Source organism: Salvelinus fontinalis, chromosome 12, assembly GCF_029448725.1.
Source record: "Salvelinus fontinalis isolate EN_2023a chromosome 12, ASM2944872v1, whole genome shotgun sequence".
Taxonomy (NCBI): domain Eukaryota; kingdom Metazoa; phylum Chordata; class Actinopteri; order Salmoniformes; family Salmonidae; genus Salvelinus; species Salvelinus fontinalis.
The window spans coordinates 31,503,575-31,643,190 of record NC_074676.1 but is presented as its reverse complement, the minus strand read 5'-3'; the positions used below and the strand labels follow the sequence as shown (position 1 = coordinate 31,643,190).

Genomic DNA, 139,616 nt, shown 5'->3' with positions numbered 1-139,616 from the left:
ATCCTATGTATTCCTTAAAGAGGTGGGGTTTCAGGTGTCTCCGGAAGGTGGTGATTGACTCCGCTGACCTGGCGTCGTGAGGGAGTTTGTTCCACCATTGGGGTGCCAGAGCAGCGAACAGTTTTGACTGGGCTGAGCGGGAAGTAGATCACCTGCTGGGTGTTTGACGAACGCTGGTTTAACAACATGTAGAATTGTCAGGAAATTAAAAGAAAATGACTGCCACAGTTCCGTGGTCAGAGGCGATAGGACAGCTGCACACTGCCGACCTTTGTTTTTTATTTAACCTTTGTTTAAAACTTCTTCGGGATAGGGGGCAGCATTTTCACTTTTGGATAAACAGTGTGCCCAATTTCAACCTCCTTCTACTCATCCACAGAATATAAGATATGCATATTATTAGTAGATTTGGATAGAAAACACTCTGAAATTTCTAAAACTGTTTGAATCATGTCTGTGAGTATAACAGAACTTATGTAGCAGGCAAAACCCCGAGGACTAACCATTCAGAATTATTTTCTTTTTGAGGTAACTGTGTTCAATGAGGTTTCATTGGGATACTAGATTTCGAATGGACTTCTTTGCAGTTCCTACCGCTTCCACTGGATGTCACCAGTCTTTGGAAATTGGTTGAGGTTATTCCTTTGTGCAATGAAGAAGTACGGCCATCTTGAATTAGAGTAATGTCATGTCTACTGTTTGAGAGTTGCACAAGACTAGAAAAGTAGCGTTAGTTTGTTGTCCTCCTGTATTGAAAACAGATAGACCGGTCTTCAATTTGGTCGATTATTAACGTTTAAAAATACCTAAAGTTGTATTACAAAAGTAGTTTGAAATGTTTTGGCAAAGTTTACTGTTAACTTTTGAGATATTTTGTAGTGACGTTGCGCAAATTGGAAGCTGTTTTTTTTCTGGATCAAACGCGCCAAATAAATGGACATTTTGGATATATATGGACAGAATTAATCGAACAAAAGGACCATTTGTGATGTTTATGGGACATATTGGAGTGCCAACAAAAGAAGCTTGTCAAAGGTAAGGCATGATTTATATTTTATTTCTGCGTTTTGTGTTGCGCCTTGTGAGGATCTGTGTTTATTGCACTATAACCGAATTATATCACATGGGATATAATATTAGCAACTGTTAGCCTGGGCGCCTGGGTGTCTGTGTGTGTGTGCTGAAAGTAACATTGTGCCCCAGATAGTGTGCTGAGAAGCTGTGGTTAACCTTGAGCGAGAACAGTATGCTTTCTATGCAGGTGCAAATAGCTCAAACAATGTTACAGAACTGTCTGACCTCAGTCTCCAGGGTGTGGGAGCGTAATCTACACAGCAACAGCGCCGGACACCAAGGAGCGCCAAGAGGCTGAGACTAGCCTGAGCGCCTGCGATGGGCTGAGCAAGTTTAAACCACGCTCAGCCTCTACTGTGATAGGCCAAAAGACGGGTTGGAACTACGTCTATCACAGTATAAGAACAGCTGTTTACTTACATCCTGCCAGTTCTCTGTTCTGCTCTGCAAGGTGATACAGAGAACCCGTATATACGAAAATTGCATTTACCATTTATCGCTTTAGTTTAATAAAAATACTTAAAGTATATTCAGTGACTCTGATTCACTTTTTGTCCTGATACCAGATTTGAACTGACGCAAATCCCTGAAATATGCTACACTCTCTTTGTTTACTGTTGTGCTATCATCAGATAATAGCATCTTATGCTTTAAATCCTTTTTGAAATCAGACATGTTGGCTGGATTCACAACATGTGTAGCTTTAATTTGGTGTCTTTCATGTGTGATTTCATGAAAGATTGATTTTTATAATAATTTCTTTGAATTTGGCGCGCTACATTTTTTCTGGCTTTTGGCCAAGTGGGACGCTACATATCCCAGAGAAGTTTTAACAAGGAAAGTCAGTTAAGAACAAATTATTATTTACAATGACGGCCTAGGAACAGTGGGTTAACTGCCTTGTTCAGGGGTATAACGACAGATTTATACCTTGTCAGCTTTGGGATTCGATCCAGCAACCTTTCCGTTACTGGCCCAACGCTCTAACCACTAGGCTACCTGCCGCCCCACTAGGCGTGTTATGGTGTGTTCCATTTTTATCTTACTTATTGTTGTTCAGACAGTCTTACAGTAAATATTCAGAGAGACAACCACAAACAACCCCAGTATCTGGTGGTCAATGAACAGTGGGTCATCTATCCCATTAATTGCTGAGGAATGTGACAAAGTCTTGTCTTGACACCAAGTTGCTACCACAACCCTTAATGGGCTTGGCTCCAAAACACACTCACCCTAGACACGGAGAAAATGTTTTGACAGAACGTCCAATGTGAACCATCAGTGCTCATTCACTGAGTAATCTGTTCAGCTTTGTGCAATTTACTCAAGTGTTTCCTTTATTTGGGCAGTTACCGGTTGCTTACAGTCAGAAAGGCTGCAATTTGGGCAGCATGCTCACCAAAAATACAGCTTGTTGCGTTGTGGCCATAAACACAGTGGTGGAAAAAGTACCCAATTGTCATACTTGAGTAAAAGTAAAGATACCTTAAAAGAAAATGACACAAGTAAAAGTGAAAGTCACAGAGTAAAATCCTACTAGGTTAAAAGTATCTGGTTTCAAATATACTTAAGTATCAAAAGTAAATGTTATTTCAAAATATATTTAAGCCAGCCATCGGCCATCTCCGTGAGTAGTAGCCTATGGCTTCATCTTCGTCATTAGGTGAGTCAGTGTGCCACTGGAAACTATTTAGTAGCCTACTGTAGCCTATAATAAAAACATATATATATAATGGCCTGGACTATTGTTTGGATTCAAGACCAGATTGATCTCAGCTTGTCAGAGTAGCCTATAAAAAATAACGTCCCGGGCCTATGATCTCTTAATCCTGCCCTGGTGAATACTTATGTAATTTAGATATTTTTGTATTTAATTTTCAATACATTTGCAAACATTTCTAAAAACATGTTTTCACTTTCATGTGGTATTGAGTGTACAGGGGTGAGAAGTAACATTTTTTAATCCATTTTGAATTCAGCCTGTAACACAACAAAATGTGGAATAAGTCAAGGGGATGAATACTTTATGAAGGTACTGTAGATGCATTCATGCTGTGACCCTTACTGTAAGTAGAGCAGTGCTACTGGAAAGCTTTGTCATCGGACACTTGCTGCGCCTGAGTGCATAAGGCGCAGCCCCATCCCTCTTCCACAGGAGGAGCTCTTGTGAATGGAATTACTGGGAGGGCAGGTGACCTAATACAGTGTCCTTCACTTTTGCTCACAAGTGTCTGTGATCAACTCAGGAACTGATGCAGTTTCTCCACAACACTTATCCTCTGCTAAAATGTCCACCTATCTGAATCAGAGCCCCTGATTCTTTGTACGTCTGTAATAATGAGGCAAGCTTAGCTGAGACATGTAGGCTAATGGTATTCTTGTGTAACCTTGGTAAGTGTTATGGACACCATGCAGTACACTTTGTGGTGAGACTGTACCAGGTCACACTAATTGGCTCCTTAATTTGTTTGACCTCGATGTCAGAATACAGGAGTAAGAACATTTGGTGAGATGGAGAAGATGTGTGTGTATAGTACAGTACAGATCTGATGTCCCTCTCAGACCACATACATCAACTTGTTCCCACTGGGCATACGCTGGTTGAATTAACCTTGTTTCCACATCATTTCAATGAAATTATGTTGAACCAATGTGGAATAGATGTTGAATAGATGTCTATGCTTGTCTTTCACACCCCGAGTTGCATAGCAAGGCTTATGTGGTGGCAGGTACCCTAGCATTTAAGGGGTTGGGCCAGTAATCAAAAGGTTGCTGGTTCAAATTCCCGAGCTGTCTAGGTGATACATCTGTCGATGTGCCTTTGAGCAAGGCACTTAACCCTAATTTCTCCTGTAAGTCGCTCTGGATAAGAGGGTCTGCTAAATGACTAAAATGTAACGAACTACATTGACTTGTATAGGGGGTCCATTGACCATTTAATTATGTATGTCTCCACCAAAGGAACCGGAAGCCAATTAACATGATGTAAATAAGTACTGTAACTGGTGCTGGAGCCAAACAGCCACTTATCTAAATGTGTGTGTTTCTATCAGTAACAACATGGAGCCCTCCTGCGCAGACCTAAGTTTAGTAGAACCTTTTGTTGAGAGGCGTTGTTATTGATTGTGTATCCAGTGTCTGCACCATAGGGGTTTGCTTTTGACTTTACAGATGAAGGATCGTGATCACCCTGATGCAGGAGAACTTGTCCATTAATTATATTCCACATAATAATTCAAATTTCCTGTTGCTGCATGATTATTTTCCTACTGTAGCAAACTGGTTCAAATTAAGATCCTACATCTGCGTATGTTTAGCTATGCCATTGGGACCTATATTTGATTTTGCGTGTGCAGCTGCATCATGTCTTGTTTTTGGTTATGAGTGTGTAGCCCAGCCTCAGAGCCCTGTTCCCCATTCTGTGCAAGGTGGTGGTGGCTGGACTATGGAGTTGTGTTTTAGTGTAAAATCCTACTGTTCCATGATTCTGAATGAGTTAGCTATGATCACCATTTCTATGAGAATTGACCCTGAGTGAAGGACAAGGTGTTTGCTCCATGCACCTGCATGCACAGTAGCAGCTTAAAGGAGATGCACGTGCGTAATCCCAGGGTAGCATGACTGAAATATCACTTCCTCCTCAAGATGAAACCTGAGAGCGAGTTTCCTGTCCTACAACCTGACTCCTCTGCTCCTCACGTTCAGACAACATCTCTCCCTATCAAAGTTTCAGCAGGGGCCTTGTCAGATCAGCTGGGGCCCGGGTCTGGTCAGCTGTGGACCGGTCAGCATAGCTGTAGTCAAGAGAGAGAACAGGAATCTGTGTTTACAGCAGGGGCTGTGAGCGGAGTTTTCTATGTCATTTAACAACCATATTAATAATTTGGAATTGATAGGAGGGCTTAGGTGTTTAGTGTTGTTTTTAAGGGCCCAGTGTCTTTTTATTGTTTTAAGTGTCTAGTGTAGCGTTGTAGCCTATTTTAAAGTGTCCAGTCTATTCTATTATTTTAAGTGCCTACTGTCTGGTGTGTCTAATTGTTACCTATTCTTCCCCTTTCTTTCTGTCTGTCTGCCTCTGTGCGAAAGAGGATAATTCATGTGAGTCTTCTGGATTCATGTTCTCAATTAAACAATGAAACCTCAACAGCATAACAATTCATCATGTTTTTCTCATGATTGTGTCTGAACTTCCCTCCAGCTCTATCCTGGAACCTGCAAGGAAAACAGTGCACCCAAAAAACACCTGGAGGCAGGAACTAGAAGCAGATACTAAAAGATCTGGCATGGGGTGGAACGATACTGAAAAGTAAGTCAGTAAAACCTCCCCCCAGCCAATAATTACTGTATTGTGGTAATTACTTACCTCCATTTGGAATGAATGGCAAATGCTTTAAATGATGTATGACAGAAGTATACAGGTGATAGTACTATGTGTGTTACTTTGTAAATACAGTGTCTGTCTATGTAACCCAGAGTATACACTTCAATGGACAGTAATCTATTTGATCAAATGTACGCAGAAACACAAACCTGCAACATCACAACAGCAAAATACAACAGACAAGGAGTTAAGTTGATCTAAAGAGTCAAAGCTTTATTAAATCTTCACAGTGCAAATGTAAGTCAATTACACCTTTAGCAATGTACACCCAGATTTCAACACACCTAAAAAAGACAACAACCCAACACCTAACCCCCCAGCCCACACCAGAGGAACATGAAAAAGTTAAGTCCCCTTTCCTGACCGGTGGTAACTTTCCACAGGTTTATTTACTGTCAGACCTTTGCAGTGAGCATAGTCTCACCTGCTGAAATTACATATATAAGACAAAAAAAATCCCTGTGGTTGCCATAGAGAAAGGAAAAAATAGTAGATCTTCTGTATCAATGGTGAATCATTGCCCACTGGGCTCTAACATGAAGCTAAGTCTATCAGTCACTACTCCACTTCTGACCCCTCCAGATGGAAAAATACAGGTGTGCTGTGTTTTAGGAGTGTCCTCCCTCCCATCAACAAAGGAAGCATGGGGGGGACATGGTGTCTGTGCCCCTATGTACTGGTTTGTGTGGAGACGTAAAGGGGGCTCATGCCCAAATGAATCGTAGCTCCCAATGGGGGGGGGGGGGGGGGGGACTCTTAAGGTGCCATTATCATCCAAATCTTTTTATGTTAGGAGTAATACGTCTGCGACGAAAGCAGGAAGGCAGACATCTCCTGTCTGACTTGGTCGGAGAACCGGGTGGTGGAGGAGAAGATGCTTGCTTCCTGAAACACAAAGAGTTTGACCATGAGTCAGAGATATATAAATTGAGGTAATAATTTAACATCTACATCCTTTAAAATATTCATAACGTGATTTTTTTTTCATTCAATTGACAAAACAACTTAGGACCCTACACTCTTAGAAAAAAGGGTTCCAAAAGGGTTATCTGGCTGTCCCCATAGTAGAACCCTTTTTGGTTCCAGGTAGAACCTTTTTTTCTGAGAGTGTATCACCTACCCTGAATATAACACATTTTGACAGTGTTAGATGATAGTGCATTCAGAAATTATTCAGACCCTTTTAATCCACATTTTGTTACGTTACAGCCTTATTCTAAAATGTATTCAATAAATATTTTTCTTCCTCAATCTACACACAATACCCTATAATGACAAAGAATTTTTTTTAAAATCATTTTAGCAAATGTATATACATTTTTTCAAACAGAAAAACCTTATTTACATAAGTATTCAGACCCTTTGCTAAGAGACTCGAAATTGAGCTCACGTACATCCTGTTTCCATTGATCATCCTTGAGATGTTTCTACAACTTGATTGGAGTCCACCTGTGGTAAATTCAATTGATTGGACATGATCTGGAAAGGCACACAGCTGTCTATATAAGCTCCCACAGTTGGACAGTGCATGTCAGAGCAAAAACCAAGCCATACGGTCAAAGGAATTGTCCGCAGAGCGCCGAGACAGAATTGTCGAGGCACAGATCTGGGGAAAGAAACCAAAACATTTCTGCAGCATTAAAGGGCTCCAAGAACACAGTGGCCTTCATCCTTCTTAAATGGAAGAAGCCTGGAAACACCAAGACTCTTCCTAGAGCGGGCCGCCGGGCCAAACTGAGCAATCGGGGGAGAAGGGCCTTGGTCAGGCAGGTGACTAAGAACCCGATGGTCACTCTGAAGGAGCTCCAGAGATCCTCTGTGGAGATGGGAGAACCTTCCAGAAGGACAACCATCTCTGCAGCACTCCACCAATCAGGCCTTTATGATAGAGTGGCCAGACGGAAGCCACTCCTCAGTAAAAGGCACATGACTGCCTGCTTGGAGTTTGCCAAAAGGCACCTAAAGACTCTCAGACCATGAGAAACAAGATTTTCTGGTCTTAGGAAACCAAGATTGAACTCTTTGGCCTGAATGCCAAGCGTCGCATATGACACCTCCCCATCTCAAACACCTCTGGAGAGACCAGAAAAAAGCTGTGCAGCAACCCTCCCCATCCAACTTGACAGTGCTTGAGAGGATCTGCAGAGAAGAATGGGAGAAACTCCCCAAATACAGGTGTGCCAAGCTTGTAGAGGACCTGAGGCTGTAATCGCTGCCAAATGTGCTTTAACAAAGTACTGAGTAAAGGGTCTGAATACTTATGTAAATGTGATATTTCAGCTTTTAATTTTTAATAACTTTGCTAAAAATTTGAAAAACCTGTTTCTCCTTTGTCATTATAGGGTATTGTGTGTAGATTGATGAGGGGGGAAAAACAATTTAATACATTTTAGTATAAGGCTGTAACGTAACAAAATGTGGAGAAAGTCAAGGGATCTGAATACTTTCCGAATGCACTGTATATGCTACCTACACACACAGGGCTTGAAGAGAAATAAGACTGATAACAGTGCATCCAGAGAGATGTTGCTGGGTAGTACAGCACTGGGAATTGGCCTCACCTCTTGTTGGCTGCAGCAGCAGCCTCATAACGCATCACACACAGCATTCTGTAGATCTGACGTAGGGTCAACTTAGGGGTATTGCATGCCAGACGCGGGTGGGGGTCATTACGAGGGCCGCGGTAGGCGATGAGGGACATGTAACCACACTTGGGGCCCTTCCCAAAGAGTTGGAGAGGCTGATGGAGAGTGCTGTTTCCATAACAGGAAGCAAACTGGAGGAGACATGGGGACAGAAAAATACAGGTTTTTGCTAAGCATTCTGAAGCAACACAATGTTAAGTCTATTTTGTGAATTTTAGTGCCAAAATAAAAACAAATTATGACCCTAATCATTCAAAACTTGTTTTCAAAAGCACATTTTAGATTTACACAGTGAACATTGTTTCATTAATTTCCTCATTTTCACACAAGGCAAACTATTTTGTCTCTGTCCAGAATTTCAGTTGAAAAGTTGAGAAAGAAATCCTCTCCATCAATCCTCTCCATCCTCTCCATCAGAAACCCAAGCCCAGCACATACACACAGACTGGATCCTTCTTTCTACCTCACAGTGAGACTCCAGACAAACAGATTCTTTTACTTGACACCTGATCTTCATGGAGAACATTGGCTGAACATCCTCACTCTGACTACCAGACAACCTAGTCTGCTACAGACACACAGCTGAACTGAAGCCCCTCCATGGGTACAGTGAGACATAGGAGTTTATCAACCGAGGCTCCTGTCCAACATTTCGTACTTTCCCTTTGTCTACTTAACATAATAACCATCATTTCATAAAAACGTTTCTGCTGATCCAGTTCTGTTGAGGATCGTTCATGAATTCCCCACATTTTCACAAACCACTATTATGACCCAAACACATAAATAAATACTCACAGGCACTACAGTTGCCATGGACTGAGATGGAGAGACTGCTTGATCTGTTCAAAGTGCTGAAGTTCAGGTGGGAGAGTAACTGTGAGCCACTCTGTGGACATGCCACCTTCTTATAGCTTTCTGAGACAGTGATGCTGAATAGGGCAGGGCCAGTTACATTCCAGTCAATACAAAACAGACCTGCCCACTTCTGACATCACATAGTGCTCTTTATGCACCCACACTCCACACACAGAACACAGCAAAGAGGATGTCTCGTGTTTCAGAAAATCAGCACCACAAAGCTTTTAATTATTAAGAAGGCTTTTGTCCCTGGGGGTAAATTTAGAAGCAGAGGGGTGTGAATTGAAGTGTAATTCTGGGAATGATGAGGGAGAAGCTTAGTAGCAGGTGCGCTTTGTGTCATACTTTAATTGTTTGAATGGGCCCCTGGCACTCATTCTTGACTTAGACCACATTAGAGGACTCTTTCATTACTCTGTGACCAGGGGTGCGATTCCACTGAGCATAAAGGTGAGCCTCTGTATATACAATGCTTCTTCATTCACAGTCTTTTCAGCCCAGCAAGTGAGTTTATGAGCTGGAGTAACAAGGGACTCTGGCATTGGCTTACATTACATAGGCACTGCACTGAAAGCTGGAAAGTCCCACCTATTTCATTGGCAAGGAGAGACCTGTCAATTTAACTAGGCAAGTCAGTTAAGAACAAATTCTTATTTCACAATGACGGCCTACTCCAACCAAACTGGACCAATTGTGCGCCGCCCTATGGGACTCCCAATCACGGCCGGATGTGATACTGCCTGGATTCAAACCAGGGACTGTAGTGACACCTCTTGCACTGAGATGCAGTGCATTAGACCACTGCGCCACTTGGGAGCTCAGGAGTAAAAGGTTAATGATGCAGAATTAAAATCACTGGCAAACAGAAAATGTATATCTTCCTGTTTGTTTATAGCCTTGTACAGTTCATTAAAACCTCTTAAGGATCCACCACTTTTGGCCCCTTTTGGACAGTGCAGTTAGATTAACAAGAATTTAAGCTTTCTGCCAAAGTCAGATATGTCTATGTTCTGGGAAATGTTCTTGTTAATTACAACCTCATGCTAATCGCATTAGCCTATGTTAGCTCAACTGTCCCGTGGGGGACACACCGATCCTATATCTGTACAGACCAGCTTATAATAATTGTATTTTGCCCCAAATTTGGCAGGTGAAAAGAAACAGGGGAACCCAGGAACACTTGGAGGAAAGCTATCCAGGCAGGAATGACTATGTGCGGCCTCAGCTGATGTGACCTGGAAACACTTTCCACAAACCGAGTGAGATGGAGGACATTTGTCATTTACCTATGCTCGGAGATGATGTTGAATTAATGAGTTGAATCCTATTTGATTCCAGTCTTATAGTATGAAGCTCAATTACAGACATACTCTGGTAATTTGGCGACAAATAAAGTATTTTTTAAACCTCCCATTTGGGTTGGATATGTCAATGTGTAGTTTAGACATCCATAATCTATGAGCAAAATTACTGTCTTACCTCAATTAGCCATGCAATCCATAGTTTGAAAGTGACCGTTTTCTTGAAGCTGTGTCTCGTCATTCCCCCCCCCCCCCCACCCCCACGTGGGGCTCAGTGGACACAGCAGAGAGAGCAATGACTTGGTGCACAAATCTATACATGTGATGTAATAGCAATTTTTGGGGACACCTTTTCGCTCGTGAGTACTACTTTCAGAACTACTGGCTAAAACGTACACAAGTACCAGAGACTCTCTTTAAGTAATGGAAAAATCCTCCAAGAAGATTCCTGGTTAATTTTCATCTTAATGAATGGCTGGTTAATTTCCATACCTAATGCATGGTACTGTACAGATGTAGGATCTTAATTCGAGCCAGTTTGCTACAGCGGGAAAATAATCCTGCAGCAACAGCAAATGTGAATTATTATGCAGATTATAAGTAATGGACATTTTTGTAGGGGTTAATACATTTCTCATTAGGGCAAATCAAGTCTGACATTCTAAAGTAGAAATTACAAACTTTAAAATTATTTTTAAACCTAGAATACACTACAAGTTTGCATTTCCTGCTGTACAGGAAAATTCTCGGCAATAAAAGAGATCCTACATCTGTATGGGTGAGGAAACAACTTCCGATCCTCTCCTCTTCTTCTGCCACCTACTGGGAGACTCTTGAATTGTTATGAAACTGACTGCATGGATGAGTTTTCAGAGTGCAATGCCCCCTCCATGTTTATAATTAGTTTTCACAGCTCCTTTTAGAATCAAAAAGATCATTGTGAAAATGAAATAGTCATGACGTGTGTGTGTCTTGTGGGGTGTTGTGTTGTAGAGCTGGAGTATGTGTCTCGCTGTTTCACCAAGCGTAATAATGTGTGCACTGTGCAGCTGTAAACCAGGCTACCGCTTCAGAAGCAGTGGGCCCTGTCTGGACTGTGAGAAGATCCCCAGTATGACCACACCACGCAGTAGGGACTTATCATTAGGCAACTCAGGCAATTGTTTGGGGCCTCACATCATCAGTGGCCTCGTGAACTTGGCATAGATTAGTTTAAGGATACATACAGTAAGTTACAGTGCATTCGGAAAGTATTCAGACCCCTTCACTTTTTCAAAATTTTGTTACGTTACAGCCTTATTCTAAAATGGATTATAATATTTTACCTTTCTTCTAACTTTGAAACAAATATGATCATATTTAGTGACAGTACAAAATTGGCAACATTTCATATAACTAATGACAGAGTATTTTCTGCCTAGATGCCATTCAAATGCCTGCTGACTCGTTACAACTTCAGCTTTAAGCACGAGGTGATTTTATCCCTCTGTGACCAAGAGAAAATGGTCTTATGTCTTCTCTGACATTATTTTGTATTTTTTCATGTTGAGATCTCTAAATCCATCTGAGAGTATCACAGCGAGATGAGACTGCTTTAATCACAAGAGTCTCCTCTCCTGTTTCATATGCCATATTGTAAGCGGAGCTGCGAGGTTCAAAGACAGGGGAGTTCAAACCTTTGTCTGGATAGGCCAGAAAATGTGACGTGTCACTCCCTTTGCAAATTAGGTGTCAGATTTCATAAACTGCAAGAACGGAATGCGAAGCGTAACAATCAGAACTGTCAAGGAGTGCACAGGAATTAATGTTGCACCCCTCACAGAGCGCTCTGTACACACAAATGTTGGTCAGAACCGGTCTAGAACGGCTCAAAATCACCTAAATAGGGGACTTAATGTTCTGTGTCCATCTCTGCTGTGTTTTCCAGGGCAGCCAAAGTGTGCCTGACCCATTCTCTGGAGATGCGTCAATGCAGGTTGGGGCCGGACTACCAGGACTGTGCCCAGTCCCTCAACAATCTAGCTGCCCTACACACAGAGAGGAGAGAGTACGAGACTGCAGAGGACATGTATGAGCGAGCCGTGGACATCAGGATGAGAGCCCTGTCTCCTGACCACCCCTCCCTGGCCTACATCCTAACACCTGGCCAAGCTCTACAAACACAGAGTAGGTTGAGAAGATGAAACGTTTCTAACGGCCACCTGAGGGCTGTTGCATATAATCCCTGTCCTAGACAAAACATTTTTTTAAAGTAAATTTTTTATTTTTAAAGGAGAAGTTAACTTTTTTTACAATCAAATCTGTATTTTTGGGGTAAATGGCATGCTATAGAAGTGTACAGACAGTTTTTTTTGCATTTTCACATGTTTTCGCAAATCCTACCCCAACCAACCTACCCCAACGTTGTGCAGTATGGGGGTGTCAAAAAAAAACATGAACAAAAGCTCCAAAAAAAACCAAATATGTAATATTTTTAAATGGAAATGCTCTCATTACAGTGATGCTGGTCTTTAGATGTTTGTCACATGAAATTGTGTCATCCTTAACTTATTCGCAACATTATATTCCATTTTGTGTGACTCGAGCGGTTTAACACAAACACACACACACACAAACGCAGTCTTATTGTTCATACAGTATATACAGTACTATGAGCTGAACATCATCATTGTTATCAAGCCCATATCTCTTTATGATCCTTGTTTTCTCTCTTCTCTGTCCATCTTCCTCTCCTGCCGACTCCCTCTCTTTCCCCCAGCTTTGACTTTGAGAAAGCAGAGGAGCTCTACAAGCCAGCCATGAACATCAAAGAGGTGGAGCCGTCTCAACACTCGTCCAGTGGGGTAATGTTTAGCCTGCAACGGCCCGCCCCTCTCCCACACGCCCCCAGGTGAACCCGCCCTCTACCACCCCTCCCAAGAACACAAGTGGTGGATCTCGTTTTGTCTTTCCTTGATCCCGTATGTCCATTTCCTTGTCTCCTTCTAGAAATGTACAAAATGTACATTTTGAGAAGGGGGAAAGGAGAGAGGACATGAGGAATCAAGGAATTACAACTGAGGGTCACCCAGGGTTCACAATCTGCATTCCTGTGAAGAACAAAGTGAATCACACTCTCAATGGTTCATTATGCTGCTTTGAGATGGAACAGTGTAGTGGTGTCACCTGTCAAGTGTACTGTAGCTAACTGCCTTTATGGAAATTTGAAGTATGCTTTATTCAATAATGTCTGTATTGTTATTCTTTTATTAAAAACAAGACATATTATTAATGTAATCAGTTTTTATTATTATTAAATAATGTGAAATTACGTCAACACCTGATTATGAAGTTTTTTTATTCCATATTCAAATCAAATCAAAGTTTATTTGTCACGTGTGCCAAATACAACCAGTGAAATGCTTACTTACAGGCTCTAACCAATAGTGCAAAAAAGGTATCAGGTGAACAATAGGTAAGTAAAGAAATAAAACAACAGTAAAAAGACAGGCTATATACAGTAGCGAGGCTACATACAGACACCGGTTAGTCAGGCTGATTGAGGTAGTATGTACATGTAGATATGGTTAAAGTGACTATGCATATATGATCATATGTGATGAACAGAGAGTAGCAGTAGCGTAAAAGAGGGGTTAACGGGTGGTGGGTGGCGGGACACAATGCAGATAGCCCGGTTAGCCAATGTGTGGGAGCACTGGTTGGCCGGCCCAATCGAGGTAGTATGTACATGAATGTATTGTTAAAGTGACTGTGCACATATGATAAACAGAGAGTAGCAGCAGCGTAAAAGAGGGGTGGGGGGGGGGGGGTGGGGGGCACACAATGCAAATAGTCTGGGTAGCCATTTGATTACCTGTTCAGGAGTCTTATGGCTTGTCGGTAAAAACTGTTGAGAAGCATTTTTGTCCTAGACTTGGCACTCCGGTACCGCTTGCCATGCGGTAGTAGAGAGAACAGTCTATGACTGGGGTGGCTGGGGTCTTTGACAATTTTTAGGGCCTTCCTCTGACACCGCCTGCTGTAGAGGTCCTGGATGGCAGGCAGCTTTGCCCCAGTGATGTACTGGGCCGTACACACTACCCTCTGTAGTGGCTTGCGGTCAGAGGCCGAGCAATTGCCGTACCAGGCAGTGATGCAACCAGTCAGGATGCTCTCGATGTTGCAGTTGTAGAACCTTTTGAGGATCTCAGGACCCATGACAAATCTTTATAGTTTCCTGAGGGGGAATAGGCTTTGTCGTGCCCTCTTCACGACTGTCTTGGTGTGTTTGGACCGTTCTAGTTTGTTGTTGATGTGGACACCAAGGAACTTGAAGCTCTCAACCTGCTCCACTACAGCCCCGTTGATGAGAATGGGGACGTGCTCTGTCCTCCTTTTCCTGTAGTCCACAACCATTTCCTTACTCTTGGTTACGTTCACAAGTGTTTCCAAATTACTATGGTTCTCTGTTACTATCTATGGATGCATATAGCTGTCAATGTCATTTGCATTTCAAAGAACAGCTCAAATAAGCAAAGAGAAACAACAGTCCATCATTACTTTAAGACATGAAGGTCAGTCAATGCGGAAAATTTCAAGAACTTTGAAAGTTTCCTCCAATGCAGTTGCAAAAACCATCAAGCGCTATGATGAAACTGGATCTCATGAGGACCGCCACAGGAAAGGAAGACCCAAAGTTACCTCTGCTGCAGAGGATAAGTTTATTAGAGTTAACTGCACCTCAGATTGCAGCCCAAATAAATGCTTCACAGAGTTCAAGTAACAGACAAATCTCAACATCAACTGTTCAGAGGAGACTGCGTGAATCAGGCCTTCATGGTCGATTTCCTGCAAAGAAACCACTACTAAAGGACACGAATAAGAAGAAGAGACTTGCTTGGGCCAAGAAACACGAGCAAAGGACATTAGACCGGTGGAATTCTGTCCTTTGGTCTGATGAGTCTAAATGTGAGATTTTTGGTTCCAACCGCTGTGTCTTTGTGAGATGCAAAGTAGGCGAACAGATGATATCTGCATGTGTGGTTCCCACTGTGAAGCACTGTGTAGATGGTGTGGGGGTGCTTTGCTGGTGACACTGTCTGTAATTTATTTAGAATTTGAGGCACACTTAACCAGCATGGCTACCACAGCATTCTGCAGCAATACGCCATCCCATCTGGTTTGTGCTAAGTGGGACTATCATTTGTTTCTCATACAGGACATTGACCCAAAATATATCTCCAGGCTGTGTAAGGGCTATTTGACCAAGGAGAGTGATGGAGTGCTGCATCAGATGACCTGGCCTCCACAATCACCTGACCTCACCCAATTGAGATGGCTTGGGATGAGTTGGACCGCAGAGTAAAGGAAAAGCTGCCAACAAGTGCTCAGCATATGTGGGAACTCCCTCAAGACTGTTGGAAAAGCATTCCTCATGAAGCTGGTTGAGAGAATTCCAAGAGTGTGCAAAGCTGTCATTAAGGCAAAGGGTGGCTACTTTCACTTTTATGATTCCATATGTGTTATTTCATAGTTTTGATGTCTTCACTATTATTACACATTGTAGAACATAATAAAAAATAAAGAAAAACCCTTGAATGAGTAGGTGTGTCCAAACCTTTGACTGGTAGTGTATATAGTTGAGTCATCAGCATACATGGACACACAGGCTGTGTTTAATGCCAGTGGCAGGTCATTGATAAAAAATATAAAATAATAGAGGGCATAGTGAGCTGCCCTGTGGTACACAACACCCTATATGTTTGACATTAGAGAGGCTTCCATTAAAGAAAACCCCCTGAATTATATTAGATTGCTCAGAATCCACGATATGGCAGAGGTTGAAAAGCCATAAAACCTACGTTTTCTCCACAAGAGGTTATGGCCAATAATATTAAAGGCTGCACTGAAATCTAACAGTATAGCTACCACAATCTTTTTATTATCAATTTATTTGAACCAATCATCAGTCATTTGTGTCCGTGCAGTACATGTTGAGTGCCCTTCTCTATAAGCATGCTGAAAGTCTGTTGTCAGTTTGTTTACAGAAAAATAGCATTGTATTTGGTCAAACACAATTTTTTCCAAAACCCCTTAGAACCAGTAAAGGCTGCTTTACCACTCTTGGGTAGCGGAATGGCTGACTTCCCTCCAGGCCTGAGGACAAACTCCTTCCTCTAGACTCAGATTAAAGATATGACAGATAGGAGTGGTCATATCATCCTCAGTAGCTTTCCATCTAAATTATCAATGCCAAGAGGTTTGTCATTATTGATTGATAACAATAATGTTACACTTCTCCCAAACTAACTTTACAAAATTCAAACTTACAATGTTTTTCTTTCATTATTTGATATTTTTTGCATGAATACGATGGCTCACTGTTCGTTGTTGGCATTTCCTGGCTAAGTTTGCCCACTTACACCACGTACACTTTCAAGCATTTCACACACTTTATTTAGATACTGACTGTGGCCTATAGCAACACCCCAAAATAATAGGCTTAGATGAGGCATGTGAACCTGCAACCACAACACTTCAATAACACTTGACATGAGATCTTCTCTAAGCATTACAGGGATATGGCTTTGAATATACAGTGGGGCAAAAAAGTATTTAGTCAACCACCAATTGTGCAAGTTCTCCCACTTAAAAAGATGAGAGAGGCCTGTAATTTTCATCATATGTACACTTCAACTATGACAGACAAAATGAGAAGAAAAAAAATCCAGAAAATCACATTGTAGGATTTTTTATGAATTTATTTGCAAATTATGGTGGAAAATAAGTATTTGGTCAATAACAAAAGTTTATCTAAAAACTTTGTTATATACCCTTTGTTGGCAATGACAGAGGTCAAACGTTTTCTGTAAGTCTTCACAAGGTTTTCACACACTTTTGCTGGTATTTTGGCCCATTCCTCCATGCAGATCTCCTCTAGAGCAGTGATGTTTTGGGGCTGTTGTTGGGCAACACGGACTTTCAACTCCCTCCAAAGATTTTCTATGGGGTTGAGATCTGGAGACTGGCTAGGCCACTCCAGGACCTTGAAATGCTTCTTACGAAGCCACTCCTTCGTTGCCCTGGCGGTGTGTTTGGGATCATTGTCATGCTGAAAGACCCAGCCACGTTTCATCTTCAATGCCCTTGCTGATGGAAGGAGGTTTTCACTCAAAATCTCACGATACATGGCCCCATTCATTCTGTCCTTTACACGGATCAGTCGTCCTGGTCTCTTTGCAGAAAAACAGCCCCAAAGCATGATGTTTCCACCCCCATGCTTCACAGTAGGTATGGTGTTCTTTGGATGCAACTCAGCATTCTTTGTCCTCCATACACGACGAGTTGAGTTTTTACCAAAAAGTTCTATTTTGGTTTCATCTGACCATATGACATTCTCCCAATTTTCTTCTGGATCATCCAAATGCTCTCTAGTAAATTCAAGACGGGCCTGGACATATACTGGCTTAAGCAGGGGGACACGTCTGGCACTGCAGGATTTGAGTCCCTGGAGGCGTAGTGTGTTACTGATGGTAGGCTTTGTTACTTTGGTCCCAGCTCTCTGCATGTCATTCACTAGGTCCCCCGTGTGGTTCTGGGATTTTTGCTCACCGTTCTTGTGATCATTTTGACCCCACGGGGTGAGATCTTGCGTGGAGCCCCAGATCGAGGGAGATTATCAGTGGTCTTGTATGTCTTCCATTTCCTAATAATTGCTCCCACAGTTGATTTCTTCAAACCAAGCTGCTTACCTATTGCAGATTCAGTCTTCCCAGCCTGGTGCAGGTCTACAATTTTGTTTCTGGTGTCCTTTGACGGCTCTTTGGTCTTGGCCATAGTGGAGCTTGGAGTGTGACTGTTTGAGGTTGTGAACGGGTGTCTTTTATACTGATAACAAGTTCAAACAGGTTCCATTAATACAGGTAACGAGTGGAGGACAGAGTAGCCTCTTAAAGAAGAAGTTACAGGTCTGTGAGAGCCAGAAATCTTGCTTGTTTGTAGGTGACCAAATACTTATTTTCCACCATAATTTGCAAATTCATTAATTAAAAATCCTACAATGTGATTTTCTGGATTTTTTTTCTTCTCATTTTGTCTGTCATAGTTGAAGTGTACCTATGATGAAAATTACAGGCCTCTCTCATCTTTTTAAGTGGGAGAACTTGCACAATTGGTGGCTGACTAAATACTTTTTCCCCCACTGTATACAGCCTCACCGCCACCATAATCATGTGTCTCTTCTTTAGGTGTTACATCCTGTATTGCTACTGCTGTATCATCAAAGGAATTATCGAGGTGAGTATCAGAAAAGGTCAACGTATGAATGTTATCTGATGTTAGCAAGTTATTGATTTCATGAACCTTATTTCTAAGACTACATATAATAACATGGACTTTTTTCAGCCCTTTCCTGGGTAGCTTATCAGAGACAGATGTAATATGGAAAATAACAAACACAGCAAGAGAAACAAAGCAAAAACATTCAACAGTCCATTAATCAGTTGGTGTGAGTAAGTGTGTGTGTGTGCTGTGGGATTGAAGCAACAAACCCATAGGCTTGGCTTTCTCATCCCTTCTAGGCTTTTGGGAGGGAGAGTGGACAATGAGCCTGTCATAGCAGATGTAAGCAATGTCCTCACGTGCTCTAGCAGCTTTCATGGCCGGGATAAGTTATTTTCTCTTTTTGAGCAAAGCTTCCAGATAGTCCTCGTTGAGGAAAATGTCCTTTCAAGTTCTTTGCTCTTTCCATTACAGTTACCTTGTCCTTGAACCTTAGGAACTTGACCACTATCAGCCTGTGGGTGCGCTACAGCTCAATCTTCCTGTAGTCCATCTTAAGTTTCTCCAAAATAATTTCCCTCACTTTGCCCTCCGACTACATCCAGATCTCATATGGAGATTCTGCAATTCCGTCCACAAGAATGTTGTTCCGTCTTGATTGTCCCTGATTTCTCCGTCATTGTTATCATGGATTCAAGTACAGAACTGATGTCCTCTCAATGACTTACAGATTGCTGTCATCTTGCCGTTTTCCTGTTTAAACTCATCGAGCAGACCCTGGAAGAACTGCAAATTGTTCTTCAGGTCCGGGACCTCTCTGGTCAGGTTGTCCATTATTTTATTTGTTGACTCGACCAGTATTTGGACACAACTCTTGAATCTATTTTCTTGTTGTAACAACTGCTTGTGGAACTATTTTTGTTTGATTAGAGGATCCTTCACCTATGATAGAGAGACACCACTGTCCTCAACAGTACTCCCACCGGCTTTGGTTTTTGTCATGGTACCAATGCAGGCTATGCTGTTACCCCTCGCAGTTCCAGAAAGGCCAGGTCGCAGTGAAGATGGAAATAACAACAAACAGCAGGGATTCTAGACAATTTAAAGCCCGGGACAACCCGCGGTCCCAGCCACAAGGGTTAACCGCGTCACAGGCTGAGTTCAAGCCCTCAAGGAAACCCCACTAGCTTGATAGGCAGCTAACCGTGGCAGCTAGGCTAGCTGCTATGCCAAGCAGCTCATCTGACCATTGGTCAGCAGGATCCCCGGACAGATCACAGCGGTCCCATCAACGGATGCCAACCACGTCACGGTATCCAAACTCAAAAGGTAGCTAGCTAGTAACAAAACATGTTCAATAGAATAATTTTTCAGAGACTTTAAAAACTTTCCAATAGAACTAAACAAGTTCTCCCTCGTTCCACGTTCAGCAGGAAGTACACTACTTTGATACACATCATGGGGATTAAGAACTGAGTACACAGTGCACACTGAAAAATATACTGGACAAAAAATACATTTAAATGATTTTACTTAGTTACAGTTCATATAAGGAAATCAGTCAATTGAAATAAATAAATTAGGCCCTAATCTATGGATTTCACACGACTGGAAATGGGGGCAGCCATGGGTGGGCCTGGGAGGGCATAGGCCCATGCACTTGAGAGCCAGGCCCAGCCAATCAGAATTCGTTTTTCCCAACAAAAGGGCTTTATTACAGACAGAAATACTCTTCAGTTTCAACAACTGTCCGGGTGGCTGGTCTCAGACGATCCCCCAGGTGAAGAAGTCGGGAGTGAAGTTCCGGGGCTGGCTTATGGTATAGAAATTAACATTAAATTCTCTGGCAACAGCTCTGGTTTACATTCCTTCAGTCAGCATGCCAATTGCACAATCCCTCAAAATCTGAGACATCTGTGGCTTTGTGTTGTGTGAAAAAACTGCACATTTTAGAGTGGCTGTTTGTTGTCCCCAGCACAAGGTGCACCTGTGTAATGATCATGCTGTTTAATCAGTTTCTTGATATGCCACACCTGTCAGGTGGATGGATTATCTTGGCAAATGAGAAATGTTCATGAACAGGGATTTAAACAAATGTGTGCACAACATTTGAGAAATAAGCTTTTTGTGTGAATGGAACATTTCTGGGATCTTTTATTTCAGCTCCTGAAACATGGGACCAACACTTTACGTGTTATATTTGTATTTTTTCAGTACAAGTGGGTATAAGGGCCACATACCTGCACATACCCTCCACTACACCACTGCCCTCCAAGAATGACTTGAATTGTCAGGCCCAAACTTACTCAACTTCAATTGCTCACATGGGCCATAACGTTAAAGATATCAACTTAATTTACAATGCAGTTAAAGATCTTGCAATTTATACTGTACTACAAGTTTTAGAGAGATCGGTTTAGTGGTCTCTGAGAAGATGTTTTTTTTAAATGTAGAAAAATTTACACCATTTACCATAACTCGAACATACTGGCCGCTATGAGCCAATGTGCTTGCATTCATGTTTTTTCCTGCCCAACAGTGCCACCATGCGGCCAAACTTAAGCATACTACTCATATCTCTGAGCATGTGTGACAAATTCCAGCATTTTGAGTCAAACTGATCAAGATATGTAAATTCAATTCAATTCAATTCAAGGGGCTTTATTGGCATGGGAAACATGTGTTAACATTGCCAAAGCAAGTGAGGTAGACAATACACAAAAGTGAAACAAACAAAACGAATTAACAGTAAACATTACACATACAGAAGTTTCAAAACAATAAAGACATTACAAGTGTCATATTAAATATATACAGTGTTGTAACAATGTACAAATGGTTAAAGCACACAAATATGTGCCCATTATAGCGCCACCGTGTGGTTGATCTGAATGTGCTTGCATTTGTTGAGTCTTGACAGCATTTGGATATAACCAGTTTTGTTACAATATGAATATTCATGTATGATTTATATGCGCTTATGTGTCAGACCACGCCCACGTTCATTTTTATTGGTCAGTAGCGGCCATGTTGTTCGAGGTAATAGTCTGGAAAATGCGTTGAGAGAGTTTGGTCCATAGATGCCACATATGAAGTTTCTTGCAGATCGGTGCTAGAGGAGTAGCATTTTATGTGGTTTTCACAAAATTCAAAATCGTGGAAAATCCATCATGGCAGACCTTATAGGTCCTTGAGGCAAATTATTTCCCTGCGGAGGAGAAGTGCCGAATTTATGGACTATATGTCACACCAGGTGGGACGTGACCTTTCAAAGTTTGCATTTTCAATTGCTTGTTATAGCGCCACCATACAGCCAATTGGCATGGCATTGCATGAGCGGATATGGCCAATGGCCCTTTACCATCATGCGATTTTGCATCATCATAGAAATTATTTTACGGGAATGTTCATGTCAGTTTTCCTTGGCAGAAGAAGATGAATAATAATGAACGCCAACAAATGCAATATGGTTTCACCAGATTTTCTGCTTGAACCCCTAACAATGAACGCCAACAAATACAATAGCATTTCACCCAGCTACGCTGGCTTCAACCCCTAATTAACGTTGGAATAATTATATTATAGCTGTAAACATTGGAGGTAAAAAGCTAGCGCGCAACAGGTAGATGAAATGCTGAGCTTAGAGCAGTCTTGAGCAATGAATAATTCATGATATGTAAATTAGTTGATCGGGTAAAATCAGTCAGTGCTGAGACGAGCTAGAAGTCAGTACGCGGTCAGTCGGCATGCCAAGGGGGCTTGTACCCACTCCTTTAGTTATTTTTTTGTGCATACTTCAACATCGAAATGTCTCCATCGGAATCACCTCGGATTTTCTCTGAGAAGGAGGTAGCCAATCATTCCACTAAAAACTCATGTTGGGTATTAACGGGGACGAGAATTTATGATGTGACGGGATTCCTTCGTATTCACCCGGGTGGAGAGGCTCTGATATTAAGCCGGTCAGGGAATGATATCAGGACGGAGATGGAGGGGCCCCCACACCGGCACTCGGAGAACGCAAGTCGGTGGATGGAACAGTACTACATTGGAGAGCTGGACACAGACGGTAGTGCCGATGAAATACAGGTGCAGCCTATATGCCAATAAAGAGCCTTCAAAGAGAATAACAAGTATATCTCAGATACTTTTAACCTGAACATAGTTTCTTGTCTGTTACTAAAAGTAGACTACAGTAAAGTAGGATATGTTTCATTTTCTCATGGTAAAACGGAACTTGCTGCACATGCAGGTGTGATATTCACATCTGCTTTGAGACGCATTTCCTATTTGCATCTATCAGTCTCTCATTTCCCCTATCTGTAAACCACATGCATGTGTTTTGGAAACATTAATGTTGATCCAACGCACAGTACATTAGATGAGTAAAGATAGTATTTTATAGGAGTGGATTTTCACAAATAAGTTAATAATTTCCTGAGTTACAAATATATACTTTTTTTGTATTATCTCTTGATGGTTGGCCTATTGCATTCCTTTAATTCCTCCTAGTTTTCTTCTATGAGGAATATGCTAGCTCTGTGTGGCTCCACTTGTCTCACTCTTGGCAGGTGCAACTTGGGATACTTGGGTGTTTCTTGAAGGATAAAATTGCCTGCCTTGCTCTGCAGGCCGCAATTGCTTTCTATTGGCTGCCCATTGAACCTGAATAAATAGAGGAGAGGCTAAGTCTGTCATTCATCATACTCTCTAATGTGGAGGTGTAACGGATGTGAAATGGCTAGCTAGTTAGCGGGTATGCGCTAGTAGCATTTCAATCAGTTACGTCACTTGCTCTGAGACTTTAAGTAGGGTTGCCCCTTGCTCTGCAAGGGCCGCGGCTTTTGTGGAGCGATGGGTAACGACGCTTCGTGGGTGTCAGTTGTTGATGTGTGCAGAGGGTCCCTGGTTCGCGCCCGTGTCGGGGCGAGGGGACGGTTTAAAGTTATACTGTTACATTGGTGCCGTGACCCGGATCACTGGTTGCTGCGGAAAAGGAGGAGGTTGAAAGGGGGGTGAGTGTAACGGATGTGAAATGGCTAGCTAGTTAGCGGGTATGCGCTAGTAGCATTTCAATCAGTTACGTCACTTGCTCTGAGACTTTAAGTAGGGTTGCCCCTTGCTCTGCAAGGGCCGCGGCTTTTGTGGAGCGATGGGTAACGACGCTTCGTGGGTGTCAGTTGTTGATGTGTGCAGAGGGTCCCTGGTTCGCGCCCGTGTCGGGGCGAGGGGACGGTTTAAAGTTATACTGTTACAGAGGCATTAGGACATGATGGCACATTAATATTTTTGTGTTAAGAATGTGAAGGAATTTACTGTGTGTACACACATACAGTGGGTATAGAAAGTCACCAACCCCATTCAAAATGTTCACATTTTGTTGCCTTACAGCCTCAAATGAAAACACAAAATGCGACTTTTTCCCCCCAGCTTTATTTACAAAACAGTAAGCCACAATATCCAAGTGAGAAAAAAACCCTCAAATGATTTATAATTCAAACATTAAAATACCCTACTTGGATAAATGAACAGAACCACCTTTTGCTTGAATAATAGCAATGAGTCTCTTTGAATACGTCTCTACTAACTTTGCACACCCAGACTGTGCAATATGTGGGCATTCTTCCTTGCAGAATTGTTCAAGCTCAGTCAAATTGCACGTGAATTTTGCACTGTCCATTTTCCCTTCTATCCTGACAAGTGCTCCAGTCCCTCCTGAAGAGAAACACCCCCAAAACAGGATGCTGCCACCGCTGTGCTTTACTGTAGGCATGGTGTTCTTTGGTTGGAAATATTTATTGGGTTTTCGCCAGACATATCGTTATACCTCAGCAAGTTTGCAATTGTAAGGTGGGGTGTTCACTTATCCAAATAGGGTGTTTTACTTTAATTAATCTTCTGAGGTTTTTTTAGATTACATTCTTTTCACCTGGCTATTGTGGGTTAATGTGTGTAAATAAAGTCTGATTTTAGTTTTCATTTCAGGCTGTAAGGCAACAAAAGGTGAACATTTTGAAACGGGGTGGTTACTTTCATTACCCACCGTATAACAGATATTTGTTGCTATCATAACAGACACAGTGCTATTAAAACATTCATTTGGAATGATCAATGCTTTCATGTCCTAGGTCTGATCTGATGGAGAAGTAGCCAAATGGCTCTCTATTCCCTATATAATTCACTACTTTTTTGAAGGAAGTAAATGGCACCCTATTCCCTATATAATGCACTACTTTTGACCAGGACCCATAAGGATTGATGTTGTATCTTAGTGTTTCTAGACTGCATACAGCCAGTGTTTCTTATGAGTTTACAAAAATGGAGGCTGGTGGGCGGCGCTATTGGACGGGCTGGAGGTAATGGTTGGAATGGAATTATTGGAACGGTATCAAACATTTGGAAACCACATGTTTGAGTTCTTTCCTTTTATTCCATTCCAGCCATTACAATGAGCCCGTCCTCCTATAGCTCCTCCCACCCGCCTCCACTGGTGTACAACACTGAACTAAACTCAGAAAAAAAAGAAACGTCCTTTTTCAGGCTCCTGTCTTTCAAAGATAATTTGTAAAAATCCAAATAACTTCACACATCTTCATTGTAAAGGGTTTAAACACTGTTTCCCATGCTTGTTCAATGAACCATAAACAATTAATGAACATGCACCTGTGGAACGGTCGTTAAGACACTAACAGCTTACAGACGGTAGGAAATTAAGGTCACAGTTATGAAAACTTAGGACACTGAAGAGGCCTTTCTACTGACTCTGAAAAACACCAAAAGAAAGATGCCCAGGGTCCCTGCTCATCTGCGTGAACGTGCCTTAGGCATGCTGCAAGGAGGCATGAGGACTGCAGATGTGGCCAGGGTTATAAATTGCAATGTCCGTACTGTGAGACCCCTAAGACAGGATGGACAGCTGATTGTCCTCGCAGTAGCAGACCACGTGTAACAACACCTGCACAGGATCGGTACATCTGAACATCACACCTGGGGACAGGTACAGGATGGCAACAACAACTGCCTGAGTTACACCAGGAATGCACAATCCCTCCATCAGTGCTCAGACTGTCCGCAATAGGCTGAGAGGGGCTGTGCCCAATGTCACCTATGGGCACAAACCCACCGTCACTGGACCAGACAGGACTGGCAAAAAGTGCTCTTCACTGATGAGTTGCGGTTTTGTCTCACCAGGGGTCATGGTCGGATTCGCATTTATCGTCGAAGGAATGAGCGTTACACCGAGGCCTGTACTCTGGAGCGGGACCGATTTAGTGGTGGAGGTTCCGTCATGGTCTGGGGTGGTGTGTCACAGCATCAACGGACTGAGCTTGTTGTCATTGCAGGCAATCTCAACGCTGTGCGTTACAGGGAAGACATCCTCCTCCCTCATGTGGTACCCTTCCTGCAGGCTCATCCTGACATGACCCTCCAGCATGACAATGCCACCAGCCATACTGCTCATTCTGTGCGTGAGTTCCTGCAAGACAGGAATGTCAGTGTTCTGCCATGGCAAGTGAAGAGCCCGGCTCTCAATCCCATTGAGCACGTCTGGGACCGGTTGGATCGGAGGGTGAGGGCTAGGGCCATTCTCTCCCCCCCCCGCCACATGTCTGTGGAACTTGTTCAGTTTGTCTCAGTTGTTGAATCTTGTTATGTTCATAAATATTTACACCATAAGTTTGCTGAAAATAAACGCAGTTGACAGTGAGAGGACGTTTATTTTTTTTGCTGAGTTTATTTAAGCCAAAGTTATCAGTGCGGAGGTGATGACATTTTAAAGAGCGTTGTCAAAGTAGAAAAAGACTCCCAGTCGAAGAGTGGAACTTGTTTAAATTCAGGCATGTTACCATGACAACATAATCAAAAGAGCGAAAGATGGTGTGTGTGTTTGTGTGTATGACTTGCAACAAAGCTTTTTTCAGAATCTCACTGTGTTTGTATTTTAAAACTGGTCATTCCTGTCTGTCTGACCCACTATGCAAGCAGAGTACTGTATGACCCATAACAGTCAGCGAATTTGGGAGAAACTTTCCATCACTCTAATGGTGGTAGGCGACATGCAGGTTTAGTTGGAGAGGGAGTTGAAATCAATGTCTTCCAGAAAATGAAGATAGGATAAAACAGATTATCTCTCTTCCAGTACTTAGTGTGGGCAAGGGGGAGGCATGTGGTTTTGTCACTGTCTTGATCCCGTTTACCACAGCTAAACACTGTGTCACTTTCTTGATCCCGTTTACCACAGCTAAACACTGTGTCACTGTCTTGATCCCGTTTACCACAGCTAAATACTGTGTCACTGTCTTGATCCCGTTTACCACAGCTAAACACTGTCACTGTCTTGATCCCATTTACCACAGTTAAACACTGTGTCACTGTCTTGATCCCGTTTACCACAGTTAAACACTGTGTCACTGTCTTGAACCTGTGAACTAAAGTTGAACACTGCCACTGTCTTGATCCTGTTAACCACAGTTACACACTGGGCTCTATTTTCGTCTGCGTTTAAGGCGGCGCTTATTGACTGTTTGGCGTATCTGTGTCCAGACAGCAATTTACAGTAGGCCTTGATCCTGTTAACCACAGTTGAACACTGTCACTGTGTTGATCCAGTTAAAGGGGCAGTGCAATTAAACACTTGATTTTCCTGTTTTGATATTTCCAAACTATGAGGTTGAAATAACACTCTGAAATGTAGATTATAATTATTTTTGTGTGTTAGAACTGTTTGAAAAAAATGCCTTGAATTTCAGCCTGTTCAGGTGGGATGGAACATTCAGCCAACATCATGATGTCACAATGATGTGATTTATAATACCCAGATTAACAGTCATTGGTCTAAGGGGGTGGGCTCTCGACTATCCTATCAGGCAATCAGGGCGGTGTATGTAAATATCTTCAAATTTGTTTCCTAATGCCTACATGGTCAGATTGGCCCTTGAAATGCTCAAAGGAGGGTCAGGGAAATAAATGATAAAACAATACTTTTTAGTTATTTTCATTAAACAAACACAGTGATTTATGAGACATACAGTGATGATTAAAAAAAAAAAATAATAACTGCATGGGGGCTTTAACCACAGTTAAACACTTTGAACTGTTCCCTCGTGCTAGTCATTAGTTATGCCTTAGTATGTCATTTCAACCATGTTCATCTCACTGTGAAAGTCTTATTTTCTCACTTCAATTCAAACCATCGGGTTCAGTTTCAATTGACAGGCTTCTGTTTCACATGTTAACTTTCTCTTGTGAAAATCTGATATTCAGTTTCAAATGTAAAAAACATTCGCAAGTGGAATTGCAAGTACACATGTGAAAATCTAATTTGCAGGTTCAGATGTAAGAACTCCAACTGTGAAAATCTCACTTTCACATGTGGAATTGGAGATTCACATGTGGGGTTGAAATACATGTGGGGTTTTTCTCCTCACATGTGAAAAGATGGTGTTAGCATGTTGCAGTAGCAATGTTTTCACTGGTGGAATTAGGGTGACCACATCTAAAATGTACATGTGTAACTTCACACGTGTCCAAAACCACGTGTCTTACTCATGAAAATAATAAATATACAGTACCAGTATCTTGGCCAGGTCGCAGTTGTAAATGAGAACTTGTTCTCAACTAGCCTACCTGGTTAAATAAAGGTAAAATAAAAAAGGGAAAAGTTTGGACAAACCTACTCATTCAATGGTTTTTCTTTATTTTTTTACTAATTTCTACATTGTAGAATTAATAGTTAAGACATCAAAACTATGAAATAACACGCATGGAATCATGTAGTAACCGAAAAAGTGTTAAACAAATCACATTACATTTTTTTGTTGGAATGACTAGTTTTTGCCCAGTGGGGGGAGCCTTCTTCCTCAAACCTATTGTATCAGTGATTAAGAGACTAGCTAAAAGCACGTAGAACATATAAAATCATCTTTCTATGCCTACTTCCTGATATTACTGTTATTTAGGTCTGCAAAGGCCCATGTCAGCATTGTCCTGGTCATTTATGATCATGTGTGCTAAGCTGTATATGCAGACTGGTCACAGATTAGACGTAACATAGTAAACTTAAACCCGGGACACTGACATTTTGTATGATAAATTATGTTTGGTATGGTTACTTAAAGCAAAAATGAAGGGAGGGTGGTTGGTTGGTGTGGAGGGGTAGACGTATAACGTGAACGTCTAGCAACCGAAAGGTTGCGTGTTTGAATCTCATCACGGACAACTTAAAAAAAATATATAATTAGCATCTTGGCAACAACTTATTACCCTTTAACCTAACTCCTAACCCCAAGCCTAGCTAATGTTAGCCAGATGGCTAATGTTAGAAACCTAGCCACCGAGCTAACCTTAATTGTAATCTGTAACATATCATACAAATTGTAATTAGTAACATACAAAATTAATGATTGACATCCACAAATTAATACATACCATACAAAATGTAACATATCATACTAAATGGAGTGTCTCGGATTTACGTACAGAATAATACGAAATGCTGAGACCATGTTGGTATATGTGGAGATACCCTTACACCTGTCTTTCCCAATCTGTGAGCTTTGAATTTTCTACCTGCTAAATATGAATCTGCATACTGAAGTCTTCCCAGTTTCCACCGCAAGAGATTTTCAGTTGTAGCCTGCTGCTCAGACTGAATCTAGCTCAACTCACTGGATGTCCATATCGTGTTTGAAATCTATAAGGGCTCTTCTGGGATATTGTGGGAAAATAATGGCAGTGTCTTGTCTAACTGTGCATGTAGTAACATGACACTAAGTCCCAAACGTCTCCAGCTACAGTTTCTCTCTCTGCTTGTAGTACCATCCCTATCCACCCAACTGAAAGAAAGATCATTTGTGTGCGTGCGTTTGTGAATGAGTTATCTTGATTTCTTGCCCGTCAGGTTTGACTGGTTTTGTTAGTGAGAGGAGCTGAGTTATCCTGCTATCCTAACCTCTGTGTGTTTGAGGAGAGGGATCACACACCACCATACCCTGTTACTGTTTCTCTCCACAATGACTTCCACAGGGAAAAGTCACACTTTTTATAAAGACATCTTACTCCCCTAAATGGAATCATTCATGCAGGTTTGTTATATGGCAGACAAATTCCTACAATTTGAAACACCCTTTTTACACTTTAATAAACAGCTGAGGTGACATTTGTGCAAGGTGACTGTTGTGACTTGAATGCATGTGCCGCAAGTTACCTTAATTGAGTAATTAAGTCAACCTTCATTACTTCGTTACCCACTTGCTGCAATTAGCAACTTGCAGCTGAGACGTGACAAGGTGGTAGTTTCATACCCAATAGGCTCAGGGTTGAGAAAGCGAGAGAGAGCCTGCTCATACACATTTCAACAGAGCCATTTCAACTGATGTGAATGAGACTTATCTGACAATGAGGTCAGTGGCGGTTGGTGCCATTTTACAACCTAGCCTAGAAATTAAAGTTTATAACGTCGGTGCACAGGTTGAGAGACAAATTGGAGTAATCAAGGTGACAGACAGTGAGACATTCAATACCGCCTTGTAAACTCTTGCTTGCATCTAGCTGATCTGGGGTGTAATCATTAATGCAAACAGTTGCAAAATGTTCTGTTTTGCAACTAAATCGGCTGAATGAATACACTCCTGATCACCTTCACACACAGTTGACTTTCATAGCAGGCACATACAGCATCGTCACTTTGTTCGTTGTCTAATTCCTTCTGACATCAACACACTCTTCTCCTCTCACCTTTTCCCTTTACTTGTGGACTTCAGTGCACCACACAACAGCTGTTTGTGAACAGGCGGGGAAAAAACTCCAAGCCAAACGTTCATACCATCACTGCTAACCGCTACACAACCTACAACATTGTCACCATATTAGCTAACGTCATAGTCAACATAGCTACTAGAACTAACGTGTTTGTACACATGGATTGGTTTGTGGGTTTACTATCATGCAGTACAGTGTATAGCTAGCAGTTACACCGACGGGCCCTGGTGGCAATAAATTAATAAAACCGAAAGCTTACCTTGAGTTGGAGGAGTTGCGGTGTTGGATAGCCTTAGCTAGCTAACTAACATAAATAGCATCCTCTGTTTGAGTCAGGTTGTTGTTTAGGCTAAATTAGCTGCATTAGCTAGCTAAGTAAGTTGAAGAAAAAAATAAAATGAAAAATAAATATTTTTAAAGAAATTAATTGAACTGTTCAACTATTCTTTCTTTCTCTTTTTGAGTCAACTAATGACCACAGTTTAAGCACTCCAGTGCCAGTTAGCTGTAGCTTATGCTTTCAGTACTAGATTCATTCGCTGATCCTTTGATTGCATGGACATGTCAATTCTTGCTGCAAGAGCTCAGATAGGTTGGACGACATCTTCCGGAAGTCATCATAATTACTGTGTAAGCCTATGGAAGGGGTTGAGAACCATGAGCCTCCTAGGTTTTGTATTGAAGTCAATGTACCCAGAGGAGGTCGGAAAATAGCTTTCCTCCGGCTACACCATGGTGCTACCCTAGAGAGTGCTCTAGACCTTCATTGCAAATCAGTATGTTATAATTAATCAGTAATTTGGTGACGAATATATTTAGCATAGTTTCATCTAAAAAGGATTATTAAAACAATTCTGAAATTCCTTGAGTAGGATGGACCACCTCTAAGGAGCCTCCACTGAATGAGATGTATAATGTTTTAGTTAACACTCAATTAAGGCTGTGTGTGGCTTATCTCTCTCAACTATGTAGCCGTCTGACTCTTTACCCTGGCACATATATAATAGTGAGGGCTAACAATTAACCAAGATGAGTCACATGACCTTGTGGAGGCTGAGTCATTAGACCATTTATTTTGGTATTGTCCGCATGTAGCTCGTTTTTGGTCACAGGTCCAGGAATGGTTGAAGAATTGCAGCATTTGCGTAGAACTAACGCTACAGATAGCAATACTGGGGGATTTGAAAAGCCATAGTCAATCAATCAATAATATAATAATTATTTTAGCAAAAATGTTTATTTTTAATTTACAATCCGTGGAAGCTATGAGAATAGGAAGATTCAAATCTTTTGTGAAGCATCACAGCACAGTTGAAAAATATATGGCAAATAAAAATCCGAAATGGATGATGTTGGAAGATAGATGGGAAAGGTTGAGTGGAGCTGAAGGGTGGGACTAATAACAAGATAAACAATGTAGGGCATACGGGATCTGTGAAATGTGTATAGGTGCGGAGCTATTGTGAAATAGCACAGTTACAAGTGGAAATCAAACTGGATGGACAACAGAAATAGAGGAAGGACTAAGAACAAACAAGAGAGAACTATTATAAAGTAGACTGTGTCTGTAAAATGTGTATAAGATGTATAAATTGAAGGTAAAAACAGAAATGTTTATCAGTTTACTCCAATTGGGGGATCGGTGGTAGGGTTTGCAGGGAATAATAAGAAAGGTATACTCTTTTTAAAAAAAGTATGTATGTCTATGTAGGTATGTGTATGTATATATGTGTATATGTATGCATACGTGAATGGATATATATATTTACTCAAAAAAATATGGGGGATTGGAAATGATGCAGACAATTACATTGGAAGCAACATTCTTTCCGCAATATTAAGCTGATCCACCCCCCAAAAAAAGAAGAAAAAAAAAAAAAGATCCTCCTGGATGATGTATTTTGGGAGGGAGGGAGTGGTAAGCAGCCTGAAACCTATAGCAGTAGCCATTGCATGGATTAAGGAATCAAATGTCATCCTGTCTGATGTTCAGACTCTGCTTGCAGATGTAAGAGAAGACATCTATACTGCATTGCCCACTTCACTGTTGCTCCAAGCAGAGGATACTGCAGTCCTGAAATGCATCAAAAAGCGTGAAGACTTCTGCCTGAAGCTCATACACGCCACAGCTTACATGTTGGACCCCAAGTATGCTGGCAAGAACATCCTGTCTGGTGCAGAGATCAACAAGGCCTATGGTGTCCCTACCGTTTCTCGCCCCCTTGGCCTGGATGAGGGCAAGGTTCTTGGCAGTCTGGCGAAGTACACTTCCAAGCAAGGGCTTTGGGATGGAGATGTAATATGGCAGTCGTGCCAAAATATCTCATCAGCCACCTGGTGGAAGGGACTTTATGGATCTGAGGCGCTTTCCCCTGTTGCCTTCATCATCCTCCAAGTCCCAACAACATCAGCCGCCTCAGAGTGCAACTGGTCCTTGTTTGGGAACACACACACCAAAGCACGCAACAGGCTGACCAATACAAGGGTTGAAAAATTGGTAGTCATCCGGGCAAATTTGAGTCTTTATGAGTCTGACAAGGAGCTATCCTCAACAAGGTTGGAAAATGACAGTGAAGATGAGGCCACAGTCTGATTTTCAAGAGGTGGACATTGAGGAGGTCCAGGGAGAAGACATGGAAGCCTGAGAGGAAGACAACCAAAGCTGTAGTTTCTATACTATCATTTTACAGATGTATGTTGAAAATGTTTTTGGGAGATGCGATGGATCATTCAATATTGCCTTTCTTTTGTTGTTCAGTGAAATCATCCCATGTGAAGAGTCAACTCATTTAATTAATGTTCAATTCGTAACTAAATTGTTTTTTTATTTAATAATTTGAAATGATGTCTACTTATAAGAAAGGTTTATGTTTCTGTCTCCATATGATATGGTAAATATATCCAATGTAAAAAAAACATCTACATTTAAATGGTATAATATTAATTTGCATATTTCCACGTTAATTCCCATATAGTCCCATTAATTCCCACGGAAAGTTTCCACCTCCTGAATATTCCCCAAAATGTGCAACCCTAGTCCTGATTACTCTTTTTTGCCAGTTACTCATCCCACTCATTATCAGAACTGCTCTCTGGATACGAGTGGCACTAGCCTGTTATGTGGTGGGTTTGCTACAGTTGAAGTTGGAAGTTTACATACACCTTAGCCAAATACATTTAAACTCAGTTTTTCACAATTCCAGACATTTAATCCTAGTAAAAATTACCTGTTTTAGGTCAGTTAGGATCACCACTTTATTTTAAGAATGTGAAATGTCAGAATAATAGCAGAGAGAATGATTAATTTCAGCTTTAATTTCTTTCATAACATTCCCAGTGGGTCAGAAGTTTACATACACTCAATTAGTATTTAGTAGCATTGCCTTTAAATTGTTTAACTTGGGTCAAACGTTTCAGGTAGCCTTCCACAAGCTTCCCACAATTAGTTGGGTGCATTTTGGCCCATTCCTCTTTACAGAGCTGGTGTAACTGAGTCAGGTTTGTAGGCCTCCTTGCTCACACACGCTTTTTCAGTTTTGCCCACAAATGATCTATAGGATTGAGGTCAGGGCTTTGTGATGGCCACTCCAGTACCTTGACTTTGTTGTCCTTAAGCCATTTTGCCACAACTTTGGAAGTATGCTTTTGGTCATTGTCCATTTGGAAGACCCATTGGCGACCAAGCTTTAACTTCCTGACCGATGTCTTGAGATGTTGCTTCAGTATATCCACATAATTTTCCTCCCTTATGATGCCATCTATTTTGTGAAGTGCACCAGTCCCTCCTGCAGCAAAGCACCCCCACAACATGATGCTGCCACCCCTGTGCTTCACGTTCTTCGGCTTGCAAGCATTCCCCCTTTTCCTCCAAACATAACGATGGTCATTATGGCCAAACAGCTCTATTTTTGTTTCATCTGACCAGAGGACATTTCTCCAAAAAGTACGGTCTTTGTCCCCATGTGCAGTTGCAAACCGTAGGCTGGCTTTTTTATGGTGGTTTTGGAGCAGTGGCTTCTTCCTTGCTGAGCGGCCTTTCAGGTTACAAGACCATGGTGCTTGCCTACGGAGCTGTGAGGGGAACGGCACCTCAGTACCTTCAGGCTCTGATCAGGCCCTACACCCAAACAAGGGCACTGCGTTCATCCACCTCTGGCCTGCTCGCCTCCCTACCACTGAGGAAGTACAGTTCCCGCTCAGCCCAGTCAAAACTGTTCGCTGCTCTGGCCCCCCAATGGTGGAACAAACTCCCTCACGACGCCAGGACAGCGGAGTCAATCACCACCTTCCGGAGACACCTGAAACCCCACCTCTTCAAGGAATACCTAGGATAAAGCAATCCTTCTGCCCCCCCCCCCCCCCCCCCTTAAAAGATCTGATGCACTATTGTAAAGTGGCTGTTCCACTGGATGTCATAAGGTGAATGCACCAATTTGTAAGTCGCTCTGGATAAGAGCGTCTGCTAAATGACTTAAATGTAAATGTAAATGTTATGTCGATATAGGACTCGTTTTTCTGTGAATATAGATACTTTTGTACCTGTTTCCTCCAGCATATTCGCAAGGTCCTTTGCTGTTGTTCTGGGATTGATTTGCACTTTTCACACCAAAGTACGTTCATCTCTAGGAGACAGAATGCGTCTCCTTCCTGAGCGTTATGACGGCTGCGTGGTCCCATGGTGTTTATACTTGCATACTATTGTTTGTACTGATGAACGTGGTATCTTCAGGCATTTGGAAATTGCTCCCAAGGATAAACCAGACTTGTGGAGGTCTTGGCTGATTTCTTTTGATTTTCCCATGATGTCAAGCAAAGACGCACTGAGGTTGAAGGTAGGCCTTGAAATACATCCACAGGTTTGACTCAAATGACTCAAATGATGTCAATTAGCCTATCAGAAGTTTTTAAAGCCATGACATAATTTTCTGGAATTTTCCAAGCTGTTTAAAGGCACAGGCAACTTAGTGTATGTAAACTTCTGACCTACTGGAATTGTGATACAGTGAAATAATCTGTCTGTAAACAGTTGTTGGAAAACTTACTTGTGTCATGCACAAAGTAGATGTCCAAACCGACTTGCCAGAACCATAGTTTGTTAACAAGACATTTGTGGAGTGGTTGAAAAATTAGTTTTAATGACTCCAACCTAAGTGTATGTAAACTTCCGACTTCAACTGTATGTGTGTGTAGGCCTACTTCTAGTCTAGTACAAAGCCCTTATATGAGCGGCAGTGGTTCCCTGTTTTGTCTTGGACTTTTTCAGTATGGTTTGTAAGTCAAGTCTTTGACTTTAGCTGTTGTAAAGAATGGAAACTGCAGACTCCACATGATCTTGCTGTGACTCTGGCCAGCTGGGTGGGTAGCTGTTCATGTTGCCTGTCTGTGACGTCAGTATCCCCCGATGCATTCCCTCCCAAAACCGTGCCCCCCCCTTCCTCTCCCACGCCCATCCACCCAGGGACCACCAACACACTGTTGCCCCACCAACACGCTGCTGCCCGTGTTCTGATGATACCAGCCTGTGCTAGTGTCTCCTCTGTCCATCCCCTTTGTTTTTGGTCACTCATTCCTTAATTCTCCTCTCCAGCCTATTAGATGGAGGACACACTGAGAGCCTTATTAGCGTCTGATAGCCCTCTACTCTCTGTGTAGGGCTAATGGCTGGGTATGAAGAAGCTCTGTTGTCTGGTTAAATGAATAAAATGTAACTGTTCAGTTCTCCCAGCCTGTATGCCTCCACACCAGGCAGCCCGCTGCAACAAAAGACAATAAACCACATACCCTTACAACTCCCAGACCCCTACTGTAGAAGTAGCGATGGAGGTAGAACAGTAGTATGGGTTTGGTCACCAGAAAAGGTTGCACATCTAATTCTTGAACGAGAATATGGTTTGAAGTCTGGCAATGCAAAACTAGGCCTCATTTTTTCATTACTGTCCAATGCCTACACTTTGTTACCTATTGTGAATACAGGAAGGTGTGGTTATGTGCTATGTAAGGAATTGTACACCAAATAACAATAGTGATCAGTGGTACATGACCTTTGAGTACGTATTTCGTTAACCTAAATTGTATTGTGACCAGGGGTTTGAAAAGTGTATAATACAGTGTTTGCAAACTCTAGCAATAATTAAATACACCATGTGGTCTTTGTCAATAGTCCTTGCAGTCCACACATTGTGTCATAATTCACATTGTAAGAGTATACACAGGCACACCCCTATTCAGTGTAGTAGACTGAGTCAAAATAATGTGTTTTGCTGGTGTGTCGCCTCAAGTGATGACACACACAGCATGTTGCAAGTGTCAAATCAAATTGTATTTGTCTCATGCTTCGTAGACAACGTGTAGACTAACAGTGAAATGCTTACTTACGGGACCTTTTACAACAATGCAGAGTTAAAGATAAGAAAACATTGAAATATTGGCACAGTGAATAACGAATAAAATAACATGTATGTATGTATGTATATGGAGTAGAAAAATAACATGGCTATACTGTAGTATCTTCAATGTGAATGGGGGCGGACTCGACACTTTGTTTCCTGTAGTCCACGATCAGCTCCTTTTTGTCTTACTGGCGTTGAGGGAGAGGTTGTTGTTGTCCTGGCACCACACTGCCAGGTCTCTGATTAGTGCTTGTAAAGTTACTGCCATCAGAGGTATTATGAAGGTCAAAACTAGAGCTTTCAAATGTCTGATATTTAGAATTAAAGAAATAGGTTCTAGCAATATTTGTTTTATTCCCTTGCCTGTTTGCCTGTGAGCCAATGCTACAGATGTTAGAAAACTGAGACAAGATATTATGTGTGTAGCAAATCTGAGTAGGTTGATGTGTTATGATATTGGATGTGATATATTGAGAGTGTGTACGATGTCTGTGTAAGACTATAATCTGTGATGTCCAAATACATAATAACTCTGCCAATTTGCATGGTTGATTGTCTGTGTGTAACATGTAGTGCATATAGCCTTGATATTCATGATGATAATTGTAATCCATCTCGTATCACCATCATAGTTGCATCATAATTCCCTTTAACATAATTGAAAAAAACATCCCAGCATTTCCATAGCAATTGACGTTTCACATGATCATGAGAGACCTTGCATTACTCTAGAGACGGATTCACTACAGTACAAATGTATTCCGTACAATATGTTATTATTCCCCAATGCCCCTATTCTGATATCGTCCCCTTACTTGTTGTAAACATATATAAACTTGTAGACAAACAATAAACACATTAAATTATAAAACAGTTCTCGATAATAGAGGGAGAGAAGAGAATAGAAAGGAGAGCGAGATCAGATGTGTGTGTGTGTATGTGTAAGCAAGCATGTAATTGAGTATGTGTGTGTTCATATCCACTTCATAATGTTCAGATAATGTTACAGTTCCCATACCCTCTTTTTTTTCGTAACCTGAAGTCCCTCTAGAATTTAGTACAGCCCCAGTGTTATGGAGCTGTCTCGGAATAGCTGTCCATCTATAAAGAGTTTGTCCACATTGATAAAGGCACGCCTACCATCCTTCCTTTTGTTGTCTTTGTACCGGATACAGTCTCTTACGATGTTCGTTTATCTCCCTTGGAAATTTGTCATTGAGACCGAATTTGGTCCCTTTAAGCTCCCTTCCTCTGCTTTTGATCAGCTCCTTTTGTTGGTAGTATTCAAATTTTGCGATGATCGGTCAGGGATCCTAGATCTTGTCGCTCCAAGTCTGTGTATTTGGTGGAAAGCCACCTTGTTTACAGTCTCTATAGGAAGTTAAGGTGGATTGCATGAATTCTCTGATCGCGCCCTCTGGATTATTGGATGCGTCCTCAGGAATCCCAGAAAAAAATGATTTTCACGCAACCTACGACTTTGTATGTCTAGTAGTGACTCCTTCATCACCCTGTTTTCCCTGAGTAGACCATCCATGTTGGAATCGTATATTTTTATCTTGGCTGTGAGTGTCTTGTTTTCTCTTTGGAGCGTGAGAATTTCACTCTGGTTGAACTCCAAACTCCCCCTCAGCCCTGCTACCTCCTCACAAAACTTTTCCAGTGTTGCATGGATTCCAGCCAGAGCACTAGCCTCTACCTCAATGGTAAGTAAATTGTCCGTGTCTGTAGATTAATCTGTTTTTCTTTTTTTTTGTCGGATTAAAGTTATTTTGTGAGGTGGTCGGCTCTTTCCATGAAGGAGTATTGAGTTTATTTAATTTTTACAGGTACAGTGCACATTAATCAACGTTTAAGTAAAAATGCCGGTTTTAGCCAGCCGGCTAATTTTCAACCGCAATCCCTGGGCAGGTTATTAAAAACAATTACAATACAGACAATCAATGAGCAGTGCGCACACACAGAGAAACATAGGACAAGCAAGACATAGCAACATAGAACAAACAAGACAAAATCCATAAAAGCAACAGTGTTTCAATCATTCACATTGATTCATCAAAATGTTCCTCTGCTACTGACTTCCTGAACATGCTTGACTATCTCAATCTGGTACAGCATGTCAACATCTCCACACACAATCGTGAGCATACACTAGACCTCATCACTGGAGAAGTCCCGGCCTCAGACCTGGATGTACATGAGATGGGTGTATCTGACCATAGGGTCATGAAAATGTCTGAGTACCCCTGCAATTCAGCTCCGTACCAAGCACACTATTAAATTCAGAAACATTAAGTCCCTTGACACATCCCTATTCCAGGAGTCTGTTTGAAATATTAAAACAAACTCTGAACCAACTATATTAATTTGGGGACAGGTTGAGACATGAAACTTTCATGGACATTTAGCTTGCTGTTGCTAGCAAATTTGTCCTGGGATATAAATATTGGGTTGTTATTTTAACTGAAATGCACAAGCTCCTTTTTTCTGGATCTTTGTAGAATTTTGAGTCACATGCAATAGTATGTTCTCTACTCCGACATTTAATCCACAGATAAAAGGGGAAACTAATAGTTTCTAGTAACCACTCCTCCTTCAGTAGTATTCTTCGTCTTCTTCTGTGGACTTTATATGTCAATTGGCAACCAACTTTAGGGTGCATTACCACCACAGAGTGTGGACCTAGTGGCAACTACAGTTCAGTCACACCTCAGTGCTAACCAGCTTTGAGGCTCTATGTTAGGTCCTATCCTCTTCCTGCTCTACATGCTTCCGCTTGGCCAGATTGTAGTCTGACAGTGTCCCAATTCCACTGCTAAGCAGACGACAGGTGTACATTAAAACAAAGCCTGACACAGCATCTGCTCTGTCAACATTGTCTGGAAGAGGTCAAATCTTGGATGCAGAACAACTTTCCCCAACTCAATAGCAGCAAGACGGAGGCACCCCCCAGCAGATCACCAACTCCTGCAGCATCCGCCCTGTCATAGATGGCCATGTCATCCCCTTCATTTGAAGGTGAAATTTGACCCTGCGGTCTCCTTTCAATTGCCACATTGATCATGTCTGAAAAAAACGTTTTTCAGGTGAAAGAATGACATCTTCCGCCTAAGTCCCTCTCTCACCACATCGGTGAAAAGCTAATCCATGCATTAATTTTCTCCAGAATTGATTATGGGAATGCAGTACTTGGGGGGGCCTGCCTGAAAATTCTATTCATAAACTACATCCAAAACAGTGCCGCAAGGATTCTGACACAAACAAATAAGTCTGCCCATATCACCCCCATCCTTGCTGATCTCCATTGCCTACCTGTTCTTAAATAAAATTGACTATAAAATGTATTATATTTATTAGAGGGTAAGTGAAACCATCTCGTAACACACTCGTAACTTGAGCTACTGTATGTAATTTACCTTCAGAAATGAGCATGGGGTTCATATTGGCATATTCACCTGCCATTTTACAAGAATGAATGAAGAATTCAAAAGTAATTGTTGAATAGTAAATTATGGCGTGTTCAGTTGTTGCATATACTGTACTTTGTTGCTTTGTTTTAAATAGTCAACACTTTTAAACACATGCCATTGTGTATCAAGCTGAGGCATGCCTCACTGCCTGGTTGTATTAATTGTACAAACTCCTCATGTCACATCACCAAGCTTGACAGCCTGGCTATCCAAGGATCTAGTTATCCCTCACCTCTCTGTAATTTTCACCCACTTAGTTTTTAGGACAACCTAGAATGTAGATGATCAGCTAATAGTGTTCCACTTTGAGGAGATTCCCTGGTCCTGAGTACCAACCCGCACAGTCATGTAATGTGCCCTTAAACATAAAAGTATGGGCATTGAAACCAGTAGATAATGATAGCGCTGACGTCATCTACATATTCCTATGGAAAATGCTGCATGAAGCCGGAGTATTTGAATTTGAAGTGTGCCATATCGCTGAATGGGGCTGATTGGAGCTCCACAGTGGAGGCGTTATAATACCTAGTGGTCAAACAGGGAAATGGTTCCAAACGTTTTTCCACCATTCATTTTTCCCATAGGGGATTTTACAAGCACTTAAAACAACGTCTGTGTTTCGTGTAGGCTTACCCTGGTGTGACGTTTTGATAACCATGTAAATCTCTCTCGGACAAGGTGACTTATCAATATATTCACTTCTATTTACTCTCAGATTCGAAAATGTGAATTAGCGTCAAAGTAGGCATTCAAAACTAGAAATGACTGCAAGCCCCTGCACATAATCTCTAGTTGATACAGTAGTACCATTGCTAACAGGTATTGTGTCAATTTAAAACTTGCACAAGACAGTTCACGGAATTGTCCATTTTTTTTTTTTTTAGCTTATTTATTAATTACTACATTTAGCTAACATTAGATAGGTAATCCAGAGATTCTACCTTTGCCTGGATTCGGCAGTCTCTTCCAGATCCTCTTGGCATTTGTAGTTCTTTATGTTCTAAACATTAGCAGCTAATTAGCATTTACTTTTGGGGGGTAAATACAGTTGGCTGTATTGATAAGTCACCTTGTCCTAGAGAGATTGACACGGCTATCAAAATGTCACGCCAGGGTTGTTTTCAAAATCCCCGTTTGGGAAGAATTTATGGTGGGAAAATGATTGGAATCATTCCCCTGTTTGACCTCCAGGTTTTATGGGTATTATGACTCATACTGTGGTACTCTAAGGCAGGGGATTACAAACCTTTTTAAAACTGAGTGGAACATCCCCCTAAAAAAAAAAAAAAAAAAAAAAAAACTTAACTGACATGGCTCCCGAGTGGCACAGCGGTCTAAGGCACTGCATCTCAGTGCAAGAGGTGTCACTACAGTCCTTGGTTCGAATCCAGGCTGTATCACATCCGGCTGTGATTGGGAGTCCCATAGAGCAGCGCACAATTGGCCCAACGTCGTCTGGGTTTGGCCGGGGTAGGCCAGCATTGTAAATAAGTATTTGTTCTTAACTGACTTGCCTAGTTAAATAAAAAATAAATACATTTACATTTAAGTCATTTAGCAGACGCTCTTATCCAGAGCGACTTACAAATTGGTGCATTCACCTTGATATCCAGTGGAACAACCACTTTACAATAGTGCATCTAAATATTTTAAGGGGGGGGGGGGGTTAGAAGGATTACTTTATCCTATACTAGGTATTCCTTAAAGAGGTGGAGTTTCAGGTGTCTCCGGAAGGTGGTGATTGACTCCGCTGACCTGGCGTCGTGAGGGAGTTTGTTCCACCATTGGGGTGCCAGAGCAGCGAATAGTTTTTTGACTGGGCTGAGCGGGAACTGTACTTCCTCAGAGGTAGGGAGGCGAGCAGGCCAGAGGTGGATGAACGCAGTGCCCTTGTTTGGGTTTAGGGCCTAATCAGAGCCTGAAGGTACGGAGGTGCCGATCCCCTCACAGCTCTGTAGGCAAGCACCATGGTCTTGTAGCGGATGCGAGCTTCAACTGGAAGCCAGTGGAGAGAGCGGAGGAGCGGGGTGACGTGAGAGAACTTGGGAAGGTTGAACACCAGACGGGCTGCGGCGTTCTGGATGAGTTGTAGGGGTTTAATGGCACAGGCAGGGAGCCCAGCCAACAGCGAGTTGCAGTAATCCAGACGGGAGATGACAAGTGCCTGGATTCTGCCAAATAAATGGGCTTGTTGAACTGGACACCTCTGACAAGTTAGAAATGGCTCTCTAAGGCATGCAATGACTAACATGACAAGAGGAACTAATGGTGCACTTATCAATTTTGAAATTGCACTTTGTGCATTTAATTTTTACAACTTTGAAGAGTGACCCCTCGGTCCCCCCCCCCAGGGGGTGCGCCCCACAGTTTGGGAACCACTGCTCTAAGGCACCAAAAAATTGCTAAGGGTCATGGTGAAAGTGGCCGTAACTATCAAACGTTCATGGGCAACGTATTCGTTTTCATCCTGCCTGAGAGAGTCTGGTTTTTAATGTCTATGGAGAGAGTCAACTGGGAGCCTCCTCCTAGTAGCCTGCCGGCCCATGATGACACCACGTGTCAGCACGTGGTCCTGTGTGATGACAAATGTAGCTGTCAGAATGGATCACTATTTAATTAAATATCTTGATTTGTAGCAAATCACTGCGGTGATCGAACTCTATTGTAATAAACACATTTTAGAGCCCAAAACGTCCGGCTAAAAAGTTTTGTTTGGCCATTCTGGTGATTGTAATATACATTGGCTGTCTAGGGCAGACCAGGGCTTTTGGCACCAGGTTGCTAAGCAGTAGCCAACCAGCAGAGCTCGTGATTGTACTCTCCAAAGCGGACACTGGGGGCCTGCATAAGTGCGCCTTAACAATCATATGAAGCAAAGAGACTGTGCAGTAGGCCTATGATATAATCAGGATTGTGTCCTTGTTACGCACTGCCCATAATAAAGAGAAAAGTGTGAAGGCAGATCTATGCTCTGAAACTCTTAACTCATACAGTCAATACATGGTAGAATGTGCCGTGACTCTGAGTGAATGCTGATAACAATGAGTGTAGACTGAGTGTGTTTTGGTGTCAACCATCTAACACTGATACTTGTAGTTGGCAACACTGAAACTATAGTGTCATTTAATAATCTGGAGTATAGGCATGAGGATGTGCAGAAACAAATAACCTGCCATAATTAGCCACAGACAAATCTTAACCACATTATATCCCCATGGTAACATTATATTGTGAATAGGTTGCCTTAATGGATATCCTGCCGATGTTTGCAATTTGATTTGGAGCTCACAATCCCTTTCATTGTCTCCTGTTGTTCCACAGACGACGAGGGAGAGGAAGAAGACTCAGGAGCACACAGTGGATGAGGAGCCTTCACCCATTAGCAAATGCAGTCAAGTCAACCTGGACACGGTGAGAGAAAAACAAAACCAGAGAAAGAGAGTGGGAGAGAGAGAATCAGAAAGAAAACGGGAAGAATAAAGACTAAGATAGATCAGGCTAAGGGACATCATCTAGATATTTCTAAGCATTAAAACCCAACCACTGCATCAGAACAGCCAGCCAGCCTGTTGATCTAATCAGGGGATGTTCTGGGGTTTAACTACAAGTCAAAGTAGAGCTCAGATGCCAGAGCCGTACTGTATTTGAGACTGTCATTGGCCCAACATTGTGGCAGCGTCTCTGTTCTGTAGGAGCTGTCATTGCTGCAGGTAGGCAGAGTTTTCTACCTGTGTCTGGTCCAAGGCCCTTGAGTTCAGCGCTCCTCTGACTGAGGCCTGTGAGCTACAGTACACTCCTGCATTGACACATAGAGGGAGAAGATAGATCGAGAAAGAGACAGGGGGAAAAGATCGAGAGGTGACCACTTTTACGGTCATTCACCCAGCTTTGCTAAAAAATGTGTTGTCACCAATTTTCACAGCTAATCATTGGAGACAGTGTGGGAGTGGTTTCGTGGGCAGTTCTGCCAGTCTATAGTAGATAGGCTATGTGGCAGGTTTATCCGTGTTAAGTAGAGATAGACAGCGAACGGTATGCACAGAGTTATGTACTAGTGTAAAGGTGCCATATCTCAGGGGGGATATTGCTATGTTTTCAATGACAGAACAGGGGAAGTCTTCCTCAGGCTTTAGGAATCTTTTGGGATTGACTAGTGGATAGCAGCCAGTCACCTTTGCTTTGCAACAGGGGGCCACCTGTGTGTGTGTGTGTGAGGGCCAGCTCTGTGTGTGTTTGTCATTGTGATACATTGGGTGATGGCATAACGCTTGACATTGATTATCACATGCAGTGCCTTCAGAAAGTATTCATAACCCTTGACTTATTCAACATTTTGTTGTGTTACAGCCTGAATTCAAAATGGATTAAATATTTTTTTCTCCCCCATAATGACAAAGTGAAAGCCATGTTTTTATCAATGTTTGTACATTTATAGAACATTTAAATCCAGGCATATCTTATTTACATAGGTATTCACTCCCCTGGGTTCAATACATGCTAGAATTGCCTTTCTGGGTAAGTCTCTAAGAGCTTTGCAAACATAGCTATGCCCAATATTTGCTCATTATTTTTACAATTATTTAATCTTTGTCAAGTAGGTTGTTGATCATTGCTAGACAGACATTTCTTGCCATAGATTTTCAATCAAAAATGTAACTAGGCCACTCAGGAACATTCAATGTCATATTGGTAAGCAACTCCAGTGTATATTTGGCCTTGTGTTTTAGGTTATTGTCCTGCTGAAAGGTGAATTTGTCTTCCAGTGTCTGTTGGAAAGCAGACTGAACTAGTTTTTCCTCTAGGATTTTGCCTGTGCTTAGCTCTATTCCATTTAATTTTATGCTAAAAAAACTCCATAGTCCTTGCTGATGACAAACATACTCATAACATGATGCAGCCACCACCATGCTTGAAAATATGAAGAGTGGTACTCGGTGACGTATTTGATTTGCCCCAAACATAACACTTTGTGTTCATGACATAAAGTTAGTTTCTTTGCCACATTTTGCCTTATTGCAAACTGGATGCATATTTTGGAATATTTTTATTCTGTACAGGCTTCCTTCTTTTCACTCTATAATTTAGGTTAGTATTGTGGAGTAACTACAATGTTGTTGATCCATCCTCAGATTTCTCCTATCACAGCCATTAAACTCCGTAACTGTTTTAAAGTCAACATTGGCCTCATGGTGAAAATCCTGAGCGGTTTCCTTCCTCTCCGTCAACTGAGTTAGGAAGGACACCTGTATATTTGTAGTGACTGGATGTATTGATACACCATCCAAATTATAACTATTAACTGCATCATGCTCAAAGGGATATTTAATATCTACTTTTTTAAACCTTTTTAACAATAAATGAACTTCTTTGTGTAGCATTAGTAAACCTCCTTGATCTTTGTGGTTGAATCTGTGTTTGAAATTCACTGCTGGACTGAGGAACCTTGCAGATAATTGTATGTGTGGGGTAGGTAGTCATAAACATTTTTTTAAACACTATTATTGCACACAGAGTGAGTTAATGCAACTTTATGAATACTTATTGAACCAAGACATTTCAGCTTTTCACTCTTTATTAATTTGTAAAAATGTCTATAAACATAATTCCACTTTGACCTTATGGGGTATTTTGTGGAGGCCAGTGACACAAAATCTCAAATGAATACATTTTTAATTCCGTATGTAACACAAAAACGTGGAAAAAGTCAAAGGGTGTGAATACTTTCTGAAGGCACTGTACCTAGTGCAGCTCGTCTCCTGGCTCATTCAGCCCTACATACTTACACAGTGGAGGGAATTTGTGTCCTGAATACAATGACACTTGTCACTCATTGTTATCTTTTGGGGTTTCAGGTATGTTTTGAGAACCATTCTCCACTTTTAACCTACTCTCCAAGACAATCGATGTCCTCAATGAATGATTTTAGCTTTTTGTTTGCCTCAATTCATCCAATATTGTCAACTATAGCAAAAAGCTATTCCATGCATGGCTCTGTGGTCTAGTTAATATAGTACCCACCCTATAATCTATGATAATGTATAAGAGACATGACTCTGAGAACAAGCCAATCTGTCTGCCTAGTCTTGATCTAAGGTCATTGTAAAGGAGACGTTTAGTAAAAGGTATGGACAGAGATACAATATGCAGATCCTTCACAGAAATTAGGATAACAACTCCTTTCTCTGGCCATATGTCTCTCTACCGCCACCTGCTGGTCAATTACAACACCTACAGAAGGGCCCAAACCGATTGATCACACTATCGCAAAAGTCTATGACTGAAATACGTTTTCATAGTCCAATTTCCAATTATCTAGATTCTACAAGAACAATATGTCCTTTGACAACTGAAGGTTTTAGGCAGAAGCAGTACTGATGAGGTTATGACACTCTATAGACATCTTGTATTGAACTGTTGTGTGCTGTAAGGTTTAAGCTACAGTATGTACAGTGTTGTAACCTGAGCTGTGTCTCCCCTGCTATGCCTGCAGGACCTGGTGGACTGGCGGAAGCCCCTGGCCTGGCAGGTGGGCAACCTGGGAGAGAAATACGAGACCTGGGTGCACCAGCCTGTGGATCGGCCCATTCGCCTGTTTGGGAACAAGTTCATGGAGGCCAGCACCAAGACATCCTGGTCAGAGAGATGATATGTACATGTATCCCAGACACAGATTAAGTCCTGGACTTAAAGTCTTTTTCAATTGAGCCTCTTTAAACTCTGGGAAAGTCCCAAACGTTCCCTTTAAGCAAAGACTAGGCTTAATCGCTGTCAGGAAAACCAGCCCATACAATGTAGAAACTTAATTAATTAATTAATTAATTAAGCAATGTAATAAACATAATTTAGCAGACACTCTTATTCAGAGCGACTTGCAGGAGCAATTAGGGTTGAGTGCTCAAGGTCACATCTGCAGATTTTTCACTTAGTCAGCTAGGGGATTCGAACCAGCCACCTTTTGGTTACTGGCCCAACGAGCTTAACCGCTAAGCTACCTGCCGCCCTTGCTGCCTTGTTACCTCCCTAACACTTGCATGTTACCTCAGAAACTGCTGTTTGATAAGTCCATATGATTGTCTGCGTGTAGGTACATGGTCCCTGCTGTGTGGATGCCACTGGTGTTCTATCTCAGCTGGTACTGCTACACCACCTTGGCTCAGGAGACAACCAGACTATTCGCCAGCACAGGTAACAATCATCAGACCTGGGTTAAAATACTATTTAGGGTAGTAAGTATTTGGATATTTTTTTAATTTGAAAACGTAAGTAGTTCAATATTTGGAAATAAACAAATACACAGTATTTATACAAATACTTAAATACACCCATGCATTTGCTATTTTAAATAATGTATTTGCAAATAAGTATTTGAAAATACTTTCAAATAGTAGACTATTTAAAAACAAAATTGTTACATTTTGCACAAGTACAGTAAAATGCTTGACATGCAAGCCCTATCCAACAGTGCAGTATTCAATATCAAATAAAAAACATTAGAAATAAGAAGTAGTAGAAGTAGTTGATTCCGGCCACATTGTTAATTAATCTGTCCAGCAAACTCATGCTTGTTCCCATGTACAGTCTAGTAGAAATGTGATTCCTGTTTAAGTCTGTATCTGTCCCACCCCCTCCCTCTGCAGACTATTCCTTCCTGGTGCACAAGTACAGCTTTCCCCTCATCTTTGTGATGGGCATGGTCATATGGACCTTCATCGAATATTGCATCCATCGCTTCGTCTTTCACATGCGCCCGCCCGCCCACAACTATTACCTCATCACCATTCACTTCCTGCTGCACGGACAGCATCATAAGGTGAGATACGGACATATACAGAAGAGGGTGAACAATACTCTGGAACTAACGTTTAAAATGTATCGTCTTTTTTTTAACTGATAAGTACTTAGGTGTTTTTTATGCCTCTTTTTGTTTATGATTCATTTGAAATTCAGAAACTTGGGAAACTGCAGAAGGATATACTTTTTGTTCCAAATCTAGGCCAAGCCATATGCTAGAATGATAAAACAAAAGTGTGCAGTAACTACTCAAAGTCTATGTGCTCCTATACTAACACCATGGTGCTTTCTCCCCTCCAGTCTCCCTACGATGGCTCCCGCCTAGTCTTTCCTCCTTGCCTGGCCTCAGTGGTGATAGGCAGCTTCTACCTGCTGCTGACCAAGGCCTTCCCTGAGGCCTTAGGGGTGTCCTTGTTTGTGGGGGGGCTGTTTGGGTACGTGGTGTACGACATGATTCATTACTACCTTCACTACGGCTCCCCCCAGAAAAACTCCTACCTGTACAGCCTCAAGGCATACCACGTCAAGCACCACTTTGAACACCAAAGAGCAGGTGAGGAGGACCAGTAAGATGGCGCCGACAGACATGACAGCTCTGCTTCTAGCTCATAAGCAACTTTGCAGTATTTTTTTGGTGTGTTATTTCTTACATTATTCACCCAGAATGTTTTTTGTGTTATTACATACAGCCAGAAAGATATCAGAGCGATGGTAATGCACCAGCATTACGTTCAGGAATACGACTTTCCCGAATTGAATCCTTTGTTCGTACCCCTAGGGCAATTGAACTTAACCCAGAGGCTGCTTTAAGACGCCGCCGGCGGAGAAGAGTTGTTCGGAATAGACTTCTTTTCCAACTCAGGAGGCGTGTACACCATCCACTGCTTCTGAGTATATTACTCGCTAATTTTCAGTCTCTGGACAATAAAGTAGATCAGCTCAGGTTGAGGACCTCCTTCCAGAGAGACATCAGGGACTGTAATATACTCTGTTTCACGGAATCATGGCTCTCTTGGGATATACTGTCCCCAGCCATACAGCCAGCTGGGTTCTCAGTACATCACACAGACAGGAATAAAGAACTCTCCAGGAAGAAGGGCGGTGGTGTATGTTTCATGATTAACTACAGATGGTGTGATTGTAATAACATAGAGAAAGTCCGACTCAAACAGGAAGTACCCATGCTAATGTCTATTCAACGCTGGTCTGACCAATCTGAATCCATGCTTCAAGGTTGTTTTAATCAAATGGACTGGGAGATGTTCCAGGTAGCCTCTGAGAATAACATTAACGTGGACACGGTGACTGAGTTCATCAGGAAGTGTGTAGGGGATGTTATTCCCACTGTGACTATTAAAACCTACCCAAATCAGAAACCACGGATAAATTCCAGCATTCGCGCAAAACTGAAAGCGCGACCCACCGCATTTAAGCATGGTAAGGTGATTGGGAATATGGTTGAATACAAACAGTGTAGTTATTCCCTCATAAGGCAGTCAAACAGGCAAAACAAAACATCAGTACAGAGACAAAGTGAAGTCACAATTCAACAGCTCAGACGCGAGACGTATGTGGCAGGGTCTACAGACAATCATGGATTACAAAAGGAAAACTAGCCACGTCGCGGACAACGATGTCTTGCTCCCGGATAAGCTAAACACCTACTTCGCCCGCTTTGAGGAGAACACAGTGCCACCGGCACGGCCCACTCCCATGGACTGTGGGCTCTCCTTCTCCGTGGCTGACGTGAGTAAGACATTTAAGCGTGTTAACCATCGCAAGGCTGCCGGCCCAGACGGCATCCCTAGCCGCATCCTCAGAGCATGCACTGACCAGCTGAATGGAGTGTTTACGGACATATTCAATCTCTCCCTATCCCAGTCTGCTGTCCCCACTTGCTTCAAAATGTCCACCATTGTTCCTGTACCCAAAAAAGCAAAGGTAACTGAACTAAATTACTATTTCCCCATAGCACTCACTTCTGTCATCATGAAGTGCTTTGAGAGGTTAGTTAAGGATCATATCAACTCTACCTTACCTGACACCCTAGACACACTTCAATTTGCTTACCGCCCCAATAGATCCACAGACGATGCAATCTCCATCGCACTGCACACTGCCCTATCCCATCTGGACAAGAGGAATACCTATGTAAGAATGCTGTTCATTGACTGTAGCTCAGCCTTCAACACGGTTGTACCCTCCAAGCTCATCATTAAGCTTGGGGCCCTGGGTCTGAATCCCGCCCTGTGCAACTGGGTCCTTGACTTCCTGACGGGCCGCCTCCAGGTGGTGAAGGTAGGAAACAACATCTCCAATTTGCTGATCCTCAACACAGGGGCCCCACAAGGGTGTGTGCTCAGCCACCTCCTGTACTCCCTGTTCACCCATGACTGAGGCGCGCCTCCAACTCAATCATCAAGTTTGCAGACGACACAACAGTAGTAGGCCTGATTTACCAACAATGACGAGACGGCCTACAGGGAGGAGGTGAGGGCGCTGGCGGAGGGGTCCAGGAAAATAACCTCTCCCTCAACATCAACAAAATAAAGAATGGATCGTGGACTTCAGGAGACAGCAGAGGGAGCATGCCCCTATCCACATCGACGGGGATGCAGTGGAGAAGGTGGAAAGCTGCAAGTTCCTTGGCGTACACATCACTGACAAACTGAAAAGGTCCACCTACATAGTGTGGTGAAGAAGGTGCAACAGAGCCTCTTCAACCTCAAGAGGATGATGAAATTTGGCTTGTCCCCAAAAAAAACCACAAACTTTTACAGATGCACAATTGCGAGCATCCTGTCGGGCTGTATCATCGGCTGGTACGGAAACTGCACTGCCCGCAACAGCAGGGCTCTCCAGAGGGTGGTGCGGTCTGCCCAACGCATCACCGGTGGCACACTGCCTGCCCTCCAGGACACCTACAGCACCCAATGTCACAGGAAGGCCATAAATATCATCAAGGACATAAACCACCTGAGCTACGGCCTGTTCACCCCGCTATCCAGAAGGCGACGCTATCCAGAAGGCGACAGTACAGGTGGATCAAAGCTGGGACTGGGAGACTGAAAAATAGCTTTTATCTCAAGGCCATCAGACAGTTAAATAGCCATCACTTACTGGTTCCCACCCAGTTACTCAACCTTGCACCTTAGAGGCTGCTCCCCTGTATACATAGACATGGAATCACTGGCCACTTTAACAATGTTTACATACTGCTTTACTCATCTCATATGTATATACTGTATGTTATTCTACTGTATTGTAGTGAATGCCACTCCGGCATTGCTTGTTAGATACTAGTGCACTGTTGGAGCTAGTAACACAAGCATTTTTCTACACCCGCAATATCATCTGCTAAAAATGTGTATGTGACCAATACAATTTGATTTGAATAGCTCTTTGTATCACCATACTTCTGTTTTTACAGTGACTTCTGATAAAGAGGATGGGGGATGAACAAGATCAAGTATTATATTCAGTGCTTGTCTTGGACTGAAATAGGTGCTGGTACTTTTGAGCTAATATTCTAGAACAGGAGCAGGATCTCAAGCAGTAGAACATTTTGAGGTGCTGGTACTCATTTCTGCTGAGCTCCTGCCCAAGTCAAGCACTGATTATATTACCTCAGACTGTTCATATGTCTCTGTAATTGCCTGTAGTTCAGCTTTGTGTATGTTTGTCATAAATATTATACCTGGATTCCTGTATGTTTGCAAAAGTATTTCTGACTCTGTACTCTCACTGATGGCATAAATTGGTTTCCCTCTGCAGGTTTTGGAATCAGCACCACATTGTGGGACTATCCGTTCAACACATTGATTCCTGAACAGACCCTTTAGAAGACCCAACTTACTCTACTCTCCACTGGGGGGCAACCTTCACCCATCCCTCTTAGACCTGGCAATCAACCCCTTCAATGATGCCATACCCTTTGGCCCCAGCCTGTCCCTATAGTCTGTCTGTCTCTGTCTCTGTCTCTGGCTGCTTCGAACAAAACACAAAAACACTTCTCCAATATGTTCCACTTGCCAGTCAAAGAAGAAAGGTATCTTTTCAGAACTGGAGCGATGGAGGTTTGGGGTGATTCTGTATGTTTTGTTTATAATCGACAACCTTATCAAATGAAGATTGTATGACTAGAATGCAGTAAGGAGGATAATACATGCAGTCACAGGATATAACAGTCAACATCCCACCAGAGACCGTATAGCCATCAAACTCAACTCTGGACCTTGAAGTCAGTTCCACTGGGTTTTTACATTGTTCCCCTCTAATAAGGGACTGATTTAGACCTGGGACACCAGGTGGGGTAAATTCATTATCAGGTAGAACAGAAAACCAGCAGCCTCCGGACCTCGTAGGGTACGGGTTTACTAACCCTGCAGTAGAGAGAGACTAGAAAGTGAGAGAGGGAGTGTGAATGTGGAAGAGAGGATAAAGAGTGATGTTTAGGACGGTGAAAGTTAGAGATTATAGTTGTCCTTATATACAGTTGAAGTCGTAAGTTTACATACACTTAGTTTGGAGTCATTAACTTGTTTTTTAACCACTCCACAAATTTCTTGTTAACAAACTATAGTTTTGGCAAGTCGGTTAGGACTCTACTTTGTGCATGACACAAGTCATTTTTCCAACAATTGTTTAGAGACAGATTATTTCACTTATAATTCACTGTATCACAATTCCAGTGGGTCAGAAGTTTACATACACTAAATTGACTGTGCCTTTAAACAGCTTGGAAAATTCTAGAAATTGATGTCATGGCTTTAGATGCTTCTGATAGGCTAATTGACATCATTTGAGTCAATTGGAGGTGTACCTGTGGATGTATTTCAAGGCCTACCTTCAAACTCAGTGCCTCTTTGCTTGACATCATGGGAAAATCTAAAGAAATCAGCCAAGACCTCAGAAAAAAAATTGTAGACCTCCACAAGTCTGGTTCATCCTTGGGAGCCTGAAGGTACCACGCTCATCTGTACAAACCATAGTACGCAAGTATAAACACCATGGGACCACGCAGCCGTCATACCGCTCAGGAAGGAGACGCGTTCTGTCTCCTAGAGATGATCGTACTTTGGTGCGAAAAGTTCAAATCAATCCCAGAACAACAGCAAAGGACCTTGTGAAGATGCTGGAGGAAACGGGTACAAAAGTATCTATATCCACAGTAAAACAAGTCCTATATCGACATAACCTGAAAGGCCGCTCAGCAAGGAAGAAGCCACTGTTCCAAAATCGCCATAAAGAAAATCGAGACTATGGTTTGCAACTGCACATGGGGACAAAGATTGTACTTCTTGGAGAAATGTCCTCTGGTCTGATGAAACAAAAATAGAGCTGTTTGGCCATAATGACCATCGTTATGTTTGGAGGGATGCTTGCAAGCTGAAGAACACCATCCCAACCGTGAAGCATGGGGTGGCAGCATCATGTTGTGGGGTGCTTTGCTGCAGGAGGGACTGGTGCACTTCACAAAATAGATGACAATATGAGGAAGGAAAATTATGTGGATACATTGAAGCAACATCTCAAGACATCAGTCAGGAAGTTAAAGCTTGGTCGCAAATGGTTCTTCCAAATGGACAATGACCCCAAGCATACTTCCAAAGTTGTGGCAAAATGGCTTAAGGACAACAAAGTCAAGATATTGGAGTGGCCATCACAAAGCCCTAACCTCAATCCTATAGAACATTTGTGGGCAGAACTGAAAAAGTGTGTGCGAGCAAGGAGGCTTACAAACCTGACTCAGTTACACCAGCTCTGTCAGGAGGAATGGGCCAAAATTCACCCAACATATTGTGGGAAGCTTGTGGAAGGCTACCTGAAATGTTTGACCCAAGTTAAACTATTTGAAGACAATGCTACCAAATACTAATTGAGTGTATGTACACGTCTTACCCACTGGGAATGTGATGAAAGAAATAAAAGCTGAAATAAATAATTCTCTCTACTATTATTCTGACATTTTACATCCTTAAAATAAAGTGGTGATCCTGAATGACCTAAGACAGGGAATCTTTCCTAGGATAAAATGTCAGGAATTGTGAAAAACTGAGTTTTTAAATGTATTTGGCTAAGGTGTATGTAAACTATCGACTTCAACTGTACATCTAAGCTGTCCAGGTTTATACCTTTTAAGAAAATTCAGGAAAGTACCTTCTCTATCCCTGGAGTGTTTATGCAACTGGAGGTCAAGCGGTAGTAAAACTTTTAGTAACATTGTTATGGGGACCCCATTCTCAACATTATATCACAGCTATGCTGTTTTGACACAGAAAATTGCTGTTGACATTGTGTGCTCACCGAATTCACTGATGCTTAGTCTGTATTGTCTTTCTTAAACTGGGGCATTTCCTTTTCAAATCTGTGGGAAGGTATGGAGGGAGCTGATTTAGTCTTTCACTATGTTCAGACTAATTTATATTTCAACAATGTTTTTTTATTCGTAATGGTATGACTAAATGTATAGAAATATTCGTACAAACAGAGACTGCATCTTTCCCTTTCCATCTCTCTCCTATACACTCTGGTTTGTTGTTGACATGTCAAATGAAGCGTCAGAATGAGTTGATGTTTTACTAGGTGGAGAGAGATGGAGTGAGAGGAAGATTGATGGAAGCATGGATGGGTATGTGTTGTCATGTATACAGAGACAGAACACTGAGGGCATGAGGCCGGTCTACCAGGTCTCCTGCTGTAGGGAGGAGCATATGGCTACAGAATGGAGCTGATAAGGACTTCACTATAGGTTCCCGTGCCCCTCTCTGCATGTAGGATGACGATCTTGCATCAGACTAAACTACAGGAGGCTTTCGGGTTCAGTTCCAGGCCGATCCTCGACTGTTCCGACTAGTTTTATATCCTAAAGTTTCTAGCCTTTTTACCATCTTCTGCATTCCATATGTTTTTGTTCATTCCCTTATTCCCCCTTTTAATTTGTCCTTTGGGTGAAGCCACTACAGATAAGCCCAAAAACTCCTACAGTTCCTCAGGGGACCATGGAGAGAGGAGACTGTGACAGGGGACTGGGGCCTCACAAAGTACATGCGTCTCAAACAGTGATTTGAACCGTTAGGTCATAACGTGTGTGTGTATGTATATATATATATATATATAATATATATATAATATATAATATATATATATATATATATTATATATATATAATATATATATAATATATATAATATATATCTCACTACAGCTAAGGACACGTCCTGGGCCCACAGTCTCCTATCACCTCCATTGGGGCTTGATGGGGGTGATTTATATGCCAAGAGAGTAATTCTTCATCACATAAATATGTGTAATCCAGCATTTGCTTTACTGTATAAAATCCTCTTCCTTGCAGTCATTTAAGTGGGAGTGTTCTGTTTGGAACTCAGGTTGGGGTCAGGGCTCAGGGTTGAGTCGTGTTCACGTTGTTCGGACAGAGAACGGTCAGTGAAGGATCAGTAAGATACCCTGATTAGCATCAAGAACTCATATCACAGTAGAGAATATGCACGTTCAAGACAATATTTATACCCATGCTTATGATGACTTTTGTATGATGAACTTTTCACGACATGATGAACCAAATATTGTTGTGATATGTTGATAATAAGGATGCTGATGGTGTTGATGAAAATTATGATAATGGCAGTTGAGTTTGGCATGCCACCTCCCCCCTCTGTATCAACACCCACCCTAGTCTTTGACTGGACCAAGCGTCTTGCTGAGCAGAAGGGTGCCACCTGTTGGGTTAAAGTAGAATAGGCCTGTAGATATATTTTTCTATATTTATTAAAAACTTGTAAGCTTTGATTCTGACATGAAATTCTCTGCTCAATTATGCAATAATATTGTAAAATCGGTTTAGCACATATTTTGCTTTTGTTTTGGAATTTTAAATGTCTATGCAAATGGGGAAGTATCAGTAAATAAATGCCTTTATATTTCTGATCACTTGTCATGTTTTGTTTTCAAATCAATTTTTATTGGTCACATACACATGGTTAGCAGATGTTATTGTGAGTGTAGCGAAATGCAGCTTTTTACTCTAAACCTTTTTAAGGGTCATGTTGATGTACTGAACTCTAGATAATTCTGTTATTCTTTGCCTTACTAATGGCTACTAATGAAGGTTTGATTTCCTACAGCATACAGTGCCGTGAAAAATAGTTGCCCCATTTCTGATTTTCTCTATTTTTGCATATTTTCGACACTGGTTTTTAGATCTTCAACCAAAACCTAATATTAGATAAAGGGACCTGAGTTAACAAATACAACTTTTGATCATTTTCATTTCTTTTATAAAGTTATGCAAAACCCAATAACTCAAAAGGTTGTGCCACCTTCAGCTGCAATTACTGTAACCAAACGTCTCTCACATCACTGTGGAAGAATTGTGGCACACTCTTCCATGCAGAACTGCTTTAACTCAACGATATTTGTGGGTTTTCTAGCACAAATGATTTTCACTCCTGCCACAACATCTCAATGGGGTTTAAGTCTGGACTTTGACTAGGCCATTCCAAAACATTACATTTGTTGATTTTCAGCCACTCTGATGTAAACTTGCTTGTGTGTTTTGGATAATTTTCTTGTTGCATGATCCAGCTGCACTTCAGCTTCAGCTCATTGACGGATGGCCTGACATTTTCCCTCAGATTGATCCGATACAGAGCAGAGTTCATGGTTCCTTCAATGATGGCAAGTCGTCCAGGTCCTGTGGCAGCAATGCATCACCTAAACCATCACACTACCACCACCTGTGACCACCATGCTTGACCGTTGGTATAAGATTCTTACTGTGAAATGCATTGTTTGGTTTTCACCAGACATAACGTGACCCATGTCATCCAGAAAGTTCCACTTTTGACTAATCTGTCCATAGAACATTTTTCCAGGAGTCTTGATGATCATCCAGGTGCTTCCAGGTGCTTTTTGGCAAACTTGAGTTGACTTTTTGGACAACACTGCTCACGTTATGTTTGGTGAAAACCAAACACTGCATACCACAGTAAGAACCTCATACCAACGGTCAAGCATGTTGGTGGTAGTGTGAGGGTTTGGGGATGCTTTGCTGCCTCAGGATCTGGGCGACTTGCCATCATTGAAGGAACCATGAATTCTGCTCTGTATCAGAGAAAAATGTATTACTTGCTAAACAAAATCTCTTTCTCTTAGCAATTGTATTAGTATAAAATAATAGAATTTCCGAATTTTGGAGGGCATACAATATAGTATTGTATTTGAATTATTTATTTTATACAGTCATTTTTGCTAATCTTTATCAAGTGTGTCAATAATTTCAGACCCCACTGCATATGCAGCCTGCTGTGTGTGAGTAGTTCAGTACTGTGGCGGCTATGGTCTGTGAGTCAGAGCTCTGTGGGACAGTAGGACCCAGGGCTGCAGACAGACAAAGGCAGGCAGAGATGGGAGGTGCCTGTCAGGGAGGAAAAATAAACGCAGTGAGCAGAGTTCCACACCCTGAAGGGAAGGAGAAGTTTCACTGCATTCCTGTCCTGCAACTCAACTCTGAATCAACCATCTGCAAGGACAGATCCGTAGTGTGTAAGTGTGTGTGTTTAGGTCTGTGTTCAGGACCCCTGACCAGGCCCCACCTTTATTTCAGGACAACTGTGTGTGTATGGTCGTGTGTGTGTTGTCTGTGCGATTGTGTGTTCAAACATCACACTGGAGGGGGTGTGGGCCAGCTATCCACATACGCCTATTGACCTATACCTCAGCGCCCTGTCAGGTACCGTACACTCCTTCATACACTCTCATTATTCTTTACCTTCCTCCTCTATCTAGCTTTCACTTTCTTCCTCTCAGCCTTGATGTTACATAGGAAGTTGCTTATCTGCTCAGATGCTGCTACCACACTGCCGTTGCTCTCTGCGGTTCCTTCTTGACGCACAACATAATTAAAGAGACAGTGAGGTGAAGCACTTAGAGCCAAGCACAAAGAAGACTATATATTGCAGCCGGCTTGGCCCCTTGTTTCTGGCTACTGCTGCCCTCCTATGTTGACTCAGTGTTCACAACTTCAGATCTCTGCCATCTGGTCATTCCTCTCTGTCCTCTCTATGTTTTACTGCTACCCTGTCCTCTCAGCATCACATGCAAATTGACCTGCTCTCTAACCTACAGCCACAACCTTCTATGGCCATTTGAACTCTCCATGCAAATGTGTGGATTACAGGGTGTATAAATATATCACAGATGATGAACCAGGAAACACACACTGCCTCTCTACAGGGAGACGATGACATCACTAGGTGATAAAGGTGAAGGCTACAGGGAGACAACGGCATTGCTGGGTAATGAAGATGAAGGCTCCGTCCAAACCCAGACGAAGGTCCTGAACCAGGGCTCCTGGACGCAGGTCAGCTGTCCCTGCTGTGTGTCTGAGCAGGTGGAGCCCCTGGTCCTCATCCAGCTGTCAGACAACATCCAGCCCGTCACCAAGAGGTGGCTCATCTCCCTGATCGAGATGTCCGAGAGAGACGGAGGTGAGAGGTCAGGTCAGATAGGGTCAGCAGCAGATCAGACGTCTTCAATCTTTGTTGTGTTTTGTTCCAGCTCAGTACTATTGAGTATTAACCCAATCTGATTCAGCTGATTCACCTGGGCTTCATGATTAGTTTATTAGTTGAGTCTCTTGTTACAAAGTAGTGTACGTACATCCAGTGACTGCTTTATTAACGTGGGTTAAGCCTGATGAAATCAAATCAAATCAAGTTTATTTTATATAGCCCTTCGTACATCAGTTAATATCTCGAAGTGCTGTACAGAAACCCAGCCTAAAACCCCAAACAGCAAGCAATGCAGGTGTAGAAGCACGGTGGCTGGGGAAAACTCCCTAGAAAGGCCAAAACCTAGGAAGAAACCTAGAGAGGAACCCGGCTATGAGGGGTGGCCAGTCCTCTTCTGGCTGTGCCAGGTGGAGATTATAACAGAACATGGCCAAGATGTTCAAAATGTTCATAAATGACCAGCATGTGATGAAGACCTTTGAGTCGAAATGTTGCACAATACAACTGCGGGAGCATTCATCAGTGTGCAGGCATCTAAGTTTATTAGCTGAATCAGGTGTCAGTCATTACCGGGTTGAAACTGAAGATTGTAGGACTACATCCTCAAAGAACACTGCAGTAGAGGCAAGGATAATATGGTTGAACCTCTCTCTTCCTCCCTGGACTAGGCGCAGCGTTGCTGGCCCACCCTGGAGAGGATGAGTGTGGGGATGTGATCGTGGTGTCTGCTCCTCGCTGCACCCTCCTCAGAGCCACAGAGGACCTGGGTCTGTGTAAGAAATACCACAATGAAGACATGGTTGCTTTCTCCTACAATGACAGAGACAACTTCAGCAATGTTGGTAAGAATGTTGGTAATCAGCAGGGAAAGATTAGAGGGATAGTTACGATAATAACAGTTACTAGGCTAAGTTGAAATCAAACTTGTTGTGTAGAACTTCAGCACCCAATACATCTTCTGTAGGAACACAATCAACACATTCACTGTGGTAATAAACTGTAGTAATAAAGATCAAATAAAATATGAAATGTAATATATATGACAGTCTTGATTGATGCCTGTCCTCTGTGTTACCAGATGACATGCAGGAGTTCCTGACGCTAGCGGAGCGTCAGTACATAGTCAAGTATGAGCTGGACTTTCTAAGGGCCCAGAAGGGGCAGAAAATCCCTGGAGTCCCTGAGTCTCAGGGGGTCCTGAAGGCCAGGGAGAACATATGTGAGTCTTTACTCTGTGTGTGTGTGTGTGTGTGTGTGTGTGTGTGTGTGTGTGTGTGTGTGTGTGTGTGTGTGTGTGTGTGTGTGTGTGTGTGTGTGTGTGCGTGTGCGCATGTGTGTGATTGTGTATTAGATATTCTGTTTACCTCAGCATTTTCTGTTCTCTTTGTCATTATTTTGCTTAGCTAAGCTGCTCTGCAGCAGAGCAGAGCACCACCTCTGGTTGATAATTTCTGTGCTCTCTCCTGTCCTCTCTTACTGCTCTGAGATCTGTCTCTGAGAACTACAACACACTGTCCCTTACATATGCTGGATAGCGTTAACAGTGTAATGCATTACTGCTGAGCTTCTGCCTATGTTACCTCCTCTTCCCTGTCTGTATGTGTAGTAATGGTAGTTGTATTGTACAGCTCTCTGTCCTGTCCTAGCCTATCCCTCTTGTCTCTATATTGTAGGTCAGAAGCTAGAGAAGGCGGGAGTGATAAAGGACATCTTCCCTCTGCATGACAAGCAGAGACTGACAGACCTGTGCAGAAACTGGTACTCTGGGAAGCAGATATGGGGACAGCCTCTTGGTAAACAATAACAACATAAATATAAACATAGACACACGTACACAAACGTGTATTCCTTTATCCTACTAATGGTCTCTCTGTCCTTTATGCAGACTCTATCCAAGCCTACTTCGGAGGCACCGTGGGGTTTTACTTCAGCTTCCTGGACTTCTACACCTGGGCCCTGGTGCCCCCTGCTATCCTAGGCCTAGTGCTGACCTTTCTGCTGCCTAGAGGTGGATCAGGAGCTGGGGTTGTGAAGGAGCAGGCTGGAGAGGGGGTGATGGAGGGGGTGGTAGAGGTGGACGACAGCCCCTCGGTCAGCGGTCACATGGTACAGGCCGTGTTCAGCATGTTGTGGTCCACGCTGGTCATGGAGTTCTGGAAGCGACGCAGCTCCTCCCTCTCCCACCGCTGGGGCTTGCTGCACCTGGCCGAGCGCTTCGCTGAGCCCCGCCCTGGTTTCCACGGCACCCTGGGGATCAACCCTGTGACCGGGCGGCTGGAGCCCCTGTTCCCGGAGTGGCAGAGGCAGCTGCGTGTAGGCCTGGTGTCTGTGCCCCTGGTGGGGTTCTTCCTGGGGATGGTGGTGCTGGGTATGACAGGGTTCTACCACGGAGAGGCACTGGCACAGGGCTTCCATCAGGACAGCGGCTCCCTGTTCTCTGGAGCTCTGCTCTACCTGCCCTCTGTGGCTCACATTGTCTACACCAACATGCTGGGGAATGTGTACCGCACTGTGGCCATGCAACTCACCGAGTGGGGTGAGAAAGGGCACTGGGCGATGGAGAGGGAGATGGGTTAGATAGGGAGGAGGTGAAAAAGAAGCAGATTGAGAAGAGGGAGAGAGACAATAAGTTTGATGTTGATGAATAATTGTGGTAGGGGGTAAAATGTTTGGGAAAACAGAGCTAAGTTCACCGAAGGGCATAGGCTAATAGAATCATACAGTACGCAATTGGATACAAGGTGTCACAGATTGTTTGTCTGTAACACCTGAAAATGTTTATTTTCTTCTTGTAGAAAACCACAGAGAGGAGTCCTCCTTCCAGAACCATCATACCACCAAAGTCCTCCTGGTCAGTCTCACTCGTCCTTCCCCATCTGTCAGTTTATTCCTCTCCTCCTCCTCCTCTTCCTCCTCCTTCTCCTCCTCCTCCTCCTCCTCTTCCTCCTTCTTCCTCCTCCTCCTTCTCCTCCTCCTCCTCCTCCTCCTCCTCCTCCACCTATCCCTCTGGTCCTCCCTCTCTCTCTGTTCCTACTGAATATCTAAATCTGTTGCAATAGTCCCTGGTGCAGAGTTAAATGTATTCGGACACAGGTAGGTGTAGTGTGCAGATAGTATCATCTGTGTATGTATAAGCAGATGTGGGAGCCATTCCTCAGTGAGAGGCAAATCAGATACAGTAAAACAGGATATGTATTCAGTGGTTCCCATATATACATTTAGCAGCGGCGGTGTGCTATTTTACCATCCCAAATAATTTTCAGTAAAATGTTTTCGGTGTGAACTTAAATGACTAGAACTAGATATAAAGTCTGTAGAAAATATAATGGAGCAATATATGTAAAAATTAGATCACCTCTGGGAACTAACAATCGCCAAAATAAAAACGTTGTCATGGTATGAGGCCCCCAGTGATTTTGTTATAATGTTTGAGTCACCCAGATAGCATAAGAACATGGCATAAGCCATGGCAAAAATGTGTACAATTGCAGAAAACTAGCTTTAAAACTGTCAAATTTTCTCTCAGCCCCATGTCAAAATGTGTAGAATTGTAGAAAACTAGCTTTAAACTGTCAAATTTTCTTTCCGCCCATGTCAAAGTGTATAGAATTGCAGGAAACTAGCTTTAAAACGGTTAAATGTTTTCTCAGCCCTATGGCAAAATAAGTAGAATTGCAGGAAACCAGTGTTAAAACTGTAAAATGTTCTCAGACCCATGGCAAAATGTGTAGCATTGCTGGAAATTAGCTTTGAAACTGCAAATGTCTTTTTTTCAGTTCACTTTCTTCAACTACTTTGCTGTGCTATTTCACATTGCCTTCTACAAACAAGACCTTCCACTTCTAAGGAAGGTAAGAGATTTCAGCTGGGCAGCACTGTTTGTTTATGACTGGCCAGAGGAAATTATATACAATGTCACAGTAAAAATCGCAAATGTAAATAAATGTTTTCTTGAGCTGTGCAACAGAACACATCATGTTCTCTCTGTGTGCAGTATGTACTGCACCTAAAGTAATTGATCACAGCGTGTGTGTGCGGGTGTGGGTGCGTGCATGAGTGCGTTTGTATACAGCAGGTAACTAACTATATGTGTGTGTTTACCATCTGTCTGTATACACAGAGGCTTGCGTCTCTGCTAATCGTGACCCAACTGGTGAACCAGTGTACAGAGGTTGTGGTGCCGTTCATAGTGGACCGCTTCTTCAGTGCTCCTCAGAAGAAGCAGCAGGAGGATGACCCAGATGTGGACAAACTCAGAGCCCAGAGAAGCCTGCCTCCTTTTCCAGTAAGTCCATGTAAAATGTGTTGGTGTTTGAACGTTTTCCTCTGTTTCTCTTCATTGTGCTCTTGTTTGACTTTCTTTGTATCTGTGCCGTAGGGGGTTGAATTAAGGTTGGGTGTATTGCATTTGTACTGTATGTTACTGAATGTTATGTTTTGGTGTGTAACTTATTGCATCTGTCGCTATGTTTCAGGGCCTATTTGCTGAGTACATTGAGTTGCTGGTGCAGTTTGGGTATTTGAGTCTGTTCTCCTGTGTATACCCGCTCACCGCCGTCCTCCTGCTCCTCAACAACATCACAGAGATCAGAGCAGATGCATACAAGATCTGTAAACTGTTCCGTAAACCCTTCTCAGCCCCTGTGTCCAACATAGGAGTGTGGCAGGTCAGGTGGTTTTTAAGAGAGGGAATGTGAAAATGTGAACAAACAGAGAGCGCATTTTACTGCATATGGAAATTAGCTATGTAGCTAAATCTGGTGAATAAATAGATGTGGTTAATGTAATTTTCAAATCGGTGCCAATCCATGTCGCTGAACACATGTGTCTGTCTTTGCTCCTGTCCTTGTATGTGCCTGTAACTATATTTATGTATGCCTTTGTATATTTCAGACAGCGTTTGAGGTTCTGGGGTTTGTTTCAGTCATGTCTAACTGCTGGCTGTTGCTACTGTCTCCTCGGGTCCGGGAGTTCTGTCTGGAGGGAGGGATTAGCGGCAGAAACATCATACTCTTCGCCATCCTGATCGAGGTACAGTATGATTATACTACAGTTCAGTATCTTGCTCATAACAGTTGTCTTATTCATAGCATATTACTATGTCATTATCTGCCCAACTGACATATGTTGTATGTACACTGAGTATACCAAACATTAGGAACACCTTCCTAATAATGAGTTGCTCTCAAGAATAGCCTCAATTCATCTGGGCATGGACTCCACAAAGTGCTGAAAGTGTTCCACAGGGATGCTGGCCCATGTTGACTCCAATGTTTCCCACAGTTGTGTCAAGTTGGCTGGATGTCCTTTGGGTGGTGGACCATTCTTGATACAGACGGGAAAATGTTGAGTGTGAAAAACCCAGCAGTGTTGTAGTTTTAGACACAAACCGATGCGCTTGCCACCTACTAACATACCCTGTTCAAAGGTACTTACATTTTTTGTCTTTCCCATTCACCCTCTGAATGGCACACATACACAATCAATGTCTCAATTGTCTGAAGGCTTAAAAATCTTTTTTTATTCGGTCTCCTCCCCTTCATCTACATCTAAGTGGCTTTAACAAGTGACGTCAATTAGGGATTCAGGCATTCACCTCGATTCACCTGGTCAAATCAAATCAAATGTTATTTGTTACATGCGCCAAATACAACAGGTGTAGACCTTACAGTGAAATGCTGAATACAACAGGTGTAGACCTTACAGTGAAATGCTGAATACAACAGGTGTAGACCTTACCGTGAAATGCTTACTTACGAGCCCTTAACCAACAATGCAGTTTTAAGAAAATATCAACAAAAAAAAAGAGATAAGAATAACAAATGATTTAAAGAGCAGCAGTAAATAACAATAGCGGGGCTGTATACAGGGAGTTCCTGTACAGAGTCAATGTGCGGGGGCACCGGTGTCAAGGTAATTGAGGTAATATGTACATGTAGGTAGAGTTATTAAAGTGACTATGCAAAGATAATGACAGGGGGGGGGGGTCAATGCAAATAGTCTGGGTAGCCATTTGATTAGCTGTTCAGTAGTCTCATGCCTTGGGGGTAGAAGCAATTTAGGAGCCTCTTGGACCTAAACTTGGCACCAAGGCACCGCTTTCCGTGCAGTAGCAGAGAGAACAGTCTGTGACTAGGGTTGTCAGTCATGGAAAGAGCAGGTGTTCTTCATGTATTGTATATTAATACTTAGTGTATATGTGTGTGTTTGTTTGTCAGCATGTCCTGATCCTGGTCAAGATGATTCTTGCTTTTATGATCCCAGACGAACCAGACTGGGTCAGAATCAAGAGGGAACAGATTGAGTTTCACTCCATGCAAGCTCTTGGGCAGCAGGTGAGAGAATAATCATTATAGAAAAGCCCTGACCGTACTGTAACAATCAAGTGTCTGACAATCAAACATCTCCCTTTGACTTTACAGAAGCTATAGAGGTTGTGGAACCCCCAGTGGTGGAAAAGTACTAAATTGTCATACTTGAGTAAAAGTAAAGATACCTTAACAGCAAATGGCTCAAGTAAAAGTGAAAGTTACCCAGTAAAATACTACTTGAGTAAAAGTCTAAAAGTATCTGGTTTTAAATGTGCTTAAGTACAGTGCAGACAGGAATATAAAGTACTACATTGTCATACTTGAGTAAAAGTACAAAGTAAAAGTAAATGCTGTACATCAATTTCCTTATATTAAGCAAACTAGTCGGCCTTATTTTCGTATTATTTTTAATTACGGACATAAACGGGCTCACTCCAACACTCAGACATAATTTACAAACACAGTAGTTGTGTTTTGTGAGTCCGCCAGATCATAGGCAGTAGGGATGACAAAGTGTTATATTGATAGGTACATTAATTCTGCTTGAGCATTCTAATTGTAACGAGTACTTTTTTGTGTCAGGGAAAAGGTAAGGAGTAAAAAGTACATTATTTTCTTTAGGAATGTAGTGGAGGAAAAGTAAAAGTAGTCAAAAATATAAATTGTGAAGTAGAGATACCCCCCAAAACTACTTAAGTAGTACTTAAAAGTATGTTTACTTAAGTACTTTACACCACTGGGAACCCCTGAGGGGAAGTCCATAATCTGTCTCCTGTTGCCCTTCAAATGTTGGTCAGGACCTGGGGGCTCATTAGAATCAGCTGCCATGGCGATGAGGGAGAGGAGGATCCAAAGAGATGTCTGTCTGACCTCTAAACCTAAATCCCGGAGCCAGCCAGAGTCTGCCCTGAGAAGCTCTGTCAGTCTCAGTATCTCCCCCTGGAGGACTGCTCTAGTCATAACTAGAGAAGTCTCTCATGTCATGGGAGATAGCAGGGGTGTCAAACAAATTTTGCCCCGGTGGCCATTCGGTCTTCAACGAGGTCCGGAGAGCTGCACTGAAAATGCGCTATATTTCCTCCCTGTCAAAAAGTGCAAAAAATACTTCTCTATTGTTTTTGAAAATGTTGATACTCCTTGTCTCTCTAGCTTTCATTTCGGGGATTTTTAGGAAGCTGGACACACTCAAGAAACTGTAAGAATGTAGGCCCATTAGCATTTCTACACAGTTTCAATGTTGTTTTAGTCATTTTAAAGTATAATGAGTTTGATTCCCCCTTAAAAATGTATAATAATAATTTTTAAAATAATATATATACAGTACCAGGCAAAAGTTTGGACACACCTACTCATTCAAGGTTTTTTCTATATTTTTACTATTTTCTACATTGTAGAATAATAGTGAAGACATCAAAACTATGAAATAACACATATGGAATTGTGTAGTAACCAAATACGTGTTAAACAAATCAAAACATATTTTATATTTGAGATTCTTCAAAGTGGCCACCATTTGCCTTGATGACAGCTTTGCACACTCTTCTATATTTTGATTTGTTTAACACTTTTTGGTCACTAAATGATTCCATATGTGTTATTTCATAGTTTTGATGTTTTCACTATTATTCTACAATGTAGAAAATAGTAATAATAAAGAAAAACCCTTGAATGAGTAGGTGTGTCCAAACTTTTGACCGGTACTGTGTATATATATATATATATATATATATATATGTATAAACTTTATACTATATATATATATATATATATATATATATATATATATATATATAGTATAACGTTTTTGCTTTGTCATTATGGGGTATTGTCTGTATATTGATGAGGAAAACATGTAATTTAATAAATTTTAGAATAAGGCTGTAACCTAACAAAATGTGGAAAAAGTCAAGGCGTCTGAATACTTTCCGAATGCACTGTATATGTCAAATCCCCCCCCCCCCCCCCCCCAAAGTGTCACATGCGCCGAATATCTATCTATCTATCTATCTATCTATCTATCTATCTAAATAAATAAATAAATAAATAAATAAATAAATAAAACAAAACACCCACGGGCCGGATAGGAACCTTCCGCAGGCCGGATCCAGCCCGTGGGCCATATATTTGACACCCCTGTACTAGAGTGAGAGACGAGGCACTGATGATGAAGGAAAACCAAAGTGCAAGAGCTAAGAGCTTTTGTACATTGTGTTAATGCAGCTTCAGCATAAGTGTGTTTGAGACTTCTTGAAATATTGGGTAGCTTTGGACTTTATTGTGTGTGTGGAACATAGTATGCAAGTATTTCATTTGCTGTATAATCACACAAGTGCAAATATGCATATAATTTTGTACATTTTTCCCGACAGTGTGTTCCACGTACACTTTTAGGAAGAAAGGTGCTATCTAGCCTAAAAGGGATCTTCGGCTGCCCCCATAGGAGAACCCTTTGAATAACTATTTTTGGTTCCAGGTAGAAGCCTTTTGGGTTCTACCTGGAACCAAAAAGGGTTCTCCCATGGGGACTTCCCGAAGAACCCTTGTTGAACTATTTTTTCTAAGCGTGTACTTTCACATTATGAGTGTTATGTTATACGCTTCAGGCACATTGCAACACCACTGAAAGCACTTGATATCACATATCTGTGTACTTTTATTTGAAGATGACTATATTTAAACATGTGTATTGATGATGAGCTTGATGTTGGACTATGTTATGTATTACATGTGCATTATCTGTAACTTTTAAAAAGGAAGATTTCAGAACAGATGCAGTGTTGGATGAATGTAAACAGCTGGGTTGATGGTTGTGTTTGACTAAATAAACTAAACATACCTAATCATCCAAAAAGGTACAGAAATGCCTTTTGATGTATTTTTATCATTTGACTGGCTAAAAAGAAAACCATGACCGCTTCAGAGGAATAATTATTGGTTGATAATCTCTACAGCAAATACAGTTGAAGTCGGAAGTTTACATACACCTTAGCCAAATACATTTAAACTCGGTTTTTCACAATTCCTAACATTTAATCCTTGTAAAAATTCCTTGTCTTAGGTCAGTTAGGATCACCACTTTATTTTAAGAATGTGAAATGACAGAATAATAGTAGAATGATTTATTTCAGCTTTTATTTCTTTCATCACATTCCCAGTGGGTCAGAAGTTTACACACACTCAATTAGTATTTGGTAGCATTGTCTAAATAGTTTAACTTGGGTCAAACGTTTTGGGTAGCCTTCTACAAGCTTCCCACAATATGTTGGGTGAATTTTGGCCCATTCCTCCTGACAGAGCTGGTGCCATCTATTTTGTGAAGTGCACCAGTCCCTCCTGCAGCAAAGCACCCCCACAACATGATGCTGCCACCCCCGTGCTTCACGGTTGGGAGGGTGTTCTTCGGCTTGCAAGCCTCCCCCTTTTTCCTCCAAACATAACGATGGTCATTATGGCCAAACAGCTCTATTTTTGTTTCATCAGACCAGAGGACATTTCTCCAAAAAGTACAATCTTTATCCCCATGTGCAGTTGCAAACCGTAGTGTTTTTTTTTAATGGCGGTTTTGGAACAGTGGCTTCTTCCTTGCTCCTTCCTTCCTTCCTTTCAGGTTATGTCGATATAGGACTCATTTTTTCTGTGGATATACAGTGGGGCAAAAAATATCTCCCACTTAAAAAGATGAGAGAGGCCTGTAATTGTCATCATAGGTACACTTCAACTATGACAGACAAAATGAGAAAAAAAATCCAGAAAATCACATTGTAGGATTTTTTATGAATTTATTTGCAAATTATGGTGGAAAATAAGTATTTGGTCAATAACAAAAGTTTATCCCAATACTTTGTTATATACCCTTTGTTGGCAATGACAGAGGTCAAACGTTTTCTGTAAGTCTTCACAAGGTTTTCACACATTGTTGCTGGTATTTTGGCCCATTCCTCCATACAGAAGCTTCTAAAGCCATGATATTATTTTCTGGAATTTTCCAAGCTGTTTAAAGGCACAGTCAACTTAGTGTATGTAAACTTCTGACCCACTGGAGTTGTGATACAGTGAATTATAAGTGAAATAATCTGTCTGTAAACAATTGTTGGAAAAATGACTCGTGTCATGCACAAAGTAGATGTCCTTACCATCTTGCCAAAACTATAGTTTGTTAATAAGAAATTTGTGGAGTGGTTGAAAAACGAGTTTTAATGACTCCAACCTAAGTGTATGTAAACTTCCGACTTCAACTGTACCCCTTAAATCACCACATCACAACACCATGACTGGTTTAATCCACTTTAATAAATAAATACAAAAATAAATTAATCTCATCGAGACATAGTCATATTTTAAATCAGGGTCAATGGGCCGACAGACAGATGGACACACCTCAGTCAGCTGTCTCCAGGTCAGGTGTGGAGGAGGACGAGACAGCCGGTTGGTGGAATCCGAGGCCCACCCCCGTCCAATGACAGAAGAGGAAAGAAGACAGGGGAGGTGGAGTTGGAGTGTTCATATCATATTTGTGCCAGCTGAGGTTAGTGCTCTGTGTCCATCCCTACACTCTTCTCTTCCACAACGAGGGGGCTGAGACTACGCCATTCATTCTGCTCTTATTCAGTAGCATGGGATTTCCGTGTACCACTCTTCCATGGTTCCTCTGGGCATTCCACTGATGGGAAAGAACACAGCTTTCTGAAGACACTCGTACTGTAACACTCTCCAATAACATTTGTTCCTTGCATAATAGCTAGTTCCCATCTAGACTAGAGTAGGATTTCTAATTTGATCAAGCTGTATCTCTTACAGTAGTAGCAGTACGTTCTCTCAGAAAACACTAGACAGACAAAATGTATACACAAATCACACAGCAAATCCAACAACATTTTACAGGTATCCTCACCCATACGAAAAAAATACATTTCAATATATTTAACGTAAAATAAAATCTATTTCAAATACATGTAGATACATTTGCATCTTTACTAAAATGCATGTAATGCCTGACAATATTCCAGAAACACATGGCTATGACATCTTAATTTGCTATTTTGTATTGATCAACAGAGAAATAATGTTGGGCCACAAAGCCAAAACTTTGGCAGTGATATAATTTAAATTGTGATGGTGAGTACAAAAAAAACATTTGATTTTACCTAATTATTACATTCTGTCATAAAGAGCACATGTTCAACTTCATAAAAAATATGTTTTCCCCATAAAAAACAAACAAACAGACTATTAGTAAGTGCCTCTCTTCAGCTTAATTAAATAATAAAAACATTGGGCACTAGGCTGTTTTTATTATTATAAAATGTTTTATCAATTCAAACAAAAACGATACATCATACAACGCTCCACAATATGTCAAAGTGTAGGTATAGGTCTTGTGCTTCCAATGAGTGGTATTATAGCGGCTCTACAGAGGATGGTTAGTGGTATTATAGCGGCTCTACAGAGGATGGTTAGTGGTGTTATAGGGGCTCGACAGAGGATGGTTAGTGGTGTTATAGGGGCTCTACAGAGGATGGTTATTGGTGTTATAGCGGCTCTACAGAGGATGGTTAGTGGTATTATAGCGGCTCTACAGAGGATGGTTAGTGGTATTATAGCGGCTCTACAGAGGATGGTTAGTGGTGTTATAGGGGCTCTACAGAGGATGGTTAGTGGTGTTATAGGGGCTCTACAGAGGATGGTTATTGGTGTATAGCGGCTCTACAGAGGATGGTTGTTGGTGTTATAGCGGCTCCACAGAGGATGGTTAGTGGTATTATAGCAGCTCTGCAGAGGATGGTTAGTGGTATTATAGCGGCTCTACAGAGGATGGTTAGTGGTGTTATAGGGGCTCTACAGAGGATGGTTAGTGGTGTTATAGGGGCTCGACAGAGGATGGTTATTGGTGTTATAGTGGCTCTACAGAGGATGGTTAGTGGTGTTATAGCGGCTCTACAGAGGATGGTTAGTGGTATTATAGCGGTTCTACAGAGGATGGTTAGTGATGTTATAGCGGCTCTACAGAGGATGGTTAGTGGTGTTATAGCGGCTCTACAGAGGATGGTTAGTGGTGTTATAGTGGCTCTACAGAGGATGGTTAGTGGTGTTATAGCGGCTCTACAGAGGATGGTTAGTGGTATTATAGCGGTTCTACAGAGGATGGTTAGTGATGTTATAGCGGCTCTACAGAGGATGGTTAGTGGTGTTATAGCGGCTCTACAGAGGATGGTTAGTGGTGTTATAGCGGCTCTACAGAAGATGGTTAGTGGTGTTATAGCGGCTCTACAGAGGATGGTTAGTGGTATTATAGCGGCTCTACAGAGGATGGTTAGTGGTGTTATAGCGGCTCTACAGAAGATGGTTAGTGGTGTTATAGGGGCTCTACAGAGGATGGTTAGTGGTATTATAGCGGCTCTACAGAGGATGGTTAGTGGTGTTATAGCGGCTCTACAGAGGATGGTTAGTGGTATTATAGCGGCTCTACAGAGGATGGTTAGTGGTGTTATGGTGCATTCGTAACCAATTGGGAATTTAACAAATCTGGGAAAAATCCACTTGAATGGCCCTCCAACTGGTAACTACTAGTTACATCAGCCATAAATCCTCGTGACAGGAGGATTGGAAGCTTTATTCAAATTGAGATTTATTGAATTATCCTTGTGGTCTATATCAAAGGGCACCTAATTTCATATAACAGGCTTTTAAAATTCAATAGTGGTGCATCATTTCAAATTAACATATAAAAGGGACGCAAAAGGCACTATTTTTGTGGAACGACCCAGCACACGTTAAATTCTGCCCGTTGGACATTAGTTGCAATGCTCTCATCAAGTTTGTTTGTTTATTTGTCATATGCACATTCACTGACCAATAATGTATCATGTTTGTAGTTATTTTTGTTGTCATTTAAATGCATTTATATGCATGTTAGTGCTTTTGGTATGTGTCAAGTACAATAAATGCATTTTGACAAAATAGATTGTGTGATGGTGGCAGCCTATTAGAAGACATGGAGGTGGGACTTGTTGGGGCGTGGCTTAGTCTTAGTGCTTTTTGACCTCTCATGTGACAAATTGACATGACACTTAATGTGTTATGTTGTGTTCTGTGCTTAAATGTTAAGCTTGTAGACTGACAGTTTTGCAGTCTTAATGAGACTCACATAACTGCATGTGATACCAAAGAGCCTACTAAAGCTTAAGACAGTCACCATTTTGTTACGATATGATTTGGCTTTTTTTTAATGTTTGCCATACATTTTAATAAACAAATATATTTCTTACAAATACATTTAAATGCATGGTGGAATATATTTAACAAAACACTTCCAAATACATGTCAAAATATATTCTAAAATACATCTTTAATGTATTTCTGAATGCATTTTAAAATACGTTAAATACATTTTCTGATGACTTTAACATATATTGTGATATACATTTTATACACATTGATATAAACCTTTTAAATATATTCTGTAATTTATGTTGGAATGTATTTAAAGTGTATTCAATAAATAAAAATATATTATTTGGCCAATTTAAAAAATTTCACATGTATCCTAAATAATTTATCAAAACATATATTTTAAATTTCTTTTTTTTCTTCGTATGGGCACTCATGAGACTCATGATCACTCATGATTAATTCTGTCACATTTAGAACACAAAACAATAGTTATAATCACACACCTCTTTTCTACGACAAAAAAAGTTATGATAAAAGAGTTCAATAGCATTTGTAAGAATAAAGATAAAGTACATATACACAAACAATCTGGAAGACCTGCATTTACTTAGTTGATACCATATCATATCTTTATTTTTTAAGTCTCCATTATGAAACTCTGTCCAAAATGTTTTCTCTCCCTGGGTGTTGCTCTTATAGTCAGGTTAGATCCCAAGCCTTGCTACTGTAACACACGTGATATGAACCATGGTCTCCGACGGGTCCGAACGCAGACCCTGATTTTGAAGTTTGCAGGCGGGGCTACCTCATCACGTGACCATGAGCAACCAAGCCCGACAAGTCCACTACATTCACCCCCTTTGACCTCCTCCCCCACGAGAGATCGCCTCACGTTGGGCACCAATGTAACATGCAGGATATCATCCCTGGTCTCCCTAGGGAGCAACCAACGTCTTAGACCAGTAGACCAAGAGGAAATTCCTCCTTGTCCAAGGTCAGACACTGGTTTTGAAGTTCGCAAGCGGGGCTACTTCATCACGTGACCATGAGCAACGCTGCCCGACACATCTCCTCTACACTACTGTGTACCACTGAGATTCAACAATGCACCCACATTAGTGCACCAACAATGTCATTGATGTAAGTAACCCCCAGCATTAAACGATACCATGCTTCCAGCTACACTGTCAAGAGCATCATCACACCTTCCATCAGGCCGCTAGCTGAGCTAACGCAGGATGGCGCCTGAGGCATGGAGTGTAGCTTTCACCTATACAGCATGCATCATCTTACACATTCCAATTATAGCACTGTACTAGCAGGCCTCAGTGACAACATACCATATGCTAAAATGGGCTCAGTTCTAGATAAGCTAGTACAAAATGAAAAGCTATGATACAAGGGCAAATAAGATAGCAATCAATACAAAGTTACTGTGTATAGTGACAGTCTAAGAAGACCACACAAAAAGCATTTTCTATAGTCCAGTACATAGCAGCACAATGAGGTCCAGTTTTTGTCTCACAAAGGAAGCAGCAGTAGACGGTAAGTATAAAGAGGTCAGGGTGGGGGCTACACAGGTATAACTACAATTGGCTGGAACGTGTCTGAGGTCACAGTATGATAATTCAGTTTAGGTCGGACGCAGACTGATAGTTCAGATAGGCTACATATTGTCTGCACCAGTGTTTTGTGTTGAAGTTGAAGTAGATGGAACATTGACAGGGTCTGGGCCTGGTGTGAGGGTGTCTGGAGTGATGCCCATTCCTACCACTTGGCTAGGGGATAGAGTGAGTAATGTGGGAAATATAGGCTATTAACAGGTGGCCCTGCCTACAGTACATGGCAGCAGTTATACTGGGCGAAGGGCAGGAGTTTCTCCTTGGAGGTGGGCTGGATGTTGAAGGACAGGGCCTTCTCACAGAGAGGGAACTGCAGCAGGCGGTCTCTCAGGTTCACATTCTTCCCCTTTCCAGGATCCAGTCTGAATGTAGGGTCGGTCCCCGTCTCCCTGGGCCCAAGGCGACCCTGTGATGCATTGTGGGATCTCTCTAATTGAAGCTCCTCCGGAGTGTCCCCCCCAGGCCCTCCCAGCTTGCGGGTCGTCTCCACCCCGTCGGGGCCCAGGTCCACACAGTGGTTATGGGGCAGAGAGCGGGGTGAGGCGCCTGGGGTGGACCCCCCACCCTGCACCAGGAGCTTAGGCTTGGACTCTGTGGTGGTGTTGTTGTTTTTAAGAATAGCATCTTCCCCTTCTATGATGTCTGGCCTGGGAGTTTCCTGTTGCCCACAACAACACTGCACCCCCCCGAGGCGAGGCAGGTATGGAGGGTGAGGGCTGATCGAACTACCATTGATTGGCTGGTCTGAAGTCAAATGACTACCTAGCCTCAGTAGGTCACATGACATGTCTCCTTCCTCCATGGGCTTCTCCCCTGACTCCATCGTATCCTGTTCCTGTTCCTGTCTGGCTGCCACCTGGTCAGGCTCCATCTCTCTGCTGTGGCTAGAAACCCTGGCCTGCAGCTCCCTGTCCCACTCCCCCCTCTCTGTCTCCAGTGTTTCCTCCACTGAGGTGGCCAACTGGCCTGTTTCCTCTCCCTGACCTGGGACAACTCTGACTGGGCTCTGTGGCGCCTCTGGAGCTGTGAGCATGGGACTAGACTGTTCTGTAGACACAGAGGTTGATACAAAGCCTATTATATGAGGCAGTGTTTGAATATTATGAAGTCCAACATGTGGTTTGCCTGTCTCTTCCACCTCATCTTCCTCCTCCTCTTCCTCTTCACAGATGAGCTGCAGGGCTCCCAGGCTCTTGACCTGTGGCGGTTCGTCAGGGGGTGAAGGGCGCAGGGTGAGCCCCAGGCAGGGCTCTGTGCTGTACTCAGGGAAGGGGCTCTCTGTGCGACTTGGCTGTGGCTGAAGCAGCAGGGGCCTGTGGGTCAGGAAGTCCCCAGCATCAGACACCCCTCGGCGGGGACAGCCAGCCAGCAGGCCATGGAGCCCCCTCTGCTCCAGATCCAGAGGCTCAGACCGCGGCCTCCTGTAGAAGAGAAAGATATATTAGAAATGTGTAGAGTTCATGATCAGCTAGTTGCATTTTTACTATGACTGACTGACTACACTGTGTGCCTTTGTGAATCATTGTGACTGACTGACTGCACTGTGTGCCTTTGTGAATCATTGTGACTGACTGACTGCACTGTGTGCCTTTGTGAATCATTGTGACTGACTGACTGCACTGTGTGCCTTTGTGAATCATTGTGAATGACTGACTGCACTGTGTGCCTTTGTGAATCATTGTGACTGACTGACTGCACTGTGTGCCTTTGTGAATCATTGTGACTGACTGACTGCACTGTGTGCCTTTGTGAATCATTGTGACTGACTGCACTGTGTGCCTTTGTGAATCATTGTGACTGAATGACTACACTGTGTGCCTTTGTGATTCATTGTGACTGACTGACTACACTGTGTGCCTTTGTGAATCATTGTGACTGACTGACTACACTGTGTGCCTTTGTGAATCATTGTGACTGACTGCACTGTGTGCCTTTGTGAATCATTGTGACTGACTGACTACACTGTGTGCTTTTGTGAATCATTGTGACTGACTGACTACACTGTGTGCCTTTGTGAATCATTGTGACTGACTGTACTAAATGAATGCTGAGTCTTACTGGAGTTGTGATGGCTCGGCCCATGAACTGTCGACTTTCGGGATCTCGCTGGGCTGCTCCTGCTTGTCTCTCAGGATGCGCTCCCCCAGCAGGTAATACGTGGCTGTGATGTGGTTGTATTGATCCGCTTCTAGAGCCCTGGGTGTAACACAATGACACACAATTTTGTTTAAATTTAGAATAGAATATGTAAAAACAACCACATTTCAGACCTTCATCCACAAATGCATATCACCAAGTTATCTTGCTTGAAAAGCTTTCAGATCTGAGGTAAAGTACAAAGGAAGAGGTTTGAGAGAAAGAGAATATGGGGAGAAGAGGAAGATATAGGGAAGTCCTCACTGTTGGATGGCATCGCGGTAAGCGATGTTGCCGCTGATCATGGCTTGGAGGATGATCTCATGTTCCTCCTGGGACAGGCTGTGGTGGGAGGTGAGGGGGGCGGCACTGTGCCCTGTGGGGGAGGGGTTGACCCCCTGCAGCCAGGAGTGGTTCTCGATCTCCTCCAGGGAGGCACGGCTAGACGGGTCCCTCTGCAGCATACGGGAGATCAAACTGGGAGAAAGAGAGAGACACAGTTGAGAATTCACCTTCCATAGATCAGATACTATATATACCTCTGTGGCCTCTTTTTTGTAACATTGGTACACGAGTGAAGTTCTCATGCATACTGATTCAGTTATTGACAGGCAAAGCACATAACCCCATTTATCTGTGATACGAGAGTGAATGAGATCAAACTGTCAATCTATTTCATCATCAATATTCATGAGCGCCTGCAGACATCAGACAGTCTTTAGGTGCATCCATGCAGGGCAGGTAATTTGCTGAGAGGCATGGCACAGCCTGACTGTGTGCATCATCGTGCAGGCTCTGACACAGGATGGGGACTTTGTATTCCTCTCTATATGTCTGTGTGTGTGTGTGTGTGTGTGTGTGTGTGTGTGTGTGTGTGTGTGTGTGTGTGTGTGTGTGTGTGTGTGTGTGTGTGTGTGTGTGTGTGTGCAGAGAGGTATGCAAAGTCTGCATCAGACTAATCTATTTGTTAGTGACTGTTTTAATGCACTGCAGTAAGAGGCTGAGAGGTGGCTCTAGTCTTGTGTAGAGGAACAAGTTCCTGTGAATGACCAGCAGGGGATGCCACTGCTCCCTCTGTCTCACTGGTGTGTGTGTGTGTGTGTGTGTGTGTGTGTGTGTGTGTGTGTGTGTGTGTGTGTGTGTGTGTGTGTGTGTGTGTGTGTGTGTGTGTGTGTGTGTGTGTGTGTGTGTGTGTGTGTGTGTGTGTCATCTTGCTATTTTATCCTCGTGGGGACCTAAAATCTCAAAGTCCCACAGGGATAGTAAAACAAGGAAAAATCTCCCTCGTGGGGACGTGGAATATGTTATTTTGAGTTTAGGGGTTAGATTTAGGGTTAGGGTTGGAATTAGGGTTAGGGTAAGGAGTTATGTTTAGGGTTAAGGTTAGGGTAAGGTTTAGGGGTTAGGGAAAATAGAATTTTGAATGGAAATCAATTTTAGGTCCCCACGAGGATAGAAAAACAATTGTGTGTGTGCGTATGTGTGCACACGCCTTTAAGTGGTTTAATCATGCAAGACCAGGATCACCATTCAGCCTAAAGGCTCTATCCTCCTTTAATAATGCCCTATTTTCCCTTATGTCCATTTACACTGTGCAAGTACCCATACTTCTCTGAACCTCCAATAATGCTCTTGTTGTTTGGTATATCCTATTCATACAACTACTGAAATATTAATACAAATTAATGATTTACACACTGTCCTCCTAACTGACCCATGCACATCTCACAACACTACTGTGCAGTAAAGTAAAGCACTTAATACAAAGTAAGAGTAGGTAGGGAGAGAGAGAAAAAGAGCAACAGAGGGACAGCACGAGAGAGAGCAACAGACGGGAGAGAGAGATAGCGGGAGAAAGAGAGCAACAGAGGGGAGAGAGAGATAGCAGGAGAGAGGGAGAGAGAGAGAGAGGGGGAGAGAGAACAACAGAGGGGAGAGAAAGATATCAGGAGAGAGGGAAAGAGAGAGGGGAGTGAGAGGGAGATAGTGGGAGAGAGATGGCAGGAGAGAGAGATGGAGGGTGGGTGCGCGGGGAGAGGTCTGCTTTCGCTCTGTTGATTGTGCCCACAGGACTGTTCTGTTTTGCAAGGAATCATCTTCCCATGAAAAGAGCTTTCATCAGGGCCTTGGTCATATGACCCAGGTTTTATGTTTGAAACTGTTCCTGAGCCAGTCAGTTAGATGTCTGAGGCTCAATCATCTGACTCAGAACCACAAGGTCTGGGAGGTCTGGATTGCGGTTCAGTGGCTGCAGGGGTGTTCTTGAGTCTTAAACACAAATAGCATTGGTACCAAGGGGCTTAGCTAATTCATCCCTTTTTAACACAAAGACAGTTATGTTCAGATTGAACTTTAATAGATACCAGAGCTGGGGTGAGATCTGGGGTGAGATGTAGAATGGAGTGACTAGGTATCCAGGGATTGATCGTAACCATGCAATGAATTACAGACAAGTGGCAGTCCAATACAGCACGGATTTGAACCAACTTACTCAGCAACTCTCAGTTTCCTAGAACTGTCATCATTTTTGGAAATCCTGAGATAAACTTTCATTTCAGCCATCTCTTTATTCTACCCATTGGTTGGCTGGCCACCTCAAATCAACTTTCAATATTGTATTCCCTATTCAGTGGTTGGCTTGCGCCCTCTGACAAAAACAGTCAAAGAGCACAGGGTAGACTGTGTCCAGAAGGCTGTTTGCACGAGGTTCTCAGTCAGGTGTGAGGTTCAGAGTTTGGGCGATAGGAGACATGGGTTTAATAAAATCTCACCCACCTCTTTGAAGTCATGTAGATCACATCAATACGCTCCACAAACGTCTGACTTACCTAACATCACTGTTAAGATTTAAAATGACAAATGATCAAGCCCGCTGGTGTCTAGAGAGTTAGGTAAATCACTTGTGGAATGATCTACAATACAACTGGTGCCTCTAGGGCATTTCAGCCGTTTGTCAGGGGTCCTTTTTACTGAAAAATGTGTCCATTTTTTATGATTGTTTTGCTTTTCATGTATTGTTGTGTATAATAACATGTATTTTATTGTGCATATGAATGTGTAGTTTAATGTGTTTTATTGTATTTTGATGTGTATTGTGGTGCTATACAGGGCTCATCTGGAAAACAGACCTTGGTCTCAGCACTGACTCCTTGTCAAAATAAAGGTTGGCTGGGGCTGACTGGGGTAGGGCAGGTTAGGGCAAGGCATTCAGAAACACACAGAGAGCTGACAACTGGCATCGTGGTTATTATGTGTCTGTATGTATCGCTGTTGCATAACCACAGTCTATTTCTAGTGCATCTGAGAGGATTATAAAAACATGACATATTTAAACTACATTGTGTTGAGGTTAATGAATGGTGTGTGTGAGAGCTGGAGGCTCAAAGGAGAGGGTGATGCTACTCACTCTTTACAGTCTGCGGAGACATGGGCGGGGACGGTGTAGCGACAGTCCATAATCATGGTGAGCGTCTCACTGTCATTGGTCTCCTGGAAAGGCGGCTGTCCACACACCAGCATGAAGAGGATCACCCCCAGTGACCAAATATCTGTAACACAAACACCATGCATACAGTCACCATAGATACATAAACACCTTGTCAAACTTCGTAAAGTGAGTCTGCACACATATACTATATGATCACTAGGGCCCAGATATTTGTATGGTCAGGACACATGATCAAGAAAATACTCCTTGCCCTAATAATCACTGGAACAAACCAACCAACAAACATCTACAGTATAACTTGTCCCTCAGTAGGCTGGTTCCAGTGGCTGAAATGAATGATGTTGTTTACAGATCCAGGCCTTTGTCCCAGACAGCTGGGTGAGTACATACAGTAACTCTCCCTCCCCCAGTCAGTGTGTCAGTGGCAGGGTCTGGAGCCTGGAGCAAGCACACAGGCCTTGAGACACTCCGGGCAAACCTCTCACCCACACTGTGAGTGGCCCTATGAGACAGAGCGAGCCAACCTCTCACCCACACTGACACTCCGTGTCCCTATGGCCCTGCCCAGAGCCTTCTATATATCCGGCTCTGGATATGCTCTTACTGACTGACATTCTGTTTTAGCATGCTAGCAGATAACCATAGACTTCCAGTCATTGAGCTAGCGCTTGTTAGCAATGGCTCGCAGAACTACTTCTAACTTCTCTCATACTGGACATAGAGACATAACAATGCTATCCACTGACTCTGGGGAAGTATCCCTTTAAGGTTCAGTTAATGATGTGGGGTGGCAGGTAGCCTAGTGGTTAGAGAGTTGGACTAGTAACTGAAAGGTTGCAAGATTGAATCCCCGAGCTGAAAAGGTAAAAGGTCTGTCGTTCTGCCCCTGAACAAGGCAGGTAACCCACTGTTCCTAGACCGTGATTGTAAATAAGAATGTGTTCATAACTGACTTGCCTAGTTAAATAAAGGTTAAATAATTGTATGTGAGAAAGCCCTGTATAAGGATAGATTTTACCCATATGGAATCCCAGTGATTATACTCCTGTTCTGTCTCTGTGATCTCTCTCTATATACTGTATATACACTGAACAAAATATATAAATGCAACATGCTACAATTTCAAAGATTTTACTGAGTTACAGTTCCTATAATGAAATCAGTCAATGTAAATAAATAAATTAGGCCCAATGTTACAAGTGCGCTGGGAGTCGGGTAGCAAGTTCAGGGAGTGAGTGTTTTAATAAATAAATGGAACAATAAACACGTAACACAAACAACGCACCGACATGAAAATAGAGTCAATAACGCCTGAGGAAAGAACCGAGGGGAGTGAGAGATATAGGGGAAATAATCAAGGAGGTGATGGAGTGCAGGTGAGTGTCATGAGGCGCCGGTGCGCGAGACGTAGTGACAGGTGTGCGGGATAAACAGCAGCCAGATGACCTAGAGGCCAGAGAGGGAGTATACCTGACACCCTAATCCACAGGTGTCAAACTCATTCCACGGGGGGCCGAGTGTCTGCGGGTTTTCGCTTCTCCCTTATACTTGATTGATGAATTAACATCACTAATTAGTTAGGAACTCCCCACACCTGGTTGTCTAGGGCTTTATTGAAAGGAAAAAACAAAAACCTGCAGACACTAGGCCCTCCGTGGAATGAGTTTGACACCCCTGCCCTAATCAATGGATTTCCATCTGTTGGTCATAGATACTTTAAAAAAGGTAGGGGCGTGGATAAGAAAACCAGTCAGTATCTGGTGTGACCACCATTTGCCTCATACAGTGCGACACATCTCCTTCGCATAGAGTTGATCAGGCTGTTGATTGTGGCCTGTGGAATGTTGTCCCACAACTCTTCAATGGCTGTGCGAAGTTGCTGGATATTGGGGGGAAATGGAACATGCTGTCATATACGTCGATCCAGAGCATCCCAAACATGCTCAATGGTTTACATGTCTGATGAATATGCAGGCCATCGAAGAACTGGAAAATGTTCAGCTTCCAGGAATTGTGTACAGATCCTAGCGACATGGAGCCGTGCATTATCATGCTGAAACATGAGGTGATGGTAGCGGATGAATGGCATGACAATGGGCCTCAGGATCTCATCACGTCATCTCGTTGCATTCAAATTGCCATCAATAAAATGCAATTGTGTTTGTTGTCCATAGCTTATTCCTGCCCATAGCATAACCTCACTACCCCCATGGGGCACTCATGGTGGCAAACCACTCACCCACACGACACCATACTCGCTGTCTGCCATCTGCCCGGTACAGTTAAAACCGCGATTCATCCGTGAAGAGCAAACTTCTCCAGCATACTAGTGGTCATCGAAGGTGAGAATTTACCCAATGAAGTCGGTTACAATGCCGAAATGTAGTCAGGTCAAGACCCTGTTGAGGATGACGAGCACACAGATGAGCTTCCCTGAGACGGTTTCTGACAGTTTATGCAGAAATTCTTCAGTTGTGCAAACCCACAGTTTCATCCGCTGTCCGGTTGACTGGTCTCAGACGATCCCGCAAGTGAAGAATCTGGATGTGGAGGTCCTGGGCTGGCGTGGTTAAATGTGGTCTGTGAGGCCGGTTGGACGTATTGCCAAATTCTCTAAAACGACGTTGGAGGCGGCTTATGGTAAAGAAATTAACATCAAATTATCTGGAAACAGCTCTGGTGGACATTCCTGCAGTCAGCACACCAATTGCACACTCCCTCAAAACTTGAGGGATCTGTGGCCTATTGTGTGAAATTTTAGAGTGCCCATTTATTGTCCCCAGCACAAGGTGCACCCGTGCAATGATCATGCTGTTTAACCAGCTTCTTGATATGCCACACCTGTCAGGTGGATGGATTATCTTAGCAAAGGAGAAATGCTCACTATTAGGGATGTAAATACATTGCATTTTATTACAGCTCATGAAACATAGGATCAACACTTTACATGTTGCGGTTATATTTTTGTTCAATATCTATTGTATACCTATCTAATGCTTTCACTCACTCACACTGTGCGTTTGTGTGTGTGCATTCGTTCAAGTGTGTGAATATGAGGATCATGTGCAGACAGACATACACAGAGCTCAATGCTGCTAATTATTGACCTGCTGATGTGTGCAGGTCAATGGAGTGGGCGTCTGACGGCCAAATCTCTGTACTCTCTTTCTCTGCTCTCCCCCTCTCCCTGTGCCCTCTCTCTACCTGTGCCCTCCCTCTCTCTCTCTCTCTCCCCCTGTCTCCCTGTGCCCGCTCTCTACCTGCGCCCTTCTCCCCCTCCCCCTCTCTCCCTGTGCCCTCCCCCTCCCTTTCTCTCTCCCTGCGCCCTCTCTCTCTCTGCACCCTCTCCCTGTGCTCTCTCTCTCCCTCCTCTCCTTGGGCCCTCTCTCTTCCTCTCCTTCTCTCTGTTATCCCCCCTCCTCGCCCTCTCTCTCTAAATATCCCAGCAGATGGTGTTTGTCTCCAGAGGAGAAATCCGCTCCCTCACTCAGAGGAAATACTCTGTTATAGAATACATTATGAGAGCTCTCTCCCATCTACATCCCTCCCTCCCTCTAAACCTCACTACATCTGTTCATAACTCTTAGTACAAAACTCAAAACAGATCATCAAATAGGCAGTGGTTTCAAAACTCTAAGTACATTTTCAATTGACAAAGTACAACACAAAATCATAGTCACCTTTTCACCAAACTTAATTAGTGTTTCATCTAGAAATACATGTATACAAATACATCAAATGTACTTGCTATTTTGTTAAAATATATTACTTAATCCTACTGCTCTTAATTGACGATCACTTAAATGTTTGGTAAACCTAGAGATTTGACATGTCAACTGGTTTGTCTACTAGAGATTTAGAGAAATACTGTCACATGAATGACGCTGGAGAAACGAAGCAGGTACGGGGAGTAAAACATTTAATAAATAACAGAAATGGAACGAGACAGGAACAGCGCCAGCAAACAGGTAACAAAAACAAAAGACAATTAATGCATCAGCAGGGAACAGAGCAGGGAACTGACAAATATAGAGGAGGAAATAAACAGTAGATGAGAGTGTACAGGTGAGTCCAATATCGCTGATGCGCGTGACGAGGGAAGGCAGGTGTGCGTAATAGATGATAGGAGTGTGTGATTGAGTTGAGTTGAGTTTATTTTTACAGGGACAGTGCACATTAATCAACGTTTCAGTAAAAGTGCCGGTTTTAGCCAGCCGGCTAATTTTCAACCACAGTCCCTGGGCAGGTTATTAAAAACAATTACAATATAGACAATAGCAACATAGAACAAGACATAGCATACAGGCAGAGCAACATAGGACAACCAAGACGTAGCACACAGACAGAGCAACATAGAACAAAAAGCAGCAAGACAAAATTCATAAAAGCAACAAAGTGTTTCCACACCTCACAAGTTACAGACAACAGACATGGAAAGCGGCAACACACAGCTAGGGACCATGTTCACAAATCTGATTGAACTTTAGCCATGTCTTCAAGCATTTTGTGAAAGTGTGATATGTGGTGCAGTTATGTGTGTCTGATGGCAGTGTATTCCAGACATGGGAAGCTCTCACAGAAAAAGCGGATTTACTAAAGGTGCTGGGCAGCCTGGCGCTTGGGGGGGAAGAGCGGGAGCAGACGTGACAAATACATAATGAAAATGTCTGCCTGTGAAGTAGACTTGAATGTTAAGGCAGAACAGAGGTAGACAGACAAGTTCTACTGAAATAGCCCAGGAGACAAGACAGAGGGCCTGAGATGGTATCTGACTATCGGTTCTTCCCCACACTGCTTGGTTTGGCTTATGTAACGTTAACAGCCATGTGTTAGACACAAAAAACAGACTCCCTGTCCAATTGCTCTGGGTCTGGGACGAACCCTGCATGGCTCTGCACTCTGCACACACAGGCCTCTGTCTCTGCCTCATCATATAACCACTGTGTTCAGACAGTCACACTGCTCTCATAATAACTAGGAGACAGACACTCAGTTCAATGCCCCTGGAGGTCCATTCATAGCAGTATGCAGTACCCACCTATACAATATTCCATACAATATACAGTACACACTGTACAAATAGTCAATACATGATTCTACATGTGTGCGGGTGTGTGTGTATATGTGTATGTATGTGTGTGTCTCTACAGCTCTTCTTTCACACCTGGCAGTTTGCTGCAGGGCCACGTTCTGTCCATTCAGCAGATGAAAGTCCAATCTTCCAGGTGTCATTTACCTTCAGAGTGGTTGGAAATTCTTGCACTGGAAATTCAATTCACTTTCTGAATTGCCTGAATTGAAATGGAGTTGACCTCAACCCTGTGCTGTGTTTTGTTATGCGTTGCACTGTTGCGTTATCAGTAGCAGGGCTGTATGGCAGTGCAGTGGCAGCAGGCCTCAGTGAGCGAGCTGCCTCTCTCAGCTGGCACTCTGTCACTGAGGCCTAATGTGTGGATTAAACCAGCACCTGATCAGTGGACCAAAATAATAGCATGCCGAGCTAAAGAATATTCATTCAGAGTCAGTCATACTGTAACTGTACACCACCAGCCAGGGAACCTGTGGAAATACTACACCACTCTGACTCAGTCTCCATCCATGGAGTTTTCAGGCGGCATCTGAAGACTACTGAGTCACAGAGACTAGACCATACAATGACATATAGAATCCTGTAGTAATAGGATCCCCCCCCACACCCACACTCGTCAGGCCTTGTCCCAGCTTGACTTCAACACAGCCTGTCAGATAACATCAGAGACAAGTTTACACTAGAAAAAGGTCTCTTCAGCCACATTGCTGTGTGTGTTTCCCAGGTTCTGTTTAGACTGGGCACTAATCACTGGGTCATCATGACCGGGCTCAAACCAGGTTAATGCCAGAAATCTGTCACGTGTCGTGTGTTGGTTGGGGAATGAGACCTTTCTCTGGTCAGTTCACACAGTCTCACACACAACGCAAAGACCACCCATGTGCAATAGGCCCAATAGGCCCAATCCCAAATGTGGGATTTTATTTTACAGTAGTGCCACTGCCGTGCAAGCCAATAAACATGTTTTGATTTTTTACAAAAGTGTGTCGCAGATGTGTTTGTGGATTAGCTGGTACATCAAGCGGATGTATTAACCAGAGGGAATGAAAGCATCCACTACAAATGTAGGTGAGCACAGCCCAAACACACATCAGAGAATATCGATCTAAGGATTCGGTCACAAATCTCCTGGGCTGGCTCGTGTACTCTTTATTTTTGGGCATGTTTGAGGTGTGTAGGTACTCACGCCAGGTCCTGATTCTGCAGGTGAATGAGGTGGTTGTGGTTTTGGTTTCAGTGCACGTGCCTAAACCCCTGCGGTCCACTTGGCTCTGGTCACCTGGTAGGCTGGTCTGGGTCTGTGTCTCAAAGGGGTCTGACCCAGTTAGGGGCTTTCAACCTGGCACACTCCCAGCACAGCACCACATACAGCCCTGTACTGTAGTATTACCAGTCCTGCTTGGGTCACACTGTGCTGAAATATCGACATCAAACAGTCTCAACTAGATTTTCTAGAGTATGTACCCATAGGTGATATACTTTACTAAGTGTAGTGCTGATCTTCATTATTTCACATGGCCAATCCCATCAGCAGTTATGACTAAGGAATGTATAGAACCACACTGTGGACTAGTAGTGTGTCGTGCTGAGATGAGGTGTAAGTCTGATTAGATTCCCTCTAAACTGTAATCCTGTCCTCCTGTATATGTGTCTGTCTGTGTCATTGGACACTCAGCTGTTCCCTGGCCGATGGCCTTTACCTAGCAGATCTAATAGGTTTACTGGATTCCACACCGCTAGGAACAGAAGGAATTACTCTGCCTTCACTCACCTCTTTTACCGTCTCTCAGTGTTCTGTTAGGGTGATAATGGCACAGCACCATAACACGTTCCACATGTGTGTGAGGATGTCATGGTGTTTTCACAATAACAGTCAATTTTCTTAGTAACGAGGTCAGGTGAATAAGGTGCAGACAGGTGTTCATATATCTGGGACAGGAAGAAGTGTGTACTTGGGGAATGTTAAGGTCAGGAATACTGCAGGTCGGGAGACCTAGTACATATCTTCATAGTTCATTCACTCTCTCTGCACTACTCTCCATTTGATTTAATGAGATTTATTTAATTGGATTTAAATTGAAGAAAAAGCCCATATTCAACCCTGTCTGTCTGCGGTAAACAGACCAGATTAAAAACAACATCAGTGTGCGGACACACTGAACTGTAAGTGGCAACCCACAATCCTCCTATTCAGACACAGAGACAACTATTCCCCTGGCTGTGGGCTTTAAGCCCAGCATGTACACAGCTTCACTGTCCCTGGCCTAGATTAAAGCCGTGCGAGGATTGCTATGCCGCCTATATATGCGCAAATTACATTTCCATTCCAGATTCTCTGCAGCCCAGAGACTACTCCATCTGTTCACGTTTGTGTGTGTGTATGTGTGTGTGTGTGTGTGTGTGTGTGTGTGTGTGTGTGTGTGTGTGTGTGTGTGTGTGTGTGTGTGTGTGTGTGTGTGTGTGTGTGTGTGTGTCTGTGTGTGTGTGTGTCTGTGTCTGTGTGTGTGTGTGTGTGTGTGTGTGTGTGTGTGTGTGTGTGTGTGTGTGTGTGTGTGTGTGTGTGTGTGTGTGTGTGTGTGTGTGTGTGTGTGTGTGTAGAAAGTCTACATCCCCTTGAATTTCTTTTCACATTTTGCTGCCTTAAAATCTAAATAGGGATTCAATTAATATATATTTGTTTTGGGTGAGCTAGAGTAATAATTGCATCATGGACAGACCAACAGACAGTACTACAGATAAACCCATGTTCATTTCTCCAGCTTTATCTTGGTCTCAGAGGATTAGTGGCAATTCTGTCGAGCTCCCTGGGTGCACATTTTGGTTTTTGCCCTAGCACTACAAAGCTGATTAAAATAATCAATGCTTGGTGATGAGTTGGTTATTTGAATCAACTGTGGGGGGCCCAGGACTGAGTTTGGGAAACACTGGCTTAGAGGGACCAGAATGTGGTCTGGACAGAATTTAAAAAAAATATGTGAATCGTTTATTTGTCTGTAAAATGGATCACACGCTGACATTGTTTTCTATGGAGAATTATATAGAACTGTCTTTTCACATTCAGCGCCCCTTTTCACATACAGTAACCCTTGACTTTTTCCACATTTTGTTACGTTACAGCTGACTTATTTTAAAATGATTTTATACTACATTTACATAAGTACTTTGTTGAAGAACCTTTGACTGCGATTACAGCATAGAGTCTTCTTGGGTGTGACGCTACAAGCTTGGCACAGCTGCTTTTGGTGAGTTTCTCCCATTCTTCTCTGCAAACCCTCTCAACCTCTTTCAGGTTGGATGGGGAGCACTGCTACACAGCAATTTTCAGGTCTCTCCAGAGTTGTTCGATCGGGTTCAAGTCTGGGCTCTGGCTGGGCCACTCAAGGACATTCAGAGACTTGTCCCGAATCCACTCCTGCATTGTCTTGGCTGTGTGCTTAGGGTTGTTGTCTTGTTGGAAGGTGAACCTTCGCCCCAGTCTGAGGTCCTGAGCGCTCTCGAGCAGGTTTTCATCAAGGATCTCTCTGTACTTTGCGCCATTCATCTTTCCCTCAATCCTGACTAGTCTCCCAGTCCCTGCCGCTGAAAAACATCCCCACAGCATGATGCTGCCACCACCATCCTTCACCATAGGGATGGTGCCAGGTTTCCTCCAGACGTAATGCTTGGCATTCAGGCCAAAAAGTTCCATCTTGGTTTCGTCACACCAGAGAATCTTGTTTCTCATGGTATGAGAGTCTTCAGGTGCCTTTTGGCAAACTACAAGCTGGCTGTCATGTGCCTTTTACTGAGGAGTGGCTTCTGTCTGGCCACTCTACCATAAAGGTCTGATTGGTGCAGTGCTGCAGAGATGATTGTCCTTCTGGAAGGTTCTCCCATCTCCACAGACGACCTCTAGAGCTCTGTCAGAGTGACCATTGGGTTCTTGGTCACCTCCCTGACCAAGACCCTTCTCCCCCAACTGCTCAGTTTGGCAGGGCGGCCAGCTCTAGGAAGAGTCTTGGTGTTTTCAAACTTCTTCCATTTAAGAATGATGGAGGCCACTGTGCTCTTGGGGACCTTCAATGCTGCAGAAATGTGTTGGTACCCTTCCCCAGATCTGTGCCTCGACACAACCATGTCTCGGAGCTCTACTGACAATTCCTCCAACCTCATGGCTTGGTTTTTGCTCTGACATGCACTGCCAACTGTGGGACCTTACACAGACAGGCGTGTGCCTTTCCAAATCATGTCCAATCAATTGAATTGGACTCCAATCAAGCTGAAGAAACATCTCAAGGATGATCAATGGAAACAGGATGCACCTGAGCTCAATTTTGAGTCTCATAGCAAAGGTTCTGAATACTTATGTAAATAAGGTACTTCTGTTTTCAATTTTTAATAAATGTACAAACATTTAAAAAAAGGGTCTGAATATTTTCTGAAGACACTGTATATCTTTCTCTCATCTCTTGAGCCTTATGATAGAAAAAGCCATCCAGCCAGCAAGTCATCCATCCATCCAGAAAGCCAGACAGACAGAGAGAAAGTTAACCAGCCAGACATCCAGATGGACAGACAGACCCCCTGCTCATCCAGACACCCACTGTCCAGGTCCCCCATGTGTCTTACCTACAGCCGGAGCGTCATACTCATCCCCCAGCAGGATCTCTGGGGCGGAGTAAGCCAGCGAACCACAGCTGGTCATCAGCATGGTCCCGGGCTTGAATAGGTTGCTGAAGCCGAAGTCGGTCAGCTTGACTGTTCCCTGCTGCCTGAAGAATACCACATTCTCTGGCTTGAGGTCTCGGTGCACCACATGGAGCCGGTGGCAGTAGGAGATGGACTGGACGATCTGGGCGAAGTGAACTTTAGCAGTGTCCTCGGCCACTCCACCCTCGTGGCGCAGGATATAGTCATACATGTCCCCTCCATCGCCCAGCTCCAGGATGAGGTAGAGCTTGGTGGCGGTGTCAATGACCTCGTAGAGCCGCACCACGTTGGGGTGCTGCACCAGCTTCATACAGCGCACCTCCTGCAGCAGGTGGCCCGTCGCTATGGTGTCCAACTTGGTCTTGTCAATCACCTTGACCGCCACCAGCTGGCCTGTGAAGACGTGGCGGGCCAGCTTGACCACGGCGAAGTGTCCTTTCCCCAGCGTGCGATCCAGGTCGTAGAGGCCGGCGATCTTGCCCTTGTAGCCACTCTTAGAAGTAGCCATGTCTGGGTGGGGCGGGGCAAGGGCGGGGTGAGGGGAGTGGTGTGTTGGTGCTGGAGACAGTCTCAGTCTGGATGAGTGGTCTCGGTATGAAGAGAGGGAGGGTTGGGCTGGAGGCTCTCTCTACTGATGCATTACCTGGACAAATGAAGCGATGGGAAACAAAGTCAGTACTTCATATCAAACAAGATGGAGGAGGGTTTTTATTATCCAGATTGGTATGGGAGATGTGGTGTTTGAAATTCTGTAAAAAACACTTAGATCCTAACAACATTGAAATGCATTGCAATTTCTTCAGCCCTGCAGTCTGTTGCAGGCAGCTATGTTCCTTATTAGAGTTTGATTGCTCAGATTTTTTATTTTATTTAACCAGGCAAGTCAGTTAAGAACAATCCTTATTTTCAATGACGGCCTACCCCAGACGTTGCTGGGCCAATTGTGCGCCACCCTATGGGACTCCCAATCACAGCCGGTTGTGATACAGCCTGGAATTGAACCAGGGTCTGTAGTGACGCCTCTAGCACTGAGATGCAGTGCCTTAGACCACTGCGCCACTCAGGTGCCCCCAAGTGGTACAGACAGAGTGCTCAGTGGGTGGTCTGCCAAAAAGCTCCACTGACAGATTTACCATTACAGTGCTGCTATGGTGACAACACACATTACACAACACACATTACACAGCTTTAATGAAGCAAATCATTGTATCGGCCTTATGCCTATAGAACCCATATACGGGCGATTCCAAGCCAGCTAAAAATATTTGGGGTATCTCAGATTGTTCTGGCAATTCTCAAATAGAAACTGAATTTACATCATATGCTCTTATCCGGAGTGACTTACAGTATTGAGTCCATACATTTTCATACTGGTCCCCCATGGGAATCAAACCCACAACCCTGCCGCTGCAAGTGCCATGCTCTACCAACTGAACTACACATGAAGAAGGATGTTTGAAATGCTATTTACATTTATATCACAAACCATTTTTTAGACCTACTGTATACTGTATATGCCTCCTGTAAGACCCTATGATCTGTGAAACTGTCACGTTCTGACCATAGTTCTTTTGTATTTTCTGTGTTTTAGTGTGGTCAGGGCGTGATTTGGGTGGGTTATCTATGTGTTGTGTTTCTATGTTGGGTTTGTTGTTTGGCCTGATATGGTTCTCAATCAGAGGCAGGTTTTTGTCATTGTCTCTGATTGGGAACCATATTTAGGTAGCCTGTTTTGTGTTGGGTTTTGTGGGTGGTTGTCTTCTGTCTTTGTGTCTATGCACCAGATAGGACTGTTTCGGTTTTGCCACATTTGTTGTTTTGTATTTTGTAGCGTTCACGGTTTTGTCGTTATTAAACATGATGAACACTAACTACGCTGCGTCTTGGTCCGATCCCTGCTACACCTCCTCTTCAGACGAAGAGGAGGAAATCTGCCGTTACAGAAAAGTACATGATACAGACAACATCTTGGTGTCAGGATACTCCTTACAGTGTTCTCTCAAATATGGAGAATGTCTAGATTCTTAAATACACATTTTCACATGATTTTAGTCAACATTAAAGATATTTACATTGATATCTCAAAACTACCTTTTTAGATGTATCTTATTTTAGACATATTATTGGTAACAACACACTCTTCAAACTAGATTTGTCACGATACCAGTATCGCGATACTACAATACCAGCTTTTCCATGGCAAAAAAAGAAAACATTAATTAGACTTAACTCTATCCCCATTGAGACCGTTTCTGTGCCTTCGATCTAGATTGGGCAAAATCGCCCGTATATGGCCGAACAGTGTAGTTATTCCCTCCGCAAGGCAATCAAACAAGCGAAATGCGAAATGTCGGTATAGGGACAAAGTGGAGTCACAATTCAACGGCTCAAACACGAGACGTATGTGGCAGGGTCAACGGGCAATTACAGACAACAAAAAGAAAACCAGCCACGTCACGGACACCGGCGTCTTGCTTCCAGACAAACTAAACACCTTCTTTGCCCGCTTTGGGGATAATACAGTGCCACCGACGCGGCCCGCTACCAAGGACTGCGGGCCCCCCTCTCCTTCTCCGTGGCCGACATGAGTAAGATATTTAACCTGTTTGGGCTGCAAGCCCGAATTCGGTACGACAATGACAACAGCTGCAGGGCGCGAAATTCAAAATCTATTTTTTTTAAATATTTAACTTTTACACATTAACAAGTCCAATACAGCATTTGAAAGATAAACATCTTGTCAATCCAGCCAACATGTCCGATTTTTTAAATGTTTTACAGAGAAAACACCACATATATTTATGTTAGCTCACCACCAAATACAAAAGTGGACAGACACGTATGGATATGATTATGAAGTATGAATTATGATTGAAGTAGCATGCACAAGCCAACCGAAATAAACTAAAACCAACCTAAAGAGCCCAGAAAAAACTACATCAGATGACAGTCATATAACATGTTACACAATAAATCTATGTTTTGTTCATAAAAAGTGCATATTTTAGCTATAAATCAGTTTTACATTGATGCTACCCAAAAATGCTAACACATAGCTAGAGTCTGAATCCAGACGGGAGTAGCCAGAGAAAATACATACACCAACGTCGGCTACTAATTACACCTCATAAAACATTTCAGAAAAACATATGGTGGATAACTAATGAAAGACAGATATCGTGTGAATAAAGCCAACATTTCCGATTTTTGAAGTGTTTTACAGCGAAAACACAATATATCGTTATATTAGCTAACAACATAAGCTAGCATAAGTCAGCAATAGCATTGGTCAAGCGCTAGCCTAGCACAGTTAGCCCACTTAGCACAGCACAGCTCAACAGATATATGAAAAAGCATCCCAAATTGGGTCTTATCTTTCTTGATATTCCATCAGAATGTTGTAACGGGGTCCAATGTCCAGTAGAGTCTTTAGTTGGGTTCCAGAACGAATTATTTCCCTCTTTGGTTAGCTAGCACAATAGCATTGCGGCGCTACACAGCGTTTCTTCAAAAAATTCTTCCGTCGTATCACATCTAAAGTCCAGAATAAATTGCAATAATATAATTAAAGTATATTGAAAAAACATACTTTAGGATGATTTTGTGACATGTATCAAATAATATCGTAGTCAGACATCATATTCACCGTTATCTAACTTGTTCCAGAAGCCGAGACCAAATTATACTTCGCGTCCGGATTTTTTTTTTAACTGCGCAGGTCTCACAAGAAGGTGTGTTATTCAGTCCATGGACGAGATATTCGACTCCTTTCAATTCTCACTTCCGCATTACAGCCTGACGAAGGCGTGTGAAGTGTCCCTATGGTCCTAAGTCAAAGGGCCTTTTATAGAGAAGGTCTTAAAGAGACACATCGCATTTTGGAAATCCCAATTCGGCTGGGAAAATGGCTGTAAAAATATTTCTGTTCGACTTAGAGAAACAATTCAAACCTTTTTAGAAACTATAGACTGTTATCTATCCAACAGTAGTAAATATATGCATATTGGAAAATAAAAAGTTTCTTAGGAGGCCGTTTGAAAATGTGCACACATTTTCCAGTTTTTTCAATATTCAGCTTGCAGCCCAAACAGGTTTTAAACGTGTTAACCCTCGCAAGGCTGCTGACCCAGACGGCATCTCTAGCCGCGTCCTCAGAGCATGCGCAGACCAGCTGGCTGGTGTGTTTACGGACATACTCAATTGCTCCCTATCCCAGTCTGCTGTACCAAAGAAGGAAAAGATAACTGAACTAACTGACTATCGCCCCGTAGCACTCACTTCTGTCATCATGAAGTGCTTTGAGAGACTAGTCAAGGAACATATCACAACCACCTTACCTGCCACCCTGCCATCATCGACTCAGTGGGTTTCGTCTCTGGACCTACACATTGCCGTGGTCATACCCTGCATCATACCTTTGTCCCGTGGAATAAATATTGTGGATCTTAACTATAGGGGGTGCTGTTTCAAATTAGCATAATTGTCTCTACAGATGAAACGGCTTCCTACTCAATTCTTGATCGTACAATATGCATATTATTGTTATTATTGGATAGAAAACACTATCTAGTTTCTATAGCCGTTTGAATTATGTCTCTGAGTGGAACAGAACTCTTTCTACAGCGAAATCCATGACAGGTTTTGCGAAGGTCTGAGAGCGAAGCTCTGATCTCAGTTCAGTTTAAAGGGGTGTGTATATCCTATGGAACGACACGAACTGCACCCGCCTTCCCCTGGATGTCAGTAACCAATGAGAAGTGGAATGGGCCTCCTACGTAACTCTCAGAGGTTATAAAACACCAAGGAGTGAGGTGCGCCATCTTTTCGACGTTGAACTTTACGCAGAGAGAGACCTGGGCATGCCATTTTCGAGCGCTCAGTAATGAACTTTAGATATATCAGTCTGTAATTTAATTTGATATAGGTGTTAGAAACATCATAACGAAGCTATTTGAAACCGAGTTATATCAGATTATGCGAGTATATTGCTATTTTTCGGAATTTCCTCAGTATTGCGTATTGAGGATTTGGACACGTTAGCTAATGTTAGCAATTGTTAGCTATAGTTAGCTGCCATATCAGAAGTTGAATGCAACGTTTTACAACCAAGCAACGATTCTTTTGGACAAAGAACAACCATGGCAAGATTCTGATGGAAGCTCGTCGAAAAGTAAGAGCTATTTATGATGTTATTCCGTTTTTATGTGGAAAAATGTAAACTCAATAATGGTGATTAGTGACGCCGTTATTGCGTCACTAGTCTGGCTGTAACGCACACTGTATGTCTAGTAACGTTAATTTTAAAAATCTAACTCTGCGGTTGCATTAATAACTAATACATCTTTCATTTCATGTCCAACCTGTATTTTTTTAGTCAAGTTTATGAATAGTTTTCGATAAAAATAGTTGTATTATCATGATGCTGCCGGGCAGATTGCTTGAGTAGTTGGACAGTATTTCCATTGTGTAAGCACGATTTGTGCCGCTAAATATGCACATTTTCGATCAAACTCTATATGGATTGTGTAATGTGATGTTACAGGAGTGTCATCGGAAGAATTCTGAGAAGGTTAGTGAAAAAATTAATATATTTTGGCGATGTTTACGTTATCGCTCTCTTTGGCTAGAATCAATGCTCTGGTAACGTTTGCATATGTGGTATGCTAATATAAGACACTTAGAAAATCTGAAATATTGTCTGTATTCACAGGATCTGTGTCTTTCGATTAGTGCTTGCTGTGTATTTTTACGAAATGTTTGATGATTAGTAAGTAGGTAAACACGTTGCTCTATGTAGTTATTCTAGTCCATTTGTGACGGTGGGTGCAATTGTAACCTATGACATCTACCTGAAATATGCACATTTTTCTAACAAAACCTATCCTATACCATAAATATGCTATCAGACTGTCATCTGAGGAGGTTTTTTCTTGGTTAGGGGCTATCAATATCTTAGTTTAGCCGAATTGGTGATAGCTACTGGTGTTGAGAGAAAATGGTGGACAAGAAAAATGGCGATTTTTGCTAACGTGTTTAGCTAATAGATTTACATATTGTGTCTTCCCTGTAAAACATTTTAAAAATCTGAAATGGTGGCTTTATTCACAGGATCTGTATCTTTCATTAGGTGTCTTGGACTTGTGATTTAATGATATTTAGATGCTACTATTTAATTGTGACGCTATGCTAGCGATGCTAATCAGTGTGTGGGGGGGGTGGGGGGTGCTCCCGGACCCGGGGTAGGTGCTCGGTAGAGGTTAATGTTTTTCCTCATAATCCTGGACTATCAGACCACCATCTTATTACGTTTGCATCACAACAAATAATCTGCTCAGACTCCAACCCAGGATTATCAAAAGCTGCGCTATAAATTCTCTGACAACCCAAAGATTCCTACAAGCCCTTCCAGACTCCATCCACGTACCCAAGGACATTGGAGTGCCAAACCACCTAACTGAAGATCTACATTTAACCTTGCGTAATACCCTAGATGCAGTCACACCCCTAAAAACAAAAAAACATTTGTACCAAGAAATTAGCTCCCTGGTATTACAGAAAATACCCGAGCTTTGAAGCAAGCTTCCAGGAAATTGGAATGGAAATGGCTCTCCACCAAACTGGAAGTCTTCCAACTATCATGGAAAGACAGTACTGTGCAATATCGAAAAACCCTCACTGCTGCTCGATCAGCCTATTTTTCCAACGTAATTGAGGAGAATGAGAACAATCCAAAATAGACTTCACTGTCGCAAAGCTAACTAAAAAGCAGCATTCCCCAAGAGACTTCTCTTTGAATCTGCATATTTCTCCAAAGCTCAATTGTCCTGAGTCTGCCCAGGACTGCCAGGACCTAGGAATCAATGGAGACACACACAAGTTTTTCAATCCTGTATCTCTTCACACATTCACGAAAATAGTCATGGCCTATAAACCTTCCAGCTGCATACTGGATCCTATTCCAACTAAACCACTGAAAGAGCTACTTCCTGTGTTTGGCCCTCCTATTTTGAACATAATAAACATGCTCCCTCTCCTCTGAATGTGTACCAAACTCACTGAAAGTGGCAGTAAAGCATCTCTTTAAAAAGCCAAATCTTGACCTAGAAAAACCTTCCTGAAGACCAAACAATGTATACGAAACACTTCAGTCTGGTTTTAGACCCCATCATAGTACCGAGACTGCACTCGTGAAGGTGGTAAATGACCCTTTAATGGCGTCAGACCAAAGCATCTGTCCTTGTGCTTCTAGACTGCATTTGACACCATCGATCACCACATTCATTTGGAGAGATTGGAAACCCTAATTGGTCTACGAGGACAAGTTCTTGCCTGGTTTAGATCTTATCGGTCGGAAAGATATCAGTTCACCTCTGAGGATGGTTTGTCCTCTGACAAATCAATTGTAAGTTTCGGTGTTCCTCAAGGTTCCGTTTTAGGAACACCACTATTGTTTTCACTATATATTTTACCTCTTGGTGATGTCATTCGGAAACACAATGTCAACTTTCACTGCTATGCAGATGAAACACAGCTGTACATTTCGATGAAACATGGTGAAGTCCCAAAATTGCCCTCGCTGGAAGCCTGCGTTTCAGACATAAGGAAGCGGATGGGGCAAATGTTTTACTTTTAAACTCGGACAAAATAGAGGTGCTAGTTCTAGGTCCCAAGAAACAAAGAAATCTGCTCTTTGATCTGACAATTAATCTTGATGGTTGTACAGTCGTCTCAAATAAAACTGTGAAGGACCTTGGCGTTACTCTGGACCCGGATCTCTCTTTTGATGAACATAGCAATAATATTTCGAGGGCAGCTTTTTTCCATCTTCCTAACATTTCAAAAATCAGAAACTTTTTGTCCAAAAATAATGCAGAAAATCTCATCCACGCTTTTGTCACTTCTAGAGTAGACTACTGCAATGCTCTACTCTCCGGCTATCTGGGTAAAGCACTAAATAAACTTCAGTTAGTGCTAAATACGGCTGCTAGAATCTTGACTAGAACCAAAGAATCATATTACACTAGTACTAGCCTCTCGACACTGGCTTTCTGTTAAGGCTAGGGCCGATTTCAAGGTTTTGATGCTAAGCTACAAAGCATTACATGGACTTTCTCCTACCTATCTCTCTGATTTAGTCCTGCCGTACATACCTACACATAGGCTATGGTCACAAGACGCAGGCCACAGCTGAAACAGCTGAAGGCAGGGCTTTCTCCTATTGAGCTCAATTTTCTGCCTCTGATACTATTATGGGGGCTGAGTCAATGTCTTACTAGTGTTCTTTAATGCCGTCCCTAGGAGGGATGTGTCATGTCATGACAGGCTTTTTTGCTCTGTACTCAACTTAAGTGGGTTGAGTCACTGACGTGATCTTCCTGTCCGGTCTTGTCCTCCCTCGGGCTTGTGTGGTGGAGGAGATCTTTGTGGGCTATACTCAGCTTTGTCTCAGGGTAGTAAGTTGGTGGTCTGTTGATATCCCTCTAGTGGTGTGGGGGCTGTGCTTTGGCAAAGTGGGTGGGGTTATATCCTGCCTGGTTGGCCCTGTCTGGGGGTATTGTCATACGGGGCCACAGTGTCCCCCGACCCCGCCTTTCTTAGCCTCCAGTATATATGCTGCAATGGTCTATGTGCCGGGGGGCTAGGGTCAGTCTGTTATATCTGGTGTAATTCTCCTGTCTTATCTGGTGTCTTGTGTGAATTTAAGTATGCTCCCTCTAATTCTCTCTCTCCCTCCCCTCCCAGAGGACCTGAGCCCTAGGACCATGCCTCCGGACTACCTAGACCGATGACTCCTGGCTGTCCACTTGGTCGTGCTGCTCCAGTTTCAACTGCTCTGCCTGCGGCTATGGAACCCTGACCTGCTCACCGGACATGCTATCTTGTCACGGACCTGCTCCCTTTCTCTCTCTCTCTCTCTCTACCGCACCTGCTGTCTCGACCTCTGAATGCCCAGCTATGAAAAGCCAACTGACACCCAAAAGAGAACCAAAAAGGGGTTCATCAAAGGGTTTTCCTATGGGGACAGCCAAAGAACCCCTTTATACTGAATAAAAAATATAAACGCAACATGTAAAATGTTTCATGAGCTGAAATAAAAGATCCCAGAAATGTTCCATACGCACAAAAAGCTTAGTTTCCTCCCGTACGGACTCGGGAGAGGCAACGGTCGAGAGCCATGCGTCCTCCGAAACACAACCCAACCTAGCCGCACTGCTTCTTGACACAACGCACATCCAACCCAGAAGCCAGCCGCACAAATGTGTCGGAGGAAACACTGTACACCTGGCGACCTGGTCAGCGCGCACTGTGCCCGGGCTGCCACAGGAGTTGCTAGTGCGCGATGAGACAAGGATATCCCTGCCGGCCAAACCCTCCCTAACCCAGACGACGCTGGGCCAATTGTGCGTCGCCCCATGGACCTCCCGGTCGCGGCTGGCTGCGACAGAGCCTGGGCTCGAACCACTGCGCCACCCGGGAGGCCACATCCGGCTTCTTGACCTGCGGGATCGTCTGAGACCAGCCACCCTGACTGCTGATGAAATGGAAGAGTATTTCTGTCTGTAATAAAGCTCTTTTGTCGTAAAAACTCATTCTGATTGACTGGGCCTGGCTCCCCAGTTGGTGGGCCTAGCTGCCAAGTGGGTGGGCCTATCCCCTCCCAGGCCCACCAATGGCTGCATCCCTGCCCAGTCACGTGAAATCCATAGATTAGGGCCTAAAGATTTTAATTAAATTGACTGATTTCCTTACATGATCTGTAACTCAGTAAAATGAAATGGCTGAAAGTTGCATTTATATTTTTGTTCAGTATAGGTTCTAGACAGCACCTTTTTTTCTAAGAGTGTAACGAGTATAATGACACCAAGATGTTGTCTGTATCATGTACGGTTCATAGATTATAGGGTCTTACAGGAGGCATGTATAGGTCTATAAAGTGCCTAAAATGGTCCACTTTCATCACGATTTCTAAAAAATAAATACAAATGTGAAAAGCATGAAGTTTCTATTGACAATTGCCAGAACAATCTGAGATTACCAAAATATTTTCTGCTCCCGCTGGCGTGGAGTCGCCCATGTAATACTAGCAGAATCACCCTTTACAATCTTTAAACTCATTTTAGTAGTCATAGCCATAGTCACAATATATGCAAGAGACATTTAGCTTCAGAACTGTTGCCAAAATTTCCTGGCTGCAATTCATTGTCATTTCCAGTTTCTCACACAGACACAGGCTGTCATTGAACCCACGCAGAGGGAGTGCGTGTGTGTGCATTCTTGCACAGTACATAGTGACCTGACAGACAGGTTAGGGAAGTGTTCCTTCCTATAAACAGAAGGGACTGGAAGCAGGAGCCAGGTGGCCTCATCGACTTCTGTCTAACAAACACAGCCAGTTGAACAACATAAACTTGAAAAAACTACAACAACAAAAAAGCCTTTTTTTTTGTAACACATGACATAAAGCAATCTCAAATCCCTTAATGCCATCATAAACATTCCAGCATAAACAGTATAGGTACACCTCTGTGCCTCACAAGTTCCAACCCACTGGGAAAAAACTGGTTGAATCAATGTTGTTTCCACGTCATTTCAAACAAAAAATGTGATGACATTGAATCAATGTGAAAAACATTTTCAAAAAGTCATCACCGTAAAGGAATTTTGTCTTTTTTTAACCTAACTTTGAACCTAAATCCAATGACATGGTGAAATTTTTGTTGATGTCATGTTGAATTCACCTTAGTTACCAACTCAACTACATGTAAATCAAAACTAAATGTTGAACTGACTTCTGTGACCAGTGTGAACGGTCCAAGAATCCCAGAGGACTATCGAAGGAAACAGGAAGGGAAGCAGAAAGAACAACAGAACAGGCGTCACTATAGGTGTGGATACACGTAACTGTGAGAGGATAATGGACAGGAGAGAGGAAGGGCTAGAATAAACAGAGGTAGGAGGGGAAGGACTAAATGGAGAAGGGTGGCAGATACAGACAGGGTTGGAAGGAATAAAGGCTGTGGATGTTGAGTGCATTCAGGGAGTTAGTGGCAGGGAGTCAGATAACTGCGATCCTGCAAAAATGGTATGGATCGATATCTGTAATGGGATATTATAATTTGTTCGTGTGGGTGTGTGTATCCGTGTGTGTGTGTGTGTGCCGCAAGTGTGTGTGTGTTTGTGCGAGTGTGTGTAACTGAATGGTTAATGTGCCAAAGAAACAGAAGGGATGGAGAGAGAGCAGGCCTTCTCACATGTGTCTGAGTGCTGAGTCCTATGAGGAGCATGTGCAGACAGACAGACATAGAGCTCTGTTGATCTGCAGGAATCAATTCTGTGAATTATTGACCTACCCACAGTCTGATGTGTGCAAGTCAAAGGAATGGGCATCTGACGGCCAAGTCTCTGTACTCTCTCTCTCGGTGCTCTCTCTCTCTGTGCTCTCTCTCTCTGTGCTCTCTCTCTCTGTGCTCTCTCTCTCTGTGCTCTCTATCTCTGTGCTCTCTCTCTCTCTGTGCTCTCTATCTCTGTACTCTCTCTCTCTCTGTACTCTCTCTCTCTCTGTGCTCTCTCTCTCTGTGCTCTCTATCTCTGTACTCTCTCTCTCTCTGTGCTCTCTATCTCTGTGCTCTCTCTCTGTGCTCTCTATCTCTGTACTCTCTCTCTCTGTACTCTCTCTCTCTGTACTCTCTCTCTGTACTCTCTCTCTCTGTACTCTCTCTCTCTCTGTACTCTCTCTCTCTTTACTCTCTCTCTCGGTGCTCTCTATCTCTGTGCTCTCTCTCTCTCTGTGCTCTCTATCTCTGTGCTCTCTCTCTCTGTGCTCTCTCTCTCTGTACTCTCTCTCTCTGTACTCTCTCTCTCTCTGTGCTCTCTCTCTCTCTGTGCTCTCTCTCTCTCTGTGCTCTCTCTCTCTCTATGCTCTCTATCTCTGTACTCTCTCTCTCTGTGCTCTCTCTCTCTGTACTCTCTCTCTCTCTGTGCTCTCTATCTCTGTGCTCTCTATCTCTGTACTCTCTCTCTCTATCTATGTACTCTCTCTCTCTCTGTGCTCTCTATCTCTGTGCTCTCTATCTCTGTACTCTCTCTCTCTCTGTACTCTCTATCTCTGTGCTCTCTTTCTCTCTGCACACTCTTTCTGAGCTCTCTCTCTCTGTGTGTGCTCTCTCTCTCTGTGTGCTCTCTCTCTCTCTGTGTGCTCTCTCTCTCTGTGTGTGCTCTCTCTCGCTGTGCTCTCTCTCTCTCTGTGTGCTCTCTCTCTCTGTGTGTGCTCTCTCTCTCTGTGCTCTCTCTCTCTCTGTGAGCTCTCTCTCTCTGTGTGTGCTCTCTCTCTCTCTGTACTCTCTCTCTCTCTGTGCTCTCTCTCTCTCTGTGTGCTCTCTCTCTCTGTGCTCTCTCTCTCTGTGCTCTCTCTCTCTCTCTGTGTGCTCTCTCTCTCTGTGCTCTCTATCTCTGTACTCTCTCTCTCTCTGTGCTCTCTATCTCTGTGCTCTCTCTCTCTCTGTGTGCTCTCTCTCTCTGTGCTCTCTCTCTCTCTGTGCTCTCTCTCTCTCTCTGTACTCTCTCTCTCTCTGTGCTCTCTCTCTCTGTGCTCTCTATCTCTGTGCTCTCTATCTCTGTACTCTCTATCTCTGTACTCTCTCTCTCTCTGTGTGCTCTCTCTCTCTGTGCTCTCTATCTCTGTACTCTCTCTCTCTCTGTGCTCTCTATCTCTGTGCTCTCTCTCTCTCTGCTCTCTAGCTAATTAAAAAACAAAAAACAATGTTATAAGTGAAGCTGAAAAAGAAAGGAAATTCAAGAGCACCACAATGCCTACTCAACCCATGCTCTACCAATGTTTTCCAGCACACAGCTTTGACCTACTGCAGTAGCTATGTTGTTATATTGTATTTCAAACAATGCATATGCAGGTTGCTTAGGATTCAAACCTTCTCAAACAGCCTAATTCATCTGCTTAGAGGTGCTCCCACAATAATGAGATTCGTACCGCATACAAGTTAAAGTATTGGATTCCTCAAACACACCACGCTAATCCCATTCCTCTACCCTTTCAAGCTTTTTTTTATTATATGAAAGCAAGTTTTGCTTTTATAATTACAAGACCATAATGCTTGATTGAGGCAGCTGTTATGTCTTGTAGAAATGTGGTGCCTGCCTGTATTTCCTTAAATCTTTATTTTAGCAATACATGCCATTGAGAAAAAATTATATTTAATAACATATTTTTTTGTTTAGTATGTCACCATCATAACAACAGGTGGTGGTCTGTTGGACACAGTTTCTCATATACAGTAGAGGTCTATAGAACCTGTCTCTATTCCTGATTTCTGTAACTGTTTACTTACCTGTGTAATATTGACATAAGCTCAGAAACACTTGTTTTTTTAAACATGGTCTTGTTTTATCAATTGCTGTGCTGATCAATGGGCAGTTCATTACCTCTGTCAAATTAATATGTAGCTTAAAGTAATTTGTGTATTTGTATTTATTTTTGCAATGAAGATGGTGATGCCACAATAATACACATTTACAATAGGCCTACAGTGCCTTCGGAAAGTATTCAGACCGCTTGACTTTTTCCACATTTTCTTACATTACAGCCTTATTCTAAAAAAAAATATCAGCAATCTACACATAATACCTCAACATGACAAAGCGAAAACAAAAACAGAAATACCTTATTTACATAAGTATTCATACCCTTTGATATGACTCGAAATTGAGCTCAGGTGCATCCTGTTTCCATTGATCATCCTTGAGGTGTTTCTACAACTTGGTTGAGGTGCACCTGTGGTAAATTCAATTGGTCATGATTTGGAAAGGCACACACCTGTCTATATAAGGCCCCACAGTTGACAGTACATGTCAGAGTAAAAACCAGGCCATGAGTTCGAAGGAATTGTCCATAGAGCTCCGAGACCTGATTATGTTGAGGCACAGATCTGGGGAGGGGTACCAAAAGATTTCTGCAGCATTGAAGGTCCCCAAGAGCACAGTGGCCTCCATCATTCTTAAATGGAAGAACTCCCTTGGAGTTTGCCAAAGGGCACTCAAAGACTCTCAGACCATGAGAAACAAGATTCTCTGGTCTGATGAAACCAATATTCAACTCTTTGGCCTGAATGCAAAGTGTCACATCTGGAGGAAACCTGGAACCATTCTTATGTTGAAACATGGTGGTGGCAGCATCATGCTGTGGGGATGTTTTTCAGCGGCAGGGACTGAGAGACTTGTCAGGATCGAGACAAAGATGAACGGAGCAAAGTACAGAGAGATCCTTGATGAAAACCTGCTCGAGAGCGCTCAGGACCTCAGACTGGGGCGAAGGTTCTTCTTTCAACAGGACAACGATCCTAAGCACACAGCCAAGACAATGCAGGAGTGGATTCGGGACAAGTCTCTGAATGTCCTTGAAGGGCCCAGCCAGAGCCTGGACTTGAACCCAGTCGACCATCTCTGGAAAGACCTGAAAATAGCTGTGCAGCGACGCTCCCCATCCAACCTGACAGAGCTTGAGAGAATCTGCAGAGAAGAATGGGAGAAACTCCCCAAATACAGCTGTGGCAAGCTTGTAGTGTCATACCCAAGAAGACTCAAGGCTGTAATTGCTGCCAAAGGTGCTTCAACAAAGTACTGAGTAAAGGGTCTGAATACTTATGCACAGTAAATGTAATATCGGAAAGTATTCAGATCCCTTGACTTAAAAAAAAGTATTTATTCTAAAATTGATTCAATTGTTTTTTCCCTCATCAATCTACAGACAATACCCCAAAAACAGTTTTATTAGACATTTTTGCTAATTTAAATATATATATATATATATATATATATATATATATCTATATATATATATTAGACATTTTTGCTAATTTATATATATATATATATATATATATATATATATATATATATATTAGACATTTTTGCTAATTTATATATATATATATATATATATATATATATATATATATATATATATATATATATATATATAAATTAGCAAAAATGTCTAATAAAACTGTTTTTGGGGTATTGTCTGTAGATTGATGAGGGAAAAAACAATTGAATCAATTTTAGAATAAATACTTTTTTTTAAGTCAAGGGATCTGAATACTTTCCGAAGGCACTGTATATCAAAAATGACATACAGCCTAATGATAGATATATAAACTGACTATACCAAACATTAGTAACACTTTCGCCCTCAGAACAGACTCCAGGGATCGGGGCATGGACTCCACAAGGTGTCGAAAGCGTTTCACAGGGATGCCGGCCCATGTTTACTCCAATGCTTCCCACAAGCTGGATGTCCTTTGAGTGGTGGACCATTCTTGATACACGTTGGAAACTGTTGAGCGTGAAAAACCCAGCAGCGTTGCAGTTCTTGACACAAACCAGTGCGCCTGGCACCTACTACCATACCCCGTTCAAAGGCACTTAAATATTTTGTTTTTCTCATTCACCCTCTGAATAGCACACATACACAATCCATGTCTCAATTGTCTCAAAGCTTAAAAATCCTTCTTCAACCTGTCTCCTCCCCTTCCTCTACTCTGATTTAAGGGGACTTAAAAAGTGACATCACAAAGGGATTATGGCCTTCACCTGGATTCACCTGGTCAGTCTACTTTATGTCATTGAAAGAGCAGGTGTTCTTAATGTTCAGTATACTCCGTGTGTATATATATACACTGCTCAAAAAAATAAAGGGAACACTTAAACAACACAATGTAACTCCAAGTCAATCACACTTCTGTGAAATCAAACTGTCCACTTAGGAAGCAACACTGATTGACAATAAATTTCACATGCTGTTGTGCAAATGGAATAGACAAAAGGTGGAAATTATAGGCAATTAGCAAGACACCCCCAATAAAGGAGTGATTCTGCAGGTGGTGACCACAGACCACTTCTCAGTTCCTATGCTTCCTGGCTGATGTTTTGGTCACTTTTGAATGCTGGCGGTGCTCTCACTCTAGTGGTAGCATGAGACGGAGTCTACAACCCACACAAGTGGCTCAGGTAGTGCAGCTCATGCAGGATGGCACATCAATGCGAGCTGTGGCAAGAAGGTTTGCTGTGTCTGTCAGCATAGTGTCCAGAGCATGGAGGCGCTACCAGGAGACAGGCCAGTACATCAGGAGACGTGGAGGAGGCCGTAGGAGAGCAACAACCCAGCAGCAGGACCGCTACCTCCGCCTTTGTGCAAGGAGGGGCACTGCCAGAGCCCTGCAAAATGACCTCCAGCAGGCCACAAATAGTGCTAGTGCTTAAAGCTAATGAGGGAGATATGAGTCTCCAGCTTCAGTGATTTTTGCAGTTCGTTCCAGTCATTGGCAGCAGAGAACTGGAAGGAAATGCGGCCAAAGGAAGAATTGGCTTTGGGAGTGACCAGTGAGATATACCTGCTGGAGCGCGTGCTACGGGTAGGTGCTGCTATGGTGACCAGTGAGCTGAGGTAAGGCGGGGCTTTACCTAGCAGAGACTTTTAGATGACCTGGAGCCAGTGGGTTTGGCGGCGAGTATGAAGCAAGGGCCAGCCAAAGAGAGCGTACAGGTCGCAGTGGTGGGTAGTATATGGGGCTTTGGTGACAAAACGGATGGCACTGTGATAGACTGCATCCAATTTGTTGAGTAGAGTGTTGGAGGCTATTTTGTAAATGACATCGCAGAAGTCAAGGATCGATAGGATAGTCAGTTTTACGAGGGTATGTTTAGCAGCTTGAGTGAAGGATGCTTTGTTGCGAAATAGGAAGCCGATTATAGATTTAAATTTGGATTGGAGATGCTTAATGTGAGTCTGGAAGGAGAGTTTACAGTCTAACAAGACACCTAGGTATTTGTAGTTTTCCACATATTCTAAGTCAGAAACCGTCCAGAGTAGTAATGCTAGTTGGGCGGGAGGGTGCGGGCAGCAATCGGTTGAAGAGCATGCATTTATTTTTACTTGCATTTAAGAGCAGTTGGAGGCCACGGAAGGAGAGTTGTATGGCATTGAAGCTCGTTTGGAAGTTAGTTAACAGTGTCCAAAGAAGGGCCAGAGGTATACAGAATGGTGTCGTCTGCGTAGAGGTGGATCAGAGAATCACCAGCAGCAAGAGCGACATCATTGATGTATACAGAGAAGAGAGTCGGCCCAAGAATTGAACCCTGTGGAACCCCCATAGAGACTGTCCGGACAACAGGCCCTCCGATTAGACACACTGAACTCTATTAGAGAAATAGTTGGTGAACCAGGCGAGGCAATCATTTGAGAAACCAAGGCTGTTGAGTCTGCTGATAAGAATGTTGTGATTGACAGCGTCAAAAGCTTTGGCCAGGTCGATGAACACAGCTGCACAGTAATGTCTCTTATCGATGGCGGTTATGATATCGTTTAGGACCTTGAGCGTGGCTGAGGTGCACCCATGACCAGCTCTGAAACCAGATTGCATAGCGGAGAAGGTACGGTGGGATTCGAAATGGTCAGTAATATATTTGTTCACTTGGCTTTCGAAGACCTTAGAAAGGCAGGGTAGGATAGATATAGGTCTGTAGCAGTTTGGGTCTAGGGTGTCTCCCCCTTTGAAGAGGGGGATGACCGTGGCAGCTTTCCAATCTTTGGGAATCTCAGACAATACAAAGGAGAGGTTAAACAGGCTAGTAATAGGTGTTGCAACAATTTTGGAAGATCATTTTAGAAAGAGAGGGTCCAGATTGTCGAGCCCGGCTGATTTGTTGGGATCCAGGTTTTGCAGCTCTTTCAGAACATCAGCTATCTGGATTTGGGTGAATGAGAAATGGGGTAGGCTTGGGCGAGTTGCTGTGGGGGGTGCAGGGCTGTTGATCGGGGTAGGGGTAGCCAGGTGGAAAGCATGGCCAGCCGTAGAAAAATGCTTATTGAAATTCTCAATTATAGTGGATTTATCGGTGATGACAGTGTTTCCTAGCCTCAGTGCAGTGGGCAGCTGGGAGGAGGTGCTCTTATTATCAATGGACTTTACAGTGTCCCAGAACTTTTTTGAGTTTGTGCTACAGGATGCAAATTTCTGCTTGAAAAAGCTAGCCTTAGCTTTCCTAATTGCCTGTGTATATTTGTTCCTAACTTCCCTGAAAAGTTGCATATCATGGGGGCTATTCGATGCTAATGCAGAACGCCACAGGATGTTTTTGTGCTGGTCAAGGGCTGTCAGGTCTGGAGAGAACCAAGGGCTATATCTGTTCCAGGTTCTAGATTTTTCAAATGGGGCATGCTTATTTAAGACGGTGAGGAAGGCACTTTTAAAGAATAACCAGGCATCCTCTACTGACGGGATGAGGTCAATATCCTTCCAGGATACCCGTGCCAGGTTGATTAGAAAGGCCTGCTCGCTGAAGTGTTTTAGGGAGTGTTTGACAGTGATGAGGGGTGGTCGTTTGACCGCAGACCCATTACGGATGCAGGCAATGAGGCAGTCATCGCTGAGATCTTGGTTTAAACAGCAGAGGTGTATTTGGAGGGCAAGTTGGTCAGGATGATATCTATGAGGGTGCCCGTGTTTACGGATTTGGGGTTGTACCTGGTGGGTTCATTGATAATTTGTGTGAGATTGAGAGCATCAAGCTTACATTGTAGGATGGCCGGGGTGTTAAGCATGTCCCAGTTTAGGTCACCTAGCAGCACAAGCTCTGAAGATAAATGGGGGTGCAATCAATTCACATATGGTGTCCAGGGCACAGCTGGGGGCAGAGGGTGGTCTATAGCAAGCGGCAACGGTGAGAGACTTGTTTCTGGAAAGGTGGATTTTTAAAAGTAGAAGCTTGAATTGTTTGGGCACAGACCTGGATAGTAAGACAGAACTCTGCAGGCTATCTCTGCAGTAGATTGCAACACCGCCCCCTTTGGCAGTTCTATCTTGTCGGAAGATGTTATAGTTAGGGATGGAAATTTCAGGGTTTTTGGTGGTCTTCCTAAGCCAGGATTCAGACACGGCTAGGACATCTGGGTTGGCAGAGTGTGCTAAAGCAGTGAATAAAACAAACTTATCGAGGAGGCTTCTAATGTTAACATGCATGAAACCAAGGCTTTTACGGTTACAGAAGTCAACAAATGAGAGCACCTGGGAAGTAGGAGTGGAGCTAGGCACTGCAGGGCCTGGATTAACCTCTATATCACCAGAGGGACAGAGGAGGAGTAGGATAAGGGTACGGCTAAAGGCTATCAGAACTGATCGTCTAGTACGTTCGGAACAGAGAGTAAAAGGAGCAGGTTTCTGGGCGTCAGAGAATAGATTCAAGACATAATGTACAGACAAATGTATGGTAGAATGTGAGTACATTGGAGGTAAACCTAGGCATTGAGTAATGATAGAGATATTGTCTCTAGAGAAGTTTAAACCAGGTGATGTCACCACATATGTGGAAGGTGTTACTAAATGGTAGGTTAAGGCATATTGAGCAGGGCTAGAGGCTTTACAGTGAAATAAGACAATAATCACTAACCAGGACAGTAATGGACAAGGCATATTGATATTAGGGAGAGGCATGCGTAGCCGAGTCATCATGCGGTGATGTCGATAGACCAGTCATGATGGATTAATAGGGTTCCGAGTAGCAGAGGGGTCCAAGTCCAATTGGCAACATAGGTATAGTGACCCAAGAAATTGGCCGATGGATCTATTCAGCTAACAGTCCAATATGCTCTAGACAACTAGCGGGCAGTTGATAGGAACATTAGACCGAGCTGTTTAGGAGGGATATCACACCTGGCACAAATTAGTTCAAACTCCAGGTACAGGGGGTGGCTTGGGTCTAAAATAATTTTGTGAGCCTTGCTGAGGGCCCTGACCTTAAAGATCTCATCCAAGCCTGTCTATTTGACTCCAAGTACCTTGCTTGCTGTGGTGATAATCCTTCTCAGCATATGTTTCTGGCTGACAGTGGTTTTGCCAAACCAACAAACAATACAAAAAAGTTAAAATACTCTTAATGAAAGATTTGTAAAACAGAGTCAGTATAGTACAGTCAACATTAAAAGATCCCAGCTTTTTGAGAAAATGCAGTCTGTACTCCACTGAAGCTTATTGTGCAAGAGGACACCCAGATATTTGTATTCCTCTACCATCTCTATGTTCTGACGTAGATGATACTAGATATTGCATAGGTAGGTGTTGTTCGCACCTATGCACATCTCTTTGGTCTTGTTTGTATTGAGGACCAAGTGTGATTCATCACACCACTCTACAAAGTAATTTAGGACCGGGCCACGGTGTTCCTCATCATACAACAGGCTGATCAAGGCAGTGTCATCAGCGAACTTAACTAGGTGTCTGTCAGGATCGGAACTGGTACAACTATTAGTGTACAAGATGTACAGGAGAGGGGACAAAACACATCCCTGTGCGGAGCCTGTGTTGGTGGTGCATATGTCTGATACGTGGGGACCCACCTTGACCCACTGTGACCTGTGGCTCAGGAAGTTCAACAGCCACAAAACCAGCCCCCCATCTAAGGAGAAGTTCATTATGAGTCTCTGTGCTTTAATGTAAGGCTGGATTATGTTGAAGGCAGAAGAAAAGTCAACAAACAGAAACCTGACATGGGATTTAGCGGCTTCTAGATGTCTATAGACCATGTTGAGGAGCATAAGAATGGCATCATCAACTCCTCTGTTGGGCTGATAGGCAAACTGAAACAGGTCGAGCAGCTTCTGGGTGGCGCTGAGAATATGACTTTTCACAATTTTCATTACTAAGGATGTCAAGGCGACAGGGCAGTTGTCATTCAGCACAGAGGGATTAGACGCTTCAGTAATGGGTATAATTATTGAGTTTTTCCACAATACTGGCACATTTTGCTGGTCGAGCAAGGATTGTAAAATGTCTGTAAAAACACCAGCTAATTGTTCAGCACAGTGCTTCAACTCATGTCCACTTATTTTGTCTGGGCCTGGGCTTTGTCTGGGGCTCAGCCTATTTACAAGTTGTTCAGGTGATGTAATGCACACAATCTACCTGAAACATTCTGGGAATCAATCATTGTTAGTTGAACTATGTATACATACCCTAGTAGTATATACACAGAAAGTCTAACTCACACTTGTGCATTCAAATGCACACAGCCACACACACGTTTTGTGTGTTTTGCAAGATAGGACTTTCCTCAGGATCTCTCCTTGGGATAGAGCTTTTATGTTTCCATTTGAGAGAAACAGCAGCAGTTATGCTAAACAAAGTTCAGTGCACAAGCTGTGCTGTGGTAGACTGTAAAATAGAGGGGAGATGTGAGAAAGAGATAGACAGTAGGGAGAGATGAGAAAGGGAAAGAGAACAGAGACTGAGAGACTGAAAGAGAATGCCACCCTCCTATTCACTGTGGCTTTCACTGCCTCTCTTGTCAGCTACCAAAGCAGAACAGGCCTAAAACAGCACAGTGTGAGACCGCTGCGTCCTATAGGGAGCAGGGAGGAAACAACACTGTTTCCTTCTGATTGTGTTCAAACAGGGACCAGGCTTCCGCTGGGGAGATGACTTTCACTGTTATAAATACACAGACACACACACTGACAACTAACACATACTATACATTTCTCTCATGCACATACACACTCACAGGCACACGCACGCAAATTATTAAACAATGCTAAAGCATCAGGATTTCAGCAAACTTAGCATGTTTGTTTGCTAACATCTTGAGAAAATGGGTGAGAATATCTATTCTTCTGGTGCCTGGTGCTAGCTGAGCAGAAAGGCTGAGAACACATTGTACCTATGTGAACATACCAGACAAACAAGCAATAGAGGTACTGCACTTAACACAAGGACCAGGGTGGATATGGACAAATCCACTGGCAAACACGCACACACGAGACATGGCGCTGGATTGGATAGTGGTTGTTTTACGTGCTCCTTATCAATTCTGCTATTTTGGGTGTTTTTTTTGCATTGATCGTAACTATTTTTCTACATAATGTTTCCACCTTCATTTCTTATGACCGAAAAGAGCTTCTGGACATTATAACAACATTCACTAGCCTTGATTTGGATGAAGATTTCTACTTCAATGAGTCGGCGGTGCAGGACATACTGCTCACCGCGGACTAGGTCCTAATCCCCAAAACTCGGAGAAGAAAGAGGCGGCGTACAGTAAGTGAGGCCGAAATGCGTGCACTCTGGAGAAACTACGTTGGCGAGGGAATAAACTGCCTCTATCCTGCATTCTATTGGCGTACATACAACCACTGGAGAATAAACTGTACACGCTCCGTTCGAGACTATCCTATCAACGGGACCAGAAGAACTGTAATATCTTATGTTTCTCGGAATCGTGGCTGAACAAGGACATGGATGATATACAGTGCCTTCAGGAAGTATCCACACCCATCATTTTCTTCTTCACATTTTGTTACAAAGTGGGATTGAAATGGATGTAATTGTCATTCTTTGTCAACGATCTACACAAAATGATCTGCAATGTCAAGTTGGGAGAATTTTTTAAAAACATTTGTAAAAAATAAATAAAAAAATACATGAAAAATAAAACACTAATATGTCTTGACCTTTGGCAGAAATTGCAGCTGTGAGTCTTTCTGGGTAAGTCTCTAAGAGTTTTGCATGCCTGGATTGTACAATATTTGCACATTATTCTTAAAAAATTCTTAAAGTTGGCTGTTGATCATTGCTAGACAGACATTTTCAAGTCTTGCCATAGATTTTCAAGCCGACGAACTCCAGTGTGTATTTGGCCTTGTGTTTTAGGTTCTTGTCCTGCTGAAAGGTGAATTTGTCTCCCAGTGTCTGTTGGAAAGCAGACCGAACTAGGTTTTCCTCTAGGATTGTGCCTGTGCTTAGTTCTATTCCTTTTCTTTTTATTATAAAAAAACTCCCAAGTCCTTGCCGATGACAAGCATACCCATAACATGATGCAGCCACCACCATGCTTGAAAATATGATGGTTACACGTGGTCTGCGGTTATGAGGTCGGAGGACATACTATCAAATTCTCTAAAACAACATTGGAGGCAGCTTATGGTAGAGAAATTAACATTAGATTATCTGGCAACAGCTTTGGTGGACATTCCTGTGGTCAGAATGGCAATTGCACACTCCCTCAAAACTTGAAACATCTGTGGCATTGCGTTGTGTGACAAAACTGCACATTTTAGAGTCACCTTTTATTGTTCCCAGCACAAGGTGCACCTGTGTAAAGATCATGCTTTTTAATCAGCTTCTTGATATGCCACACCCGTCAGGTGTATGGATTATCTTGGCAAATGAGAAATGCTCACTAACAGGGATATAAACAAATTTGTGCACAAATATGAGAGAAATAAGCTTTTTGTGCATAAGAAACATTTCTGGGATAATTTATTTCAGACCATCAAAAATGTACAAAGAGAGTTTTCATCTATATTCTTAATAGCTGTTTATTTACCACCACAAACCGATGCTGGTTTAAATGAACCTTTCTTTAACTAGGCAAGTCAGTTAAGAACAAATTGTTATTTACAACGACAACCTACTCAGGTCAAGCCCTAACCCGGACGACGCTGGGCCAATTGTGCGCCACACTACGGGACTCCCAATCACGTCCGGTTATGATACAGCCTGGAATCGAACCAGGTCTCTAGTGACACCTCTAGCAATGAGTGCCTTATACCGCTCTGCCACTCGTGAGCGCTAAGGCGGTGCATCCAGAGGCGGTGCTCCTAGTGGCCAGTGATTTTAATTTACGGAAACTTAAATCCATTTTAGCTCATTTCTACCAGCATGTCACCTGTGCAACTAGAGGTGAAAAAACATTGATCACCTTCACTCCACATACAGAAACGCCCTCCATTTGGTAAATCTGACCATAACTCTATCTTACTGATTCCTGCTTACAAGCAAAAACTCAAACAGGAAGTACCAGTGATGCACCCAAGCGGATGCTAAGCTACAGGACTGTTTCACTAGCACAGACTGGAATATCTTCCGAGATTAATCCGATTGCAGTTTACACAGGCCCCCAGTGTCAGGTCTGGAGTGTGAAGTCACAAGCTCTGCTGGTGGGCTACTGCGTAACAACCTAGCGGTGCCCAAATCCCTGGTCTGACCCAGAAACGTATGTAAATTACAATCCCCAAAACGGTCAAATAAAAAACTATTTGATGGCCGTTTTGGCCACTAAAATGTGTTTATTATGATCAAGTTCGATCCCCATGGTGAATTATTTAAAGTTCGCTACAAATTGAAATATTTATTTAAATAGTGATCCATTCTGACGACTACATTTGTCGTCACACAGGACCAAGTTCTGATACAGACCAATCACAGGCTACGAGGAGGCTCCCGATGGACTCTCTTAGGCAGGATGAAAACGACTACATCAGCCATGATACTTTGCTAGTTACGGCCACTTTCACCATGATCCTTAGTGATTCGTTGGTGCCATTCAGCCCCATTTCAGCGAGCTTCAAATTTAAATACCTCCTGGTTTCATTATTAAGTGCATCGACTACACAGTGGCCATTAATACATATCCCAAACAGAAGCCATGGATTACAGAAAGCATCCGCACTGAGCTAAAGGCTAGAGCTGCCACTTTCAAGGAGCGGGACACTAAGCCAGATGCTTATAAGAAGTCTCACTACGATCTCCGACAAGCCATCAAACAGGCAAAGCGTCAATTGAGGACTAAGATCAAATCTTACTACTTGTCGAATGTGGTAGGGCTTGCAAACTATGATGGATTACGAAGGGAAACCTAGCCGCGAGCTGCCCAGTGATGCAAGCTTACCAGATGAGCTAAATGTATTCTATGCTTTCATCAAGGCAAGCAAAACTGAACAATGCATGAGAGTACCAGCTGTTCCAGACGACTGTGTCAGACGGAGGGCCAGACGGATTACCACTCAGAGCATGTGCTGACCAGCTGGCAAGTGTCTTCACTCACATTTTCAACCTATCCCTGATTAGGCAACAACACATCCGCCAGCTGACTCTCAACATGGGGGCCCCTCAGGGGTGCATGCTTAGTCCTCTCCTGTACTCCCTGTTCACCCACGACTATGTGGCCCCGCACGACTCCAACACTATCATTAAGTTTGCTGATGACACGACAGTGGTAGGCCTGATCACCGACGACCATGACACAGCCTATAGGGAGGAGGTTAGAGACCTGGCAGTGTGGTGCAACAACCTCTCCCTTAACGTCAGCAAGACAAAGAAGCTGATCGTGGACTATAGGAAATGGAGGGCCCCATTCACATCGATAGGGCTGTAGTGAAGCAGGTGGAGAGCTTCCTCAGCGTCCACATCACTAAGGATCTATCATGGTCCACACACACCAACACAGTTGTAAAGAGGGCACAACAACACCTCTTCCCCCTCAGGAGGCTGAAAAGATTTGGCATGGGCCTTCTGATCCTCAAAAAGTCCTACAGCTGCACCATTGAGAGCACCTTGAACGGCTGCATTCCTGCTTGGTATGACAACTGCTTGGCATCCTACCGCAAGGTGCCACAGACAGAAGTGTATACGGCCCAGTACATCACTGGGGCCAAGCTCCGTGCCATCCAGGACCTCTATACCAAGCGGTGTCAGAGGAAGGCTCAAAAAATTGTCAAAGACCCCAACCACCCAAGTCATAGAAATAATCTCTGCTACCGCACGGCATGCGGTACCGATGCACCTAGTCTGGAACCAACAGGACCCTGAACAGCTTCTACCCAGTTGGACGTAGCAGTCAGACGTCTGTTTTGTCTTTTCCCGTGTATATATTTTTTTCTTCGTAAATATTTAGTATATTTTTAAAATATTTTTCATCTCAATTTCCATCTATGGACTGAACATACTCTCCTGCAACCCACCCCACCCAATGTGGTACGGATCTATTATTTTTTTATACTATAGAACCGGAACCCCCATCAGAAGCTAGCCAGCTAACTAGCTACTAGTCAGTTAGCCACTGCTAGCGGTCATCACCGTTAACTCGGACATCAGCCAGCCTCAGCCCAGTCAATTCCTGCCAGTCTGCACAGCGTAATATCAACCCAGAGCATATCGGACTGCTTTTTCTCTACCACATCTCCGGATTCCTACCGCAAGCTCTTTTTTTATTATTATTATTATTTTTCTTTAACATTTATTTAACTAGGCAAGTCAGTTAAGAACAAATTCTTATTTACAATGACGGCCTAGGAACAGTGGGTTAACTGCCTTGTTCAGGGGCAGAACAACAGATATTTACCTTGTCAGCTCGGGGATTCGATCTAGCACTAACCACAAGACTAGGCTACCTGCTGTCTGAACCTCTACACTGGATCATCGCAGCTAGCTAGCTGCTATCCGAGTGGCTACACCCTGCTAACGTCTCTGTCCCGAAGCAAGCACCAGTTAGCCTGGAGCTAGCCTGGAGCTAGGCCCATCTTCTGGCCAGCAAAAGATGTCCATCAGCCAATTCTTGGGCTACAATACCTATTTTGCCAATTAGCCTGGACCCTTCACTGCCGTCACGGAGCCCCGCCGATCCATCATGACTGATCTGCCGACGTAACCGTCAGAGGGGGATTCAACAAGCTCTTTCGTTGCGACGTCCCCCAGATGCCCATCTGCTAGCCTGCTAGCCATCTGATTCGCTGTGTCTCCAGCTTGCCTAGCTACTCACTGGACCCTATGATCACTCGGCTACACATGCCTCTCCCTAATGTCAATATGCCTTGATTATTGCTGTTTTGGTTAGTGATTATTGTCTTATTCCACTGTAGAGCCTCCAGCCCTGCTCAATATGCCTAAGCTAGCCCTTTTGTTCCACCCCCACACATGCGGTGACCTCACCTGGCTTAAATGGTGCCTCGGGAGACAAAACCTCTCTCATCGTCACTCAATGCCTAGGTTTACCTCCAATGTACTCACATCCTACCATACCCTTGTCTGTACATTATGCCTTGAATCTATTCTTCCGCGCCCAGAAATCTGCTCCTTTTACTCTCTGTTCCAAACGCACTAGATGACCAGTTCTTATACCTTTAGCCTTACCCATAGCCTACTCCTCCTCTGTTCCTCTGGTGACGTAGAGGTTAACCCCGGCCCTGCAGCCCCCAGCACCACTCCCATTCCCCAGGTGCTCTCATTTGTTGACTTCTGTAACTGTAAAAGCCTTGGTTTCATGCATGTTATCATTAGAAGCCTCCTCCCTAAGTTTGTTTTATTCACTGCTTTAGCACACTCCGCCAACCCGGATGTCCTAGCCGTGTCTGAATCCTGGCTTAGGTGGCCACTAAAAATCCTGAAATGTCCATCCCTAACTATAACAGTTTTCGACAAGATACAACTGCTAAAGGGGGCAGAGTTGCAATCTACTGCAGAGATAGCCTGCAGAGTTCTATCTTACTATCCAGGTCTGTGCCCAAACAATTCGAGCTTCTACTTTTAAAAATCCACCTTTCCAGAAACAAGTCTCTCACAGTTGCTGCTTGTTATAGACCCCCTTCAGCCCGCAGCTGTGCCCTGAACACCATATGTGAATTGATTGCACCCCATCTATCGTCAGAGGTCGTACTGTTAGGTGACCTAAACTGGGACATCCTTAACACCCCGGCCATGCTACAATGTAAGCTTGATGCCCTCAATATCACACAAATTACCAAGGAACCCACCAGGTACAAACCTAAATCTGTAACCATGTGCACCCTCTTAGATATCATCCTGACCAATCGGCCAATCTTCGAAAGTCAAGTTAACAAACAGATCACCAATGATTTAGAATCCCACCGTACCTTCTCCACTATGCAATCTGGTTTCCGAGCTGGTCAAGGGTGCACCTCAGCCACACTCAAGGTCCTAAACGATATCATAACCGCCATCAATAAAAGACAGTACTGTGCAGCCGTCTTCATCGACCTGGTCAAGGCTTTAGACTCAATCACAACATTCTAATCGGCAGACTCAATAGCCTTGGTTTCTCAAATTACTGCCTCGCCTGGTTCACCAACTACTTCTCTGATAGAGTTCAGTGTGTCAAATCGGAGGGCCTGTTGTCCGGACCTCTGGCATACTCTATGGGGATGCCACAGGGTTCAATTCTCAGGCCGACTCTTTTCTCTGTATATATCAATGATGTCGCTCTTGCTGCTGGTGATTCTCTGACCCACCTCTACGCAGACGACACCATTCTGTATACATCTGGCCCTTCTTTGGACAATGTGCTAACAAACCTCCAAACGAGCTTCAATGCCATACAACACTCCTTCCGTGGCCTCCAACTGCTTTTAAATGCAAGTAAAACTAAGTGCATGCTCTTCAACCGATTGCTGCCCGCACCCTCTCGCCCAACTAGCATCACTACTCTGGATGGTTCTGACTTAGAATATGTGGAAAACTACAAATACCTAGGTGTCTTGTTAGACTGTAAACTCTCCTTCCAGACTCACATTAAGCATCTCCAATCCAAAATTAAATCTAGAATCAGCTTCCTATTTCGCAACAAAGCATCCTTCACTCATGCTGCCAAACATACCCTCATAAAACTGACTATCCTACCGATCCTTGACTTCAGCAATGTCATTTACAAAATAGTCTCCAACACTCTACTCAACAAACTGGATGTAGTCTATCACAGTGCCATCCGTTTTGTCACCAAAGCTCCATATACTACCCACCACTGCAACCTGTACGCTCTCGTTGGCTGGCCCTCGCTTCATACTCGTCGCCAAACCCACTGGCTCCAGGTCATCTATAAGTCTACTAGGTAAAGCCCCACATTATCTCAGCTCACTGTTCACCATAGCGACACCCACCCGTAGCACGCGCTCCAGCAGGTACATTTCACTGATCATCCCCAAAGCCAACACTTTCTTTGGCCGCCTTTCCTTCCAGTTCTCTGCTGCCAATGACTGGAACGAATTGCAAAAATCACTGAACTTGGAGTCTTATATCTCCCTCTCTAACTTTAAGCATCAGCTGGCAGAGCACCTTACAGATCACTGTACCTGTACACAGCCAATCTGTAAATAGCACACCCAACTACCTCATCCCCATATTGTTACTTATCCTCTTGCTCTTTTGCACCCCAGTATCTCTACTTGCATATCATCATCTGCACGTCTATCACTCCAGTGTTAATTCTAAATTGTAATTATTTCACCTCTATGGCCTATTTATTGTCTTAGCTCTCTACTATTCTACATTTGCACACACTGTACATATCTTTTTCTATTGTGTTATTGACTGTACATTTGTTTATGTGTAAGTCTGTGTTGTTGTTCTTGTCGCACTGCTTTGCTTTATCTTGACGAGGTCGCAGTTGTAAATGAGAACTTGCTCTCAACTGGCCTACCTGGTTAAATAAAGGTGAAATAAATAAATAACATTTAAAAAAAATTATGTACAGCACTTTGAGATTTCAGCTGATGTAAGAAGGGCTATATAAATACATTTGATTTGATTTGATACAGAGTCATGAGAAATGGGGAGTGATCACACACTGCACTGTGAGATGCCACCAAACTTGTTACTCCCTAACAAAGGACAACACACACAGAACAAATGGGTGAGCTTAGACTTTGTCTCACAATCATTTTACTCATCATCCCCTGTACTACAATCCCTATCATCATGTCCCATTCATGGCCCAGTGCAGAGCGGCAGAGTCGATATCTGCCCTAATAAACCCAGGGTCGTTACAATATATATTTTTCCACACTACAAGGTTGGAATAATACTGTGAAATTGTGAAATGTCTGTTTTGGTGGGATTGAGTATTGACTAGCCCGGTGACATCACCAGGCATTAATAGACAAATAAGAAAGAGAGTCCCAAACCACTCTGCCAATAACAGATCGTTTTCAGTTTCCCCCTCCCCACTCAGACCATTCCCAGACAATGCTAGCAAAATTCTTGCTTGAGAAATTGTTCTTGGCTAAGAAGCTATTTTTGTGTCTTTTCGATCATTTTAATTGAAAAGATTCACAGTAAGGTATTTAACTGTTAACCATAAATGTTATAATATTGCAATGAAAACGGCTGCATTGGACCTTTAATGAATTAAGATATCCTTACCAAACAGTTACACAAATATATATCATTAACATAAACATATCTTTAAATGTATTTTAAAGCATTGTGAAAGTTTTGTATGACAGCGGTATTGGAGAGGATGGATCATAAGTGAGTCGGTATAGTTTTATGTCAAAGCTGCCAGCGCATATATCTAGTTATCAAAGTACAAATTATGATCATTCTAATATCCCTATGGACATTAATAACAGCAGTAGGCTATAACAGCCCATCGTAAAAACTTGCTTTAATTTCGACTGGTAACCTTAAACTTCCACTCCGCAATCAGTCCTGAGTTCGCAGTCCCGAGATCGTAAAATACACATCTACTGACTAGCCTACGCATCTGATGAAATGAACAAATATAGACTTATCGTTCACATCTGGCACCGCAGTCTGACAATAACATTATAGCCAAATGAGATAATTCTAAAAATGCTATGAGTGAGAATATAGTTAGTTTAAAGATAAAAAATAAATACTTACCATTGTTAGCGTGCGTTATCATGCGTTATCCTTGAGGCTAGTGGAGCGACCCACCACTGTAAACAGCAATGCACTTCTTTCTATACCAATAATACTAGCCTTCTTGATGTGTTAAAATCTTAATAACGCTATTACACAATATTTTCCCCTCCCCCTGTTGTATTGACTGTGCCAGGTGCGTAGTTTTTGCGTGCCCCGATATCTCCGCAAAGGACGAGGCAACAGGGATGCTCGATGTGAGTGTGTCTCTCTCTGCAGTAGGCTCGCCTATTCGCGCATTCACCTCCGTCTGTTCGGCTCTGAGCGCTGGCCTGGGTTGGCCTGCTACTGACGTCAAAGCATTCCAGCTCCGGTCTTATTCGGCGGATGTTCTCTCCTATGGCGCGCTAGGGCTCACTCTCCGGTCTTATTCGGCGGATGTTCTCTCCTATGGCGCGCTAGGGCTGAGGCAGGAGGAAAGGCCTAGAGGAAAATGTCTGTTCTGAAGTAGAGAGAGCAGAAAACTATTATGGCCTATGCAATTGAACAGCCAGCGTGTCTATAATTTGGTAGGCAGAGGAGATGAAGGAGCACAATGGGGAGAAAGAATACATTCTTCGCATATTTATATAAGGGTGAGACATAGCGGTAAATAGGTGAGGCCTTTTCAACCACATCACATTAGGTCAACTGTAGCGTTAACTATGATTCACAACTCCAAAGACAATGCTTTTTACAAATGTAAATTCTTTAGAATGCCTTTGGAGGGAAATAATGAAAACAGAAGGAAAATAGTGAAACACATTCTCTTTAGTCGGTGTGGCCACAGAGTTCAACCGTGCTTACGCCATTAGTGAGAAGAGCGAAAATCTATGTGTTTTATTTTTTAGAATCTAAGATAATTAGACATCGGAATCGTATCATTAAAATAGGAATCTGTGTACTATTTTATTTTCATAACCATTGCAGAATATATTCCTCCTCTTTTCTGGCTGTGATGGGTTCATATTCCCGAAGGAGCCATACAACAAATTACCATGCGAATCTCTCATTTAATTGGACCTAATAGCATAGTAAATACACTGAACAAAAATATAAACGCAACATGCAACAGTTTAAAAAAAATACAGTTCATATAAGGAAATCAGTCAATAAAAAACGTATTATGCCATAATCTATGGAGTTCACATGACTGGGAATACAGATATACATCTGCTGGTCACAGATACCTTAAAAAAGGTAGGGATGTGGATCAGAAAATGAGTCCGTATCTGGTGTGGCCACCATTTGCCTCATGAAGAGCAATACATCTCCTTCGCATAGAGTTGATCAGGCTGTTCATTGTGGCCTGTGGAATTATGTTCCACTCCTCATCAATGACTGTGTGAAGATGTTGGATATTGGAGGGAACTGGATCCAGGGCATCCAAAACATACTCAAGGGGTGACATGTTGGGTGAGTGTGCAGGGAATGAAAGAAGTGGGACATTTTCAGCTTCCAGGAATTGTGTACAGATCCTGTAACATGGGGCCGTGCATTATCATGCTGAAACATGAGATGATGGTGGCGGATGAATGGCATGAGAATGGGCCTTAGGACCTTGTCACTGTATCTCTGTGCATTCAAATTGTCCGTGCCTGCCCATACCATAACCCCACCGCCACCGCCACCATGGGGTGCCCTGTTCACAACATTGATATCAGCAAACTGCTCGCTCACACAGCGCCATATACATGGTCTGCGGTTGTGAGGCCAGTTGGACGTACTACCAAATTCTCTAAAACAACATTGGAGGTGGCTTATGGTGGAGAAATTAACATTAAATTCTCTGGCAACAGCTTTAGTGGACATTCCTGCAGTCAGCATGTCAATTGCATGCTCCCTCAAAACATGAGACATCTGTGGCATTATGTTGTGTGACAAAACTGCAAATTTTAGTGTGGCCTTTTATTGTCCCCAGCATGAGGTGCATCTGTGTAATGATCATGCTGTTTAATCAGCTTATTGATATGCCCCACCTGTCAGGTGGATGGATTATCTTGGCAAAGGAGAAATGTTTACTACCAGGGATATAAACACATTTGTGCACAACATTTGATAGAAATACGCTTTTTGTGCATGTGGAAGATTTCTGGGATCTTTTATTTATAACACTTTTCATGTTGCGTTTATATTTTTGTTCAGTGTAAACCTATATGTTTTTCAAGTTTTGCCTCGTTCATGCGCCCACAGTTTTATGACAGGTCTGATTTATAAGGGGAAACATTGGTATGTATAGCATGCTCCAAGTTTATAAATCGTAATATTTTTGTACGTGTGCAATTTTTTTTAAAATATTTTGTGTGAAATTTACGCAAATGAGCCCCCAGGCCGGAGTTTGGGGGTCGTCACTAGTTACCACAGCCACGAAGTCCTAACCCCCGCCTATTTCTACAATTTATCTTCTTCAAATGTGATTTTAAAACCTCTTAGATGTAAAGTCCCCTTATTAGGGGACCTGCGTGGTTTTGGTACAGGTTTCAACCCACATCTTTGCTTATACATTGATCTGTGGACACCGTAGATCTAAGTGGCTTGCATTGAGCGATAGCCCTGGTTTCCAGCGACACAGTTGTATATTTTCTGAGTCTGTGTGATGTAGGATGGGAAATCTGAAATTACTTGAAGCTGGGATGTCCCTCCTACCATTTAATTTGCTCTTACGACTGTCCATAAATTCCTGGCTGAACCCTACATCACAGCCACTGACAAAGCACATGACTGCAATCTTTTCATTGTAGCACAGCAGTTAGCACATTCAGAAATCAATTTATAGCCATTAATCTAAAATAATTCATTTTAAACAAAAAACATTTTCTGTTTGTCATAGACTCCCAAGTCTACGGCACTGGTCTAAGGCACTGCATCTCAGTGCTAGAGGCGTCACTACAGACCCTGGTTCGATCCCAGGCTGTATCACAACCGGCCCTGATCATGAGTCCCATAGGGCGGCACACAATTGGCCCAGCATTGTCCGAGTTATTAGGGGAGGTGTTGGCTGGGGTAGGCCGTCATTGTAAAATAAGAATTTGTTCATAACTGACTTGCGTAGTTATATAACAAAAAAATAGCTGGACAAGAGTAATATGAGATGGAAGAAGAGTTCAGGAAGCCAAGCTAGAGCTCTGTGAGACGTTCACAGCAAGACGTTTTGATCAGAAAATATGCACATTTTCTCTAACACTAAACATACAAATATGTATTTTACAGTTATTTGTAAGGTGAAATCTTATAGTTAGTCATTTTATAATTTGATTATACTATCTTTAGATAGCATATGAGTCATTTCAAGCCTTATTCATTCAGTGTTGTTGAATAGGAAATAAATCATATACAGTATAATATTTCATATTTTCATATTTGTATCATGTTTTTACTGTGCACTTGAGCATGGGGCCTCAAAAGTGACTACACCTCAGCAATTTATTACACTTTCTTACCATAAAGATGATATTTTAACCTTTCTTGTTTATGGCCATCTCATGATTATTCTTTTTTTTAAATAAAGCAATTAAAACAATTACTTTTGGGGATTAAGTAGATTACATTTTCGATTACATGTAGGTACATTTAACTGCTACTGATGTAGCCAATTTTGACTTTGTAGTTGTGGTAACTCGTGGAAACTGGGGTTTGGGGTTTAGAAGTCAATGAGATAAGTTAAAAATTATTCCTTAGTTGTTGACTTTCTCGAAATCTAAAGGCACAACAGAAGTAGTTGAACATTTTATTACTCCAACCTCGTGAAACTGACACGTATTCATTTTAGTCAAAAGCTATTTTATATAGGGTGTCCAATCAAAAACGCATATTTTCTTTTTCTTCTTTTTCTTTGGTAGAATGGCGTTCGCACATTTTGTTTGTGCATGCCGCCATCTACTGTGCGGTAGTGTGTAGTCAATTACGTTGCATTTCGTGATGCAAAAATGTTAAAGGACGGGGGAAAGGAAAACATTGCAACACCAACTAACCCTACGCCTATATACCACTATTTCATTAAAATAAAATCACCAGCCCATTCCACTACTTTGACCCTAACTGATTCTCCAGGCCGACAACCTGGGAGGACAGGACCCTTTCGTTCAACACACCTTGTAGCTCTTCTGCTGTAAAACCTCGTATACCCATGTACTTCTCTGCAGCTACCACCACAACATTATTTTTATGTGATTTATTTTTCATTTCTGTGGTGCAGTTGATAACTATGGCAATTAATGCTAAGAAGCCAACCTTACTGAAGCATACATTCGTGTCACTCTGTATTGGCCTAGGCCTACTACTCACCCTTGACCCATCATCCGCTACTCTCTTCACTGCCTCAGCATATGTCACCTTCTGTTCTACTCTGACACTGGCAACCTCAACCTGCCTTTCTTGCATTAGGCACTTCTGATCCCCAGCAACATGGGCACCCCCACAATTGACACAGTTTTTTCCACCCACACTACACATTCCTTTGTCCCATGCAGAGGGCACACTTCTCATATCTTGGAATCTCCCTCCTACACACTCCTGCAACATGACCATAAGCTTGGCATCTGAAACACCTTAGTGGGTTCGACACAAAAGCTCTCACTGGATGTTACGTTCCCCAGTTTCTGTGTTCTGTTTTGTATTTGAGTGTGTGTTTCAGGAGATGGCTTCCTGAAGTACTCCCCAACCAGCTGATTGGTCAACCCCAGGCTAATTGGTGATTGGAGCTGACCCCGCCCCCTCGTCAAGAAGCAGCTGACTCTAATCACCATTGCCACCTGAAGATAAAAGCCAGTGTTCTGCCCAGGGGAGAGAGATGAGATAGAGAGGAGAGATTTGGAGATCAGAGAGAGAATTGAATATTTTGGAAAGATCGAGAGAAATTAGATTGTGATATAGTGTTGGTTGTGTATCAGAAAGTGTGGTATGTACTGTTGTTGGTAGCAGTTCTGTTGTTGTTGGTAGCAGTTTTTCTATGTCCTGTGTTTGAGTGTTTGTGAAATCATTAATAATTACTCTGTTTCATTTGTTCCCAGGGGGGAAGGAGAAGGCACTTTGGGAGTGCTTAGGCAAGAGGCCCGCGGGCATACATATACCCGTAGTATATTTACTGTCTAGGCACACTAGGTAAGACCTGGGCGGACCACCCCCTGTATTTTGGTTAGGGCACCAGGCGGTGTTAAGTTAGGTAAGTTAAGTGGGTACGCAGGTTAGATAGGAGAGGGGGAACTTTGATATTTACTTTCTTTGCTTTGGTTCCGTCCAGCCCCTTTTCCCCATATTACCGTGTAAGAAAATAAATTCTAGTAAACGGTAAATTCTGCTTTTGTGTCATCCTTACTCGCACCTACAGTCCATACCTCTTGCACTTCAGAGAGTTGAGTTGTAGCAGGGAGTTGCGTTCCCTCTTCTCAGAGGCGTGCATAACACTGGATAACTGACATAACATCAAAACTCAAAAGGACAGACAATGTCTTCTCTGTTTCACCATGCTCGCCACCTGGTCTGAGTCTCACCAAATGGCGGGGGGTCACACACATAGGGAATTTAAAATTTCTGTTGCTTCACCTCAACACTTAACGACACCCCAGTAATCACTCCTTTCAAATGTGCCCTGCTCCGGAGAACAAAGCAAGTCACGGGTATTGTCCCTAAACGCATGACATGAAGCACCCACTCTCTCTGGACAGAAGAAACACAGAAAATCATCACAAATCCACCTTGAGCTAGCTTCACCGATTTATATTATCCATTCCAGATTTTGGCTTATAATTTCTCTACTGAGAAAAATGTGATTAAAAACATACAGGTATATACACAAATACATTCATATTTACATTAAAGGTCGGAGTTAATCAGTTGCTTTCATGTGTTTCTTAGAAAAGGTACTTTGACAGGAGAAAGGTACTTGTATGTAAATGACATGGTATTTTCTACCCAGCCTGAAACGACATATGGATCAGCCAAAAGGCAGGGATCTACTTTCTCACAAAATCTCACTCCCACTCACCCCTTTGCATGACCATCGGGTGAGGCTCGGACTTGGAGGTCTTCAGAACACCTGCCACCACAGGTAATTCATCCTCACTCTTGTCAGGTTCAATTTCTGAGCCATCAGCGACAGCAGAATACGGTTTATACTTGGTGCCATTCTTCCTCAACACACATCTTCCCACTGCACTCGGCTCTTCTTCTTCCTCATTGTCCATAACCACGTTTATCCGTTCACCACTCTTTTGCCGTGCCTTCTTCCGCTGTATTGATTGCACACACTGATGCCGTTTCTCCAAAACCCAACTTCGGTTTCTAAACCCAATTTTTAAGTCTGGCTATTTCTGGCCTCTCTGTGCTTCTCTTCTATCGTAAGCCTCACCCAGCAACCAAACGCATCTTTTGACGAATGGGCAAAACAATAAATTAATTGTGCAGATAATAAAGTTATTGGAATTTTTATGCATGTATGATGGTCAGAATTAGACTAAATCAATGGAGGTGTCACGGCCGATGCTGGAAGAAGACCAAGGTGCAGCATGGTGATCGTACATTTTCCCTTTTATTTTAGAAATGTCGCCAACAAAACAACAAACAAAAGAAACAACTGTGAAGCTTACAGGGCATTAGTGCCACAAACAAAGTTAACTACCCACACTGAAAGGAGGGAAAAAGGGTTACCTATGTATGGTTCCCAATCAGAGACAACGATAGACAGCTGTCCCTGATTGTGAACCATACCCGGCCAAAACATAGAAATAAAGAAACATAGAAAACAAAACATAGAATGCCCATCCCAAATCACACCCTGACCAAACCAAATAGAGACATAAAACGGCTCTCTAAGGTCAGGGCGTGACTGTACCCCGCCCAAAGGTGCGGACTCCGGCCGCAAAACCTGAACCTATAGGGGAGGGTCTGGGTGGGCATCTATCCGCGGTGGCGGCTCAGGTGTGGGACGCAGATCCCGCTCCACCTCTGGCTCACCCCACTTTGGTGGCACCTCTGGTGCGCGGACCCTCGTCGCCGACCCCGGACTGGGCACCCTCGCTGTGGGCCCCAGACTGGGCACCCTCGCTGCGGGCCCCGGACTGGGCACCCTCGCTGCGGGCCCCGGACTGGGGACTGTAGCTGGGGGCTCCGGACTGGAGACCGTCGCTGGAGGCTCCGGACTGGAGACCCTTGTTGCGGGCCCCGGACTGGGAACCGTCGCTAGAGGCTCCGGACTGGGGACCGTCGCTGGAGACTCCGGACTGGAGACCGTCGCTGGAGACTGGGGACCCTCGTTGCGGGCTTCGTGCCATGGATCATCACTGGAGGCTTCTTGCCATGGATCATCACTGGAGGCTTCTTGCCATGGATAATCACTAGAGGCTTCTTGCCATGGATCATCACTGGAGGCTTTGTGCCATGGATCATCACTGGAGGCTTCTTGCCATGGATCATCACTGGAGGCTTCGTGCCATGGATCATCACTGGAGGCTTCTTGCCATGGATCATCACTGGAGTGAGGAGACGTATGGGCAGTCTGGTACGTGGAGCTGCCACAGGGCTCACCAGGCTGGGGAGACATACAGGAGGTCTGGGTCTGGGGGTAGGCACAGGACTCACCAGGCTGGGGAGACATGCAGGAGGCCTGGTTTTGTGGACAGGCACAGGATACACTGGGCCATGGAGGCGCACTGGAGGTCTTGAGCGTAGAGCCTGCACAACCCGTCCTGGCTGAATGGTTATTTTCGCCCTGCAATGCGGGGAGCTGGAATGTAGCGCACCGGGCTATGAACGTGCACTGGAGACACCGTGCGTTCCACCGCATAACACGGTGCCTGACCGGTACAACGCTAACTCTGGTAAACACGGGGAGTTGGCTCAGGTCTCCAACCTGACTAAGCCAATCTCTCCGTGTACCCCCCCCCAAAAAAATTGCCGGGCTGCCTCTCGTGCCTGCTCCGTTGCCGTGACTCCTGGTAGCGAAGTCGTTCCTCCCTCGCTACTTCAGCCTGTTTCCATGGCAGGGTTTGTCCCCTGCCATATCCTCCTCCCATGTCCAAGATGTCCTCCATTCTCTCTTCTCCCGGGTCCAAGATCCCTGCTCCTCCTGGCCACGCTGCTTGGTCCTTTGGTGGTGGGTAGTTCTGTCACGGCCGATGTTGGAAGAAGACCAAGGTGCAGCATGGTGAGCGTACATTTTCCCTTTTATTTTAGAAATGTTGCCAACAAAACAACAACCGAAAGACACAACCGTGAAGCTTACAGGGCATTAGTGCTACAAACAAAGCTTCTTAGCGCTAGGGGTCGGATTTTTTTTTTCTTTAACTTCTTGCGACTACAGGGGTTGCTGTTTTCTCATTAGCATGATTGCATTACAGATTAAACGGCTTCCTACTAAATTCTTTATCGTACAATATATTATTACTATTATTGGATAGAAAACAGTCTCTAGTTTCTATAGGCGTTGGAATTTTGTCTCTGAGTGGAACAGAACTCATTCTACAGCAATTTCCCTGACATGGAGTCAGATTTCACACATTTTGGCCCCTGATCTGGAGTCAGTTTAAAGGCCACTGTGAACGCTATCAGGATACGGACACTGCTTACGTCTTCCCCTGGATGCCTTTACGTGATGACGATTTGAATGGTATCGATTGCGCAATCACAGCCCCTTAAAACAAAAACACGTGTAGGTAGGAACTCCTTTCCAGCTGCGTCGGACGCACGGTGGACACCGACCCGTTCTTTTTCCAAGCATTAGTGTAGCCAGTTATATTTCTCCGGTCATGTTTCTACTCGTTATAGGAGTTAAAAACATCATAAGGTAGTTAATTTAAACCGTTTTATAGCAATTTATATCCGTTTAGTGCGATTTTGGGACATTTATTTCTGAGACACTGTGAATCTCTGGGCACGGTTCCAGTTCATGCCGAACGCAATGGGCATTTCTACATGGCAAGAGGACAGCTTTCGACCAAAAGACGATTAGACCCAAGAAAGGATTCTTTGCCCAAGATTCTGATGGAAGAACAGCTCAAAGTAGGAACAATTTATTATGATAAATCGTGTTTCTGTCGAGAAATGTTAATCGCTTATGACACCATCTTTTTAGACGTAGCTTCGCTTGGCGCAAACTGTATTGAAAAGTAAGGATAATTTAAAAAATGTAAATCAGCGATTGTATTAAGAATTAAATTGTCTATCAATCGCTGTCCACCCTGTATTTTTTAGTCACGTTTATGAGTATTTATGTATACGACTAGATCACTGTCTAATATGGCGCACGACATTTTCTGACCAGCTGGGCAACTTTTGTCATTGTCTAACCATGATTTTGGTGGCTAAATATGCACATTTTCGAACAAACTGTATATGTATGTTGTAATGTGATGTTACAGGAGTGTCATCTGAAGAATTCTGAGAAGGTTAGTGAAAAAATTAATATATTTTGGCGATGTTTACGTTATCGCTCTCTTTGGCTAGAATCAATGCTCTGGTAACGTTTGCATATGTGGTATGCTAATATAACGATTTATTGTGTTTTCGCTGTAAGACACTTAGAAAATCTCAAATATTGTCTGTATTCACAGGATCTGTGTCTTTCGATTAGTGTATGCTGTGTATTTTTACGAAATGGTTGATGATTAGTAATTAGGTAAACACGTTCCTCTATGTATTTATTCTAGTCCATTTGTGACGGTGGGTGCAATTGTAAACTATGATATCCACCTGAAATATGCACATTTTTCTAACAAAACCTATCCTATAACATAAATATGTTATCAGACTGTCATCTGATGAGTTTTTTTCTTGGTTAGTGGCTATCAATATCTTAGTTTAGCCGAATTGGTGATAGCACCTGATGGAGTAAGAAACTGATGGAGTTAGAAAAGTGGTGTCTTTTGCTAACGTGGTTAGCTAATAGATTTACATATTTTGTCTTCCCTGTAAAACATTTTAAAAATCTGAAATGGTGGCTTTATTCACAAGATCTGTATCTTTCATTAGGTGTCTTGGACTTGTGATTTAATGATATTTAGATGCTACTATTTAATTGTGACGCTATGCTAGGCTATGCTACTCAGTGTGGGGGGGGGGGGGGGGGGTGATCCCGGACCCGGGGTAGATACTCGTGAAAGGTTAAATAACGTGCCCAACGTAAACGGACATTTTCTCTGGCCCAGATCGTAGAATATGCATATAATTTACAGATTAGGATAGAAAACACTCCAAAGTTTCCAAAACTGTCAAAATATTGTCTGTGAGTATAACAATACTTATTATGCAAGCGAAAACCTGAGAAAATGTAACCCGGAAGTGATATTTAAAAAAAGAAATCTGTGTTTCCTGGCCCATCTAACCTCCATTTAAAGGGGTATCAACCAGATTTCTTTTCCAATGGCTTCCTCAGGCTGTGACCAGGCTTTAGACATAGTTTCAGGCTTTTATTTTGAAAAATGAGCGAGTTTTTTCAAAAGTAGTCAGGTGTCCTCTGAATATTTCCTGCGCAAGAGAGAAGGGCACCCCATTTTCCGTTTGTCTCTTATTGAATAGATTATGGTCCGGGTGAAATATTATCGATTATGTTTGTTAAAAACAACCTGAGGATTGATTATAAAAAACATTTGACATGTTTCTACGACCATTACGGATACTTTTTGGAATTTGTCGAACGGAACACGGCTTTGGTTTGCTCAACATAATGCGCAACCCAAATCACATTTTTTTGTGATAAAAGTAATATTTATCGAACAAAAATAATATTTGTTGTGTCACTGGGAGTCTCGTGAGTGGAAACATCCAAAGATTATCAAAGGTAAGCGATTCATTTTATTGCTTTTCTGACTTTCGTGACCATGCTAATTTGGGGCTAGCTGTTGTAGCATTGAAAGCTACACTCACAAAAGCTTGGATTTCTTTCGCTGTAAAATATATTTTCAAAATCTGACACGATAGGTGGATTAACAACAAGTTAAGCTGTGTTTTGGTATATTCCACTTGTGATTGTATGATTATAAATATTTTTTGTAATATTTTTTAATCTGATACGTTTGGAAATTTTCATCTTCCTTTCAGGACCGGAACAAGGCTGTAGTTTTCTCAACATAACGTGCAACCCAAATGGCGTTTTTTTGGTGATAAAAGTAATATTTATCGAACAAAAATAACATTTATTGTGTAACTGGGACTCTCGTGAGTGCAAACATCCGAAGATTATCTAAGGTAAGCGATTAATTTTATTGCTTTTCTGACTTTCGTGACCATGCTAATTTGGGGCTAGCTGTTGTAGCATTAAAAGCTACACTCACAAAAGCTTGGATTTCTTTCGCTGTAAAATATATTTTCAAAATCTGACACGATAGGTGGATTAACAACAAGCTAAGCTGTGTTTTGGTATATTTCACTTGTGATTGCATGATTATAAATATTTTTAGTAATATTTATGCATTTGGCGCCCTGCAATTCAGAGGTTGTTTAGGGAAATGATCCCGTAAAAGGGATCCGTAGCGCAGAGAAGTTAACTACCCACACTGAAAGGAGGGAAAAAGGGTTACCTAAGTATGGTTCCCAATCAGAGACAACGATAGACAGCTGTCCCTGATTGAGAGCCATACCCGGCCAAAACATAGAAATAAAGAAACATAGAAAACAAAACATAGAATGCCCACCCCAAATCACACCCTGACCAAACCAAATAGAGACATAAAAAGGCTCTCTAAGGTCAGGGCGTGACAGGAGGCCAGAGAAAAAAAGTTGTAAAAAATCCGGAAAATTGCTTCACATCAACTAGGCTGTATTCTGTGCAAGGTTTAATATATATATATATATATTATTTATTTTTAGCATTTTTTTTTGTATTACCAATGTAGAAAAGTCTGCATACATACAATAATTACATAAATAGACAATGATAACATATGCTAGGGGGTACAACAAATTACAGATTATACAAAAACCTTAAAAGAAACAAGAATTAAAGTTACTGGCAGGCTACCTGACAGGCTCACTTTCCCATTGAACTCGTCATCTTTCTTCTCGAATCCGCAGGACATAAAACAATATAGAGGTAAGGTAAGATGGATATTGACTTTGAGACATGACGTAGTATTTTCATAATTTAGTATACGCTTTTCATATTTATTCAAAATTACTGTTATTTTTCTAAGATTTCTCACAAAAACTACCGTATCTCTGTGAAATGACAATGGAGCACTGAGCGTATACAGTATGAAGCTTTATATTTTCAAAGCTTTTACAATTAATTCAGCTTGTGTCATGCTAATTTAGCTTTTTACGACCCACGGAAAAAACTTTGAAGAGACCACAAAATGTAAAATCTTCAAAAGTTTCTTATGAGAAACCTGCACAGGTATGTCTCGGTGCTTTTATTAGGTTACGAAATCGGACTTTTTGGATAGATGCTAATGTTAATGATATCTTAGAGAAAGACCCCATTGAATGATTAGAACATGAATAATCATATTTGTCTTGGTAAAATGTATTGCCTTTGATGCAGATTCGCATTTTGGCGCGAGACGACTGTTAGGCTCGATGACATGTTTCTATGCATGAGCATGGAAAAAGTGGTAAGCAAGTTAGGTCCCCAAAAATAATCAAATAATAATCAAAAGTCAAATGAATATATTGTGTTAAAAGTTTCATTATGCATCGGATATGAGGTAACAACAGGGACTAGCCTATGTTAAAAGTGTTAAAGATGATTAAAATACAAAAAAGTGATTGTGATTGTGTTGAATTGTGTTTGGGAAATAAAGATAGACATGTTTTTAAAAAGGTAGTGGTGATATTTCATTCAGTACAGAAATGTGTAGGGGCTTAACTTACCCTTTCCCGTGTCTCGATTTACCCCATACCCAGTATAAATTGTGCCAAGTGACCACTTTCTTTGGACAAGCTATGTTTTCAGAATTGTAATGTTTACATGAATTCTAATATTTCCAGGGATACACAACATCCTGAAATATATTTAGATATGTTTTTTGAAAAAATACTATATTTCACTTGACAGAGTGATGCTAAATGTATAAAATTTCTCCATATACCCCACTCTCCCCTACTGTAGCCTATGATAAATTACACAAGATTGTTCTCAGACACCTGTAACATATTTAATTGACTTATCATTAGAAGTACATTAATGTTGAACCACATAAGCTCAGTTGTAAATACCCAAGAAGGAGGACAGAAAGTCCTGTAAGCAAACTGAAGTAGATGTGCGCAGAAGCAAACAGTACATATGGGGAAACAGTACACATGGGGAGTCCTTGAGTTCTATTGTGGAAAGAGAGAGAACATTTTCATCATTCCAGGTGCAGTGATTAGGATTCTGAGCACATTTGGCCCAGGCAGCAGAGCTTTGGGCCCAGCCAGCCACGATGCATCGTTAAAACACTCGTAAGCCTAAATTCCATCGCTATCAGGAAACCTGGCCATGGCCTCTGGAACTGGACCTGTGGCACAGCTTGTACGCTCTAAGCTGTGATGGAACCAGTGGAATATGAAGGACATCAGACCCCCCCCCCACTCTTCTCTCTTTCTCTCCCTGTAGCAGTACACATACATCTTGATGGGATAATGAGTGAATTACTGTTCTATTCTATATAGCCTACCATGGGTCCTGGTTGAAGGGCCCCCAACTGAGCCTCACTGCATGCCACTGACCCACTTTGATATGTGTAAATCCATCATCACCATTGACAAAACTAGGTACTGGGGCTATAATACAAAAGTTGCCAGATATTTTGATTGATTTAATCTGGGGAAAGGGAAAACTCTCAGTCCAATTATCTGCTGTCTTTCACATGACCTGCAGACATGTCACAAGTTCAAAAACTAGAGCTTTCTAAATACAATGGCTAGCTACATACACAAGTGAAAAAAGAATAGCCATGGGTCAATCTTGATGTTATATTTCCTAATTTACTAGTCAGGGGGGAACTTATTCAATTCCAAAAATAGTGCACACTTGTTTGCCTGCCATAAGGCCTACTATATTGCATCTGACAATAGCCTACTAGATAAGGATTAGCCTAAAGCAGACGTGTGGTACCATACTCCCATCTAGTGGAATAATGTTATAGGCTTCTTCTCTGTCTGACATTTGCGTTTATAAAATGTATAAGTAGGGTGGTGGGTTTTTAGTGAGTGTAGGGTTAGATGCTAGAGTATTTGTTGATTTATTTTCCTTTTTTCAAGCAAAGTATAAGGGAGTTATTCTCCAGCCTAGTTGGTGGCGATAATGCAACATTTATTGGATACCAACTGCTGTCAAACCTCATCGAAGAAGAAGACGATGACAGACAGCTCTGTCTCCCAGGATGCGTGCTTCCCCCAAGGCAAGAGCCAATCGCATGCAAGGAACAAGAGTCGTTGAGCCAGATTCAAACCGAGCCAGAAAGCTGAAGCCTAGAGGAAAACATATAATACAGCTAGCATCTTTCAAAATCTAGGCAACTTTATATTGATATATCACTTATATTATATCAGACTGATTTGTTGTTGATGAGCAATCTTTTTGAGTTCGTTAGCTAGCTTGCTAGCAGAGCTGTTTAGCAAGCTCACTTGGCTAGCTAGTCTTGTGAGTTTGCTATCTAGTTAGCTAGTTATCTATGCTTGTTGTTAGCTTGCATTACTGATACGTGTATAATTAGAAGGGACACTTCATGTTTTGTTGATAATTATTTACATTTACAGAGCTCCATTACTGACAGGCTAATCCGATTGGCTTTCTGCCTCAGAGCTTGATCAGATTCAGTTGCAGCCTTGGAGGCTGATAAGTCAGGATGCTGCCTTCGAGGCTGTTTAAAAAAAAAAAAAAAAGCTCCTTGCAGGCATATTAGCGGTCAGAATGCTTTATAGGCAAATGCATATAATCCATTGGGTGAGCTGATTTATGAGCCTCCAAGGCTCATAAATCAGGATGCTACTTTGTAGGCTGTTTCATTCTATTAATATGAATGGGGTCAAGACTGCTACCTAACTAACCTTAATTGTAGTCATTCTTCAATCAATGATTGGATGTACTACTTTGTCTCGCTAATATTTTTGTGTTTGTCTTATATGTGTCTGATGGTTGATCGTGACTTTAAACAAATGAATGCAATCAAATCTGTCTTCCCGACAGTCTGCAGTGTTATGTTGATGGTTCCATGTAGGCTATCATGAAACTATCTGATAGCCTCCTTTCAAAATTCATCATCACAATGATTCATTGAAATATTTACATATGAACATGTTAGCCATGCTAATTGCCAGGCTTATTGGTTTACACAGGACTACAGTGATTGCAATTAGGAAGCAATTGAAAAGGTAATTTAGTCAACAACAAAAAAGGTAAGCATAACAACAAATAGTATAAAGGGTCTCAGGCTGTACACTGTTGACTAATAAGACAAGGCCACATGGTAAATATAAAGTTGTTTTACTGTTATTCAGAGGCATCTTCCCCGAGGAGGCCATGGGCCTTAGAACTGGGGCTTTGTTCAAGACCCTATGACACATGGGAATAGCTTACAAAAGGAAACATACAGTACTTGTTTGATAATTTTTCATTACAACCCCTATTGATGTGATTGATCGTTTAGCATGGTTACTGTAGTGATGTAGGAGTGGACGTAACGCCTCAACTCCTCAGATTTGGAACAAAAAACACTTTCTGTTAGGCAATATTACTAGTGAGATGAAAGGTGGGTACCTAAGGAGTTCAGGAAGCCAATCTAGAGCTCAGTGTGATGTTCACAGCGGTGGGGCCAGATGTTTTGATCAAGAGAGACCGCTAAACATACAAATATGTATTTTATTGTTATAAGGAAGGGGAAATCTTCTAGTTAGTTGGTTTTTATTTATACTATTTTTAGAAAGCATATAAGTGATTTCAAGCCTTATTCATACAGTTTTGTTGAATAGGAAATACGTCATAAAATATTTCATATTTTCATCATATTTGTACTGTGCACTTGAGCTTGTGTCCTCAAAAGTGACTACACCTCAGCAATTTATAACTATTTTAACAGAAAGGTGAGATTTTAACCTTTCTTGGTGTATGCAGCATTACTAGTTATTGTTTATGGTCTGCTCATGATAAATAATTACTTCCGGGGATTACGTAGATTACATTTAAGATTTCATGTAGTTACTGTATATTTAAAAGGACATATACAGTGCATTCGGAACGTATTCAGACCCCTTGGACTTTTTCCACATTTTGTTACATTACAGCTTTATTTTAAAATTGGTGAAATTGTTTTTTTCCCTCATCAATCTACACACAATACCCCATAATGAAAAAAAAACACAGGTTTTTGCTTTGTTTTTGCTTGGTGAAATAGCTGTGCGTCACTGCACAGCTATTTTCAGGTCTCTCCAGAGATGTTCGATCGGGTTCAAGTTCGGGCTCTGGTTGGGCCACTCAAGGAAATTCAATGACTTATCCCGAAGCCACTCTTGCCTTGTCTTGGCTGTGTGCATAGGGTTGTTGTCCTGTTGGGGGGTGAACCTTCGCCCCAGTCTGAGGTCCTGAGCGCTCTGGAGTAGGTTTTCATCAAGGATCTCTCTGTACTTTTCTCCATTCGTCTTCCCCTCAACCCTGACTAGACTCCCAGTCCTGACCACTAAAAACATCCCCACAGCATGATACTGCCACCACCATGCTTCACCGTAGGGATGGTATTGGCCAGGTGCTGAGAGGTGTAACACTTGGCATTTGGGCCAAAGCCAGAGAACCTTGTTTCTCGTGGTCTGAGTCTTTAAGTGCCTTCTGGCAAACTCCAAGCGGGCTGTCATGTGCCTTTTACTGAGTAGTGGCTTGCGTCTGGCCACTCTACCATAAGGCCTGATTGGTGGAGTGCTGCAGAGATGTTTTTCCTTCTGGAAGGTTCTCCCATCTCCACAGAGGCACTCTGGAGCTCTGTCAGGGTGACCATCGGGTTCTTGGTCACCTCCCTGACCAAGACCCTTCCCGATTACTCAGTTGGGCTGGCCGGAGCTCTACAGACAATACATTCTAATTAATGGCTTGGTTTTTGCTCTGACATGCACTGTCAACTGTGGGACCTTATACAAACAGTGTGTGCCTTTCCAAATCATGTTCAATCAATTACATTTACCACAGGTGGACTCCAATCAAGTTATAGAAACATCTCAAGGATGATCAATGGAAACAGGATGCACCTAAGCTCAATTTCATGTCTCATTGCAAAGGGTCTGAATACTTATGTAAGGCTTATAATAATATGAATATAATGTTTGTCTATGCTGTTTTTTTTCACCTTTCAACCTATAATGTCTATAGATGCAGGGTATACACTTGAACAATTAAGTGCAGTTCATCATAGGTCCAATAAGCAGTATTTTATGTCCAACAATGAACATTAAAAAAATATATACATTTAATAATAATATTCTGCTCAGAAAACTGGATGGGCCAAATAAAACTGCCTTCAGGCCGCTAGTTGGGGAACTGATGTATATGTTTGTGTGCACAGTAGTGTCTTACGGCTTCTTTCTCTCCTGAGGTCTGATCGTGGGTTATGTTGGAGATGGAAACTTCCACTGTATAATGGTCATGGACCCAAATGACCAGGATGAGGTCACTAGAGTTCACTGAGAGACTGGCCAGGTACTGTAGGTCTCTCTGTCCTCTATATTTTCTCCCTAGTTTTTCCTATACCTCGTCATTGATCGACCCCTTGTACCTCACCATGGAACTCATTCTCTCTTATCCCTGTCTTCATATTTTTCTGTTTCTCTCTCACTTTGTAGAAAAGCAGTGGCACTGGACGGGACATGTACATGGGAGCACGGGGTGGGCCTGGGGAAACGAGTGTTGCTTCGTGAGAAGATGGGACCCCTTGCCATGGAGGTCATGCAGGGCCTCAAGGCCACTCTGGACCCCAAGAACCTAATGAATCCTGGGAAGGTGCTGTAGCTGGAGGTACTGTAGCTATCACCTTATCACAGAGCACTGAATAAATGAATGAAGTGTGCAGTACTACTTAGGGATGCAATACCTCTGTCTGCCGCCGGGTGTCAGGCGTTTGGTATAATTGTTTTTATAGCGTGAGTGACTGACTAGTCCCAAGGGCAAATTGTGTTATTATTGTCTGTCCTCTGTTTATCCTCTTAAATTCCTCAGAATTAAATGCTTCTTTAGATTTTACTACAACATGACTGTATGGCTTGAAATTATTTGACTACTTGTAATTAACTAAATCCATCGGTTTGCATTTAGTTTCTGCTCTATTTTGTGCCGTTGATATGTGCATACTGTACTTAAACTGTAAATGGCCCCTTCTGATAGAGAGTTAAGTATTTATTTATATTGCCATGGTGAAGGTGCTCATGTCTCTAAAGATTTCTTCTTACAATCTTATTTGCTCAGTGGTGACATGTGTTGAGACAAGCCAATGAGACTAGAGAAAAACAACCCAGGGTTTATGTAACAGAGTAATAACAACTGTAAGTGGTCACAGGAGTGATCCAAGTTTTCTCCTCAAGAGAATCCATCAATCTATCCAGGACAGAAGAGAACACAGTCTTAGCCTTTTAACATTAGCTGATGGGTCAACTAAGTAGCTTAATGACAAGCATTAGCACACCATTATTTATAGAGTAGATTTGTTAAACTTAACATTTAAGCCTGAATCTAGTTAAGGAAATTACATGAAAAAGCATGTTTATTTTGTCATTTTTATTATTATTATTATTATTATATATATATATATATATATATTTATATACAGTAACAGTCAAAAGTTTGGACACACCTACCTATTCCAGCATTTTTCTTTATTTTACAATTTTCTACATTGTAGAATAATAGTGAAGACATCAAAACTATGACATAACACATATGGAATCATGTAGTAACCAAAAACGTGTTAAACAAATCAAAATATATTTGAGATTCTTCAAAGTAGCCACCCTTTTCCTTGATGATAGTATTGCACACTCTTGACATTCTCTCAAGCAGCTTTTTTTAAATATTTTTTTTATTGAACCTTTATTTAACTAGGCAAGTCAGTTTCAAACAAATTCTTATTTACAATGAAGGCTTACCCCGTTCTAACCCGGACGACGCTGGGCCAATTGTGCGCCACCCTATGGGACTCCCAATCATGGCCAGATGTGACAGCCTAGAATCGAACCAGGGACTGTACTGACGCCTCTTGCACTGAGATGAAGTGCCTTAGACAGCTGGGCTGGAGCCCGAGCTTCATGAGGTTGTCACCTGGAGTGCATTTCAATTAACAGGTGCGGAATTTCATTCCTTCTTAATGCGTTTGAGCCAATCAGTTGTATTGTGACAAGGTAGGGGTGGTGTACAGAAGATAGCCCTATTTGGTAAAATACCAAGTTCATATTATGGCAAGAACAGCTCAAATTGGCAAAGCGAAACGACAGTCCATCATTACTTTAAGACATGAAGGTCAGTCAATCCGGAACATTTCAAGAACTTTGAAAGTTTCTTCAAGTGCAGTTGGAAAAACCATCAAGCATCAAATGTTTCACAGAGTTCAAGTAACAGACACATCTCAACATGAACTGTTCAGAGGAGACTGCGTGAATCAGGCCTTCATTGTCAAATTGCTGCAAAGAAACCACTACTTAAGGACACCAATAATAAGAAGCGACTTGCTTGGGCCAAGAAATATGAGCAATGGACATTAGACCGGTGGAAATCTGTCCGTTGCTCTGATGAGTCCAAATGTTTGATTTTTGGTTCCAACCACTGTGTCTTTGTGAGACACAGAGTAGGTGAACGGATGATCTCTGCATGTGTGGTTCCCACTGTGAATCATGGAGGAGGAGGTGTGATGGTGTGGGGGGGCTTTGCTGGTGACACTATCCGTGATTTATTCAAGGCACACTTAACCAGCATGGCTAACACAGCATTCTGCAGCGATAAGCCATCCCATCTGGCTTGCGCTTAGTGGGACTATCATTTGTTTTTAAACTGGACAATGACCCTAACACACCTGCAGCCTGTAAGGGCTATTTGATCAAGAAGGAGAGTGTTGGAGTGTAAAGCTGTCATCAAGGCAATGGGTGGCTATTTTGAAGAATCTAAAATATAAAACATGTATTGATTTATTTAACACTTTTTTGGTTACTGCATGATTCCATATGTGTTATTTCAAGGTGTTGATGTCTTCACTATTATTCTACAATGTAGAAAATAGTACAAATAAAGAAAAACCCTTGAAGGAGTAGGTGTGTC

At 42.7% G+C, this 139,616-nt stretch overlaps 3 protein-coding genes across 5 annotated transcripts; 2 read left to right on the top strand and 1 right to left on the bottom strand.

Annotated features, from left to right (window-relative positions):
- Positions 1-21,892: 21,892 nt before the first annotated feature.
- On the top strand, positions 21,893-55,025 carry LOC129867184 (fatty acid 2-hydroxylase-like). The gene is made up of 7 exons (XM_055940412.1): positions 21,893-22,610; positions 43,462-43,551; positions 46,631-46,773; positions 47,225-47,325; positions 47,778-47,950; positions 48,232-48,484; positions 51,706-55,025. Exons 1-7 carry the CDS (start codon positions 22,329-22,331, stop codon positions 51,771-51,773), a joined length of 1,110 nt encoding a protein of 369 aa, XP_055796387.1. The 5' UTR covers positions 21,893-22,328; the 3' UTR covers positions 51,774-55,025.
- Positions 55,026-57,341: 2,316 nt separating this feature from the next.
- LOC129867183 (anoctamin-10-like) lies at positions 57,342-66,480 on the top strand. Of its 3 annotated transcripts, none has more exons than XM_055940411.1 (13): positions 57,342-57,682; positions 58,130-58,439; positions 59,132-59,305; positions 59,542-59,682; positions 60,137-60,256; positions 60,349-60,999; positions 61,259-61,314; positions 62,240-62,314; positions 62,584-62,748; positions 62,939-63,130; positions 63,357-63,494; positions 64,682-64,798; positions 64,886-66,480. In XM_055940411.1, exons 2-13 carry the CDS (start codon positions 58,193-58,195, stop codon positions 64,892-64,894), a joined length of 2,085 nt encoding a protein of 694 aa, XP_055796386.1. In that variant the 5' UTR covers positions 57,342-57,682; positions 58,130-58,192; the 3' UTR covers positions 64,895-66,480. The 3 variants fall into 3 exon arrangements, with proteins under 3 accessions (XP_055796386.1, XP_055796385.1, XP_055796384.1); XM_055940410.1 differs by having other exon boundaries at positions 58,186-58,439; positions 64,886-66,479; XM_055940409.1 differs by having other exon boundaries at positions 57,342-57,495; positions 58,186-58,439; positions 64,886-66,478.
- A 2,565-nt stretch (positions 66,481-69,045) lies between these two features.
- Positions 69,046-120,001, bottom strand: LOC129867182 (SNF-related serine/threonine-protein kinase-like). Its single transcript, XM_055940408.1, has 6 exons — positions 119,405-120,001; positions 88,848-89,571; positions 79,109-79,250; positions 75,967-76,179; positions 75,625-75,762; positions 69,046-74,987 (listed from the first exon to the last, which is right to left on the bottom strand). The coding sequence occupies exons 2-6, from the start codon at positions 89,434-89,436 to the stop codon at positions 73,778-73,780; spliced, it is 2,292 nt and encodes a 763-aa protein (XP_055796383.1). The 5' UTR covers positions 89,437-89,571; positions 119,405-120,001; the 3' UTR covers positions 69,046-73,777.
- Between the last annotated feature and the right edge of the window lie 19,615 nt (positions 120,002-139,616).

Bases quoted from the DNA above. Each gene is read 5' to 3' on its own strand.
- LOC129867184 (XM_055940412.1), top strand. From the start codon at position 22,329: ATGTCTCCATCGGAATCACCTCGGATTTTCTCTGAGAAGGAGGTAGCC. The intron at 43,552-46,630 runs GTGAGAGAAAAA...CTATGCCTGCAG, and splicing joins GTCAAGTCAACCTGGACACG to GACCTGGTGGACTGGCGGAA. The intron at 47,951-48,231 runs GTGAGATACGGA...TCTCCCCTCCAG, and splicing joins TGCACGGACAGCATCATAAG to TCTCCCTACGATGGCTCCCG.
- LOC129867183 (XM_055940411.1), top strand. From the start codon at position 58,193: ATGACATCACTAGGTGATAAAGGTGAAGGCTACAGGGAGACAACGGCA. The intron at 58,440-59,131 runs GTGAGAGGTCAG...TCCCTGGACTAG, and splicing joins GATGTCCGAGAGAGACGGAG to GCGCAGCGTTGCTGGCCCAC. The intron at 61,315-62,239 runs GTCAGTCTCACT...TCTTTTTTTCAG, and splicing joins ATACCACCAAAGTCCTCCTG to TTCACTTTCTTCAACTACTT.
- LOC129867182 (XM_055940408.1), bottom strand. From the start codon at position 89,436: ATGGCTACTTCTAAGAGTGGCTACAAGGGCAAGATCGCCGGCCTCTAC. The intron at 79,251-88,847 runs GTAAGACACATG...TTTGTGTTACAG, and splicing joins GTATGACGCTCCGGCTGTAG to ATATTTGGTCACTGGGGGTG. The intron at 74,988-75,624 runs GTAAGACTCAGC...TCTCTTCTACAG, and splicing joins GCCGAGCCATCACAACTCCA to GAGGCCGCGGTCTGAGCCTC.